At 36.3% G+C, this 144,179-nt stretch overlaps 2 protein-coding genes across 2 annotated transcripts; one reads left to right on the top strand and one right to left on the bottom strand.

Moving 5' to 3' along the window:
• The first annotated feature begins 4,382 nt into the window (after positions 1–4,382).
• LOC150099812 (uncharacterized) lies at positions 4,383–36,219 on the top strand. Its single transcript, XM_090404220.1, has 4 exons — positions 4,383–4,689; positions 18,146–18,214; positions 29,010–29,175; positions 36,048–36,219. Exons 1-4 carry the CDS (start codon positions 4,482–4,484, stop codon positions 36,109–36,111), a joined length of 507 nt encoding a protein of 168 aa, XP_090260346.1. The 5' UTR covers positions 4,383–4,481; the 3' UTR covers positions 36,112–36,219.
• Positions 36,220–54,149: 17,930 nt separating this feature from the next.
• LOC150099813 (la-related protein 6-like) lies at positions 54,150–56,090 on the bottom strand. The gene has a single exon (XM_090403788.1). The coding sequence runs from the start codon at positions 55,898–55,900 to the stop codon at positions 54,629–54,631; it is 1,272 nt and encodes a 423-aa protein (XP_090259914.1). The 5' UTR covers positions 55,901–56,090; the 3' UTR covers positions 54,150–54,628.
• Positions 56,091–144,179: the final 88,089 nt, after the last annotated feature.

Raw genomic sequence — 144,179 nt, forward strand, 5'->3', positions numbered from 1 at the left:
AAGGGAGCGTTTGTGAGCTATATGCTCGCCCATTGAGGGCAGTGAAATTAGCTGTGTTCAGCTGAACTTAAGATAGACTTTGGTCTTTTATATTTGTAACTTTCTGCTTCATTATATTCCGATGCGTCCATGATTAACGGGTCTGGATGGTTGCTTGTCTTGGTAAAGAACTTCTCAGCTAGATCTAGGAGAAGGAAAGAGATATAAGGGATATTAACTTCTCTATGGATCTGGAAGTTTCTAAAAACCAAGGGGCATCTAGGATCATCCTCAGGCACTTATTCTATAATCTCTGAAATTTCAGAATGTTTGTATTCGTGGTGTGGCTCCATGTGGGGGATGCGTAAGTGATGACCGGTCGAATTACCACCTTGTAAATTGTTAATTTTGTTTGTGTGTCCAGTTTACTTTGTCTGTTGATCATAGGGTAGAGCTGTGCTAAGACTTTGGATGTCTTCGAGGTAATGTAACTTATGTTTGCTGAATAGGAATTTACTATCAAGAATCACTTCAAGATATTTAACTTCAGTCTGCCATGGAATCTTTACTCCAAATAAATAAATGTCCTCCATGCTATGGATTTTCTTTCTAGTAAACAGTATGGCTGAGCTTCTCTGGTGGTTAACTGGGATCCTCCAGTCTGCCATCCACTTTCTAAAATGTGTATGCTGGTTTGAAGTCTTCTAGTTGCCAGTTTTGGGCTCAGAGATCTAGCCATCAATGCAGCATCGTCTGCATATAATGCAGTGAATGATATTCTCGAGTTCAGAGGGATGTTCGCTACATAGATTGAGATCAGGAGGGGGGGGTCAGAAGCGATCCCTGAGGTACGCCTACCGAGACCCTGCGTCTGGTCGAAACCGTTTCACCGACCCTGACCTGCATATATCTGTCTTTCAGGTAAGAGTGGATTATTTTTATTAACGTGATTGGTAAGTTAAATTTTATCGATTTGTAGAGAAGGCCTTGATGCCATACTTTGTCAAACGCCTTCTCTGCGTCAATGAAGATGGCAGCTGTATTGAGTTTCCAGTTATAGCCTTTAGTAATGATTTCTACCAGCCAGTGTACTTGTTGAGCTGTACTCCTTTCGGAAGCCAAACTGTTCGTTTGGCAAATTTCCTAACTTATCTGTTTCTGCTTGGAATCCTGAGAGGATCACTTTCTCTGTCATCTTTCCGAGGCTGGACAACAGGCTTATGGGTCTGTAGCTTTTGGGAAGGTGAGGATTTTTTCCTGGTTTTTCCATGTATTAGGAAAATGCTGGAATCTAAAAATTGCATTTGTAATGTTGACGAGATGGACTATGGCCTTTCTTGGAAGTAGTTTTACTATTCTGTTAGTTACGCCATCTGGTCCTGGAGCTTTTTTACTGTTTAGATGGGTGATGATATTTATCATTTCTGCCAGATTTGTAGGAGTGATATGTTCAGAGTTAACAGTGTTCTGTCGTAAGGTTGTCCTAACATGATGGTGAATCTTGTATATAAGGTTGATATTTAGATTTGTATAAGATGGATTGCATTGAGATTCAAGGTTATCTTCTAGTGCTTCAGCTTTCTCTTCATCTTTGTGAACTGTCCCTTTCTTGGTTTGTATAGGGGTAAGAGTTGCTTTTTGGTGCGGATCGCTCTTAAGAATTTCCAGACAGAATGATCTTCGGTATTGATGATAGCCAATTTGGTTTCCCATTGATGGTTTCTGTGTTTTTAAAGAGCTTCGCAGACTTGTCTGTTTAGGTTGTTCGATATTGTTTTGTCTTGTGGGGTTCTGGTATCTCTTTCTGGCTCTATTTTTTGTTCTGATTAGCTCCATGATTTCCTCTGGGATACGGTTGGTTGGGTGGAAGACAGTGGATTGCCTGACTGATTCTATTGCTTTCTGAATTTGTAGGGTTAGGTTATTTACTGGTGAGTCTATCTCTTCCTTTTTTACTGATGTTGGGCACTGGACCAATTATGATCGGGAAGAACCTTGGCCAACTTGTTCCATGGTATGAATGTGTGCAGAGGAGAGAATTGATCTGATGAACCTAGATTAAGCACTATGGGACTGTGATCAGAAGATAATTCGTTAACTGATTCCAATTTGAATTGGTATCATATATTTTTAAAGATGACGATGTCTAGTACATCCGAGCTACCTGAAGGGCTGAAGTGGGTGGGCTCGGTAGGTCCGGCCACAACAGCAGAGTTGAGCATTGCAAAGTTGAATAGTGTGTGGCCTTTGGTGTTAATTGAAGAGCTGTACCAAGCTGGGTGTTTTGAGTTGAGGTCTCCTGCAATTATTATGGAGTCCAGATCTGTTGTCAGCAGAGGAATTCTCGGAGGATTATAAGCAGCATAGATCTTGAGAATGCCAGCTGTGCAGGTATGTACCTCCACACTGGTCACCTCCAGGTTTACTGCTTGTGGCTTGGCTATTGTATTATGATTCAAGTAACTCTTAATATATATGGCTGTGCCTCCACCTCTTGCGCCAATTCTGTCATTTCTGTACATAGTGTATCCATGGATTTTTGGGTTATTAGCTGGTCTTAGGTGTGTTTCACCAATCAAGATGATATCTGCACTGAGACAAGTCGCAAATTCTTGAAGTTCCAAGACCATATTCATCAATCCATTTGCATTCCATGCCATTATCTTAAGAACTTTTGGTTTTAATTTTTTACTCAAAACAGATGGCTGTTATAATGGTTTGAGTGCCTTGCAGGAATCTCTTTCTGGAAGATGATGAGGGGCATGTCTTGCTGAATTCCTGCAGCATGGTGGCAAGTGAGGCTGTTAAAACTGATGTTAGGTTGGAGCTTTCTAGCTCGAGAGATGTAGGAGGCTTAGTTCGTGCAGCCTCAGCATATGTTTTGGTCATGGTTGTTACTTCCTGTGTGGTTGAAAGTGAAGTGTTTTGGACTGGGGGAAGACCTGCTTGGTTGCTTAAAACGTTGTTACGTGGAGGAGCAAAATTGACTTTTGCTGATTATTGAATTTTTGGATTGGAAAGGCATCCCTTCTAGTTGGCAGGGTGAGGTCCTCTACAGTTTGCACAGCAGGCTGGAGTAGAGCATGGTTTGGTGCATGTGATGGTCTGGTGGCCCTCGCCGCACTTCAAGCACCTGAAGGCTGCCTTACATAATTTTTGGGCATGCCCAAACCTTTGGCATCTATGACACTGTCCTGCTCTTTTCCTGAGCAGCTCAGTTGATATTTTCAGTCCACATACTACTGTCAGATCATAGATCTGCTTTTGTGTATTGCTGATTTCCACCAGCACCAAAGGCATTGGTCTTTTATCCGACCTGAGCATCCTGCTGACTTTAACTGCGGACAGGTCCTGTCTTGAGAGATCAGTGATCACTTTTTCAAGAGTGATACCTTCGGCTGCCCCACGAAGAACCACCTTCAGGTTCTTTTCCCTGGGCAAAGTGAAGGTGTGGTATGGAAGATTGGTATTGTCCATAAATCTGGTCATTTGTCTATAATCCATGACTGTAGCAGGTTGAATTTTAACTCCCTGATCAAAATTTTTGGCCCATGACAATGTGATGTTTTGTTCCCTGAGGGCTGATGAGACAGGAATCCATTTATCCTTATCCCTTAAGATAACTGGTGGTACCTTTTCTTTAGGTACATTGGGAGCTTCCATCCCTGTTGTTTCGGGTTCTTCGATGTTGGTAGAGATTTTCCTCTTCTTCTTGACGGTTTGGAATTCTGTATTTGTTTCCAAGGTCTGTAGATGCTGTCTTGGGATGTAGCTTCTTCTAGATTTGGGGAGTGTACAAAGTTTGATTGCGTCTGAGTAATGTGTTCGTCACTTAAATCATCTATTTTGACTGCTGAGGGGGGGGGAGAGAATGTATCAGAAACTTTCCCCGGCCAGTTGTCACTCAGCAGCTTTCTCAATCTGAGGAATTCCTTATACACCTCCTCAAATATGGCCTCATTCAGAGGTTTTGCCATGAAAACAATAGGTGAAAAATGAATAAAGGCACAGATAGAGAAAGAATTGAGATTGCTCAGGTGTCCCGAGCAGATTACAGATAATCCTGTGGACTTTGGAGGGTCCGCTAGCAAATCCCGTAGACACAGGTGTCTACCAGCAACAAAATATTATAGATAACTGCCCTAAAATAGTGAAAAGGAGTGTCATGAATCTACTTGGCTACAGATTAGGATCCTACCTCCCTATAATACCAGAAATCCACCACTAGTCCTCATAGCGGGTGGGGTCTGCCGGCCATCAGACCTCTTGCATGTTTCATGCGGGGGGAGAGACAGTAGGAATCAAACTGTATCAGCGCCAGTGCAATGTAAAATTCCTGAAAAACCTTATATGCAATCTAATCAGGATCAATCTAAAATGCGTCCATTCTTGTCAAAGTCAAAAATTTTAACTTTCCTTTCCCTATCCAATTTGTTTAGTTTCCGTCAACTGTATTTATTTGACGCAAAACAGTATTGAGTTCGTGGATGTAATTTTGTCCAATGAAAAATAAGAATTATGTTTGCGCGCTAAGATTAACTAGTTATTTAATCTGTGATTTGCGCGCGAAGTTATCATTCATTTTGGCTTATAAGTTTGTATTTTTTTACGTCATTTTTGTAATTAAAAAAGGCGAGTTTGGTGTAATCTTTATCGGAAAGATTTTTATAAGTATGGTGCGAACGAAAGACTCAGGGTACGCCAAGAAAGGTAAATGTCTAATTTTTCTCTTTGATTGTGTCTATTTCTCAGTAATAAAATTTTTCTAGAAGAAGAGATATTTGAATTTTGTTTTATCTGTGTGTGTGTGTGTGAGAGATGGAGAGATATTAAAAATATTAACATCAGATATCAGATCATAACATTTATTAGATGAAAGAAAGTAGAGTAGAAGAGTCTTATAGAATTTTTTTTCAGATCTTTTATTTGTAATTTTTGAAGTCATCGTTTTTAGTGCCTACTCTGTTTTGGTATTAATAAATTTATTATTGTTTTTATTAGTTAATCACTATAGAATACTGACGATTTATGAAAAAAATATGTATACCTTCGTGAAATTAATGACTTAGTTGTGTTAAGACCTGGAAATAGACGAGGTATATGGAGATGGATGGGACATTTAAATTCATCCTTTTTCACATTTCACGTTAACTGAAGAGCACAGAGCGAACATCCAACTGGAATAGAGAAACGTTCACTTTGTTTATATGCGATTGAGTGTGTGTGTGTGTGTGTGTGTGTGTATGTATGTATGTATGTATGTATGTGTATATATATATACACATACATGGCTGACTAGAACATGTATATTAGATAGCCAAACGAAGTTTCCGAAGGAAAATTCGAAGCGAAGAATCCGTAGTGTTGTGTAGTTTTAGCTCTTGTTGGTTAGCAAGCCTATTTATTTATTTATTTATTTGCATGCGATGATTATATTCATCTCTTAAACAGATTAGATTAATTTGCTTATGTGTTACGCCGGTTTGGGTCATTTTGTAGAATTAAGAGTTTGAGTAACAGAACCATCTCTAGGCTGTAATCTGTTGTTAAACATCTGCCTATACCCTAAACAACTTAGGAAATAGTTATCTTCTCAGACCATACGTTTACCATCCAAACTAGGTTGGAGTGACTCCGAGTTCAGGTCCATGCATTTATTAAGTATGGAACCAATGTCATGGACACTTCTGTGTGAAGTTAATATAGAATGCTATTTGGTGGAGACTAATAATGAAGTGTTGCTTAATGAGATACTATTTGTTACAACTGAAGCAGCATATTTATTATTTATTCCCAGCCTCTGAAGTTGAGATGCAGAGGAGGTCTTTACTATTAAATACTTCCTTGCACTCATACAATGCATTCCACTTCCACTCATTGGTAAATCTTTGCTGCATTAATGAGATACAAACTTAAGTTGATAATATAAGGCACCTTATTATAATAATATCTCTCCTGTCCACCAGGCTCCATTTACCCCAATCATTCTTCTGTGGATGCGTTCAAGAATCTCTTCATTTATTCAAAAATCAGGTTGCTAAATCAAGCTTTGTGTACTGAAATAGTAACTTCTATTTCAGGTCCTTGTCTACCATCATCCCTAGGTTCAGTATCTTCACTCCTTAATAAATCTAAGTTTTCTTGAAGAGTTGCAAGTTGTAGCTGTTCAGGAATATTTCATGAGGAAGGTTGTTCTAAAAGACAGAGGTAGATGGAATAAAAGAGAAAGAAGAAAAACAGGTTTTAGTGCCTTTGCAGCTGCATTTAAAAGGAATGCTGGGCAGCTGCTGCTCTTGTTTTAATATAGATAGCAAAAGTGATGGAATGGTGATTGCCAGTTCAGTGGAGCAGTGACTATAGAAGCACCTGTAGAAACAGTTTTGATGCATCTGTGAGATAAAGATTGAAGTGCAAGTGTAAGAGAGCGATCATCTGAATGGCCCTACCATAGACAATCCTTTCTTTTTAGTGTTACAACATTGAGAATTTTTAGGGAGGTATTAGGTGCACCTTCCCAAACATGTGAACAATATTCTAAGAATTGGCAGATTTAGGAAAAATATAGTTATCAGCTGGGTGGGTGAAAAATAGCATCTTGAGAGAATGTTTAGTTTAGTTAGATGCTGGGGAAGCAAGTCATGTGATGTGCTTATGCCAGGTGCAATGGAGGTAAATGTTAGTCTTATTATTAGGTTTAATGGAATGGATACTGCACAGGGAAACAGCTGGTCAAAAGGAAATTAATTTTCCACTGCAGTCAGATAATTGAGAGACCACCATATTATAATTATTACTCACCAGGCTATTAAGCAAGTGTATATGTGGTCTGAGAGTTGCATTCTTTTTAGGCTTATTAAAGCTACTTTCATCTTAATGGTTACATCATGTGAGTATCACAAAAATGAACTATAGTCATCATCCTCTTCTCAAAGAGACAGTCCAATTTCCCTTCCATGTATCAAAGGTTTATCTGAAAAGTCTCCAGACTTTCATGCCAAATAAACCTTTACATCCCTTACGATCTGGTTTGCAAATCAGCCTCATTTTTGCACTCTCCAAATGATAAATTACTTCCTCTTTCCTGTTCAGTGTTTACAGAATTCCTTGCCCTTGCAGTCTTGTATTAGGAACAGAAAGGTAGATCTGCAAAATTATATGTAAAAGAACACAAAGTTTTTTCTTGCAATTAATTACAAGTAAATTTGCTTGAATAATTACCAGGTTTTAAATCGTACTTTTTTATTTATGCTAGATGTGTTTCGCTATCGATAATAGCATCATCACGAAGTTGCTTAACATACTTATCTATAAGTTGAAAAGACTGGAACGATAGTTTTAATTGCAAGTATCATCTGGTATGGTACGTGCAGTCTGTACATTGTTGTGTATATTCTGTCTGTGATTGCTGGCATAGGAGAGGTCTTATATGTTACATGTATTAATTAATGATATCCAAATGTCATGAAAGCTCAGTCCTTGGTTTCTATTTAGTGTGCCTTTTGAGGGGATGACCTCGGAGGACTCCTTGAACAACCTGTCAAAGTAATTCTCTTTTAATTAGGGCATGGAGGATGCTCACCAATTTACTGTGTGATGTTCTTTGAAGAAGTGCATTATAAGTTTGCCTTTTTCTTCCCTTTTGTTTTCATCTTCGCATATATGTTTTTTGTTGTGGATTTTGAAACATCTACCTGTCTATCCTATGTATATCTTTCCACAAGAACACAGAATCTTTTATACACCTGAATGTTGATAAAAAGGAACTTTCTCTTTATGGGAGCATACGATGCTTCATAAGGTGTTGACTGTTTTGAAGGCTGCCCTGATTGACTGCTGCTCATATTTCGGCTATTTTTTTGTTTATGTATTGCTAACATATGAAACAGATACCTTGCCTTTATAATTAATATCTGGGTGGTTTGTCAGAAAATAAGTGGTTTTTTTTCCTCCAGTATCATTTTGGAGGAAACTGATTAAATAGGATCTGAAGTTCTTGTTTTCATTTGATTTCGTCATTTTTTAATATGTTTAAAGCTCTATATTTCAGTTTTTGTTGAGGGTGGTGGATGAGCATGCTTGTAGGTACCTACAGGTTTGCGAGTTTCTTTCCCATAGATTTCTAATGATAATCCTCCAGCGATGTTTTTGTTGGCAAGGGCATCTGAGAATGGTAATTTTTCGTTCTTTTCTACTTCTAATGTGAATTTTATTTTCGGTCATGTTCTCACTTATTCCAACACCAATTAAGACTCAATTAAGGCAACCGTTTCATTTGCCTTGTTTCTTACACTTTTAGCATTTGTATACAAATATAACAGCTCATTCCTGTTATTAGATGTGGCTTCTCCATGCTTAACTCGAGCCATTTCTTTTTCTCCTTATTCATCTTGCAACCTTCTTCAAATCCAACTGTTTTCCTAATCCCCCTTCCCTTTTTCTCTACACATGCATTCACATCCTCTTAGAGCATGTCTTTCTCATGCTGTATTCCCCTGTTCCATCCTGAGCTTCCCTGTTTCCCTTGATTGTCTTGTGCTTGTTTTTTCATTCTCTATACTCATGCTACTCACTTCATCATTCATGCTCTTCTGCTCTTTCACGTCGCTTCTTACTTAATCAGATCATTCTCTGCACTCATTTCTCTACCTTACAACAGCAGTTTCTTCAAGTGACTCACGCAAAAACTATTCATATGCAGTCCATCACTCTTATAATGCAATTCATCCTTCAAACTCATTCCACACATTAACAAACTGCGCTCCTTACTCCTCACACATTTCTGCTAACGTATCATTTAAAATCTTCACTCTCTGCCTCATATTATCACTGTCATACCTGGGCAACACACTGACTACTTTTTCTGTCACACTTATCTTTTATCCATCTCAACAACCTCCTGACACCCAATCTGATGTGTTCTTTGTTCCTATTACCACTACCAACTCTTTTGTTTGCTTACTTCTCAAATCCAATGCCTCAATCACTATTCATTCTACCTCCAGGAAAACAAACCTTGTGCATCCTCTTGTCCACCACACACATCTAATAATTGAATCCCCAGACAGCACTACTTGTGGGTCTTTCTCTACCTCGCATACTAGTATTATTGTTTTTCATCATTTTCACTCTTCCATACATATATCGAATTCTCTTAACTTCACTCTGCATCCATTTCATCTCTTGCCTCATCTTAACTAACTCAACTTTCAAATCTTGTGGCACATTTACTCTCTCAATTTTGTTGCCAGCCATACACACCTGTTTACAATCAATGCTACTCGCCACCTTACCTTTCATTGCACTTTGTTTTTCAACTTGCGCTACACTCGTACTGCATTAGTCTTTTTTTAAGAGCAGCAAAAAAAACATTTTTTTCGCTGCTATTTTATAGCACATTTCACGAAATGACTAAAATCAAAATTAAATTCCTGCAAAGACAAAGCTGCCACCATCTTTCCTTTACCACTCACTATACCAAGCTCTAAGTTTAACAATTCCATAAACAAAGTTAAACAAGTCCACACAATAAAAACACAACAAGCCCACAACTTTTAAAGCAGCACACACTTATTTACAATTAATTATTCCAAAAAACTTACCTGAAATGGGAGCCTTCTTCACACACACTGCTGCTTCTTGTCGTGACACCGATGATGATGATAATATACTGCTCAAAACGATTAGGGGATAAAGTTATAAAAATAATTTACAACTGTAACACACTTATTTTAAAGTATTCTTAATATACAACAGTATAGAACATGCAACTGCATACAAAATTATAATACTTATTTGAAACGTGGCTTGTTGTGCTCACTTTCACAGTGCATAATTATCACTTCAGTAGTAAACTTGTAACCTACCACCCATTATTTTCTTAAAAATGGCAGAAAAACATTATATCCCAAAATCCATTGCTTGGAGAGCCATTGATCAATTGAAGCTGGACAAACACAGCAGGTTGTTGCTCAAGTGTATCGTGTATCTCAAAGCATAATTTCGCGACTTTGGAATCACTTTCTGGAGATGGGAAATGTTTGCCGAAGACAAGGTCAAGGTCACCCATAATCAACAGCTGCAGGAGAAGGTCAATATTTGTCATTACTTGGCAGAAGAACATGTCTGGGATGCTTTAGGTAGGCGTGTTCCTGTTCAACTGCGCCACCACGATCGCTTCAAGAGCTCGAAATTGTTCTCACAGAAGAGTGGGGAAATATCCTACAAGAACTGTTTGATCAATTATCCAGTCCATGAAATCAACATTTACCGATGTTAATGGAGGCCATACATCCTATTAAAAATTAACAAAAGTGTTTTTGGCTATTCTTGTTAAAATTATTTCATGCTAAAATGTATAATTTGTTAAATTTGTAATAAATATCGATTATTTAAACAATATCTCATCAATTACATCCTATCCATAAATAAGAAATATTTGTTCATGTATCAAGTACCCAATAGTTATAATTATTTGCAGAAATTTATAATTATCCGACGGAAACTAAAATATTCCCTAATTGTTTTCATCACTGTAGACTATAATACACAAACATCATTCAAGGAAAAATGAAAGAGTTTGAGAACAAGAACCAAAACTTGGAGATTCAGTGGCAAGCCCTGAAGAAAACACTGATTGATTCAGCCAGAGAGAGGCATGTGGTGATGTTGTCTGTAAGTATATAAAAATCAGAACTCCATGGTAGACACAGGAAGTTAAAGAGGCAGTGAAAGAAAAGAAGAAAGCATATCAAAAGTTCCTGGCAAATAAGTCAGCTTGTGCTCTTAGAGAATACAGCACAAATGTAAGAAAACTAAACACTGTGTAAAACTAGCTAAACAAAAGTAATGGGAAGACTGGTAAGAACATAGAAAATAAATATCAAGAAGGTGGCAAGATATTCTGGAAGTTGTTGAAGAAGCTCAGAAATGGAGGAAAGAGTGCTGTAAAAGGAATTAGAGATTATAAAGGTGACATGAAAACTGGAGAAAACGATATCCTTGATGTACGGAATAATTACTTCAAAAAATTGCTAAATGAAACAATCAGTGACAGCACAGTGGTAAAAAACACTCAACAGGCATGCAATCAGGAATACATATCCATACATGAGGAAAGATTGAAAAGATGTAATTTGCAGAGTCTAGTGGAGAGAAGGAAGAGGGGAGATATGATAGAGACCTACAAGTTGGTAAGGGGTAGTTATAGGATCAATGGTGGAGAAGTTCTACAGAGAATAGTGGGAGATCAGGGGAGAACCAGAGGTCATACCTGGAAACTGTATAAAGAGGGTGTGAGTAGGGGAGTGAGAGGCAGGTTTTTTTCGTGCAGAGTTATGAATGATTGGAATGCCTTGCCTGAGAGTGTGGTGTCTGCAAGGAGTTTGAATGTGTTTAAGACCCGGTATGATGAGATGTGTGTGAGATAAAAGGACCTCCTAGATGAGTATTTGACTCCATGAGGTCTTGTTTTAATAATAATAATAATACTTGAACTAGAAAAGCCATCAAAGGCCTAAAATGTGAAAAGGCAGCAGGAGTAGATGATATTTGACAAGAAATGCTAAGTATGGAGATATAAAAGTCTTATAGTGGTTGCACTGCATAGTTCCAAAGGCCTGGACAGAGGGACGAATTTCAAATGATTAGAGCAGAGCTCTCCTAGCACCCATATATAAAAAGGGACATAAAATTGTATGTGAGAATTATAGAGGTATTTCTCTACTGAGTGTTCCTGGTAAAATATATGCAAGTCTTCCACAATCTTTCTCAACCGTTTCTCAAGTATACTTGAGAAACGGTTGAGAAGGATTGTGGAAGAGAAGCTTGGTGAAGAACAAGCTGGATTCAAGCCAAATAGAGGCTGTCAGGATCAGATTTTCACTTTACGATAAATAATTGAGAAATTCTCAGAATATAACAAAGATCTAGAAAAGGCATATGACAAGGTGCCAAGAGAGAGAAGCTATTCAAAATGCTACAGTTATATGGTGTCCATGGGGCATTATATCAAGCAATACTTAGTCTTTATTTGAATTGTAAGTCAACAGTTAAAATTGAAGGTGATTACAGGAAGATGATTTAATGTTAAATCTGGTGTCAGACAAGGATGTACATCGTCCCCTCTGTTATTCATTATCTATATGGATCACGTTATGAAGGAAAGTGGTATTAAGCCTGATATCAAAATTGGAGATGTTAATGTCAGCTCTTTGCTTTATGCAGACGATGTTATACTTCTAAATAAATCTGCTACAAGTCTGCAAGATTCCCTGAATAAATTGAATAACTGCTGTAATAGATATGGTATGAAGGTCAGCAATAACAAGACAAAGAAGTGAAAATAGGCAGAAGCATTGAAAATATCAACTGTATTGTGAATGGAGAACTTATAGAACAAGTAAAACATTTCAGCTACTTAGGCACGATTTTTTTATGAAGATGGTAAATTAAATATGGAAATAGACAACAGAATCAACAAAAGCCAGTGTGGTAGGAAGTCAACTGAATAAATTTATATGGAATAAGAGAGAAATTAGTCAAAACTGTAAATTATCTGTATACAATACAGTGTTCAAACCAATTTTAACTTATGGATCTGAGAGAAGTAAAACACTTGACGAAAGACTGCAGATATCAGAAAGATTAGGAGTCTGAACAGATGGCATCAATGGCAATATCATATCAAAAATGAGGATATTAGGAAAGAACTTGACATTGTCAGCATCCAGGAATGCATTAGCAGAGCTAATCTCAGGTGGTATGGTCACTTAAACAGAATGGGCAAGGAAAGATTAGCAAAACAAGTGTTCTCTGCCAGGTTGGCAGGAAAACGACACAGAGGAAGACCAAGATATAGGTGGATTGGTACGGTACAGAGTGCCTTAGATGATAGAAATACAAGATCTGATAATGTTGGAGTCTTGGCAGTTACAGACTGATTTGGAGGAAAATTGTAGATAGGAAGTTAGTAATGATATAAATTTTTCATGTAGTACTATCATATCCTGTACACCCCTTGAAGGTATATATCAGGAATTTGATGATGATTATTTTGAGCAGTGTAATATTCATCCCCATTTGCTGCAGTTTATTAATTAGAATTTAATACGATATCTTGGCAAATTGTTATAGGACCAGAAAACATTAAAAACACTGGAGAATCTGCTTTCAAGACAAATGGCTCAAGGAATTTAAGTGGTTGTGCTACGAAGTTGAATTCCATAATATACAAAATATCCTGGGGCTGCTGACAGAAACTTAAAATTACTACAAGGTTTTCAAGGGCTTTTGGGTTCAATTTTTACAAAAAAAAAATATTATGACATAGATTTGAGCAGAAATCTCCTAAAAATCATCTCTAGCTGATTTTCAAAGAAGGAGAAAATCCAAAATGTTTGAACATGTGAAGTTTCTTTTTTATACAGCCTGTTATAAATAAAGCTAAATTGAGTAAACCAGTGACTGACTTTAAAAAATGGCATGAAATGTAAAGTAATAGTGTTAGTTATTGCTAATGTCATTAAATAAAAATTAGTTGAGGATATCAAAGACTCCAGTAACGTCTTCTTCATGATGCATAAATTAAAAATCAGAAGGCATTTGTTTAAGTAATTCCACTCCATAACTCGGATGCAGTGTAATACTTAAATGGATGAGTGAGTGAAATGAACAAGTTTTCATGGAAGACTAGTAATTGGTTAGCAAGCAGTGGAAAAGAAGTGGCATGTAACATGGGGGTGGAGGGGGGCTAGTGCAAAATTAAACAGACATTCCAGTTCCTTCAAATTATTGAATATAAATTTGAATTTGGCTGTTTTAAATTCTATTAAAGATTCTCTATCTCATACAGTGTGGTGCATAAAAACAGTACTGAATAACTATGATATGTTATGGAGTAAATGAGTTTATTATCAAAGAAATGTATGTTTATACACGATATGTACATCCACAACTATTAGTGGGATCGTGGTCGAATGAAGCATTAATGGCAGTAGATTACATGCTTGAAATGGGCACCTTGTCTTTCAAGAGGTTTTGTAGCACATGCGAAGGTTCTCTGTTGTCTTAGAGAACAAGGGTTGGGACATCTGCTGGACATGTTGTGTAGTTTTATCCCTTAGTTCATCTAGGTTTGAAGGTAGGTTGAGGTGGAATACCCATTCCTTCAACAATGCCCCAAACGAAGGCATCAAGTGATGAGATCAGGAGAACATGAAGTGTACACAAATTCTGTGAACCTTGAAATGAGCCTCTCGGGAAAGTGTTCTGATAAATAGGCTCTAGAACCACTTGATGTGTGACAGGTTGCTCTGTCCTGTTGGAATACCTGTGCATGAAATGGGATGTTTTTTGGATGATACATGCTATGCAAATCCTGAGTGAATAGAACCAACACATTCTCGATGTAGTTTTTGCTATTCAAGGTCACGGTTACACCACCTTCTTCAATGAAGTAGATCCCAATTATGCCATTGCTGGAAACTCCACATCATGCGGTGGCCTTCTTGCTATGAAGAGGCTTCTCGGACAAATTCGGGTCTTGAAAACCCAAGAAACCTATAGGTCCATCTGTTTATATTATCACTTAAATGGAAATGTACTTTGTCTGAGAACTAGACATTATGGAGGATGGATGGATCTGTATAGACATTGGCCAGCACATTATTCCTGCTGTGCAATGCAGTCTGTTGCTGTTGAACACTGACTCACCTGAATGACGTATGAAAAAGCACTCAGCTTCTTAAGGTTTCTCTGTAGTGACTACCTCAGTAACCCAAGTTTTGCCACTGTTCAGCATTGATTGCGTTTCAGAGACTAACATGTGCTCCAGCATGTGCCCATGGTTCTCATTTGTGTTAACACTTTGTGGTCTCCCCAAATGCTCTTTCCATTGCAACAGAACAATCGCACTACATTGGAACCTCTTGATTAATAAATGATGACAGTTGCTTGGAGCATACTTATAGAAATTACTAACAAACTGCTCACAAACACTTCGTAGGCTTGGACCATTTGCTCTACCAACTCTGTATGGTAGAACAAATAATGCTTAACAATAAACATCCTTTCTTCCAATGTCAATCCCATTGCTACAGCCAAATTTACATGTGCTCTTCTATTAATTTGCATTCAGTTGAACAGCATATCTCATAGCACATGTTCAGTACTTTTTTTTTCCCACCATACCGTATAATACAAATATAAATAAATGTATGTTTTTATATTTTGATCTTCTCCCGTCTACGTGTTAAGCCTACGCCTGTTACAGAGCTATCTTAATCCCTTATACCCGTCCCGAGGATAAGGTGGCTAGCCCTCTGCCTCCCGGTGTATTCTATGACTGTAGCTGCATGTGTTCACAGGGCTAATTTGCCTGCTTGTGGGAGGAAAAACCCTGATGTCCACGCCCAACACTGGCTAATTTGGCTATGTCTGAGAAAGATCCTTGAGCTCCTCATGTTGGCGATGGGAATAGAACTGGGTTAGATTCTCACTTTGTGGCATAGCACATAGCCACTAGGCTAACCGCTCAGACTTTATATTTGATATTATATCAAAATGATGTATTCTAATAAAATAATATACACGCACACCTTTTACCATGATTAATACTATGAATATTCCTTGAAGATAGCATGATCAAAATCTTTGTTCATTTGAACAACTCAGTAGTTGTATTTTACTTACTGCTAGGCTCAAAATCCCATTGGGTAATGCACGTTTGTAAAAGTGGAAAGGATACATAATAATCAGTGTGAAACTATTGCTCTGCTCATTGGAAGTGTTGTAGCTGCTGCTACACCAAACATGTAAAAGTTCCATGTTTGGTTTCTAGAGCAGTGTTCCTGAATAATATTATCCTGAACCCACTATATCACCAGTGTGCAATAGGATTTTGACCCCTTTTGTGAGAACTGTCATGCTAAAAGAAAGAAAGAAAAAAATAATCTTTGAACTACTTTCTTGATAATAGACTTAAGCAGAGTTTAGATTAAGTATTTTGAATGTATGTTTGTGTTTATTACTTAACCTTTGCTGAATAAAACTTCTTAAGAAATACAATCTCCTAAGAAGTAAAACTTGGTATGATTTCTTAGGTAAGCTATTATAGTGAAGAGCTAGTTATGCAGATCTTCACTATAATAGTTTAACTGCTATCCTGTTATACTGGCAATAGACCAGCAGTCTTACTCTTTTTTGCTTTTTTTTTTCCCCATCAGTTCTTTCTTGTTCTCTCTCTCATGCTGTATTAATTTCTTTAAGTCTCTCATTCACTGACTTCTGCATCGTTATAGCTTCAAGTCACACTCTGAAATACTACTATAGTTCGTCCACCGTTTGTAGGTCCCTGCTTCGCGTCTTTCCAAGAATAGTCGATTCATGCTGAAGGCGAGAAAGAAATGAAGGACGTCCGAATTGGTCGCCAACACGTAAAATCACGTGCTTTATGGGTAAAATTTTCCAACTGTTATACAAGCAACATAGTTAACTACAATAATCATAAAAGAGAAGTTAATTTTCCGACTGGTAATAATAAACAACTCATCCCACAATATAGACTGATTACCCTATTATCGGAATGGATTCTCCTTTTTCTGAGATGCGCAGAAGTGTCGAAGGATCTCTAATCGGTGGGCGAACTATACCTAGAAGACTTGCTTTAGCCAACTTTAATCCTTACATCTTCATAACTGTGTATTCAAAACATTAAACAAAATTTTGCAGATTACCAATAATATTTGAATCATTTTGAGCTTAATATATATTTTAAAAAATATATATAGTTTTCTGGCTATTTGAATATGCCACACAAATCCTGCTGGGACATGGTCAGCTATGCCATTGTGGAATTCTAACCTCTTCCAACCATCATGTTCAAATCCTGTGGCATGGATATTTGTGAAGGCCTCGAGATAGTGAATGCCTGTCATCACCTAGCACAAGGCCACTAGGTGCTGAAGTCTTATTGGACACTTGGAGTGACTTTAAAAGTTTCGCATTTTGGTGTTTAAAGTAGGGTGTTGCTGGTTTATCTAACATTAAGCTTACCAGTGACATTGAAATATGCTGTAAGCTTCCCATCCTTTTGTGAATGAGATTGCCATAAAAAGAAGTACTAAAATAAAACAAAATTTTCATGTCAATTTCAAGTGTGTTCTTTGTGTTATGTTTATCTAACTTCTTTTTAATTGCATTAATATTAATAGTTAAAATTAAAAAATAATCATTCGTGTCTAAGTTCCAGTAGTAAAGCTTAACACAACATACTGTATTTGGCGGCATATAAGACGCACTTTTTTCTTTGAAAATCGATCTGAAAAACGGTGTGTCTTATATGTCGATACTTTGTTTTTTATTTCTTTCATTTCTGGAAATTTTCTCTGTTCCGAGTTATGCGTTTTCTTTCTTGCTTCCTTGCAGTGTGTGTCAGAGCATTCCAGTTAGGTAGAGTTCAGTGGATGCGCATGCGCTGTCATCGAAGATCACAGCTGTGTTCCTGTTCATTTAAACTTTCCAATTGTTGTCGCGGTTATTGTGAATGGTGATAAATTTCTGCCGTTAAATTTTCTCTAAATTTCTTGGCAAATTATGGCTGAAAAACATCGGCATTGCTACAATGTTGCATACAAGCTACATGTGATTGCGTATGCTAAAGAACATGGAAACAGGGCTGTGGAGAGGCATTTCAGGCCACCCCCAACTGAGAAAATTAAGAAATGTGGCATTAGTAATGCACTGGATGGTACAGAGGACAATTTGTTATATGAGGACTCGGATTCTGATTTAGAAGAGATTTCAAGTGTCTTTTCATTTAGCTCTGGAGATGAATTTCTGGGTTTAGACAAAGAAGATTAAAAGGTAGGTATTCTTTTCTAGTTAGATTAGGTATTTGTTGAAAGTAGACCTACTTATTACTTTATATTTGAAATACTGTAAATTCGTTATACAATGATAAAGTTTTTTTCCTAAAAAATGTGTACAAAAAAGGGTGTGCATCTTATGTGCCAGCAAATACGGTAATTCATCTAGTCAGTAATACTAACTTCAATGTTTTTGCTGGTGTGGTGTTTCTCTTGGTTCAAATTTTTGTGAAAACAATGTATAATTCTGTACTATTCATGATAAATAGTTTTAATGTGCCCTTCTTATGTTACTTTCTAAACAGCTGTAGCAGCCAAGGCACCAAGAAAAGTCTTTAATTCTCCGGGAGCCAGTACTTCAAGTAATAAATCAGGTAAGATGTAAAAGTAAACTTCAGTACATAAAAATCAGTATGCTTATTATTATATGTTTAAACTAGTCTGCTTTTCTAAAATCCCTGCACATTACAGTATTTTTAGATTACAGAAAAAATTTATTATTGTTGCATGCCTTCTCTATGTAGTGCAGACTTGTCATAGGCAGTCCACGTTAATCATTCATGCAATGCCTATTCTGCCTCCTTAAACTTGTTCACTGCCAAGCACTCACTACCAATGGCAACCCATGCTACTCTAACATATGCTGTCTGCTGCGTTATTGTAATATACTCTTTTATTCTTTATTACTAATTAGCAGCGTGTGCTTCTTCTCTCGTAACCTTTCTTATTTATTCTATTGCGTACTATGTTTATCTACGTTTCACACTACAAGTCTTATGCCTATGGATACTAGAAATTTACTTTTTTAGACTGTGCCACTAGCATCTTTAAATTGGCACAAGACTCAGTAAAACGTCCGGTAGATTTCTCTCTCTTACTAGCGTAAATTCCTTTAACAAAGTTTATATAAACAGTCGTGGTTCTTAAGTAATTAAACTGCGCTTTTAATGCCTTAGTTGTTTCCCGCTCACAAGTCCAATTATTTTTAGAAACAGTGCATTGTAAAATAAAAGATCAGGCAGCACTCTTTTAACAAATAATTAAAACACATTTATTTACATTAGTATGAAATATACATGAATCAAACAATAGAGAGATTGCTTTCTCTACCCATCTATAAAATCTTTAGCATAAAATTAGAACCTTTTTACTTCAACACTAAACAATCTCTTTTAACTCAAACTTATTTACTCTCTGCTTACAAATTCAACTTATTAAATTCTAGTTTACTCGCAAAGAGGTTAGCTAACTCTGTTAAGTCATTTTTACAAATTTGATATCAACTTATAGATACTTCATCTTACTGTTAAACTAATTCTTAACAATCCATCTATAACATATCTCCTAGATTATAAGAAGAAATGTACAAAAAAGGATGGAACTTGCAGAGGCTCTGTATTGCACATTCAGTCAAGAGTCTTGCACTAAAGTCTATGGCATTTCTTTCATCTCAGATCAGAAGTGTCTGGCATCAGCAGTATCTCTTTGGGAATTGGCAGGCTGTGGACTGCAACTTGTGGTAGTCGTATAGCTCCAGCAAAAGGAAAAAACTTCAGAGCGAAGCTGCTTCGGGCGTTTTTTTACATCGGCTTTTCTCCTCTGGCTTGGGATCGCCTGGATGACTGGCTCCTCTATCTGCCACCACTGCTCTGGTTCAGACTGTCCTCTGCTGTGGTTCTGACTGCTTCTTCTGCTTAGTAACTTGGGCCTTGCCTCTCCTCACAATGTTTGGCTCAATCCCCTTTTATTCTGCAATAAGGGTAGTAAACTCCGAAGAAATTGGCACGCTTCCTTGATCTTTTTTTGTTAAGGCCGGCCCATTCTTCTTTTTCCTTGTTTTGTCGGGCAGCGGATTTCTTTGATACTAACTCCGAAGATGTTTATGCTCAGAGTCCGCAAACAACTTTTACACTCACTCAGTTGTAAACAGCTGTCTTGTGCTCTTATACATAGCTATATACAAAGTTCTGATGGCAAAGCATTGCCTTTGTTTGACATTAGAAATTTAAGTAAAAACAGCAAATACAAATCAATTCCCATAGAGTTAATTACATTAATATTTAGCATAAAATATATAGATACAAACAAGGTTATTTTTGTAACTATCTCATGAGACTTGACGTCTATAAAAAAAAAATCGATGTAAAGCGCTTTGGTGTTTCTAAGCTACATAGTTTTTACACTACTCTCCAAACAAAAAAATCTAGTCCTGATGCCACTGCTGACTACTCTCCTGCACAATTTTTAGAGGTGTTATCATATCAATACTGAAAATTTTCTTCTGCATCTACCCTATAAAAACCCCTTTAGTAATTTTATTTCTGTCCTCCAGTCCTAATTTTATATTCACATTAAGAATTCTTAATACCCTGAATACCTCCAACTCTATCAGTCACATCCCTATAATTTATATTCATTAAGTTATTTTTCTATGATTATTCTTTCTTTCATTTATTGCATATCAAAAGAATAATCAGGATTTTCTTTTGCTGGCTTGTCTAATTTCCTCACAAGACCTATAATGCTGCAGTGTCATGTGTGGGCAAGTGATCAAGGAAAAAATTTAGCTTTTTGATCTGTTTCTTAAAGAGTGGGAGGTTGTACTCAGTGGGAAAAACAGTATGGTGGAGACTATTCAAAAAAAAAAACAGGTTGATGGAATGAAGGAAGCTGATAAGCTAGTTTGTGTTCAGAGCTCGGACAGTATATGGGTGTTGGGCTAGTAGCCACTCTAGTTCTTACATGGTTGGATGAAAGTGGAGGAATGGTAGCAGCCAATTCAGAGCAGCAATGGCCAAGAAAGTACCTATAGAAAAGGCACAGGGCTGAAACAAAGCACCTATGATAAAGTGACTGAAGGGAGTCTGTAAGGGAAGAGTTATCTATTTAGCAGATTGCCCTCTTCTGAATATCATCAACAATTCTTAGAGTGGTCTTGGGTGCCCCACCTCAAATGTGGGAACAGTACTCCAAGTTGAACAGGTCTGAGACTTAGTGTTAGGAGTTGAGAATAAGAGAAGCAATGTTTAGAACAGAAAAGAACACCAAACGTTTGAGAGACTAAGGAGGATGTGTGAGTAATATGTTTGCACCAGGATAATCTGGACGTGACATTCAACCCAAGAAAGAAAGTTGATCTTGAAAGGAAACTGGAACATCAAAAATTAGAGAGGATGAGGTAGGATTTTTCCTGCAGGTAATAACGCATGCTTAAGTTTTTTTGCATTGAAATTTACTAAGTTGTCTTCACTCCATTTCAGGATGGAAGATCTTCAGGCATCTAACATTAGGTTTATCAAATGATGAAGCGTACTGTCATTGGCGAAGCTGAGAATAGGATTTGAAGTCAGAGAAAGGAGGTCATTGATGTAAAGGAGGAAGAGCATGAGTGAGAGCATAAAACCCTAATGCACTCCAATATTATGGAGAAATCTGATGACAGGAAGCCATCCACCTGACACACACAATGAATGACTGATGAGGAAGCTGGCAATCAAAGGGTGTAGAAGAGAGATCATAAGACTACAGTTTGTTCAGGAGGTCTCAGTGCCACACATGATCAGATGTCTTAGAAATATCAAGAGTGATAACATGAGTCCCACTAAATCTTTCCATGGCCTGAGCACTGTCGGTGCCAGGTTATTTTTTGCCCTAGGCAAAGTTTAAAAGTCTGCCCCTTATTTCATAAACTAAAATGTTTCTAATTGACATTAAACAAAATAAAATTGTCTTTCAGGTTAAATTAATAGAGCTTTTTTAATTTTATTTTTTAATTAATTTGAAAATTCTGTTATAATTCATTTACAAAAAAAAAAAAAGTTATAACATATCGAAATTTATTATTTTAAAATATTTATTTAATCATCATCAAATTCCTGACATGTGCCCTCAAGGGATGTACAGGATATGATAGTACTACATGAAAAATGTACATCATTACTAACTTTCTATCTTCAATTTTCCTCCAAATCAGTCTGTTACTTGTCAAGACTCCAACATTATCAGATCTTATAGTTCTATCATCTAAGGCACTTTGAACTGTATCGACCCACCTATATCTTGGTCTTCCTCTGGGTCGTTTTCCTGCCAACCTGGCAGAGAACACTTGTTTTGCTAATCTTTCCTTGCCCATTCTGTTTAAGTGACCATGCCACCTGAGATTAGCTCTGCTGACAATGTCAAGTTCTTTCCTAATATCCTCGTTTTTAATATGATATTGCCATTGATGGTTCCCACCTATAATCTTTCTCAGGACTCTCATATCTGCGGTCTCTAGTCTTTGGTCAAGTGTTTTACTTCTGACCCAGCTCTCAGATCCATAAGTTAAAACTGGTTTGCACACTGTCCTGTATACAGCTAATTTAGTGTTCCGACTAATTTCACTCTTATTCCCTATGAATTTATTCAACTGACTTCCTACCATACCAGCTTCGTTGATTCTGTAATCTATTTCCATATTTAATTTACCATCTTCACTAAAAATCTTGTCTAAGTAGCTGAAATGTTTTACTTTTCCATAGGTTCACAGTGCAGTTGACATTTTCAACGATTCTACCTATTTTCATTGTCTTTGTCTTTCTATTGCTGACCTTCATACCATATCTATTACAACAGTTATTCAATTTAGTCAGGGAATCTTGCAAGATTGTAGTGGATTTATTTAGAAGTATAACATCGTCCGCATAAAGCAAAGAGCTGACATTAATATCTCCAATTCTGATATCATTTTTAATACCACTTTCCTTCATAATGTGATCCATATAGATAATGAATAACAGAGGGGATAATGTACATCCTTGTCTCACACCAGATTTAACATTAAACCATCTTCCTGTACTTCCTTCAATTCTAACTGCTGACTTACAACTCAAATAAAGACTAATGCCCCATTGACACCATATAACTGTAGCGTATTGAATAGCTTCTCTCTTGGCATCTTGTCATATGCCTTTTCCGGATCAACAAAACTTAAATACAGATCTTTGTTATATTCTCATGCTTTTTCAACTATTTGTCGTACAGTGAAGATCTGATCTTGACAGCCTCTATTTGGCCTGAATCCAGCTTGTTCTTCACCAAGCTTTTCTTCCACAATTTTTCTCACTGTTTCTCAAGTATACTTGCATAAATCTTGCCAGGAACACCCAGTAGAGAAAAACCTCTGTGATTCTCACATTCAGTTTTAATTCCCTTTTTATATATGGGTACTATGAGAGCTCTACTCCAATCATCGGGAATTCGTCCCTCCGTCCACGCCTTCTGAACTATGCAGTCCAGCCACTGTAAGACTTTTATACCACCATACTTCAGCATTTCTGGTCGAATATCATCTGCTACTTCTGCCTTTCCACATTTCAAGCCTTTGATGGCTTTTTCTACTTCAAATATGGATATGTATTCCTGACTATATGCCTGTTGAGTGTTTTTTATCACTGTGCTGTCATCACTGTTTGTTTCATTTAGCAGTTTGTCAAAGTAATTACTCCATACTTCAAGGATATCTTTTTCTCCTGTTTTCATTTCACCTTTATCATCTCTAATTCCTTTTACAGCACTCTTTCCTCCATTCCTAAGCTTCTTCAACAACCTCCAGAATATTTTGCCACCTTCTTGATATTTATTTTCTATATTCTTGCCAAAGTCCTCCCATGACTTTTATTTAGCTAGTTTTACACAGTGTTTAGCTTTCTTACATTTGTGTCTGTATTCTCTAAGAGCACAAGCTGACTTATTTGCCAGGAACTTTTGATATGCTTTCTTCTTTTCTCCCACTGCCTCTTTAACTTCCTGAGTCCACCATGGAGTTCTGATTTTTCTATCCTTGCAGACAACCTCGATACATGCCTCTCTGGCTGAATCAATCAGGATTTTCTTCAAGGTTTGGTTCCTGTTCTCAAACTCTTTCATTTTTTCTTCAGTAATCTTGGTGTATTTTAGTCTACAGTTCACATCTGAGAGCTGCTCAACTTTTATTTGCTTTAAAACTTTCTTACATGTTATTCTTTTTGATATGAAATTCAATTTTATCCCACTCAAGACTAAATAGTGATCATGATCACTTCCAATTTCAAATCCTCTGTACACTCTGATGTCCTGCACCAGAGTAATAACCAAGGAGAAAACATCACTATCAACAATAACGTAGTCAATGAGATTTTTCTTATTCCTTGCCTCTTCTCTCCATGTGAATTTGGGCACATTTTTATGTTGGAACATGGTGTTAGTAATAACCAGTCCATGTCCTGAGCAGAAATCCAACAGGTATTTGCCATTATTATTAGCTTTGCTCTTTTCTCCAAATTTTTCAGAATTGTTTCAGTAATGGACTTTTCGCTGTTCGCCCTGTTTCCCTGGCGAAAACAACGGGGGCCTTGTTTAACCGGGTGACTACCCAGCTGTCATGTTATACCATCATTTTGTATATTGGTTTAAGCCAATAAGAATACAATTTGGTCAGCTAAATCCGAAATCGCCAGCCCATCCTCATTTGTTCAGTATCCAGGTAGATACCCAACAGGGTGCACCATGAAAAGGTGAGGATTGGACATTAGGTCAGAAGCCCTGGTGGGTTCTCCGCATTCCTTTTAAAGGTTATGTGGAGGTCTCCTCTCAGTTATACAGCTTTGACCCTTCTGAATTTTAAATAGCGGTAAGTTCAAATCATTTATTCTAGTAGTAAGACTTATACGTTGGTTAGACATAACTGGTAATTAATTTACGGAATTAACAACGCATATAAAGTAAATTAATTAAAGATAACTTTAATGAATCACTTCTATATTTCGGCAATGTCACATTGCCATCTTCAGGAACATAAAGATATGGTATGTGCACTAAGGAACTAACAAAGCAAATGAGGAAGAAAGTAAGAAACTAATTTTGTTCCTAAAGTCCTAATGGTGCCCTCTTGCGGGCTAATTTGGTAGTCTTGGCAGTTGGGCTGAAGTTCTCATAATGAAAGTCTCCCAAATTTGGGGCAGTTTCATGCACCCAAATTTGTTGAGGTTAGGAACGTTTTTTAGAGCTGCTGAAGATTCTTTGAATAATCTTTCGTATTTAAACTTGCTGCGATGGATTATTTTTGTTTTCTTCCAACGAATTTTATGGTGGGTATCTAAGGCATGGTCTGCCAGCCCAGAGCGGCTGTACTGGTGAAACCGGATGTAGTCTTGGTGTTCTGAAATCCTGATATTTGTTGTTCTGCCTGTTTGGCCAAAGTAGGACAATTTGCAGCTGCAAGGGACCTGGTATACACCAGGTAGGTCTAGGGGAAGTGGTTGGTCTTTGGTAGAGCGGATAAGGGATGCCAACTTTTTATATGGTCTGTAACAGGAAGTAAGGTCATATTTTTTGAGGATATTAGTTATTTTTTCAGAGGTGCCCTGGATGTAGGGGATAGTGATAGACTTGGTGTAGTCTTTATTGTGGAGGGGGGGAGGGGGGTTGTGGTTTACAGGTTTTAGTATTTTTTGGATTTTTTTGGGGTTATAGCCATTGGCTAACAAAGTGTTGAGGATGTGGTTTAGTTCCATAGTCAGGGCCTTGTCATCTGAGCAGATTAATTTTGCCCTGTTATATAGTGTTTTTATCACCCCATATTGTTGTAAGGGGGGTGGATTGCTGGTGAATGTATCTGCCAGTGTGGGTGGGTTTTCTGTAAACAGAGAAAACCAAAGATCCATCAAGCTGGCGGGTGATTAAAGTGTCTAGGAAGGGAGGGGGTGTTGTTTTCCTCTTTTTCTAAGGTGAACTGGACTCTGGGATGTTGGTTGTTTAAGTGTGTTAGGAAGGAGTGGAGTGTGTCTGAGCCATGTGGCCAAATGGCAAACACATCATCTACATAACGAAGCCAAATAGTGGGTTTTTGTGGGGCGGAGTTTAAGGCTTTCTCTTCAAATGTCTCCATAAAGAAATTGGCCAAGGGTGGGGAAAGTGGTGAACCCATGGCTGTCCCCTCTATCTGTTTGTAGAACTTTCCTTGCCAAACGAAATAGCCTGAGTTCATTGTGAACTGAAATAGGGCTGAGATATCGGGAGGAAACTTGGCTTGGATGAGCTCAAGGGTTTCTTTGAGTGGGACATTAGTGAATAGGGAGGAGACGTCAAATCCAAGCCAAGTTTCCTCCCGATATCTCAGCCCTATTTCAGTTCACAATGAACTCAGGCTATTTCGTTTGGCAAGGAAAGTTCTACAAACAGATAGAGGGGACAGCCATGGGTTCACCACTTTCCCCACCCTTGGCCAATTTCTTTATGGAGGCATTTGAAGAGAAAGCCTTAAACTCCACCCCACAAAAACCCACTATTTGGCTTCGTTATGTAGATGATGTGTTTGCCATTTGGCCACATGGCTCAGACACACTCCACTCCTTCCTAACACACTTAAACAACCAACATTCCAGAGTCCAGTTCACCTTAGAAAAAGAGGAAAACAACACCCTCCCCTTCCTAGACACTTTAATCACCCGCCAGCTTGATGGATCTTTGGTTTTCTCTGTTTACAGAAAACCCACCCACACTGGCAGATACATTCACCAGCAATTTCCCCCCCCCCCCCTCATAACAATATGGGGTGATAAAAACACTATATAACAGGGCAAAATTAATCTGCTCAGATGACAAGGCCTTGACTATGGAACTAAACCACATCCTCAACACTTTGTTAGCCAATGGCTATAACCCCAAAAAAATCCAAAAAATACTAAAACCTGTAAACCACAACCCCCCCTCCACAATAAAGACTACACCAAGTCTATCACTATCCCCTACATCCAGGGCACCTCTGAAAAAATAACTAATATCCTCAAAAAATATGACCTTACTTCCTGTTACAGACCATATAAAAGGTTGGCATCCCTTATCTGCTCTACCACAGACCAACCACTTCCCCTAGACCTACCTGGTGTATACCAGGTCCCTTGCAGCTGCAAATTGTCCTACTTTGGCCAAACAGGCAGAACAACAAATATCAGGATTTCAGAACACCAAGACTACATCCGGTTTCACCAGTACAGTAGCTCTGGGCTGGCAGACCATGCCTTAGATACCCACCATAAAATTCGTTGGAAGAAAACAAAAATAATCCATCGCAGCAAGTTTAAATACGAAAGATTATTCAAAGAATCTTCAGCAGCTCTAAAAAACGTTCCTAACCTCAACAAATTTGGGTGCATGAAACTGCCCCAAATTTGGGAGACTTTCATTATGAGAACTTCAGCCCAACTGCCAAGACTACCAAATTAGCCCGCAAGAGGGCACCATTAGGACTTTAGGAACAAAATTAGTTTCTTACTTTCTTCCTCATTTGCTTTGTTAGTTCCTTAGTGCACATACCATATCTTTATGTTCCTGAAGATGGCAATGTGACATTGCCGAAATATAGAAGTGATTCATTAAAGTGATCTTTAATCAAATCATTTAGGTAAGGTACAAAAAAGAACCAAGAGTTAAATAGTGTGAGGGATAAGGAAAAAGAACCAATACCTAAATCATATATCACTATTTAATTTTGATATTTTAGTAAAGTATGAATAAAGCATAGCTTGAAGTTTTGCGCCCTAGGCGGTTGCCTTGTTTGCCTAAATGGTAACACCAGCCCTTGGCCTGAGTCTAAAGAAAGAAGAGATTAGCTAGGGGGTCGGCTGTGTATGAGAATGATGGAATCCATATTGGTGATCGCTAATTAACTGATGAGTCTTCAGGTAGTGAAGAAGCTGGTTGTTGATAGCTTTCTCCATCACTTTTGAAGGTACCGAGGTGAGGGCAATGTGATGATAGTTAGATGGCTGGCATTTGTCTCTCCTTTTTTTTGGTTACAGGCTGGAAGTTAGCTTGCTTCCATGCTGTTGGGTAGATGCCAGTAGAATATGCAAGTTTATATAGATGATACATGATTGGCATCAATTCTGAAGCACAACTGGTTGAATACCATCTGGACCAGGAGCCTTCTCAATATTAGTGAGTTTTTATGATGTCCTTTTTGCAAAAGTTCAGAGGAGACATGCAGTGGGCAGTTTGTGGAAGTACATAAGGTGATTTGCTTTGGTTGTCCAGGCAGGAGTTGGAAGAAAAAACTGATCGCAAGAGGTCTGGTTTTTCTTTGGTTGAAGTTACCATAGTGTTATAGGTTATTATATCCTTTACATTGATTCCTTAAACAACATTAAAGAGTAATACTCATTGTATGTCAACAGTGTCACTCCTAAAAAAAAATGATAGGAGACATTACTTTCTTCAGTACATGTACTGAAGACCATTCCTAATATTTTAATTTGTTCTAAGATTTTTCATGTAATATGTTTTGCAGTCTTGCTTATAGCATTTATGGCTTGTAGATTAATGATAGCTATCACATCACTTGAGTTTCACTTTGAATCTTGGTAACAGGCATGCATATTAGTAGTCAATTTTTTAGAACATCTCTCTCTAGGTAACAGGAACACTTGCAAGCAAGAAAGGAAAATAAACTACTAAATTAATTTCTTTGCTCTCAGAAAAGTTTTGATATGCATCTTTCACTACTTCTCAAGTAGAAATTCTGAAGTTAATACTAAAGGATAGTATAACATATTAGGCCTTCATAGATTAGTGAGAATTTTATCTACTTAATGGAATGTAAGTGTTCCAATGAACAAAATGGTATCTGCAGTATTATTTTTGATTGGAAGTGTCTTTAGAACTGCTCAGTTAAATGTACTTCTATTGCCAGAGTGATTATCTTCATACCTATTTCAACAAAATGTAGGAAAGGTGTGTTAAGGAAACTTTCTTACTAGAAGAAGACATATATGCAAGTATATCAGTCAAGTGATATCTTTAACTTTTATTATATTGTAAAGAACTGAGATGATGAGAAAATGAAACCAAGAAGACAGGAAATTCTTATATAGTCAAGAAAAACTATAGAATGTTTAGTTGAATGCTGTGTTCTTGTTTTGTATAGTATTTGATGTTATTTTTCAGTACTGAATTTAACTGAGTCAGAGTGAAAGATGTGCATTTTTATTGAGCTCATGTTATGTAATTTTAGAATGACAGTTCAACAGTTTTCCTTCAAATTGGTATCTGTTATTTGCCATATCTTCAATATTGTATGATGTAAAATGTTTTAATGTGTAATAAGATTGAATTACATTCTAAGGTATATTTTGAGCATAATTTATCTTGTAGCAAAATCAGACAAGTATTCTGGAGGAAATCCATATTGTCCACGCCCTACACCATCATGGCAAAAAGAAATCAGCCATTTTCTTATCCAGTCTACTAAAGAGAATGATGATGATGAAAAGCCCTCTGAAAGTTTTTCTGGTAGTAATGATGATACTAACTCCTTAAGGTTGGTTGTATTTTTAATGGTGTCAGCATCATTTTAGTAGAACACATTATTTACTCAAAATCTCTATAAAAGGAAAGTTATTTTTGCAGTAATAATTGAACATCAGACTACTCTTAAATATCCTTAGTAATAGCAGTCATGTGGAGCCAGATAAAGATTAGGCACAACTGCTAATTTTGGAAAATTAATGTGTATTTGGGGAAACTTTTCCCACCCAAACCTTATTTTTCATCAAATTCCTGATGTTTAACCTCAGGATACTATGATAGTTCATTATTATTAATTTCCTTTTGACAGTTTTCCTTCAAATTAGTGTCTGTTATCCTCCATGACTTTAATGTTGTATGATGTAGTTCAATCTTCTAAGGCACTTTTAATTGCATCAATTTAGATAATCTTGGTCTTCCTCTGGGTATTTTTTCCTGCCATTCTGACAAAAAAAAAAAATAATAATAATAATTAACCTTTCCTCTCCCATTCTGTTCAAGTGATCACATCACCTCCGATTAGCTCACGCATTCCTGAATGCTAACAGTGTCAGATTTCTTCTTAATATCTTCATATTTAATGATTCTGCCCATTGATGCCATCTGTTGTGTCTATAGTCTTGGATAGCTGTGTTACGTCTAACCCAGCTCATACACCCATAAGTTAAAATTGGTTTAAATGCCATCTTATATACTACTCACATTCTCTTTTATTCCTTATAAACTTATTGCCTTTAATAGCCAACAATAGTGGCTTTATTTATTCTGTTATCTATTTTCATATTTAATTTGTTATTCTCCATTAAGAATTTTAGTGAAGATTGCATCAATCATCACTAAATGGAAGATGTTTGATGATTTTACATCAAATCACACTATTTAAATCCTTTCAATCCAAGGGTGGTGTCTGCTCTAACATACCCTGCCAGAGAGTACCTAACCTAGAATCACCCAACTTTGACCTTTGGTTGAAAATATCCCTCTCCCACTTGTCATATTCATCTGCTGTCTTTATCACTCTCCTAATACCACCAACCACTCCAAGCTCTTTAATTTCCTCTCCTTAAAATTTGATTTTTTTCTAGTCCTACTCTCATAACAGTGAAATCATCTTCCTAGGTGATTTTAATGTCCATAACACAAACTGGCTTTCCTCTTCCAGTTGCACAGATCCTGCAGGCAGAGATGCTGAAACACTTACCATCACTAACAACCTTACACAAATTGTTCACAAGCCGACCAGAATACCAGATAACCTGAACCACTCCCCAAATACACTAGATCTCTTCCTTGCCAATGACCCTTCCAAATATGCAGTGAATGTAGTGAGCCCCCTCCTAGGTAATTCTGACTACAACCTAGTGCTCATCTCCTCCCCCATGCAACAATGCTTACATAGTCACACCCACACAAGAGTAGTTTGGCATTATAACAGTGCCAAATGGGACAGCCTCAGAGACTACTATACTTCATTCTCATGGTTGGACTATTGTTTCCAGTTTTCCAATCCGAACGTATCACCAATGTAATCCTCACTGGCATAAAAACATACATTCCCCACACTACTCTGAACTGCCATCTCCTATCAAAAGATGTGCCAAGGCTGTACAAATGAAAAATCAGACATACCACAACTGGCTCAAATCAAGAACTCCATCCTCCTTCAATGCCTATACTTTTAGACCGAAACAGATGCAAGAAAATTATCAATGCTTCCAAAACAGAATTTGAACTGGCAAAAAGCAGGACACTTGCAGCCTGCCTGTCCAAACGGCAGTCAGGCCCTTTGGTCTCTTGCAAGAGCAATTGGTTGTAACGTTTGCTCTACACTATTCCCACCCCTATCATACCCAGATGGCTCAATTGCAACATCACCCACAGAAAAGGCTAATCTCCTGGCTTCACACTTTACCTCCAATGCATGCATAACTGACAATGGCAAATGCCACCCAGTCATTCCAACTGCCCAACATATAATAGCCCCTGTATCCTTTTGCCAGAAAGAGATCATAAAACCTGTTATCTAAATTAGACATAAAAAAAAAAAGGTTCCTGGCCCTGGTGGCATTCCTCCAATTGTCCTGAAGGTCTGTGCAGCAGAACTGACTCTTACTCCACTGGTATATATATCCCAAAGCCTGGAAATTGGCCTATATTCAACCTATTCCTAAAAAGGGTAACAAATTGCTGCCATCTAACTACCACCCTATCTCACTCGCCTAAGTTCTATCTAAAGTGATGGGAAAAAACCACCAATTCTCAACTCCTACTCTACTTCGAAGGTACCCAGCTATTAAGTGACCACCAGTACGGATTCCGTTGATGCCGATCAACAGGTGATCTGCTCTCGTATATCACCCATTTCTGGACAAATGCCATGGAGAAATTTGGCGAATCAAAGTGGTTGCACTTGATTTCTCTCAAGTCTTTGACTGGGTCTGGCACAAAGGCTTACTAAGCAAACTCCCATCGTTTGGACTGTCTCAGGACTTCTGCGGATGGATTGCCAGCTTTCTGTCTGGACGCACGCTATGTGTGATGGTAGATGGCTCCCTATCCTTTAACCCTATTCCTTCTGTATATCAATGACCTACTTCCATTGACCTCGAACCCAATACACAGTTTTGTAGATGACAGCACATTGCACTCCTCCCTTTCATTTGATAAATCTTACCCTACACAACTCACTTCAACCCACAAAACATCAACCACAAGTTCCCTTAATTCTGACCTCCAAGCCATCCTCCAATGGGACTCAGATAACCTCGTCAACTTCAACATTAATAAATCCCAGTTCTGTCTTTATTTCCCACAATAAGAACTTCTCCCCCCCCCCTCCGCCATATTATTTTTGATAACACTCAAATTCCCAGACAAGATGAGATTTCTCTTCTCGGAATTACCTCGGGACATCGGACCTCTCCTGGCATAAACACGTCACAACCATTGCATCCTCAGCTTCCAAACAACTAGCATTTCTCCTTTGCTCAAGATGTTACTTCACCTCTAAACAGCTGTTAACCTAATACAAATCACCCAGCTATTGAATACTGTTTTCATATTTGGAGTGGAGCTCCTTAAAGCTCCCTCAAAATGCTTGACTCAATACAGAGGAGAGCAATTAGACTGATAAATGACCCATTTCTTACCAACTCACTCCCCTCACTTTCACATAGTTTAGTCTCTGCAACTTGTATATTCTACAAATATATTTCCATGGAAAATGTTCATCTGAAACATCAATAATTCCCACACTCTGTATTAAGCCCATTGGAGCACGTACAGCTGTCACCCAGCATCCTTCACAGTACACCTTGAAACCCACAGAACAAGTTTCTTTTCCTCCTCCTTCATCCCTGCTACTGCTGTACTGTGGAACAGTCTTTCCTCTGATGCGTTTCCTGAAGAATACAATATACAGGCTTTTAAATTGGATGTCAACAAGTTTCTCCTTTCCCAACTCTCTACCCATATATGGTACTTTAGTACTGTATATGGGTAGCGAGTTGGGAAAGGAGAAACTTGTTGACATCCAATTTAAAATCAATTTAAAATGGCTGATCGATTTAGGTTGATCAGCCAACCTCTCATATGAGGACCAAACATTTAAAAAATAAGAAAAAAACATCCTATTTCTTCAGTTCTAATTATGATGACTTACAACTTAAATGTAGACTGTATGATTCTGTATAATGTTCTATTAACAGACACAGCAGACTATGGAGATAGTCTACTGTGTCTGTTAATTGCTTGTCAATCCCTTTTGACAGAGTGGGGTAAACCCTGTTAGTGCATCATTTAGCTTTCTATGCAACCAGTTTACTTGGCTCCTATTGAGCTTCATGTCAGAGGAAGATGATATTTTAATGTTATCTTATTTTTGAGAATTTCAGTCCATTTAATTCTGAAAGATAATTATATAACTTTCATGTGAAATGCATATATTAGTATGTGAATACTTAATACACAATCACAAACCTGTGGTTTAGGGATTCTACTATTATTGGCAGAGAGTTAACAGAGCTAATCTCAGGTGGTATGGGAACTACCACTTTCCATCCATACATGAGGCCAGCTGACTGATTTTCATTTGAAAAGCCCTGATAAAGGTTCTCTTTGCATCTTTTGATATTTTTCCAGGAGCATTTGTTTGCTCATATCATTGAATTCAAAATAGCACATAGAATAGAATGTTTGATTAACTATCCTTTTATCATTTTGTCAGCAAATTAAAGATCTCCCAAATCAGAAGACAAATTTGAATTAACAGAATACTATGTGGCATCAAAAAAAAAAAAAAAAAAAAAAAAAACCTGATAGGTAGTTGCTCAGTTAAATTCTAATTGAATTCAATTTTATTGTTTTTTAATTGCTGTTAGAATTCTTACTGGATATGTTTTAGGTATGGGTGAATAAAACTGAGTATCTTCAATTGGTTTTAAACAATTTGCTGAATGCAAAAATTTTAAAAAAAATAACAATAATGAAAAGCATTTTATGTATTCACAATTCCCAAATCTTGTTCATAAATTATTCTGCACATTCTTTTATAAAAATATATTTACATCAAAGAACTTGTTCTGCAACAATGGATAGATATTATCTTTCGATGCATCACATATACTGACTTCTCACAAATCAAAAGTGGTTTGGAGTTGAGAAGCGAGTACATTGTGTGCATGCTTAAAAAATGCTAGAATAAGAATAAGGCACCAGCATGAAGTCGGCAAATTAAAGATCTCCCAAATCAGAAGACAAATTTGAATTAACAGAATACTCTGTGGCATAAAAAAAAATGATAGATAGTTGCTCAGTTAAATTCTAATTGAATTCAATTTTATTATTTTTTAATTGCTGTTCGAATTCTTACTGGATATGGGTGGAAAAAACTGAGTATCTTCAGTTGGTTTTAAACATTTCAAAAAAAAAAAATCATTGTTTTTTTTTTTTGCTACAACTTTTAAGCTAGGTTTTTTCAATTGCCTATTCATAAACAGAATGACAGTGATGGATCATTATTGGAAATTGAGTGAGTTTATTATATAATCATGCATGAATAAAGTTATTAGAATGCATACAAACACAGAAGCTCCAGGTAAATTTTAATTAAAATACTTCAGGTGACTGATTGTCACCTGAAGTATTTTAATTAAAAATTGCTCTAGGTTTAGTGTTTAGAGTAAATAAAATTTTTACATGGTGTTCTATTCCTGTGCTTCGTTATCTTGGGTAATCATGAAAAGCAGCAGCGCTCAGTATCCAATAACATCAAATTATGTTGCTGTGAGCCCAAGCATCCCAGTCCATGGAAGAGTATGCTAGATTGGAATGTTCAGGCAAATAGTCATGTACTTTATTGAGAGAACACTACAATTGCTCACAACCTCCTAGGCTTTACAAGGAAAATGTAAAGGGTCTTATATCTAAGTCAGAAATGCCACAAGAGCAGTGAATGTCCTATATTCACTACAGTGAATCTCCTACATCCACCAAAACTACCACATCACCCCATAAAAAAAAAAAAAAGTAAATAAATGCAGGCATTTATGGCATTCATTGCTCTTATGGAATTTCTTATATGGGCCAGACAGGAAGGTCGGGAGAGATGTCCACATACCTGAACACACAAAAGACGTTGAAAAAAAGAAGAGAGCATAAATCAGGTCTGGCATTCCACACAACCACTAATGGGCATCAAGTACTCTGGCAACGAACAAAAATGTCATATACTGTTAATAACTGTTTCACAAGAAAATTTAAAGAAGCCCCACAAATGCTTAGGATCTCTACATAATGCAGTAAAAATCAAGGCTTGATTTTACATCAAGTATGATCTGCTTTCATCAGAAATTTAACTGCCACAGACCTAGGATATAACACATGTGATAGCAACAATTAGCAATGTTTCAACACACATACAGTAATGAATGTATCATAGTTTGTTAATTATTTAAGTTGTGAAGTTATAAAAAAAACATCTAATATGTGTAATTAATTGTTAATAGGCTTTTGTTGTGTAAAACTCGTGTACCATTATCCCTGATGATGATGTAAGTCTTACAGCATATAAAACTTGTCAGATTTTAATTGTTTACTCTTAATAAACTCTTTATATTACAATACCAAAAACTACCTACAGAACTGCTTAACCACAGAAACCTACGTGTGCATCAAGACAAACATCTACCCCAGGTACTATTACCAGCACAGTTGCTTAATTTAGTGAAGAATTTCATGCAAGAACAGGTGTCATTACAAAACTGAACTGAAGAAAAGGTTGGATGAGAATAAACAAAAACATTATTTAAATCGGGCATGGGCAACCTTTCCTAGTTCGGAGACCAAATTATTAAATAAATTAAAACAAGTTGCTACTTCATATTTCATTTATTTATAATATAATGAACGACATAATTTAATGTGAAGATTGGCCTTGTACTTCAACTACGAGACTATCGATATTGACGTTAATATTACTTAAGGATAATCGCATAGAATTTTCGAGGTTTTCGTTCGTTATTCTTGTCCAAATTTTTGGTTTATTGTTTAACCATTACTTAACTTTTAGTTAAGTATTGATTTAAAATTCTGGGTTAAAAAAATAATTAAATTTAACAAACAGGTAGAACTTAGTTTATTTCTTCAAATGTAACATTGCATGTTATGTTTATCCCTTGAAACAGAGGAGTAATCCAGAAACAGTTAGAATTACAGGAGATACTAGTTCTTATCAACAATATTTTTACAGGGAACTCAGAACCTTAAGATTTTGTTTCGTTGATAAAGACTAGTATCTGAATTGCTTTTGCAACTGTATTGCTTGTATACAACTGATTTTAAAAATTCTTTCTTAATTATGTTAATTGACTATTTATTTATTTATAGAAATGAAACTACTTCAGAAACAGAAAGCTTTGCCAAGAATGGAATGATTTCTGATGATGATTGACACTGCTTAAAGTACAGCTGGGGTGGAGGATGGGGTGGGGGGTTCATCCCATTGTAGTTTATCGTGATTTTGTAAATAGTCTTTTTAAATAAAGTATATTGAATAAGATATGTTCTTGTCTAACTTTTTTCCCAACTAAAATGGAGACAGTGCATTTTAGTTGCACTGCAATTGAGTAGGTTATCCTACCCTTTTCAGAATGATGTGGACAGGGACTTCCCAAATAAGAAAAAGGAAGGAAAAAAGTTATAGATTTGACATTGGTAAAATCACTGATGTAAGAAAAAAGCTAAAAGAACCTAGGTCTAGAGCAGGGGGGGTGTCAACTAATGTTTGCATAAGATCTACATTGTCCATACAGATATACCTGCGATCTACCTTTTTCAGAATTGGAGTATAAGGTATAAGATTTCTAATTTATGTTTAGACAAAGAAAAAATTATCATAATATTATTTATTATTATAATGCTTAAAGAATATTACAGTTTTTTAACTGCAATATTCTTTTAACACACTGATTAAAATAAACATTTCATTTTGAACTTCCTGATTAACCAGCATTACTTATTCTACACTGCAACGAGTTCACAATTTTCACGTAATTTGGTGTGTAATTAGTCAATGCATTTCTCAAACATGACTTCAAATGTTAATGTGGTACACTATTTTGACTTAATAATGTTCATTTGTGAAAACGCCGATTCGCACAAGTATGTCGAACCAAAACAAGCATAAATATTTTCCGCACATTTTCTTAAGTTGGGATACTTGCATTCCGGTAAATATTTCCAAAATCTCTCTTTGTGTGCCTTTTTGCTTTGACGTAAACATCATTTCTTACTGTTATTATTTCTTCTAGCATAACAATATGCATATCAAAAATAGAGGAAAGGTTTTCTGCTATTACTTCTGGCTTTACATTGGTATCAAATGGGAAAACTCATGAAGAGAATTACATTCTCAAGATTTTTGAAATCCTGAATGCGGTCGTCAAATTCTGCAATTACTTTCCGAATTTCACTGATATATTTATTTGCGTTGAAATTAGCAAAAGCAGAACTACTTAATTGTGCGGTCATATTCGGAAATTTACATTAATTGTTATTTTCAAGCTTCACTATCAGTTGAATCAATTTTTCTTTAAAAGCATTGATAGAACTAATCATATCAAAAATTTGTTTTTCCGGGACTCTGAAGTTCTAGGTTTAATTCATTTAATTTACTGGTTATGTCGGTCAAAAAAACTAAATCCAATAGCCAAATATCATCTTTTAACTGTTTGTATTCGTCGCCCCTGTCGGCAAGAAATTGTTTAATTTTTTTAATTAAATCCCTAAATATTTGAAGAAATTTGCCCTGACTTAATCTTATTTAACTCTCCTGGTGGGGATTTTCTCCTTGGTTGTTTCTGACCCTAGGTGACTTTGTAGGCATTGCCTACAAAGTGTTCTTGGTGAGATTTTTTACAGGGTAGTTTACCATTGCTCTCCCCACCCCCAATTTATCTGGATTCAGGACCAGCATATGACTGGGATGTATTCATGACTCCATGTGTGTTCATGGGGCCAGTTTGCCTGTTCTGGGGGGGGGGGTACGAAAAGCTAGAGTTTCCAGTTGAAAAGGCCTCCTACCTCTGTATGAGACCGGCTAACTCATCTTTTGTCAAAAGAGACCAGATAAAGGTTTCTCACATCAACGACAGGCATTAAACCCAGGTCTTTCTGAACAAAGGCCTTTGTCTATACCGACTGAGCTATGGAGACTCTTCATTACATTTCATAATATTCACATTTCCAGCAAAAATCAGTTTTCTCTTCTTGAGGGACTTGGCCTGCAGAGAACTTGGTGTTCTCTTTTGTTCAAAACATTTCTACTCACCTGCACAACTGACATTTTATAAATCCCAAATTTCCTCAACCTTAGAATACTCGTCTTACATTAGGAATGGTGTATTAAAAAAATCTAAGAATATTTCATCTAGAAGAGGGCAGTCTTTTTTTTTTTATTATTATTATTATTATTATTAGGTTCTTTTTATGGGTACTGCACAATGATGCCACCAGTTTCTTCTAATCATGTAAGCAACACAAGTAGCTGTTTATCATCATCCATACACAGTTCAGTCTAGAGTTAACAAACCAACATCTCATCCTCTTAGAAGCAGCTACATCATTTTCTCCAATGAATAAATCTTCTAGCTCTTCAAGAAATGCATTAAGATATCTCTTATTCTTTCTAATCACATGTCCTACACACCCGCCCACACAGCACTGTGGTGTTATAGGTTTATCTTATATGTGGGAGGGGATCCTAATATAAAGCATTTTGTCATTATTCTACAGTAGTACAACATATATTACAAAAATAGCTTATTTTACAAATTTCTTCAGTAATCTCACTGAATTTTTTATGGATAATTATGTGAGTGTAGAAACAGTGAATCTTTCTTACTGTCTTAAATGACAAAAAGAGCGCATGCATCTCTTATCAAACTAACAGGTTGTGAGTTCAGGTCTCGGTGTAGCATTGAGGTAGATAATTTTCATTGTTTAGAGTAATATCAACACCACCTTGCCTGCTGGTGATTTGAACTGGCTTGGAATCGTTATATATTTGGTCTCTAAGAGCAGGGTTACCAAATTATGTAATCTTTAGCCTACTCAGTACTAACGTATTTTAGGTTTACAACAATTTGTGGGCGAGATTTACATAGAAAAATGTAAGGAACAGTTATTTCAGTAATTACTAAAGTATATTTTACTATTTAGAGAAGGATTGTGTGAAGGACATGTGATTTAAATGTGTCGATGAAAAATAGCCAGCTGAAAGAAATTTCTATTCTATTATGCTAATATAGTTTTTTCCTTAAGTACTGTAGTTAAAACTAGGCTACCACAGTATTAAAATCTGAATCTTCATTTTATAATTAATATCCTTGGTATATAAATGAGACCTTATTTTATCTTGGAGCACACGATAACAGTCAATGATAACTGCAATCTTGTTGACAGGCTTAGGTGTTTGATGTTATTCATAACTTATTTTAACTGAATTAGAACACCAGAAACATGCTAAATTATAAAAGGAGGTTTATTAACTAGTTTATATTTCACTGGATTTCAAATCAGCATCTTCAGAGCAAATAAGTTGTAATGGACACAAAATCTAAAGTCCTAATTTGGCACTCTAATTTTGTATAAAAGAAGTCGACCTTAAGATGACTGTCTGCCAAATATTTGGCAGATTAATGCAGCCATACTCGTTAAGGTTAGGAGAATAGCCATTGCTGACTCTTAAAAACAGTTGAACAACTCTCTCTCCCTCTGTGTGTGTGTAAAACACACATTGGTTTTCTTCCACCAAATCCTGTGTGAAGGAATGTATAAAGCATGGTCTGTCAGTCCCGATTTGCTATAATAATGATAGTGAACATATTTCTTGTATTCCCAGAGATGGAAGGTAATGGATTTCCCTCTCTGTTCATAGTAGACTGTCAGTCACAGGAAACCTCATATGCTTCAGGATGCGCTAGAGAATAGTTTGTCCTTAGGAGAGTGGATCAGAGTTGCTAATTTGACATGTGGCGTGAAGATTATATTTTAATAGTACTTTGGCTGTCTTTTCTGATATCCTGGATAAATAGGAATAGTGTTTTGTTCTTGTGTACTTGAGGAGGGGGAAGTAGGGAGCCACGTAGTATGTTACCTATTTTGTAGGAGCTGTAGTCCTTCCAATTATAAAAAGCCAACAGACACTGGAAGGTATTGACATAAACAATTGCATCATTCAGTCTAATAGTACGGATGTGCTAAAAAACTAAATTCTATAACTCAGGTTTGCACCCTTTCCACAGAACTAGACTGTTTTTGCTATACTTTCTTGGGCAATGCTACAGCTCCTACAAAATAGATAAAATACTATGTTCCCTTTCCCAAACACATGAGAACAAAACGCCATTATTCCTATTTCTTATATCTGGGGTACATCAGAAAAGATAGCTGAAGTACTATTAAAATATAACCTTCACAATACATTAAAAATACATGTCAAATTAGATGTGATCTGCTCCTAAGCGCAAACCTCCATTCTCTAGCACATTCTGAAGTATATGAAGTTCCCTGTGACTGTCACTTAGCCTAATATGGAGAGAGACAGGAAGCTCCATTAACATGTCTTGGAGAACGTAAGAAATGCATTTGTTAAAATTATTATGGCAAGATAGGACACTGGAAAACCATTCTTTGAACATACAGAATTAGATGAAAGAAAACTATTGTGCTAAAGGTCAAAGAGGCCAATTTTAGAGTCAGCTATAGGCATGAAGCATTCGTCTAACTTGAATGAGTACGACTGCATTTCTGCTAAAAATTTGTGAGACAGTCATCTTAAGATCAATTCCTATGTAACTGTAATAACTTCTTTTGTCCTCTAATGTTGTATAAACTTATTTTATACAACAAATTAGGACTTGAGGTTTTGTCCATTATAATTTATATTTTTTTCACTTATTCATTGTTGCGCATAAACTGTAACATTGCTATATGGATTGGTGATTTGAAATTTATTAACTAGCTTATATTTGCAATATAAGCTAGTTAATAAACATAATTAACTTTTATATAATTTAGTGTTGTGATACCATTAGACTAAGTTATGAATGATAATCGCAGTATCCTAATAAATTATGTTCGCTGAAACTGTTAATAATGTATTGCTCAAGTAAAAAATATATCGAAATGTGATAGGAGTTATTGGCATGCATATTGTCATAATTGTGACACTGGCTCAGACATGGTATGCAGAAACTAAAATGCAAAATGGTGAGCCAAGTGTGGATATTGTACATAAAGTGTTAAAATAATTTCATAAAGATATGTCAACAAAGAAAGCAGTACTGTTGCTTTAAAAAAAAAAACGAAAGTGTAGTAAATTTTGAGGTTATTGGAATAGCCAACAGCTTTTAGCAAATGACCAAATATCCTCTTCATGGTGAAATGATTGGTGTGCTGACTAGGTTGATGTTGATGTATTTTGTTGAATCAGAAGGATACAAATTCTTTCTCCTGAGACACTTCTCTCAGTCCAAATTTTCTGTGGTTGCAGTCTCACCCCCTACTAAGAAAAAAAATACTTGTGCTTTGAGAAACACTTCACCTTATTTCAAGAGAAATCATCTGTTCCTTTCAATTCACCACCAAATTCTTACTTGTGGGGGAATACTGAACACATGCATGCTGGTCTACGTGGTTAGCCTAGTGGCTGTGCGCTTCACAACCATATGCCTGCAGAAAGAGTGTCCTAGGTTTGATTCCTGTCAGAGACGTGAGGAGCTGAAGGATCTTCCTCAGCCATAGCCAAGTTAGCCGGTTTTGGGCATGGAAAGTAGGGTTTTTCCCCTAGTTTATTCTGGGGTTTTTCATCCTGCAAAGCAGGCAAACTGGCATTGAGAATTCAACACTACTGACATAGGATGGATAGGGCTGAACACCTTATCCTGTGAACGGCTTGAGGTCCAATGATTAATAAACCCTTGACACTGCAAGGTAAAAGAGGGTAAAAAAGATGAGATGTGCATGCTGTGATCCAGTGACTTAATAATCTTCAGCTGAAAGACATCTAACAGGTGTAGTTAATAACATTTCTTTTCATCCAAAGAATATTTGTCAATCTGCATTGCCAATATAAAAAATACCTAAAGCATGTTGAAAGTTTTTCCATTAGGTTATACTATAAATTAAAGATGTTGGCCGAGTGGCTAGCATATCTGCTCTTCAGCCAGAAGGTTCGAATCCTGCCATGGCATGGATATTTGTGATTGTCTTTCTCGTTCATACAGGTGTATAAATACTCTCCCAAGATGGATTGAGTCACCATGGGAGAAGTAGACCCAAAAACCTCTCATAATGGGAGAGGTCTTTACCCGACAGTGGGGAATATATAGGCTTTTAAAAATATATATATACTTGTCTGAGCTTATTTTCGATTTGTTTGTTTTTAGAGAAAAACATGCTCAATTTTAAAGACTAAATATCATGAAAAATATCTGTTAGAGAGTAGGGAGCCGATGCTAAAACCTTACGTCACATACACCTCTATACAGTGGTGAGCTATAAGGGGCTTGTGCGAGCCCTTTGTTAAATTTTTCTCAAATTTGCTAGCCCCTTGTTCTTGTTTAATAATCTCGTAGAACTAGAAAATACCACCGCAGAATGTATACATGCTACTTTAAATTCATATGGATTTTCTGGTAACTATTTAAAAATTCATCTCATTGCATTTTGTTCTGATGGAGCTAGTGTAATGTTAGGAAACAAATCAGGTGTTGTAATCAGACTTCTACAAAGATTTCCTAACATTTTGATTTCGCATTGCGTTGCTCATCGTTTACAATTAGCATTAGACGATTCGATAAAAAAACATTAAAGAAATAAATCATTTTGAAATATTTATGGGTAAATTATATGCTTTTTATCATCAATCAGCGAGAATTAAATATGATTGCAAAAGACCTTGGTATCGAAATTTTAAAGATCGGCTGTGTGTTTGGACCATGATGAGCAGCTTGCAGTTTACGAACGGCTCTTGCTGTGTGGAAAAATTACCCAGCTTTATGCAAGCATTTTGCATAGAATGATTAATATAAGGGCTTTTTAAACCGACTTCTCAATTTGGAATTTTTACAAGATCTCGCATTAATGATTATTATCCTACAGGAATTATATCTATCAGAAGTCTACAAAGTCGCAATATAAGTATTATAGGAGCTAAGTTAGCCTTTTTTTTTTTTTTTTTGCTCGACAATGCAAGCCCTTTGTTAAAATTTCCATAGCTCAACACTGCTTCTATATAATTCTCACCCATAATGGAATATGTTTCATCCATATGGATGCAAATATCACAAACCAGTTTAGACAAGCTTATAAAAATTCAGAAAAATGCAGCTAGAATCATATGGACTAAAGAATACAACTCTTGGAAAAATAGCAGAGTTGGAATCCAACCTTGTTCCTTTAAAAATTAGGTGGAAAAAAATACTCAAAAAGAAACCGTAAAAATGCCGGCTTGGTTGGCCAAGTGATTAGTGTATTCACTCTCCAGCCATAAGGCCGCAGGTTCGAATCCTGCTATGGGTATGGATGTTTGTGATTGTGAAAATACTAGCGGTGGTGGTGAGCAGTAGATGCTGCGGTTTGCTGTAGTTGGTGGATTTGAGTGGTGGAGACGAAGAGCTGTAGAGTAGGTGCCATGTAATAATAATAATAAAAGAATGATTCTCCAGGACATGACTCACCAGTGGTATTCAGCAGAAAAACCAGGAGCTACCATCAACTCCAAGTTTAATCGCTCTGCTACTATCATGATCTCTTGCCTCAAGACTGGCCACAGAAAATCAATCAAGTTTAGCGATGGCATAAAAGTCTTCCCCATCTATAACATCGAGGAAGCATCACCACTGCATTTACTAACTTGATGTGAACTTTATAACAACCCAGAAAAGGTGCTATAGAATACATGAATTTGACCTCTATGATCTAGTGTAATAATACGATGGGATAATAATAAATGTCAAGAATATAATTTCTTGGCATATTTAATTTATAATATAACAAGTGGAAAAACTCGACATCTATCTCTAATACAGAATATTTCAGTAATAAGGTGACATATTTTGTATATGGAAATAAATATGACTTTGGTATCACTTCTGGGTCTGGCTACCATTGATGAGACCATAAAGGTCAAAACCAGTCTGAGTAGTGACCCTTCCCAAATTTGAATTATGGGATACTAAGTCAAGCGATGTGAAGTCATTAGCCTCTACATACGAGTTGCCCAGCCATGAAGTTACTTCACATGCAAACTTTGTTCACTTTCACTTGGATAAAGGATTAAACCAAGAGTATAATTTCTTGGCATCTTTAATTTATACCTAAGCATGATGGGACATATATTGAATGTATCTTGTTATGGTATCTTTCTGTTCTGTATCCATTCCAGAGGAATAATCAACAATGTAAATTTTATGGTCCCAGATTATTACAAGATGGTTAATGACACAAGCAGCTCAAACATGGTTGGCCTAAGATCTTCAGGCTGTAAGTACAGCAACTTTAACATCCCTTTTGAGAGAGCAAAGGAATTGTTTTTTGATTTTGATAGGTTTCCTGATTTACCTTCATATTAAAAGAAATGACACCTACTAAATATTCATTTCACCATATACTTTTTTTCCTGAGTCATACTGTAATTTTGATAGCATTAGAAATGAATGAATCTGATGTAGAAATGAATCACAGGTATTTGAAATTGAGAATTTCTGGCAGGTTTTTAACAAACAGAAATCAATAAAAAATTCAGAAAATGAAATGCCAGAACATATTTGGAAATGACTATCATGTTATCTCCATAAAACAGGTCTTAGCATTTCAATTTCCTATCTTATTTTTGTATTGGAAGTGTTTTAAACAGGGCAAAGAATATATTAATGTTGATGTGTGATTAAATATGCATTATCACACGTCACTGATTAGTGATTAATTAACATGACAGTAAAAGAACTGAACTATTTGGCTTCCAGAGCATAGTTAGCAAAGCTCACTGCTTGGAAAGACCTGGATTTAAATCCATCTATGACACAAAATTTTTATATGGACTTTTTTATATCCACTGTAGGTGAGTTAGCTGGTCTCATATGGAGGTGGCTAAAAAAAAACAAGCAAAACAGCCAGATAAGCATATTTAAGAGATAATAGACTGACCTCATAGCCTTGGCTGTTATCCAAAACAAGTTCATTCAAATTAGCTCCAACCTTAATCATAAATTGATACTTAGGAGAGAAGTATGTTGCCAGACAACTTGGATGTGAAGACAGTTGAACAAATGTAAGCATATGACAGATGTAGTACAGAGTGAATCTCCCTATAACTGTGGGACAGTGTCAATGAATACTCCTGGTATAGTAAAGAAGCATATTAACCTTATTTCTGAATTACATGCTGTTTTTCTCATTTATCTTCTGGCACAAGACAAGATAAATCATCCAACCAATTTCTGTTCCCAATGTCACATATAGAGATTTTCTCTCCTGGAAACTAGTTTTTCATCCTAGAAGAATACAAAATTAACAGCATAATACTCTGGCCTTGCAGGCTTAGTTGCTTTAGCTCTAATTCTAAATGACTCTCAACAACCAGTGTCTCTATTCAGATCTTCCTGTAGAGAATTAACATCAGCAAACATTTGACAATCCACAAGGAATATCATTCACAAATAAGTTAAACAGTAGGGGCTCAAGAACAGAACCTTGAGGCATGCCATTGGTCACCTTCCTTTTCTTACACACTGCTCCATTATACGCAACTTCAAATGCCTTTGCACAGTTCGAGATTACTGTATATGAATCTCCCAATACATTCATCATCTTATTATAAAACATAATCAGATTGCTAAAACAAGCCCTGCCCTTCACAAATCCATGCCAGCCATCAATAGAGAAGCTTATGTCCATCAATCCAATCCTGTATTCTATACCTAACCAGTTTTTGCAACACTTTGACCACAAGTGCAGATATATAGACTGGTCAATAATTGAAACTTCTGTCCTAGAACCATGTTTGTGGAGAAGTATTTTTTCTCTTATTAAATAACCAGGTCAAGGGTATGGGTAACTCTTTTGCACATTCTTTAAAAATACATGGTGATATGTCATCCATTCCCACAGTCTTATTAACATCCAACCCAAGCAACACTTGATACACCTGACTCTTTCACCTTTAATTCTCCTAATCCTTACCTTTCTCTTACATGTTGCACAGCATCATTCACACCAGTGTGATATACACTGTTGATGTGTTCATTAAATAATTCCACTATATCATTTCCTGTGGTTACTCTGCTAACATAGCTATTTACCAGTGTTAACCTGCCATATATTTTTTTTCCCACTTGCTTGCCACATAGCAAAAAGAATTTCCTCTGCAAAATTTAGCTTGATTTCACTGTTCATCTACCTCACTCCTACTCTGTTTATTCACTTAACTCCTGGTATGCAGTTATGCATTGCTTGTGTTAGATACTGCCTTATCATTTCTCATGCACTGTCACAATTCATCAACCAATGTATTGATGCTAGTTGACTATGAAGCTTCTCATAATCACCCACCTTATAGTTCCACATGTTCTCTCTTTAGATTCTCTACACTTGAGCTGATTTCACACTGAGAATGAAACACCCTGATGAACTGCTCACTAAATACATTGACTATGTCCTCTGCAGCAGTTACCTATCTTCCACTATCATCCAATAACATCATCTTATCATTCCTATTCTTCTTTCTGCTTTTCATATATAGAAAAAACTCACAACGATTTTTCTTGGTCTGATTTAATAATTTTTGTTGTACTTACCAACTGAGTCATTGTTATATTGTATTATATCTTTGTATTATTATTATCCTATGACTCCATGGGGTGAAAGATTCATCTGAGAGGTGCCTTTGTAATACACACAGCTCATCATAACTTGTCTTAAACACATTCAAATTTTGTGCAGACACCACATTCTCAGGCAAGACATTCCAATCATTCACAACTCTTCATGCAAAAACTGTGCTTCTCACTCCTCTGCTTACACCCTCCTTATACAGCTTCCAGGAATGTCCTCTAGTTCTCCCCTGATTTCCCCTATTTGATGTAAAACCTCTCCAACAATGATCCTATACCAACCCCTTACAAACTTGTAGGTCTCTATCATATCACCCCTCTTCCTCTTATCCACTAGACTTTTCTGTAAATTGCATCTTTTCAACCTTTCCTCATATTTGACATTCCAGAGATCAGAAAGTACCTTGGTAAGTCATCTCTGGACATCCCTTTGAAAACCAGGTGACCAAATCTGTGTACAGAAGTCCATGTGTGGCCTAATCAAAGCCATATACAATGGAACAAGAATCTCCTTACTTCTACAAGTCAGTGTCCTCGACATCATTCCCAGAATTCTTTGTTGTCCCTCACAATTTTGGCAATGTATTCCCTAAATTTCAGATCTTTATCCACTATCGTCCCAAGATCTCTTTTTTCCTCCACCTCCAATAATATATCGCCACCAAGCATAAATTCTACATTCCATCTTTGTTTCCCAAATTTTAAAACCTTACATTTTGCAATATTGAACTTGCATCCCCATTTCTGTGCCCATTTACTCAATTTAACCACAACACAACAATATTCAGAAGGTATGTTCCAAAAGTTCATAATAAACATCTGTTTTCTGGATTTAAATGTTATTGATTTTTTTTTTTTTTTTGTCAGAAGTATTTATATATTTTCCTTTTTTGTTGCTTGCTCTTATAGCAACTTAATTTTTCCATGTTAGACTTAAACATTTCTCTCCTAATGAAAAACAATCTTACTCCATTTAGAAAGGCTCTTTATATTTGTTCTTCTTCTGTTGCCCTTAGCAAAATTTAGAACTGTTCTGTGTAGCATAAGTAGACAGTGTGGTATTCAGATGATTTTTTGTTTTTAGACTGGTTAGTGTTTCATGATGACATAGAAATAGCAGTTTAAAATGTACATAAAGATATAGAGGTAAAGTAGTTCAATTATTTCATCTATCTGTATTTTTAATGTCAAAACTACAATTTGAAAAGCAATGTTATTACCTGAGACCTCCAGGGAGTCAAGCATCAAGTGAGGCCATACATCACCCACACCAGCTGTTATACCTTCTCTTAAACTCATTCACACTGGATGCGCTTGTTGCTCAGCAGGCAAATTGTTCCACTCACTGCTCTCTCCCCCTTTCTTAACCACATGCAAACTTAACTTCCACAGATGCCCTCTTTTTTTCCATTGTGGTAAGTTTATAGACATTATCATATCACCCTTCTTTCTTCTTTTTATCAGCATCTACATTCAATAATCCTGATATCTTTGTTATTCCCTTCCAAACCCAAGACACCAAATCTGCACACAGTAGTCCAGATGCAATTGCAGTTATCCTAGTTCCATTTGCAATGTGACCCTTGAATTTCAATTTCCTATCCACCATAAATCCAAGATCCCTAGTCTCATTGAGTTTCTTGTAACGCGATCCCACCAATACTAATGTAATATGCAATTTGAAATTTTCATCATGCCAAAGTGCATAACTTTACACTTACTAACATTGAGAACCATTTTCATTACCCACTGTTCCAGCTGATTCAAAGTGCCATCACTGATTGTCTTGCCTACTTTGCATCATCAGTAGACAATTGAACATCTCCTGTCAGATCCTTCCCAATATCATTAATGTATAGATTGAACAACAAAGGTCCAAGAACTGATCCCTGGGATACACCACTGGCCACTTTAAATCTGGTAAATTCGCACATCCCATATACCACTTTCTGATATCTATTCATCATCCACCCACTTATACAGGTCAGTAAGTTATATTCTAATACAGTATTCTCCAGTTTATGTGCAAGAACCTTTCATATGGTATCCTATCAAATGCCATAGCTAAGTCAAACCATACAGTGTCATAGTATATCCATTAGCTTTATCTAACTCAGCCACAACATTATGGTAAAATATGAGCAAACTGCTAAAACATGACCTTTTAGTAAACCCACACCATTCATTGCAAAGTGTAAATTATCTGTCAACCCATTTCTGTATAATGAGTTCTCACTAATTTCTCTAAAATTTTCACCACCACTCCAGAGATACCGATAGGTTGGTAAATATAAACACGTTGGTTTTTATACTGCCCTCGTCAGATGGAACTATCATGCATTCTTTTCGTTCCTGTAAGCTCTTTCCTGAGCTGAGGCTTAAGTTATACAAACATGTCAAAGGCCAAGCCAATTTGGCTGAACATTCCTTCAGTATACAATACATGCTGTTATCCTATCTGAGTTTATTGTTGAATTCACATCCAGGTTATGCAACAGCTCTTGAACCTCATTCTCCTGCACTTCTATCTCTTTATCCAATGTAGTGGTAGCACTGTGCACCATGTTACAAATACCTAGTTGATAGATCTTTGAATAGAAGTCAGCACTCATTTGAAGTCTCATCTACTTCTGACATAAGGGCACTATTCATTCACTAAAGTTATTCTTCTACAGTGTCCGTACGGTTAGCCTAGTGTCTATGTGCTTCGCAACCATATGCCTGGGGATGAAGTGTCCTAGGTTCGATTCCCGTCGATAACGTGAGGAGTTTAAGGATCTTCCTCAGCCATAGCCAAGTTAGCCAGTCTTGGGCATGGACAGCAGGGTTTTCCCCCCCAGTTTATCTGGGGTTTTTCATTCCGCAAACCGGCCCCGTGAACACACGGATACAATCAGGAATACTTAAGACAATCCCTCCAGTCATAGGTCTGAATTGTCAGCTATGCTGGTCCCAAGCCCGGATAAAAAATAGGGGGGGATTGAGGTGGTGCCGTTCCTCCCCATTAAAGGGATCACGGCCGTTGAATCACCATATGAAATGAATGAATTCTACATTCATATTTTTCTTTTCCTTGCAGCATAGCAATAAAATTCTTCTGGGTTGCCTTTGGCATAATATTCTGATTTAGCTTTCCATACTCATAATTTTTCTGTGCTTGATATATTTCATAACTCCTCTCATGTTATTCGTTCCACATCATATCATCTTCTTGTACATCTCTTGTATCCATTTCACTCCCACTTTATTTGTTCTTTGAACTCTAGGGAGTGCTCAGATACTGCTTCATTCAAGTGTCTTTTCAGGGCTTCCTATGCATTGCTGATATATTTCCTATTCACTACCTGATATCATGAGACTAAAGATACTATTCTTTTCAGTTTGTCATAATTTTCCACTTTGTAGTTTAGCGTGCAACCTGTCCTAATTGATACTTCCACATAGTTGGCTACTTTCCTGGACAGCATGGAATGATTGCAGTCACCAACTGAAGCTGTGATTAAATCTAATTCACTTTGTTCTCAAGTTGCTTCTTTCACATGCTGCTTGAAAAAGTTGTCTTGCAACAGGTCAAATTCTCATTCATTATTATCATGAGATTTCTCTTTTATCATGAGACTTTGCATGATTCCTAAAAGTTAATGCAACAATATACTAATGCTGCCTGAAGAGAACACTTTTCGATGCGTAAACATTGCATCAATTCACATTAATAGCGCTGGTATACATTCCATATACATACACCTTTAAGCCCTTTGAAAAGATGTAGATGGTGCAGCAAGTCAAATTCTTAGCATTCTAGTAGTTTTAAACTGCTCAAAAGGTGCTCTGAGACAATAGCACCTAGAGGCTGTGATTGGTTATTGTGTCAACCAATCCAATTGAACATTGTCATTTATCATGAGTGCTATTTTTGTTTTCTGAGTTTCATCTGTTTTGCGTGCATGAAGTGTGAACTTGCATGGTAGGCAAGTTTTTTTAATATATAATTTTCGATAAATTTATTATTAAGACTCATCTGGGAATTTATAACTTTTTTACTCGTATTTACAATGGGGAACAGTATTGTAGTGAAATGAAGTAACCCTCATCCTCCTCTTCCAAATTTTGCATATTTGAATGATTCAAATATAGCATTCTCCTTTGTTTTCTAATATACAATATCTTAAAACAAACATATTGTCCTCCACTTTGCACAGATTTGGTTACAATTAATTGATAAATTAAAGTATTCAAAGTTATTATTTTTACACCTCCAGGGAGTCCAAACACTCATCGAGGGAGGGCATCTACTCTACAACTCTGTCTCCACCGCTCAATTCACCAACTACTACGAACCGCAACTACCCTCATCATCACCACTAGTATTTTTATAGACAATCACAAACATCCATGCCCATGGTAAGATTCGAACTCACAGCCTTTTGCTTGGCGAGAGAGTATGCTAACCACTTGGCCAACCAGGCCGTCATACAATTAATTGCATTAAACAATTAAGATGAGCACTGATGTGCTATACATTCTCAAAACTTTCATACATTGATAGAAATGCAATCATACAGTCAAACTGACGTGAATTTTGCAGTGTGGGTTGCATAAGCCACGCCAGCACACCCAACCAAAATGGGCATGCGACACCACTGGTATATATACATAACTTACTTCCTTTTTTTGTGCACATGTGTGTGTACTTGCATCTATACTATATAATAGGGGGATCTGCTCCCTGACGCCCAACCCTCCCATGTTCCGGACCGGTAGGCTAGTTCTCCTTGAATTCCGATGACTCGTCACTCAGGGTAGCCCCTGTGTTTCAAATAACTTGAAAAAAACGTTACAGCCTACATCCGTTTCAAGCAGACTTCACGTCCATTTCCAATTTCGGTTTATTTTATAGTATAGAGTAGATGTTTCAAATAACTTGAAAAAAACGTTACAGCCTACATCCGTTTCAAGCAGACTTCACGTCCATTTCCAATTTCGGTTTATTTTATAGTATAGAGTAGATATAGTCTGCTTGGCCAGGTTGGACAACTTTCTCCTTTCTGTCCACAGACAGTCAAAAAGTCTGAACCTGAAGTGTACATTTCCACCTCTTGATCAGATTCATAATCATGCTCAGTGGCATTCATATCATTGTCATATTTGCATATCATATCTGAACGTAAAACACATATTCACACTGTTCCACCCATGATGATCTAGTTTCTCCTGACTGTTTGCATAAGATCTCAACCTATTATGTTATCTTTTCTACCATTAAATTAAACTTGCACCACACATCCAAAAACTCATGTTTCTTCTACACCGTGCAAGTTGTACATTGTATCTTCTTACTCATACTTTTTTAAAATTAAAAAAGTGCTTTTAATATATAAATTAAATTATGTAAGAATTCATGTAAAAAAATTTTATGCCAACATGAATTCCAAGCACAGACTTTTACAGCTGCTACTTCCACTCTCTTGATCTAAACATGTAATGTAAGAATTCATGTAAAAAAATTTTATGCCAACATGAATTCCAAGCACAGACTTTTACAGCTGCTACTTCCACTCTCTTGATCTAAACATAAGTTTACTGAAATTATCTTGGAATTAATGCCTTCAGTAATCCTGCCCTATTCAACAAAACTGATGTGCCAGGACAACACAAGAATTCCAGCGTCTCGGCCTACATTGAACAGTTTGTACCTTTTAGTCTATTGCAAAGGACGTTAAATAATACTTCATCTGCTCTTCCACCTCCTTCTTGCTCAGATAGCATTGCTGCAACAACTAAGGATAAAAACTGACTTGGCATCATTCTCTCACACATGAATCACCTCCATCACCAAAATTGAGGTCTTGCCAGAAAAGCATCAGATGAATATTAATTAGCTTAGATAGCAAAATGTCCTCTGGTCCTAACAGTATTTTTCCCAATTGTATTCAGAAGTTAGCTGTCAGATATTGTCTGTACATTTTCATTATGGAAACATGAATATTTCACTTTAAAAAAAAAAAAATTATCTCCCTGTCAAAATACTAGTTGTTTGTCCTTACTTGTTTCTAAAATGCAAATCAGTTTCTTCAGAGGGCATTGATTAACTAAAGATTTGTCCTTACTTGTTTCTAAAATGCAAATCAGTTTCTTCAGAGGACATTGATTAACTAAAGATTTGGAGAAGCCTGTGCAGTTACTCTTGACCAGCAGTTTCTAAGATTTTGAAAATGGACCCCTATTTTAATTTTAAAAATATGGCAGTGATTGGAATTGGCTTTTTCTTAAATTTTATGTAAAGATACACTGATGTGGTATACACATATTGAACATACAGGAAGGTGATATCCATTGCATTGTTACTATGATAGTACATCATCAAGGTTCCCAATATTTGGTCTCACAAATATTCTTACCTATTCCTCAGATGTTCTTGCAGACCACATGTTGGGAACCACTGCTATTTACATACATATCTAGATCATTTCATCATCAAGTATGACATTGATGTCTGTTTTGCAACTAGCCACTCTAGAATGGAACCAGTTTTTTTGATTGATCATTACATTATATGCATGACTTTCTCACCAGCATGCTGTTCACTTTTTGTCCAAACTGCTTTGCAATGTACTTGTGTGCATCTACTATATATATATATTTTTTTGTATGTAATCTATTATCTAATTGCATAATGTAATTAATCAGTTCAGGCCATATTTTATTTATACTTGAGAGAGCTGCGAATCTTTGACATTGTTGTATGTTTTTGTTAAAACGAGCACACATTCAAGGCAATGAGTAAATGATGAGAAACTTTGATTCCGAGAAAAAAAATTTAACTATATATAAAAAGTGCAATGTCACAAATGACGTCAAGATTCCTCTCTGACCTGTCTCTACAACCGGTTATTCCCGCCAACTTACCTTCACCGTGTATTACGAGAGCACCAATGTGTGACAATTAAGCATTTGTAGAAAAGTTAGCGCAGGTCCCAAAGCGAGAGGAAAATAAAAAGTGGACTATTTCTTTGCATACTTATCAAGAGAAAAAAGGAACACCTGGCAGATTCCAGGCTTATGTTGACAAGGGCTATATTTAAATAAATTATTAACTTATATATATTATTCACACTTTTTTCCTTTGCATCTTGGCTTTCTCCGAAATGTGGTTTAAGGCAGTGCTTCTCAAAGTTATAGATGTCAAGGCCTCTTTGGAAAAATTAAAATATTTCATGGCCCCCATAGAAAAAAAAAAAAATATATAGACATTTATATATTCGATGCAAAACATACACAGCGAATACTGCAAAAATCGAATACGTATCTCGTATGGGAAACAGAACTAGTCTCGTGGTCAGAATAGTTAAATTTTCGGAGGCATTGTCTATCACGTGTACGATACTCACTAGCAGTTGGGAACTGGACACTGATCCTGTATGGTGACAACTAGTGACAGGAAATGTGACGCAAAAACCATCACAGTTTGGCTTCTTTAACGGCGTTTCAAGAAAACGATGCCGATTCACCCAACAGTAGGCTCCCGCTTAACGGCGTGATGTTTGTCTGCTAGTTTAGGTGTAAAAAAAAATGTTAAGAACATGACAAAAGCAAATAAGGTAACTTCCAGAATATTTATTATACATATACAGTAGAAATTATTTACATTTATACAAACGCAGTTTTTTTTTATTTTTAGTGAAATCTTCCATGGAAGACTGAAGAAATCGACATATACAAAAGAGATTTATATACACACAATATTTACACTAGTCTACTAACTCACATGCAGGCAAATAAGTGCCGGAACATTAGTACTAGAGGCAAGAATTTTTTCCTACCAGAAATTTATTATTTTTTTGATATATTACTTATTCCTACAGCATGCGTCTGATTGACTATAGACACTAACGAAACAAATTAAATAAATAGAATACATGGAGTTACAAATATTTAACTATCTTAAAAAAAAAAAAAAAAAAAAAAAAAAAAAAAAAAAAAAAAAAAAAAAAAAAAGGTAGGTCTTTCAGTTCCTGCATCTTAAAATCACTGAGCTAGTAGGACCATGAAGGAATGTTAAGTTGTGCAAACCTGCTAAGCACTCACAGACAGCACTAGAGGATGAGTTCTATTAAACTGAAATCCTTTTGTACCATCAGGTCCACGAGGAAGGCGAATCACTCCTTCTGGCAAACGGAGGGTAGGAGTAACTCTTGAACCAACAGTACTTTCACGATTCACTGAGTTCAGTTCTCTGCGTTGTCTCCACGGGCTACCGCACGGAGGTGTTCTTACACCATCAGCAACGCGATACGCGTTATGTAGGGAATTGTCCGTAGGTGATGAGCCAAAGCAGTTTTTCCTCCCCGCTCTCCAGTCACCGTTTTGTCGTGGGGAGGCTGATAAATATCCACTACTTACAGATCCGCTGGAACTACGGCGAGTTATATTAATTGAATGTTCCGTTTCAGATGCGCTACTTATCACTGGCGTCTCGCCTTCATTCTTTGAGACTTCTTTGTTCTGCTTCTTAGATCGCTTCTTTTTCTTTTTGGGATTGTCTGAAGATGCTTGTTTTGAGGGTTCATTTTTCTCCGGTGTTACTAGCGGTACAACGTGCAAGCCTCGCCAGTTATTGTCTCCACTGTCCATTTGCAGGGCTTTGTTAGCGGACTGCGAATCTTCAAATTCAATCACAGCACTTAGTTTGATTCCAACCCTGGAATTTTTTTGCATAAAGCGTTTTATATCGGGAGGAACGCCACTACCAGGACGTATGATTCGCACTAAAGCAATCTCCCCACACGGCGAGAACAGTTCACTCACACTTTCGACAGTTACCTTTTCATAAGGGAAGTTATACGCCATTACTGTACAAGCCGGCATTGTTTCGGCCTGTTCCGGAAGTGGATCTTTACGACGAACTTTGGTTCCCTCTTCGTTCAACTCTAATTTTTCCGATTTTCGCAAAGAAAGGGAAACAGTCTTCCAATTTTTTGATAAACTTCGAACCTTACGAAAAGAAGAAACTAGTTTAACACTTACATACCCTTCTTTGTTACGCCTTACGTGCTTTAGAAGAAAAGGATCCTTCAATATATTGACATCTGAGAAATAAAATTCTACTTGTTGTACGATACGACTTACAAGTTCATCGTCCGGTAACGGCGCGATTATTTCGTTAACATCAGCACACTCGACATCGGAATCCTTCGCAGGACTCGTTTCCGAATCTGAATGCAACGGGCTGGGTATGTAAGCACTATCACTTTGACTGCATGAAGAACTAGCATCATCGTCAACGGCATTTATCAGCGCAGCCATATCCTCTTGGCTTTTAACAACTACAACAGATGAAGCAGACATAGCTGGTAAACAAAAGCGCAGTAAGAAAAACTGGGACTTTTATAACACTCAGCTAAACAAGTTACCTGCTTTGTTCCTCACTAAGCGCGGGAGAAACTTATATAGTGGAACTAAGCCCGCCCTTTATGACTTCACGAACGATGTGATTGGTTACTCGTGAACCGGCAGTCACGAACATTAAACTCCTGCAACGTGTCTGATTCCAGCGCATCCAAAAGTTTATAAAGGTGAAAGGTAAATAGTTTTAAAGCGGATTTTGCTTCTACGTTGTACAAGTTACCCGTAGCACATGCGGCTTCAGGTGATCAACACCATTAAAACTAGCCTACTGCGCCTAATGACGTAACGTTCTTACAACACTGCATAAGCTGCGGTGGCGCCAGATCTCGTGATACGTTTGGTTCCTGCGATACACTTCTAAGGTTTCTTGAAACGCAGCAGTTTACTAGGAATTGCCCACTCCAGTGATGTAATTGGTACACAATTCGTCATCGGTGTAAAGTGTTTTCTTATTTGAAGTAATTCATTAAGTATCGATGCAAACACAACAATCCAAACTACTCTATGCTATTGAAAATAAATGTACCGGTATGCTACTATATGATAAGCAGCGATATATTATCGCGGCTTATCATATAGTAGCATACCGATAAAAATTAGCATGGCTCTTTTTCATCGGTAACTTTGGTAAAACCATGTTTTTCATCCATATTGTTATTCATTAATGAACTGCTGGGCCTTGATGTGACCAAGAAGTTGACGTTCATGACATTTGTGATTTTTTGAGAAAGCTAAAAATGTGAGCAATGGGACGATGGTTTGATGGACTACAAAAATCACCTCTTCAGAAATGAGTGGAATGTAGGCTAAGATTTTTTTTTCTGTTATTTATTTTTTTATTTTACCCAAAGTCTGTGAGTTCCAATCCGGCATAATACAGGAGTGTTTACAAAAGCTTTATTACACGAACTTGTATTCCTTCTCGAAGTTTTGGTTCCAAAAATGAATAATGATAAATTTAGACAAATTTTAAAAATGCAAGTGACGCTGTTAATCACTAACAGAAAGTTTCTCCTATTCGGGGGTCATTGACTGTTGAAATTAAAAATTTATTAGCTAGACGGACAAGCGTCGGAATCAGTGCCCTGTGCATAGGAGGTATGTTGTGCCTGTCCAGTGAGACAAGAGCAGGGAATCACTCGATCCCTGACTCAAGTTTCTTCAGATTAAAACCACACTTATGGCGTAGAGGTGGTTGAATGTCGATTTGGATTTCGTTTATTTTTAAGGAAAAAGTTTACTAATATTTATTTTGCGAACAGATTTTTTACTATATGAATCTGTCTGTATATTAAGACATAATACACTGACCACACAGCTTGGTTGCTTCGACTACTTTTCCAATGTTTTCTAAATTGTAATTTTGAATTGTTAGTTGGAATGACGACCGAATCAACTGATAACCGAACTATATCACCGTTAGGTGAAATCCCTAAAAGTCCCCTCCATCCTCGAGAGGGATCACAACTCTCTTTTCGTCCAAAGTGCAAATGTTGCGACTGCATTGTTCAATAAGATAGATCACTACTCGTTAGCGGCGTAGTAGCGCTTGGCAAATTCGTAGCTCAGCGCCTTTTTAGTGCCAAAATTTCATAATCGGTTAAACATCTTGCCACTGGCTCCCTTGGCAATTCCCCAATGCCAAAGCGTTCCTACACCTCTGGTACGGATATCGAACGTCGATTTTACTTAATATGCAGTAATGCTTTGTGGCGTTAAATTGTTGCAGCAAATCAAACCAACGGAGCTAAAAATAGATGCGATTTATACACGATATACCAATATACTGTAATTTACACTTATTTGCTTTGCAATCATTTGGGCAGTGTTAAAGTGAGTTTCTCGTATTTTGAAGGTTTTTAGGTATATTTTTTAGTAATGTCTGGTGTCAGTTACGTATGTCAGTGTCTGATAAGTACGGTAGACTAGTTTTGTCCAGAATGCCATTCCTTGCTAGTCTCATTCATAGGAAATAGGAAACGCTGTACCAAACGTAACAGCCGTTGACGGAATGAAAGAAGAATTTATTCTGTGAGTTTTTTTAAGTCGAACCGTGAAGAGGTGCTGACCAGCTGCAGCACAGGTATTGGCGGATTTAGAGGAAAGTAGGGGGGGGGGGGATAATACAGATGCCAATTCTGATGAACGTGTTGAACATGATTAGTTTGTATAGAGTTTATACTTGTTCAGAGGTCTGGCAATAAAGGAACCTTAATTTATTCTGAAGAGGTATTAGAAGATTCTGAAGAGGTATTAGAGTGGTTTATTCATCGGAGTAGAATCCAAAAGACGGCCTGTGACTAGTGGTGTGCCGCAGGGTTCTGTTCTTGGACCACTACTGTTTAATTTATTCATTAACGATATATGAAAGGATCTGAGAGGAACTGTTCATTTGTTTGCTGATGATGCAAAGTTGGGTAGAGCAATAGTGAATGCACAGGATGTCGAAATTTTGCAGGATGATTTGGATAGCTTGGAGGGCTGGGATAAGGAGAATGGATGTCAATTTAATGTGGCAGAGTGTAAGGTTATGCATTTTGGGATGAAAAGATTAGCAGCAGTATACCACATTGGTGGAACTGTACTCCAGGAGATTGACGAGGCCAGGGATTTGGGAGTGTTGGTGGATAGGGAGTTGAAGTTTATGGGGCACATCGCAAAAGTGGCTAAATTAGCTCATCAAATCACTTGGTTGCTGAAAAATACTTTAACAAGCAGAGACAAACTTGTTCCTCTGTATTGAGCCTTGATAACACCCCATCTAGACTACTGTGCCCAGATATGGGCTCCAGGGTTTCTCCTGGATGGGGAGAAGGTGGAGAGGATCCAGAGACGAGTGACCAAGATGTTAGTAGGTCTATGGAATGAACCTTATGAGAACAGGTTGAAGATTTGTGGGTTGCAGAAATTGGTTGATAGGCGGAAAAGGGGTGATATGATTGAGACATTCAAATTACTGAAGGGTTTCTATAAGATTAATTCAGAAGATATTTTTGAGAATAGGGCTGGTGGTGGGAGGACTAGGGGCCATCCATGGAAGCTGAGCAAGGGCTAGGTTTTTACTTGGAGAGTGGTGAATGAGTGGAATAAGCTGCCAGAATCTGTTGTGGGTGCCATGATTAAATGAGTTCAAGGCGAAGTATGATAGATACTGTGTGAATGATGAATAGTTGTTCTTGAAATGATGTTAGAGCCTCCCTCGATGAGTCTAAGGAATCCTCGGAGTTGCCCGTACTACTACTACTACTACTAATAATAATAATAATAATATGTTTGTTATGAGGGAGATCGGAAGTTACAGTAGTTTTAAAAAGAGAAATATAGTCTTGTGCACAGAGGCGTAGCTAGGGAGGGGCGGTCCACCCCGGGCGACACTTTTGCAGTTAATTCTAAAATACAGTCTCGAGAACTCATTTCCAAATATTGTAATACTATTGCGAATTTTGCTCACAATTGCTGTAAGTGTTGCTAGTTGTGAGAGGAGTTTTTCTACATTAAAATTGATTATGAATTACCTACATTACTATGAAATAGACTTCGAAAATGTCATCGACAATTTTGCTAACAGAAAAGCAAGAAAATAGTGTTTTAATTTATTTCCCTATACGTCGTTTTGACTTTTTGTAGTATTTTTGGTGTGTATTAAGAGGGGGAGGCAAACTCAAGGACCGCTCTCCGGGCGGCAAAATCTCTAGCTACACCACTGCTTGTGCAGGTGCATGGAGTTGAATAAAGTGATTTGAAGTATAGAATTTGGGGCTGTACAAGTTAGTATTCCTATTTGTTTTGGTGTATTTATAGTGCAAAATTTTTGTCAAATGAGAAAGAAGAGTTCAGTGTACTATCTTTAGCAAAAACTGTGGATTGATATGCATCCAACTGGAGTAGGTTGCTGTGCAGAAGAAAGAATAGAGCCTGGTTCTGATGGTAGCAGTGGCGGCCCGTACATAAGCACTGCGACACTGCAGCACCCCCAAGGAAAAAATGAAAGAATTAAATTTGTTTGTTTTTAACAATGTTTACAACATTATATAAATGCAGTACAACATGTTAAAGATTACAGCTTATGTTTTAACATTGATTGAATAGTTAATAATTGGAATTGTTCGATTAACGCTTTAGATTACGAAACAAATGCACTGCGATCTAACATCGATATTCGTTTGCTCTTGTCAATGCACGTTACGTCATTCCCAATTGTAACTGCTCAAACGGCAGTGTATTTTTAGTATGCTTATGCGCCTTATTTCAGTGAGATATGAAACGTTTATTATTGGTGCATGTGCGTGGTGAACTATTTTTTGTAAACCTTATTTTATTTTGTTAAAATAATATATAATTATTTATTTATTATAGATACAAGGCTGAATTATGACGAGTGTCACTGTTGAAAATATGAAAAGAATAATATTTTTTCAATTATCATTACACGAAACAAATGAACTGCGATCTAACGCCGATATTCGTTTGCGCTTGTCATTGCTATTGATACGAAACTTTTATTATTGGTGTTTGTTCGTGGTGAGGATGAAATATTTTTAATAAAGCAATTTTTAATATGTAAATCTATTTATTAATAAATTCGTTACTGATTAGGAAAAAAAAAAGTTTTTTTTTTTTTTTTTTTTTTTTTTTTTTATATGCAGCACCCTTAAAATTTTCACCGGCCACCGCTGTTAATATGTCTGTATGCCAAAGACAACCAAATGTCTTAGAGGTGGAACAGAAAAAATAAAGGTGGGAACAGGCTTTTAACAAAAGCTTTCAGCAACTAGAAAATGTTCCTTCCATTTGTAAAGGATGCAAGTCTCCGCTTGCTTGAGTTGTGTAATTACTTTTACCACAACTGGCAACTAAAGCATTCGAAGATCTGTGTAATTTCACCTTTCTTTGCTCAATGATACACAACTGGCTGAATCTGTATAAACTTTAAAACCTCTGTGTATGCAAAGGATGATTTATGAAGATTAAAATGCTCTCCACATTTCCCCTGGTGCCCGACGGATTAAGTATAAAGGTGATTGTGCTCCAGGATTTACGAAAGTCAAGGACTGTCGCACAGTGTTCATGTCACGTACATTCTTATTAAATTCGTCAAGAGATATAAAAGAATAGCTTAACTTATTTGCTGGGTTGGAGTTCATCAGCGAGTACGGTTTAACCATATTCGTGCCGGATCTGCAGTTATGGTTCGATATCGAATTTACACATTTTCAATCCGGATTTATTTATTTTTACTTTTTCCCTCTCCTGATTTGTTCTGATTTTCCGCACGGCTTTGCGTTCATTATTTTAGATAAAAATAGTTTTTATCTAAAATATATTATCTAATATATTTGAATCCAAACCGAATTCAGATTATTGATTTAGCCTATAATTTCAAAACACGATGATGAGTATAATTCGTCTTAATTATAATTTTCTGATGTAAACCAATAGTCTAAAAACATCTCATTACTGATTTCCGATCAACAACTTCCTTCCAAATTGATCTGTTTTTTTTTGTTTTTTTTTTCAGTTTCCTGACTTAATCAACTCTTGCATTTCGATCTTCTGAATCACTCTTAACTGGATCAGAAGCTTACACACAATTATGTCTCTATCTTGGTTTTCTTCTGGGACTTTTTTTTTTTCCTTAATATTTTTGCTTCAGATAATTCCCTTGCCAATCTTCCATTGTGTTTAAGTGATCTTGGATTTGATCTGCGTACACTTTCTTTAATGCTATCGATATCAGGTTCCTAATAGCTTCATTTTTTAAATTCTTCTACCATTGATGTGAACTTTTACATCTGGGACATCTAGTCCTTAATCAACTGTTTAGTTAATTTTCAGATCCACATATTCGGTTTGCTTTGAACACGGTCATGCATTCAAATACCTTTTCGTTTTATCTTTAAAAATTATTATTATTATTATTGTACTTTTCTAATTCCCACTGTACACTCTTGTATATGTTGTGCATCCCTTCGTGCATGGGATTGCTAAAAAAAAAAAAGGGTTTAAGTTTTCACGTAATACATCATTAAATGATCATTACCTTGTAAATAAAACATCAGAATTAAAAATATGAATTTCTGTTCAAGTCATGTGCACGTGATTATGCTTAACATTTTCACGCTGACTCTGGCATCGAATTTCACATGTAGCTCTCACTACTGATGCAACACTAATACGAGGGCAAGACATTGTTGACGTGGTGGCTCTCCTGATATCCTTGATTGCCACGTCAGAGAAAACCGCGTGCTTGTTAGTAATGACGTTACTCTTAGTTGTTTACCACGTAGTCCTTGAATGTGTTGTGCACATTCTGTAGTCTACACCAGTGTTTCCCAAACTTATGGATGTAAAGGCCCCCTTAGAAAAATTAAAATATTTCACGGCACCCCATCGAAAAAAAAATCCTAATACAGACATATATTATTATAATATTTATTGTATTTATATTCAATACGAAACATACACAGCGAATATTGCAAAACTCAAATGCAAATATTACATTACCCGAGTAATTTTAGCATTTTACATACACATTTGACATGGCACACTTAGTCTTAAAACATTTTAAATTTGTTTTCATTATTTCGCTGCCCCCTCAACAAAACTAACGGCCCTCAAGGCAGCCGCGGCCCACAGAGTGGGAAGCGCTGGTCTAAACCATCGTTTTTAATACTTCTCCTTCAAATACCCCTTTCTGAGATAGATTAAAATAATTAAGGACATTAACTCACGGTTGTTGTAGGTTAGATTCAAAGTTCTCAAAGAAGTTGAATAGAATTTCTTACAATTTTAGAGGCGTATTAAAAATATCTTCCATGATAGGTCAGTGTTGCTTCTAAAGTTTGTGGGGACGAAAATTTATACTTATAAAATATATCACAATTATTTTCTTTATATATTTGATTAAATATGCATGGCAGTAAACGAAATTCTGAGGAGTGTTGGAAGCTGCAAGAACTCATGCGGAGGTAACAAGATTTCAGATAAAGTTGTTGGAGAACCAAGTAATTGACAGGTGCGCAATTCGTATGATGACTCATGCAGTGAAATGCCTTGTAATACTAAATCAGCAGATGTTTTTGTGAAAAGACATCAAGAGTTGCTCAGTTCGCCGGGGGAGGGGGGGAATACGTGGTTAGGAATCAGCTCAGAAATATTCTTCACTAATAAACAGGATTAATCTCTTCCTAAATGCTTAAAACTGTTTAATATTTTTATTTTTTTCTAATAAATTTTTCTTGTGTTTCGTTAACCGCTTCCAGCAATGCAAGTCTGATCTTAATATTCTATATTGTGATCCCTTTTGGAGACAGCCGTAGATGCTCGGCTGTAATTCCAAATGACTCCGAACACAATGTTTTTTTAATCGATTTTGTAGTAGCCTTATTTCGTGTGCGAATAAATACGAAGGCACTTTTTTGTGTGTGTGGGAACGCAAGAAACTCGCAGGTTCATACCGGAAATGCTCTAAAACACCTGCTGAAGGATCGACCGTTTTGATAGTATCTCTTCTCATCTCTCTTCGTTATCATAGACGACGCGAAGAATTTGCCACGAAGGTATTAACGTTGCGGTATGTTTTTTCACATACTGAAACAAACAAAACTGCACCCGCTATCTATTTAATTAAACGTACAGATAAGCAGTTTTTTTGTAACGACAAGCAATAGGTAATGAATGTGCGGATCCTAACACAGCTCTGATTTTGTTGAGTGATTAAAAAGAGGCAAAAAGTGTTCTCAAACATAAATTTAAATCGCCCTAAAAATTCTAAATCGAAAGCAAACAAACATAAATCTCGTCATTTTTAAGAATTTTTTATGGACTGCGTTTATGGACTTGAGCCGTTAAACATTAAAAGAATAACAGATGGTATATTCTTACACGTTATGACTTGTCCCCCCCCCTCCCGATACAGGTGGGTTGACGTTGTGAATATCACACATGCCTGAACATGACAGTTGATCCTTCCTGTTTAAAATTGATCCATCTGGTAATAGTTATGTGTCCCTGTCGCAACAACTCTTATCTCATCCTACATCGAGACCTGATGAGTAAGTAAGCAGGTTAAATTTACGATCACCATTCAAAAATTTATATAGGAGTTCTCTAATAATCTCAACCTTTCTTTATATTATTTAATTAGAAGTTGTGTATATGCTAGAACAGCGCTTCCCAAACTGTGGGCCGTAGGTTTTGTTGAGGGGGGCCGTGAAATAATGAAAACAAATTTAAAATCTTTTAAGACTAAGTAGATTTTTTTATCTTAAAAGAAGCGTATTTAATTTTTATTTTTTATATTTTAATGGGAAAAAATCACACATTGGTGCGGGTTCACAAATTTTGCTTCCTGCGTATTTCGGCGCTTAATGAATATTAGTAAATATATGCTTATTCATACAAGTTTCATTTCAAAGCAGAAATCTAAGCATTGCCGTTTCAAATATTTCACCTGATATTGGTGTAGCAGAATTGAAACACATCCATCACATTAAATTGTTATTAAACACTCTTTTATGTTTTTAATTTTTTTCTTTATTACTAATCGTTTTACGTTTCATGTGCTTGTACTGCAAATGTATAACAATATATCTATCTATATAAAAATATGAGATACTGCGCCATGTCAAATGTGCATGTAAGATGCTAAAAATGTAAAATTTGCAATATTCGCTGTGTATGTTTTGTATTGAATATAAATACTATAATAATATATGTCTTTTTTTTTTTTTTTTTGAGAGGGGGACGTGAAATATTTTAATATTTCTAAAGGAGGCTCTGACATCCAAAAGTTTGGGAAGCACTGTGCTAGAAGCTTCAGTATACTAGTTGTGCAACATAAAGGGTTCTGTTATTGTAGGCTGTTAAAAGAACTGAAGGTTTCTTAGCGTGCGTGTGCGCGCGCGCAAAGATGGTGTGCACTGTGTATGGTTGAAGACGGCAAGCAGACTGATGTTTATTACATAATTTATTCTGTTACATAAGAGCAGATTTACGTTTGATGCCGTACAAAATCCTCTGACCTCAGCATTCGTATTTATTGACTTAACAGAAATGAAGCCTTTGGTGAAAAATAGAAAACTGCATTGTTGGCCAAATGTCATTCTTTTTTTCCCTCTGTACTTTATTAAGAGTGGCATATATAATAGAAATCTGCAATTGTTGCGATAACTGCGTAAAGATTCTCTCTAACTGACTCGCTGTGACATTTGTTCAGCTCATAAGTGACAAGTAATCTTGTTGAGGTGATAGCGTAACTTTTATCGAAAGACTCTATTTGCTTTTTCATTGGTATAATTTGAGTTAAGCAAATCATGCAATTTTTATATAATCCCGAAGCTTAGCTGAAGACCAGGATTCATCAAAAATTAAGGCGAAATAGAAAATTCTTATTTGCCCCATCGTTTGCCGTTTATGGTCATCTGCACAAAGTAAAGAATAATAAAAAAAAGCAATGAAATAAAAAATAACAATAATAATAAAACAATATAAAAATTGAGAAACAAATAATAAACCTTGACAGATTATATATATATATATATATATATATATGAAAAATTAGTTGGGAACTGGGAGATGCTTGTAAGAAATATCGCAATCTTTAGTTATGAAAAGGTTTTCAAAATTTTCATTAACAGAATTTTAAAAAATTTCCCTTCTGTCAAGTTTTTTACCCTTTATTTTCATTTTCTTTTGTAAAGTTAATTTATTTGATTTTATTATGTCTTTTACACCATTATCTCTGTTTCCGTTTAGATTAAGAAACTTTCTCTTCATACCTTTTTCTTTCATCTTCCTCCTGCTGGTAGCAATTCTTTCACCACCCACTTTGTTCTCTTCGATTCTACATAGGTGAGTATTCTTTCACTTCCTTTGAAACCATTAAGATTCACGGTGTTTTTCATTCGGAGTATTCATAACAACTTCTTTGTACCTGAACGTTCCGATCAATGTACACACGACATGTTTGACCTACATATTTTAATGCTGGTGCATGTCATATCAGTATTATTTAGCATTCCCCGTCTTCTCGTAAAAGATTTCACAACTATGTTTATTCTCCGACCGGTTTTCTCCTCTGAGTGGGCTTTTTCTAAGAGGCAGCCGACAATAATCCGATGACCTGCGTATTTGCTTCTACAAGGTCATGCTGTGTAATGGGTGCTTTCCTTCTAACAAACATCGGACTAATTTCAAATACAGTTTTATACTTTGAACATAAGAAAACCCCCCCTTGTTAACTTAAAAGGGGAATTTTTCACAATACGAGCGGAAATTGAAATAGTGTGTACTTTTTTTTTTCTTTTTTTTTTGTGCCTGTTACGACAGTTAAAGTGAATTGAACAAATCAATTCTTCCAGAGATTTCTGAATAAATAACAATCCAATTTTAGAATAATTTTAAGAAGTTAGTCTGTAACTTAAAAAAAAAAATACTTTAAAATTTTCAAAAAGGTTTTTTTTTTTTTTTTTTAGCATCTTCTTTAAGTGGTAGATGAATTTCATTGCTCAGTACAAGACCATCCCTCCGCTTGTTGAAGGTCTGAAGTGACTTGAAAAAGTTCCAAGGTTGGTCTCTAGAGCAGTTACCGGACCAGGTAAAAAAATGAATAAAAAATTACAAAAATTAATTTTAAAATACATAAAAATCCTTAGGCCACTAATGCATGCTGGTTTTGCAACCTTTCTTGGGCGGGAGTCGCATAAAAAATTTCATAATACATATACTGGAAAAAAAAATGAAGTGCGTAATATTTTATTAAAATTGTTTTCTCTTTTAGCAAAAAAAAACAAGTGAATTATCTTTGTCGTAATAACTTATCTTTAATTTGATACGAGCATCATATCTTTATGGATTTCTTTGGGGGGCTTAAATTATAAAATAATGATGACATCCTTATGAGTTCATCACTTGAAAAATAAATATTATTTTGGAAGGAAATGTGTGTGAAAGCCGCTAAGTAGCTCTTGTTAACTTTAAACTATTTTAGCCTGTAGGCGCGACATTTACTAGTTAAAAAGAAAAAAAAAAAATCCTGGAATCATTTCGACAATTCACTTTTCACGAGGAATCCTGAAACTTCATGAATATGCATATAATGACATAGTTCGTTATTCACGTTTAACGTCGTGTAGTCACTCCGGTAGCTCATAGGTTTTTTTCGAAGTGAAGCCTTCTGCTAGAAGTAGGCGAATTGCAGGTTCCCTTTTATACAGAGTTAGAACAATCACAAACAGCCATGCCTATTGCGGGATTCGAACCCGCAGCCTCTTGGCTGGAGAGTGGATATGCTGACTTAACCGATCAGGACTGAAGTAGTAGTATTCCAATTGCAAATTAGAAAGCAAAAAAAAAAAAAAATCACTTGTTTAAAAAAGAAATAGAAGGATAAAAAACAAATTTTTGTAGAAAATTTCCTACGAAAAAGAATATTTCGCGAAATGATTTTTTTTTATCTCACACACGAGATCCATGAAAGATTGTAAAACTTTATATTGTAAGTACTCTCTGCCTGGATGGATTGTAAAGAAATTGGTTATCTACGTTCCATCGTGCTATAGAACGATTCTCCGAATCAGGGAGGGTAATGAATATTTACGATTTTCAACAACGTTTTCGAATCATTCACCTGAATTTTGATTTCATTTGGATCCAAAATAAGGTAATACACAGTTATATGTTACGAATGGACAATAATAATGAAAACTAATTAGAGCACGTAATTGAATTGACAAGAATAAGTGACTACATGGACAGCGATATTCCAGGACTCCTCATCAAAGGCTAAAACTGCAAAAGGCTGCAATACTGCTCTATAAAACGTTATGTAAATTGTGAATGGACGAAAAGGTGACCATCTCGCAGATATAATTTACCTTCTAATTCTACGCTTTTACGTTAAAAGGAGAATGAGGGTAATCAGATGAGTGGGAAGATATCGTCCGTCCTTGGGCCATTGTTATTTAATTTGTAAAGTTATGATATTTTGAATATCATAACCCAGGGCTCGACAAATTATGCAAAATCCTACTCGACGCGAAAAAAAAAAAAAAAAAAAACGTAGTCCCAAGATCTCCCATTTTTTTAATGTATCACAATAAGTCAATAGGATAGCACCACTAAATCATAAAATTATTTAGTAGTATGCTATACCGTTGTGTGAACCATTCCAAGATAAATAAGTAAAAAATAATAAGAATACCAAGAACAATGAAAACAACAGACTTTTTTGGAAAATATAATTTATTACATTAAGTTTTGCTACTCGATTGGCCCGTTATATTACGCATATTTTTCAATGTTTCCTTAAAATTAAAAAAAATAATAATAATATTTAGAAAGTTATTTTTTTTTTATTAAATAAAATCTACATCTAATGCCACTATCAATAAAAATATTCTGTTTTGTCCGGTGTACTCGCTATAGCAAAATCTAATCGTTATTGGGCAAGTGTAGTATCGTATTTGTCGACACCTTAGGGAGGAATAATCGTAATGCCAGCAGGTTTTGTATTTTAGATGGAAGACGATTGATTCCATCTCCGGAGTGAAGACCAAAAGTGGCTTGAAATGATTCCATGTTTAAGTGTCTGGAGCAGGGTTTCTCGGATTATCTAACTCAGCACACATTCACAGTACTATGTGCTCATTTACAACCTTTCTTGAGTGGAATTATTAAAAGATGAAATACCGGACAGTTTGAAGCGGGGGGGGAGGGGGGATATAGAGTTTGCTGATGCAACGTTAGAAAGAGCAGTGGGAATCAGATATAATAGTTGGGTGGAAAAGAAGATGAAAAAGGTCAGTTTAATATCAACAAATGTAAGGTTTTGGACTGAGGTAGTTCAAACCAGTTCCTATGATACTGGTGAAACTGAAAATTTGAGACTATAAACTGCAAAAGGAAATTCAGCTCCCTTGAATTATTGAAAAGGTAGTAATGACAATAAAGATAATTCGTTATGTTGAGAAGGACACCGACAAATAAGGGTAGATAAGGAAATTATCGATTCGCTTTATAAGACCTTAATCCGACCGCGTCCGGACTACATCAGCCCACAGATCCGGTTGCCTTCGTTTTGTGGGCGATGTGGAAACGGTAGAGAAAGTGCAGAGGCAGGTGACTAACATGATATCAGAGTTACGGAATGGTGAAAGGAGAATACATTAAACGACTGTGGATTGCATAGGAGGAAAACAAAGGATATCGTGGAAACATAAATTGCTGAAGTGATTCTGTTAAATTATAGATATTTCGATTTGTATACCATCAAGTACATGCACGAAATATAAAGATATAACTTTTTATTTCAATTAAGACTCTAAATAAGAATTAGGCTACCGCTGATGAAGTGCTGCATAATATTGAATAGAAAATAAAAACAAAACTTATCTAAGACGCAATAGATGATTCATTCCCCGCCTCCGGTGGTCAGATAATGCCTATCAGAATCTCTTTCTTTCTTTTTTTCTCTTTTTTTTTTACCATTTCATTTTATTTCACCATATTTTGATGATTCACAACTCAAAACCCGTTATCATTCTATTTCGAAGTGATGGCGCGAATCAGGGATGCTCTGCAATGCATTTGTCGTGACGTCAGCCGTTACCCTCCCTTGCATCACTCTGATGACTCACGGTTCAAGTGACAAATAGTGCGAGCAGGTTTCCGCGTACGGCTTCCATTACAGTAAGGAAAACGAAATCGATAATCTAGCATTTATTTCAGATCTTGTTCTAATGTTACCCGGCTTCCTTTGCTGTTTCGTAGAAGATTGTCAGTTTAAGAAATCAGTATTATCGAAGGATAAGAATGTTGACAATAAGGAAGTAGGATTAAAACATTTTAATAAATTCCCGGATTTCAATGCGAAAATAAGCACAGTTGACGAAGTCGAAGAGTGAAGGTCTTCCACGAATATTTTGTTTTTTTCATGCACTTAACGAGATAAGATAAATTATTTAATAACCAGAAATTCGACTGAAAGGAATCCCATTTATTAAAAAGATTGTCTAATAGAGCATTTTTATTTTTATTTTTGCTTCCTCGCCTATGTAGCATTGATGTCTTCTGTTCTTTCGAGAACAGTATCCACACTAACCCACTTTCACATAATGTGGAAGTGTGTTTAGAAGAATCTATATATTTCTCTTTTCTAAATATAAATAACAGTAATTATCTTCTGAATTAGCTAGTGAATAAATAAATCATTTATCTTCCCCAATCCTATTGTCTGTATCTTGCTTTGTTTCTTTCCCTTTTTGTCCTAAATAACATCAAAGTTCTTTCAAAAATTAGTGAAGTTTATTATGTAATGTATTTGAATCTCGCAGTCTAATTTAACTGTTGTATATTATAACTGAAAATGAGTTAACTGATCTCTAATTATGGCGACAGGATTTTGACTCCATGAAGCAGTCTTTGAAGATTCAGGATTTAGATGATGATGACTGAGCTAGTCTGGAGATGGCCTCAGAAACTATGCGTTTAATTCAGTCACTTTGCAAGGCTAGCTTTTAATGGGTTTAACAGAGGATGGAGAAATGATTGTTGCCAGTTCAAATGAGCATTACAAGTTGTGGAAGTATTTGTAGAAGATGGCAGCAGAGACTGAATGCTTGTATGAGAGTGAGTGGAGCGAATTGGTAAGAGGTGAAGTATTAACCAGTGTTTCTTTATTGACACAAGTATTTTTAGGGCAGTTTTAGGAATATCACTCCATATCCGAGAACAATATTCAATGGTTTGGCGGATTTGTATAGGGCTAATAACTGTTCAGAGGTACATTAACACTTTCAGCAAAAGCTAAATCGTAATTTAGATGCCGAGGAGGCAATAATTGTAATGTGCGTATTCCAAAAGAGATGTGATGGTAGCATAATCCCGAAAAGAGGGGATCTCATCTTGTACAGAGATTTGATTGTTGTGGAAAGTACGACTGGGACTGGAGGTTAAGGTGATTTTTGTAGCAGATAGTTTGTCGAATGAGAAGGGGGGGGATGTAGTCTATGTCATCAGCACTGCTATCTATTGGGGTTAAGTGGAGGAATTCCTATTGGCGATTATTTATTCCACGTAGCATAGGAGTTAAATATTCATGGTTCTCTCCATTGCTTTAGAGAGAGAGAGAGAGAAATTGTGCTGTAGTTTCATAAGGATTTGTCACCCTTCTTAGGAATATTTTCATGCTGCAGGATAGATACCAATGGAATAGGGAAGCTTAAAAAAGGATGAGAGTTAATTCTGGGGCACACACCAAAATTAGGATGAATCACGACTGGAAATCTTTTTTGTATTGAATTTGAATAAAATTTCTGATTTCTTTCTGGCGGAAGGCCAAAGAAGTCATGATGTGGTGAGTGCATGGAATGGTTGGAGGGAGAGATTTGCCAGGATTAGCCATATTAGAATTAGTGGAGAAGTACGAAACCAGAAGGTTGACGGTTTTGTGAATGATGATGCAATTGAACCATCTGGGTGCAACAGTGGTTGTGAGCAATGTTAGAAGTTACGGCCGATGGCCTTGGCAAGAGACCAGAAGGCATTACTGCCACTTGGACTAGATGCAAGTTTCCTGCTTATAGCGTTTTCAAAAAATTCGTTTTGGATGAGTTCATAGTTTTCTCGCAGCTTTTCGGACTTTGATGTAAACATTAAAGGAATTTTGGATAAAAGCCAGTTACTGTATGCTCAATTCTTCTCTTGTACAGCCTTGATGCACCTTTTGGTGAATCCAGGCTTAATTAGCGGCCGGGAATATAGAGTGGAATAGGAAATAAATGTTTCCTATTCTATATTTCCTATGTTTTTGCATTGGAAGGTTGGAAACAGTATCCCATCCAAGGAAATGAAGAACAGAAGTTAATCCCACTTGGAATTTTTATAATACCACACAATACGTACGTGGGAGTGGCTTTGTTTATATTACTCCACCGAGGAAGAGATCACTACTAGGTTATTATCTGAATTATGTAAAGGACAAACGACATTTATAGTATACATGAAAGGATCAGTAGTAAGGAAGAAGTCCGGAATGTCTTGGGAGTGGCTAGGGTTATCGGGTATTCCAGTAGGCATGTGAAAGATTCGTGTAAGGTGATAGCAGATGTCTCAATATCGCTACCTGCGTGGTCTGTGTAGTTGAAAGACGAAAGCCAATTAGCGTTCTGAATATTAAAATCCCCAAAGATGATGATCTCGCTTACTGAACAAAATCAACATTTAAAAAAAGGAAATTAAAACGTGCAGAATGGTTCGTAGCATTAGGAGAGCGATAAAGACAGCGGGCGAATTTATAGAATAGATTTTCAGCCAAAGGAGGTCAAAAACGGGAGATTCCTGGTTGGATAACCTTTCGCAGTTATCAGAGCGAACATATACACATACGAAATGCACTTGAGTCGAAATGAGTCAGAGAGTACGTAACTAGAAAAGTTGAGATGAGTAGTGCTTGGGGAAGGTACAGTTGGAATTTCTGTCAGAAAAAGCAAGAATGGAGCTGAAAATGGACAGATTGGAACTAAGCCCCCGAACGGTGAAGTGGAGATGAAAGGTTCTCTGAGGTTTGCTGCTGACCACATGGACCGGGTACGTTCCCCGTGCAGTGCTTGAGTTTTGGTTTTCATTGTGGCTATTAGAGACACTTGATTTTCCCGCCAGTATTCCTTACTTATAGTCAACGACCACGCTTCATCACCATTCCGACGTTTTTCCTCCAGTTGACGACCATGTTCCGATGGACAAAAGTCACTCCTAACAGTTGTGAATCTCTACATCTGTTGTATTTAATATCCCTCCTCCTCCCCAGTTTTGACTCGAGCAGTGATGAGTACATATACAGCTAGGATTATATAGACTAGGAAGTTTGATTTTGTTCCCATCTCCCTGGGAAACATTAAAAGCAAAAGCATTTTATTATTATCAATACATAATCATCTGTACGTAAACATACATTAACTGAACCAGCGCGAACTTTTTTTGCGATAAAAGTCATTCATCGCATCCTCTCTTCTCTTATCACCAAGTGCGTTGTATCGCCACATATTCAAATTACAACTACGCAGACTAAGAACTCCGTCCCCTGTTCGCTGATGGTCGCTAGTCTCCTCGAGTGCGTGCATTGAAATCACCTCGAACACGATTGATTATTGATGGCATTGTTTTCATCGCCAACATTCGCGTCGTTTTTCACGACACTCAAACGACCGTGTTACTTCAACAAGCCAAGTAATGACACAAAAATAAATCATGCATAAACACCAACACCTATTTATTCCCAAAATCTGCACTTGGCCAACGCTAAGAGATCCTCATCGCCACCATCAACTGGAATTAGTGGAATAGTCTATCATTAAATTCAGTTCTTCATCACGATGTATCATGTCCTTGATTATTTTTTAAAGATCTGATCTGTATAAGGCTTGAAGGAAAATATACATGTTAATGTATAAAATGTATGCATGTTATACATAATTTATATTTCATTTCATGATTGTCTTTTTTAAGTTTTCTGTAATGAATTATTCATAACGAGAACTTTTTAATTCGAAATATATTCGAAGTTATTAACTAGCCTCTAAAGCAAACGCTTAAAATACTTCCTGCCGATCCTTTGCTGATATGTGTAAGTAAAACGACCTTCTGAACATATCAGTCAGACCACAGCAATAAATTATTTGCTACCAGATAACGAAGTTTAGCTTTGTTCATCCACACTTTTTCCAAGTTCAGAATGGATTAATCGACTGGTCTTCTCCGCCGAAAACTGGTCAAGAATCAGAGAATTTGAAGTGGCATTTTTAGTTGCCACTGGTTTCTTAAAACACGTGTACTTTATTTCTGATGATGCATTTATGCATCAGAAATATACTAAAAATATGATTTTTAATTTGTTATTTATTTATTTTATTTTATTATTATTATTTTTATATGGCATTAGTAACATTTACCACGTATTATCATCTTGTGTATATGCAATCAGATCTGTGGAAGAAACTCCGATGTCAATTAAGCTAGGAACTTTTTGCACAATACCAGTAGTGGTTTCTCAAGTAGAAACCACTACTGGTATTGTGCAAAATATTTTATAATTTTATAAATTATAAAATTTTAATATTAGTTCCCTATTTTATAATCTGTAACTTATTTCACGCCTATTAATGAGTCCCAACATTTTACTGATTTCAGGGATTTTTTTTATTTATTTATTTTTAAGTGATGCTGATACTCAATATTTTATGGTTGAAAAGACCTGAACCTGATTTCGTTAAATGATCGATCATCATCCAGTGGTAATGCCTCAACGACTTTTGCATATTACTAGTTCGTATTGATGTCTTTATCATCCATATCAAGTCCATTGGCTGTAACGGTTCTTATTGCTAGTCTGATTATGAAGTCTTGAGGTACACGATTTTCGTCGCATGGGGTTAGGCTACTACATCCTGCTTATTGGAGACCTGAAGTGGCTTAAAAACACACATTTAGTCTAAAGGGCTGATAGAGCATCATAGAATAGTCACACAAAACTCTTACTAATCTATGACGATATTAGACTCGATATATACAACAAGCCTACTGCTTGCAGCACACGTACCTACGTTTCACAAAAAATTGGAGTTCGGCCAGCGATGTCTTATAGTTACATTCCTTATTATTTTGCATATTTAGATTTCGAACCAGAAACAAGAATCTAAAGAATGTATTTATTGGTTATTAAATACAGCATCACATATATATATATATATATATATTTTTTTTTTTTTTTTAATGTGTATAATCCTGCTGCACAGTAATAATGTAGAATGGAATAAGTATTAGATAATCAAACGTGAATGAAATATGGAATTTTTTCAAGTCACTTGGGGTCTCCAATAAGCGATATGATGGTCTCACATCAGGCTGTCAAAAATTGCATGGCAATTGCAAGCATTTGCTGACGTACCAAAAAGTGTCCTATGCTTGTTTCCACAAAAACAGCAGTCTTACTCCAGACATGAAAACTTAAGGTTAAATCCAGTAGGGGGCACTGGATGTGATATGCAGAACAGACTACAATTTAGCTTTTATTTCTCTTAAATATTGTGGAATTTTGTGGCGTGTTTCAATGGGTCGATGTTCCGCAGTTACAGTAAAAGGTTACTGGACACGTTCCAACTTGGCAATCACTCTGCCTCTGCAAAGTTCACTCTACTTACACACATGCGTAGTTAATGGACTATTCATAAAAAGATGTTCTTTCTCTCTCTCTCCTGTGCAAATATATATGTACAAATATATATTACATATCACATCCAGTACCCCAAATATATATATATATATATATATTGCCTTGACTGAGAAGCAAAATTCTGTACACTTGTTGGATGATTATTTCCAAACATTGCACAGGCTTTGGAGTCATTAAGGGAGGATAAAATTCCTTTTAATTATCTCCATTAATAAATTCAGAATGTTTATTATTTTTTATATTATTATATAGGTAATAGTTTAATATTATTATTAATTTAAAAATAAAATCATTATATTACATTAAATTTTTTAAAGTGACATTCTTTAAAAATAAAACAGGTTTTTGACAGTGTAGGCAAGTTGTTTATGTTGCTATAGTCAACTCGACTACAGGAAATTTGTGCAGTAAATGCGTGGTCAGTTGAAGGAGGCCACTAGTATTTATTTATTTTTCCGGCTAATTTGTTAGTTTTGTATTTTGTCCTATTGCACTACTGGTGCGTCCCACCTTGCAGAGATCATAAGATGAAATTTAAAAAAAAAATAATAAATAAAAAAATAACGTACTTACAAAGGTACGTTATTTTTTAAATTTTAAATTAATTTTTATATTTTTTGTATTTCGTATTTATTTTTACTCGAGCCTTCATAGCTTCGTCGGTATAGACAAAGTCCTTTGGTCAGAAAAATCTAGGTTAGCTGGTCTCATACAGTAGGGGTTTTTTGGAATGAAGGGAATGAAGAGATATCGTCTAAAACCAAAGAGAATGACTTTCTTGAGTTTTGGAGGGACAACTGTTTTAAGTAGTATGTAATAGAGGCTACACATGGATCGAGGGTCCCGGATTTGATGATCTAATCAGCAGATATTGTAATTGAAGTGTCACATTTCCTCCAATTTGTGAAAGTGACTATGATCACTTGGGTGGTGGCCAGCCATATCAGGACTTTTGTGTGAAAGGGTTATATGTGAAACTATGAGGCGGGTGATTATAACGAACCCAGGAGAGACAGCTTGCTGCTATATCATGGAATGAAGAACTGGATGGAAAGGAAATCAATGCTGCTTGGTCAGGGAATATCTGGCAGAGGCAATGACTAAGTGTATTCCAAAGATCAGAAGATTAAATAAGGTAGATGTAAAATGGATGACTGAAAAGGTGAAGCATGTAATCTGGAAAAAAAAAGGCATCGTGGGAGCAGCAAAAGATGAGTGCCAATAATCAGTTACATGAGGAGTACAAAAAGCAAGCAAGGAAGGTGACTCACTTAGTAAGGGAGGCGAAAGTGCAATATAAGCAGCAGTTAGCAAATGACACTAAAAGAAATCCTAGGGAGTTTTTTCGATATGTTGCCAGTGGAAGGAAGAATGATTATGAGGATGATAAACATTGAGGACGATATAGTAGAGGTGTTAAATGAGTAGTTCATTAAAGTATTCCATCCTTTTGATTCCAACATATTGAAGAACTTGAGAGCAGTAGGAATGGGAGAGAGAGTAGGAGGTATATGAGGTATTGAGTAAACTTGATATCAACTATCAAGTTTACTTAATACCTCATATACCTACTAGACCATGGGACTTGATGGTATATCACTGCGTGTCTTGAGGTAATGTTTCAGTGAGTTAACAACAGCTTTAACTTACATTTTCAACATGGGAGTGAGAATGAATTAGTCCAGTGAGATTAGCCCAAATTCCAAAGGAGTGGAAAGATGGCAAAATTGTTCCACTTCATAAAAAGGGAGTGACGAGACTAAGGCTTCGAGTAAGGCTGGAGTTGTGGTCAATGTGTTGGAGAAACTAGTGAGGAGAAGGATTCAGAACTGAGTTGACAGCAGCCGAATTCTCTTTAATGGATAGCATGGTTTGTTAAAGGAAGATCGTGTTTTATCAATCTGCTTACTTATTATAACGACATGATGAATACATTAGACAAGGGAGATGCATATACAGTAGTATATTTAGATTTTGCAAAAGCTTTTGAACCGCATGACAAGCTAGTAGTTAAAATGAAACAGATGGAGTTGGATTGTAGATTAGTGCGTTGGATTGGAGATTGGCTGTCTGATAGGTATTAGCAGGTTGTGTATTGGGGGGGGGGGGGTTGATATCCCAGAAGAGAAAAGTCACTAGTGGCGTGCCCCAGGGGATGTTTTGGGTCCATTGTTGTTTAATTTGTATGTAAATGTTATTGGAAAGAGGTTAAATAGTGATATGCAGTTGTTTGTAGATGATTCAAAGTTGGGAGAGTTATGAGAAGTGGAGCAGATGTTGTAGCCTTGCGAGAGGACTTGAATATGCTCTTTGAATGTGAGAGTGTATGTGGGGGGACGTCAGTTTAATGTAGCAAAGTGTAAGGTTTTAAAATTTGGGAAGCAAAGATGGGATGAAATTTCGTGGATAAGTTTGCTAAAATTGTGAGGACAACACAGTGGATTATGGGAATGATTTAAAGAACACTGATATGCAGAAGTAAGAATGTTATGGTTCCATTGTACAAGGCCTTGATCAGGCCGCATATGGATTACTGTGCAGATTTCGTCGCCTGGTGTTGGAGAGGGTTCAGAGATGATTGTCCAAGTCGGTTCCTGGTCTCTGGCAATGTAGAATATGAGGAGAAGGATCCTGAGGACAGATTAAGAGAATGCAGATTGCAGAGCTTTGTGGATAGAAGGAAGAGGGGGGGGATGATCAAGATATATATGTTGGTGAGGGGTAATTACCAGATTAATGTGCATGATATTTTAATAGAATGTCTGGAGACAAGGGGAGAACAACGGGTCATCCCTGGAAGCTGTATAAAGAGGGGATGAGCAGTAGATATTTTGCATGGAAAGTGATTGGAATTCATTTCTTGAAAGTGTGGTGAGTGCAGAGACATTGAAATCATTTAAGTCAAGGTTGTGTGTGTGAGAGTAGGACCTACTGCGATGAGTCTCTTGACTCCATGGAGGCTGATGATGATAATAATAATAATAAAATTGAAGAAAGGGAAAACTTTGAAATGCCTTTCGCTTTGTTAAGATAACCAGACATTCCTCTTTTTAACACTCCGCCCCAAAGCCTCTAAATCAGTATTCCTTAAACTTGTGCATCTCTGAACCATAGGGTTGCACGGAAACTTCTAGGGACAGGCTCCCTACAGTCTACACGTTATAATTTGTATTCATAACTTGTATTAGATGAAGTTTCTGGGGTGAAAAAAAAAGAAAAAAAAACAGTGAGTGGGAGGAATAATTAACTTTTATTAAATTTGCTTATTTCTAGAGTAGTAATGTTGCTATTATTTGTAATATTATATATGTTTTTTCTTGATTAATTTTTTTTACTGTTGACAATTCACTTTTACAAATCATTTTTGAAATATTTTTATGAAAATTTTCAGAGGGGTTCCGCGAAAAAAACAATATTATCTAGGTTTCCGAAAAATTTAAGACACTCTCTAAATTACTTCGTAAGTGTCCCGACTTTTATTCTTAATTTAGGTACAGGTCGCTCGCATGTAGTGCGTGTGTTATTTATTTTAATTTTATCGTATTTTTCTAATTAGATTCCTGTAATTTTTATTAAAATACATAAAGTCAATGCATTGCATGGTAGTACTGGGTTGTAACATGTTCACCTAAGTAGATTTCTTTAAAATCATATACACCGAGTATGGTTCATATTTATGCCCTTATAAACAACAGGGAAGAGGAAAAGTGAGTTTGAAAAAACAAAATACAGGATGAAGAACCTAATCTTACCTCTAAGTTTACATTACAAACAAAGACAGAGGCTTTCGAAAAAGTTGCCCATCCCCCCCCCCCCCTCTAAAAATGGAAAGGGATCGAAATTTTGAAACAGGGCTCGAGGACCTTACTCAAGTTACGGAATGCTGTGCCGTGTAACGGGAATATTTGAGTTCAGGAGAAACCACACATTAATTTTATTTTAAGCAGCCTCTAAAACAGTAAATCCTTTAATTTTTACTTTTTGCGAAACGTATGTATTAGTTCATTTATTTAAGTGCTGTATTTTAGTTTTTGTGACCATTGCATTTGTGGTATTTTATAGTTCATAACTCCAGTAACTAAACTTCAATTCATGACCCTGATCTAAGTCGCATCTAAGTAACACGCAGACCCTGCATAGGAAGCGGGAATAACGCATAGTAAAAGAAGTGTTTGGAAATTAGGGTTCGATTTACAACGACTTTCCAGGGACTAAGTTGGTTGCAAAAGCGGTGTCTACTGTATTATTATTATTATTATTATTATTATTATTATTATTATTACACCTCCATGGAATTCATGGAGATGTCATATGAAAGATAGTTTAAGAGAGCATCAAATAAGAGATTTAGATAATCTTTTAACTTAGCAGACATCATTTTCTTTCTATATTTCTTTGTACGAAACTAGAAATGCACTGCCAAATATCCCTACAGGCGGAAGGAAGTGAGACATTGCAGAACAACTCAAGGTCAGGGATTATCGGCTGTTGTCAAGGGTTACTGAAGGACACTCCTTCCTTAGGATCCGTTTCATTTCGTTCAAGGTTAAACAGTGTTCCGTGTGGGGGGAAGGGGGAGTATACCCTGAAAAAGGTGTTTCACAGTATTTATCCAGTCAATTTGGATTCATAAAATCCTAACACGTTAATGGAAATATTTGTGAGGTTCAATTCTGAGATGGATTGCATTCACGAAGCAGTTGAATATTTTAGTATTAAAACCAGGAATTGTCTCAAGATGTGTGACATTTGTTAGGAAATTTAATATTGGTTTTCATTTAGTTTATAAGCATTTTTGGTGGATGCATATTATTATGTGTAAAATGATTGTGTCTAGAATGACGCTTGTTAAATCTAAAATAAGTTGAGAATAGTGGATTCATGTTTCTTTTTAAAAGCTTTAGATGCGTTTTCTGTTTGAAAAAAAAAAAACTTTACACAGGGTTGCTATTTCTCTGAGGATTAGAAAAAACATTAGGTCACTCAGTTTTTGATGGGAGAATTTATCCCTTGTTGGTACCTTAAATATTATACTTTGATTAATTTTGATAATTATGTGTTTAAAACATTTTGAAAACGATTTTATTTTCGTGTTCTTCGAAACTCTAATTCCCTCTCCCCCCCCTTTTTTTGTGTGTGTGTGTTGACTTACTAATCGGTCTAATGTCCTAGACGTAGAGGAAACTGCACATGCTAGTCTTTGATTTCTGCTAGAAAGAACTAACAGATTATAAAATTCCCGGAATACACCTAATACAGTGTTTCACACCAAGAGATGATTTACAAAGATTTCGTATAAGCCAGTCGTTTATTATTATTATTATTATTATTATTCCTGATACCTCCAAGGAGTCCGAAGACTCATCGTGGGAGGACATCTACAATTCTCTCTACACCTAACCTCTACTACGAATCATCTCCATCAACGCCATCTACCGCCCACTTCCAATACCACCACAACTAGTAATTTTTGTCTGTAAATTGCGTGTGTTCTGATGGGCCGATTTGTATGTATGCGGGATGAAAAACCCGAGTTTCCGGGAGAAAAAACCCTGCTACCTCCATATGAGATCGGCTAACTCACCTTCGATTGAAATCGACCAGATAAAGATAAGTTTAAACATAATTTTGAAAGCAAAAATTCCGCTTAGAATATTAAGGAATTTATTCTTCTAGTTCTGAACCATAAAAGGCTATTTATTATAATGCTCACTGTTAAACTTAAAATAACAGGGTGTGATATAAAATAATATTGCTGATCCATTATCCTGGAGGGATTCAAACCGCGTCCTGTTGGTGGGAAAGCAAGCTGACCTTTTATTTTCTTTATATTTTATTTAATTTATTTTCACTTAATTTATTATTTATTTTTGCCTTTATAACTTGACTAGTTACTTTTGTTTCTAAAATATTTCTTTTGTGAAAACAACAACATTATAGAAAAAACAAAATTTACTGAGCAAAACACTTTCATTACGATATTGACAGAAACTACAAAAAATATTCAGCATTTTATCTTTTGGTTGATACCCATGACGTCATTTGATCTGCACGGCCTACTGTTCTCTCACTTGGAGGCGGGTTGTTGATAACAGAATTCTAATCGGTAATTTTTACAGTTTAATATTACTTTTTAGATTATCTTGGTTGCAGTCTTTCAATAAATTGTCCAGTCATTAAATCATTCTTATCAAGTGTAAACGTCGTATGATTATCAGGCTTGAAAAACATGATTAAATAACTGGATCAGTTGTTCAAAGAACGCAATATATCATTCTACAAATAAATTTTTTAAAAAAATAATTTTTAGAGAATGTAGCATTCGCCTGAAATAAAAGTATATCACGTTTATTAATGTTATATTCACAATAACGACAACCTGGAAAAAGCATTTTGAAAATCGACAGTAATTACAGTCAGTGAATTAATACAGAAAATAATGGTCGATTGTAAAATAACTATTATAGCTCCGACCACCAGTGGTTAAATGACTTGCAACAACGCAATTGTCAAGCTAATCTCTGCTTCAAGCTAGCCATATTTGATTACCAAAATTACGCAAAGCGATACGAAATTATATATATGACAGTATTGGGAGATATCTTTAAGAAGTTTAGGGCACTTAAAATCATGAAATTGCTATGAATTGATAAATAAGCATTCACTCTTTAATAAAATTCCATTTTATGCTATGAAGCTTGCGTTTCCTGTTCAGGCTTGTTAAGTTAAGCCTTGACTTAAAGCCTTAACGAGGAGAAATTCACCATTTAGGTATTAAAATATAAAATATTTTAATTTTATATGTAATTTAATTTATTCAAGTATTTGTTTTGAAAATAATATTTATACACTTATTTTTGAAGTGAATTGATTGAAATGATTCATTTTTGACATACCATGCTCAGCTACCATAATCTGCAGTGTGTGTGTGGGGGGGGGTAAGTGTCGAAAAATCCAGGTGGATAAATACTTCGAGAACTGGAAATTAAATTGAGAGATTCAAAAATTCAAGTTTGGATTTCAAGTTCCGTTTCATTTTTATGTGATGTGAATTTTTGTTTTATTTCGTTTTGTTCTGAATGAGGTTTGTACTTTTACAGCGAAATCAGTTATTGAACTTCTGAGAATGGATTACTCGCTATGGCACTTCTTCAGAAAAACTGGTTTAATTCACTTTTATCCTCGATTTGCGAGGCACTTCTGGGAAGTAAGTTTATGGAACCCTGGTCACGTTTCTAAATGAGTTTTTTAACACGCAGTCCTTTCTAGTATTTTTGACGACAAAAGTGCATAATCGAATCGAAATGGCATAAGATTTCTTCACACCCTCATTCACTGAGGTTACGATAAGTCTGATGTAAAATTAAAAAATATAAAATTTCTAACTCCCGCCTTTTCTTAGTCCTTTTTTTTTTTTTAATATAATTAATCACTTATGTATAGTTAAACAGCTTGCGCACGATTTTTCTTACTAATTTTCTTAATATGAGGATCCTTTATTCACTGTTTTATCCATTATTCTTAATTTTAGTAGCCAGACACAGTATCAAAAGTGACAATATCAAATGGAGGGACGGGTTTGAACTTTTCACAGGATGAACAGTTCTTTAGAGGTAACATAACATCTAGAAGTTTGTTTAGTTTCTTGGACATGAAGGCAATATATGTGATTTATGTTCATGCCAAAAAAGACTGAATAGAATTTATCCATGGAAAAGTTTGTTTCTCTAGAGATTTAGGTTAAAATTCAATCTAGAGATTGAGTTTTACTAGTATCGAATACCAAAATGATGCAATTTTCGCTAAAAATGGTTTTGATGTTAAAGTTGTAGACGTAGATAGTTTCGAGAGTTGTATAGTATAAAGTCGAAATTTCGCAAAACAAAGTAACATTTTGGATATTATGCTGTCCACCCTTTTTTTTTTTTTTTTGTCCATACGCTTTAGTTCAAACATCGTATGAAATTTTATATAAGTAAAAATTATATGCATTATGTGTTGGTTTGGTTTGTATATATTTACACACACTTGAAGTAATTTCATGCAGTTGTAATGTGTGGTATTGCACTACGCAATAGCTGCGTGATATTCTCGTTTTCGTATCACTGCATATAAAGCCACAGCAACACATTTATCCAATTCTCCTTCCCCTTCTTTAGCGTTTATTACTTTGAATATTCGTTACGGCACTTTCTAGATTAGAGTTGGCTTTCCGAACATCGTCTTAATTTTCACGTTTCAATTCTGCGTGGCGTTGGAACTAAGTCGTGCCAGTCAGCTCCCATATAATTTGAAGAGCTCCGTCTCATGTTTGAATACCTTCATCCCCTTGACTGGGAATGTTGCTCAGTATCGCCGTACGAGGCAGTGGCTTGCGCTGACTGTAACCCCACTTTCTTAGTATTCAATCGCTCGTCTTTTTTCTTGGTGGAAACATGTACCGTGCAAAGAGGTGGCCCAAGACCGTAAGTTTGGTATATTATGTTGTACTCGGTTGTTAACTTCACTGGTATGTTAAATTTAATTCCCGTTAAGTTTTAAAGATTTTGTGGCTTGTTTAATTTACCTGAATCATGTGCGAATATTCTTTCAGGTAACTTTGGTTTTTACTGCAATCTTATTTCAAGTTACCTCCTATTTCATAGAGGAAGGACAATTTGGCTTTGATTTTGGTAAGATCGTTGATGATTGAATCATTTGCCAGTACTATATACTTAATTAATTAAATCAATTTTTTTTTTTTTTTGTTTTTGGTAGCCTTCTCACTTTAGCTGCTAATGTATACCCTAGTCTTAAGTTTTGTTACTAGCTACTTCACAACACACGGAACTTTATAAATATTTACTTCTACGGTCCGATTTTATTTTTTTGCGAATTTTAAATCCTACTGAAATCCTTGTAGCGCTTGCTTTTCTCGCAGATCAATACAGTATTTTCTCTTCAGCGTTGATCTAAGTGATAGGAGTGATGTTGTAATGTAGAGGTTGGGTTAGGGAGAGACCAAATTTACAACTCTGTTTGGGATTAGTGGTGGGTCCGACATCCAATTTTAGTAATTGGGGGCGATGTTGAAGCCGAGAAATATTTCTTGGTGTTAAGTTAGATGAAATTTTCACCTAACATGTCATTATTGTACAAGAGAATATTAATAAATCCTGGCATTTTTAAAAGAAATTAAATAGTAAAAATTAACTTAACTATTATTAAAGGAAAATTCATAATTTTATCCTTTCCCTGCTCTTCCAAAGAAATGACCGCTTTCCTTGCTCTAGATACACGCTCCATATAATAATAATTATTATTATTACTGTGGCAGTGCTAGCAACGGCTGTGGCCCACATCCGAAATGCAATAAAAGGAAAATCCTATGAGTGCGTAGCCTTTGATTTGCTAGTGTGGTTAGCGTGTTCACGGTTCGAATCCCGCAGTATGCATGGAGATGAATTTCATGTCCCGCTTTGCTACCACCTCACTGCTTATTGGAGGCCTGAAAAAGTTCCATTTTTCGTCTCTAGAGCAGGATTTCCGGCTATATAAAAATGCCAAAATTAATTTTAAAAATCCTTAGCCCCCTCACGGTACTAATATACAATAGGCCTACCACCTTTCGTGAGTAGGAACAACATTAAAAGGGTTACTCTCCCTTGCTCAGATGAGGATGAGTTAGCCGGTTGCATGTGAGAATAGCAGGGTTTTAACTCCTTCGCGTTTTTGTTTCATCCACCAAAACAGCAAATAGACTAAAAGAGTGTGCGCAGTTATGTTACACGCGTGAACTCGCCATCCCATGGTGATCGAATCGTGTGTAATATATACATTGTATATGTTTTATGTTGGGCCCCATAAGAGGTTGGCTGAATAGTACCGGTGGGGAAAAGAGAAACTTCTTTACATTTCATTTAAAAGCCTGTATGTTGTATTCCTTGAAAAATACATCGGGGTGGGGGAGAGGAGACTGTTCCACAGTGGCAGGGATGAATGAGAAAGAAAAGAAGAAACTTGTTCTGTGGATTTCAGGGTGTACTGTGAATGGATGGTGGGGGGGGAGCTGTATGTATTCCAACGGGCTTAGTACTAAGTGGGGGAATTATTGATGCTATTTCAGATGCATATTTCCTATGGAAATATTTATAGAATACATAAATTATAGAGCCCGAACGTCTGTGTTCAAATGTGAGAAATGAGTTAAGAGATGGGTCATTAATCAATATAATTGCTCTCCTCTGTATTAAGTCGAGCACTTTGAGGGAGCTTTTAGCAGCCCCACTCCAAATGTGAGAGAGCAGTATTCTGTGTGGATTTGCGATTTGTATAAAGTTAATAGCTGTTTAGAGGTGAAGTAACGTCTTGAGCGATACAAATCCTAGTTTTTTGGAGTTAAGGGTGCAATGTTTTGATTATATATATATTCCTTCTATTAAATCGATTTTCCTTTATCTTTAGCAAATAGGAATCAGGAGGAAAAAATACTTATTCCTTATTTTTCCATATTTTCCTTATGTCATTTTTCTTTTTTTACATAAATATTTGTGTACATAAAATTCATGAAATAAAATCTCACACTAGTCTTAAATACTTACCTAAAAGTAAGAACTTTTAGGTACGTTTATGACGACTACTCGAATGCCTATTCAGAATCATTCTTCAGCTTGGGGCAGCTATCTGCGATTGGCTAAGGATGGAGTTGGCTGTCAATCGATAAAGGGCTTACTTCCTATTTGAATCAGTAGCGCACCCAGGGGGGGGGGGGGGAGCCAAGGGGTCCTCCCAACAAAGAAAAAAAAAAATAGAAAATTTTCCAAAAATCTTTTTTCTAATTAAAATTCATTTTTTTTTTATTTATGTTGTGTCGTGTCTTCTATTTCTATACTGCTTATGAATTAGCGATCACTGCAGATGTTCAGTTATAGGTCGTATGCGATGCATAGTGTGTATTCCCAAATCGTCGACTCAACTCGCTTCCCCCCCCCCCCCCCCAAGAATAAATCCCGAGTGCGCTACTGATTTGAATAAAAGGTGTTACTGATTTTAGTTTTATGCACACTAGGTTAAAGACGGTACTATGGGTACTCTAAAAAAAAAAAAAAAAACAGTAGCATAAAACAATTTTATAAATGGACAATCATAGTTTACCGGTGTTGACCACTCTAAATTATCCAAGAATTTGAAAGCGATTTCTTTATATATTTTAGATTTATATTTTACTGTGGACTGGTGTGTGTGTGTGGGGGGGGGGATACTTCCCTTTTGATTCTTTCTCTTGAAATGTAGTTTTAAATCCTAGTGAAATCATTAAGAAATGCAAACTTTCATCGACACATACGAGGGTGGTCTGAAACTTTCTCGGCCTCGGCTATAAATGGCAACACTATCTGCAAGATTTTTTTTTTTTTTTTTCTAAGTTGGTACATCTGTCATAAGCATCCATGTGAAATTGCAAGTCATTCTATGAAGTAGTTTGTTTTATACAGCTGTCTGAAGCAAAAGTGTTGTCTGTATTCCTTGAAATGGATAAAATTGAGTAGCGTGAGGTTATAAAATTCTTTGTAAAAGAAGATTTAGCGCCAAAAGAAATTCGTTCGAAGTTCATAAAAGTTTATGGGCACTCTTCTCCTTCGTTTTCGATAATTAAGAAATGGGCCGCCGAGAGTGGTACGGCCACATTTAAAATGATCCACATGGAGGACGTCCAAAAAGTGTAACAACACCAGAAATCATTGATCAAGTGCACGATATGGTATTGGATGACCGGCAGGTCAAAGTGCGTGAAATTGCTGAGACTATAGGCATTTTGAAAGAACGTGTAGGGTATATTTTGCATGAAGAATTGCAAATGAAAAAGCTTTGCACAAGATGGGTGCCGCGCTTGCTCACAACAGATCAAAAACATGCGCATGAAAATCTCTGAACAGTGCTTGGAGCGTTTTAACAAGAATAAAACTGATTTTGTGCGTCGATTTATTACTATGGAAGAGACTAGGATTCACCATTACAGACCAGAATTCAAACAGCAGTCAAAACAGTAGATAGAAGCCTGTTGTTAAGCGCTAAAGAAGACAAAGTCAGTTCCATCAGCAGGAAATGTCATGGCATCGATGTTTGGGGATGCTAAAGGCATTTTGTTTATTAATTATCTTGAAAAGGGTAAAACAATAACCGATCGGAAATCTGTTTATTGTTTAAAAGATCGGAATATTATTCCGATCTTTTAACCAGACTAGACGAAAAAAAATTCGTGAGAAAAGACCCGGTTTGCAGAAGAAAAAGATTATCTTTCATCAGGTCTACCCACAAAAGTGTTTGGATGGGAAAATTAAGGGATCTGCACTATGAATTGTTGGACCTTCCACCCTATTCCTCAGATTTGTCCCTCTCTGACTTCTCTTCCCAAAACTAGAACAGAACTCTTCCTCTCTGATCAGCGTTTTTCTTCAAATCAAGAGGTGATTGCAGCTGTTAGTTTATTTTGCAGATCTTACTGAGAACCACTACAGGGGCGGGATAATGGCGCTAGAGCATCGCTGGAATAAATGTATTAGTCTTAAGGGGGATGATTGTGTTGAAGAATAAAAAAAAAAATTTGAAATTACAAATTTGTTTTTTCATTGTTAGGCCGAGAACTTTTCAGACCACCTCGTAGAGGAAAGGGGAATAATGCTTTCCGGTCTAGATTGGCGAGTGGATAGCGCTTTTGCTAACAAAGACTGAAAGGTTGAATTCGCATTATGATAGCTTGGAATTTGTTCACATAGATTTTCATCTTCTGGAGTGAGAGTATTACGCTGCTAAAATTACCTGAAGATCCTTGTTTTGTTTATAGAGCAGAATCCCGGGATTACCTAACCATTAACCCACCCAGGTACTAATGTACTAGAGATTTAGAATCTTTCCTGGATAGGATTGTTATTTAAAAGAAAATAAACGACAAATGTTTTCACTGGCCAACAATTATGCTATCTATTCTTCTACGGAGTTGGTACAGTTTTTATTTCCCTCATGGAACTTTTTCCCCCCATTCCGGAGAAAACATCAGAATAATAATACAACGAGGCTAACATACTTGCTTCTTGTGCAATTTCCAACCAGTCCTACAGTTCACTTTGAACTGCTTCATTATCTGACTCTTCATCATTAACTCTTAATCGTCGTTATTATAAGACTTTATTGAGTATTTATGGCGCCATACATTCCAAAATCTTCGTTTCTTTATTTGCGTTTCAGCATACGAATATAGCAGCATTGCAACTTTTCCAGAGTCGTACGGGTTCATCTTCTAGCTCTTTCTAAAAGGCTCGACTTGTCTAGGAAATGCTCCGCCAGGTCGAGCATCTGTTTATAGTATTCCATTTGTTCTCATTCTATTGCTTTCTCTGTTTTGCCCTAGATAGGATATATTTAAATCCCATGCATACGTCAGGGTATTTTAGGGGTTCCTGTTTTGGTCTAACCGAGCACACTAACGACTACATTGATTAACAATGTAAACGTTGTACTTTTTCGAATACTAAAGAGAGGTTTTTGAACTAATCGTAGGATAGATGGTGGAGTAATTTTTCTTTATCAGCTGCCATCTTGGTTAGCAGAGAGCAGTACTAATACGAATGGATTCACTAGATTATTATTTTATTTTATTTTTCGGGTGAGGTGCTTTGTTCATAGTGTTTTTGATGACCTGCTTTAGTCGGTATCCATGATACCCTTTGGATGGAAAGACCTAGGTTTGAATCCCGTCAATGACGCGAAGAGTAAATGATATAAGACAGTGAAATTATAAGTGAAGATATTAGTCGATACCAGCTGCTAATATATTATTAGATATTAGCAGCTGGTCTTAGTCGCTTCGATCGTAATTCCCAAATAACTGATAACATGCTTTTTGATCTTTAAAAAAAAAAAAATCCTCCGTTCTCTTGTTTGACTGAATTTTCTGTCTATCATGTTTATAGACCTTCACAAACGATGGAATCAATTTCCTTATTTTCCATAGAAACAAAATGGTTTGTTCCCAAATAGGGAATTCACCAGTGGGAACCTCTTTAAGAACGCATCTACGAGTATTATCGGGGGAGGGGGGGGTGTTTGTAGTGTTTCATATTAGTTTCACACTTTCATCTTGACACGTGTATTCTGAGCAACGAGGATTTGTATGGCGCGATCTCATGATGTTTTTAGCTTTAGCATGTTTGGCCGCAGTCAGGTGATCTTTTCGCAAGATAATTCCCACCAGTAATCCTATTAGTAATCCTTGAATATAATCTTCTTACATAGTTACTGAGATGGTCTTTCGATTACTTGAGAGGGTCAACATTCCATCAGCAGTTTACTTTCAGCGAACAGAAATCGCCTGCTGGTTAATCTAGTCATTCGCCTATTTCTCTTGATAAACCTATAGAGAGAGAAACGGTATAAGTGAAACCGTACGATTCCTGGAAAGCCGTCGTCCTGAACATGTGGGAGTTGTAATACGCATGCAAAAAGCTGTATTGGATGACCTTACAACCACCAAGCCCAACATAGTCGAGACAGGGTAGAGATTCTTCCCATGGTAGGAACTACGGGTAGTTCTCAAATGTCAATTCAGTTATTGTAATACCAATCCCTAGGGAATAAAACCCTTAGGCGTAGTGAAGAAACATGGCTATTCAATAAATCAAATGTAATATAATTCCGGGATTTAGGCCATTATTGCCTATTCCAGTCTCAGAATTTGTCACTGTATGATTGTCTGGTCTTTTCCGATAAGTCAACATGTTGGTTTAATAAATGATTATATTACGTATCGCGTTAATATGTACTGTGGTTCAACATTAAACTAAATTAATATGTCGCAGGAAGAAGCTTAAGGAACTGAAGAAATAATCGGAAATCGTATCAAGCCTAACGTTGTCATGTCAGTTTTGGACTTGCGGCCAACATAGCTTTGAAACCAATGGATTATTGTCTATAAATTGCGCATGTTCTTCAGACAGTGACGTAGCATATCGAATAGAGCATTAACGTGTTTAGAGATAACCAATTGAGACCTACTGAAATATGAACTGGCTGTTCTTATTATACCGGGGAAAAAAAATTAAAAGAGTTCATTGAAATATTAATAACATGCACCTGCTGTTAAAATAGGGACAATGCAGTGATCTTATGACAATTAGGCAGAAGTCAAGTGAAATTAAGAATGGTTACGCGGCAATTCATCATAGTTGCAGAGTTGTGCATTGTATAGGTTTTTATTTTTTATTTTCTCAGTTTTAACACATTGAAATAAATGTGTTAAAACTGAGAAAAGTTTCCCATCAAGTGCGAAATGAAATAAATGCTTAATATAATTATTAAGCATTTTACATAATGCAATACTGGATAGTAATAAGTACGCATGACTCGTAATCCAAACGAAATGTACGTTAAACAAAACTCGAGCATCATTTACAACTTACAGCTAACTAAATTCTTGATTTTTAACCGTCGTATTTGTAAAAAATATTGCAGGGACGCTCTCGCTCTTAATTGAAAGATAATTTGTATCCTCTAATAAAATGTGAAATAAAAAAAAAACAGCAGAAATTGTTATTAGAAATAAGTTATATTTGATTTAAAATAACCTCTTCGTTTATGAGTAAAGTGGATATTAGATCCAACGTTATTTCAAAGCCGAATGTAGAAACCATTAAAGTTTCGCAAAGATAAGTTGACCAGAGAGCTCTCTGGTCAACTTATTTTATACAATACGAGAATACAATCCTCTTAGTTGTCTTAGCTTGCACTACTTAAAGACGACCGCTGCGCGCGCTTCTGTATATTCGCCCTTTATTAGTGCTTTTGATAAAGGTTTCACTGGCCTGCAGCTGTTTTGAACAAGTTGATTCTCTTCAGAGACGAGGCAGAAACCTTAAGGGAGCAAAAACCCGTATTCATTCCAATGCAATCCTATGTGAGAGTTGTATTTTTCATAAGCGAACTCCCTCTCGGTGCATCATACTAATTATCAAATAGCTGTCAGACCAGTGAAACCAGTAGTTAAATTCAGCTGGGGCCTTCCGGCCCCGGAACTTTTTTTTTATGCACTGGGTTCGGACACGTAACATTTTTCTGTTTTGTGACTTTTCTCCCTGTACGGTAATTATGCCTACATTATTGTGTTATTACTCAATAATTGTTTTGCAGTTTTAGATGTGTATATAAAATCTATATCAACAGTCGCCTGATTACGAAAGCATAATGAAAGGGACGTGGAAGGTTTGGAGCTTTGCAGCGATTAACAAGAAAACATTGTTGTAGCGGAATTTTGACAGACTCGTATTTTGTTTTTCTGGTTCTGCAACACTGTCAGTAACCAACAATAGAACAGCAGATTAGCAGTTGTTTATCCGAGCTCGTGATTGTGAGAAGCACAAAGAAAATCATGTATTATTTTTGTGTTTATATAGGCCTATTATTTCAATTATGGATAAGTACATTGGTGCCTTCTTGAAACGGAAAAATAGCTCGAATGACAGTGATAATACAAAACGAGTTTGTAATGACAGTTGGTGTGTAGTTATTGAAGAGAAAGAAGTCTGTAACGAAACACGGAATTCTCATCAGTTGCAATGCGATAATATTAATACGTTGAACGAAAGAAAAGATTTGTCGACTTTCTAGACACTCGACCAGTGGATAGCATTCAAAGGTTATTTTGTAAGGACGGAGGTTTGGGGTGTATAGCATGTGCAGAGGTACAGACCCTAGGCGCAAGTTCTTGACATCAGGGTATTTACTTAGCATCAGAGTGAATAAATGGATTAATACGTATTAAAGGGTGAAGGGTCTAAACAATGCCAACAAAAGCAACCCAGAAAGAAAATTTACGAACATATAGATACCAAATCTCACAAAAGTGCAGAAGCAATTATTAGAAGTAAAAGTGAGAATTCGTTGCGACACATTGCAGAAGAACAGAACTCTTTAGCTCGCGAAATCACGTGCCGTGTGTTTCGCACTGCGTGTCATATTGCAAAGCATAATCGTCCTTTTGTAGATCATCAAAAATTAATTGATATTCGGATTCTTAATGGGCTAGATGTGGGGCGTGCTTTATATAGTAATGTGACATGCACGGAGATAGTGAATCATATTGCAAAACAAATAAAACACAAAATTGTGGACAGCATTATAAACCATAGAACCAAAATTTCTACTATTCTGGATGAAAGTACATCCATATCTAACCATTCTGTTCTGATAGTGTACATACAGGGTGCAATAAATGGTGATGTTACAACGCTTTTCTTTGATTTAATTTAATTAGAAAGCACCAAAGCAATGGACATTAAGAACTCGCTTATGAAGTGTCTTGAAAAGCACGGTCTGAAAAAAAAAAAAAAAATCATCCTGCAGAAAAAAAGAAATCCTATGTTTAGAAGTATTATATTATTTTGTAATTTGTATTTAATGTTTTTGGTGGTGGAAGAGAAGGCCTGATGGCTTTAACTCCATCAGAATAAATAAATACAATTAAAAAAAATGCTGGAACAATCTAGCAATAGCCTCAATTTATGATCCTTATTTTAAGGACCCCGGAGCCGATTCGTTTAGAATTTAACCCCTGAGTGAAACTTATCAAAAACACTGATCAAAGGTGAATATACGGACACCTGAGCAGCGTTCGTGTCTTTTAAGTAACGTAAGCTAAGGCAGCTCCAATGCGGAGGATTATATTCTCTTAAGCTCTCTGGTCAAATTTTCGAAACTTTCAAAGTTTCTACATGTATTCTGCTTTGAAATAAGGTTGGATCTTTAATATTCCCTATTTCGATTTAAGTTTTTAATAAAAAAAAAAACATCGTCGTGTGAAAAAGGAAAAGAGAACCAACAATATATAATTTGGAAAAACTAAAGATGTCATAAATATGCAAACCCAATTTTCCTATCTCAGTTTTCTCGCAAGGACCCTTGCCATATTTCCATTTCCAAACTGCTTGAAAACCGATTCACTAAAATTGTCCCATAGGTTATATCAAGAAAAGGCGATTAAAACAAGCAATGACTTACTCAAGAGAAAGCCGGGGAATGCTTGGTTTACCTTGACATTCGGAAGAACTCCGCGTGTAATCTGCCGACCTGAGGTGAAGGAGAGGCGTGAAGCATGCAAAGAGATAGAACAGGGAAAGACTTAAGAGATCAACGCTGAGAAAACATGCTGAGTATACAGTCCTGCCATACAGTCCCGATTTACAAAAATGCCCCAAAAACTGTAGTGTCACGTGTTTTATTATTTTATTTTGTGATAATACCTAATCCCTTCTTACATGTCCCGCAAGCAGTGGATAAGGCTGATCCATTCTTTTCGGGAGAGCGGAAAACAACTGCCTCCCCGATTCTCTCTTCTACCAGAAATGCAGCCCACCTTTCATGCCTTGTCCTGTCTTCTCGTTATTAAATCCAATTACATTAAGGGGATAAAAATCCGATTACAATTTAATTCAATCCCAAGATACTTGAAAATAATCGTTCATTTATATTTCGTGCTGTGACTTCGTCTTTTGCTGATTTAAACAAATTTAGTCGATCCTGCGTATTGGATTATGCTCTGAACGTCTTCAAGTAATCAGAATAACGTACTCTTTTTTTTTTTTTTTCATTTTTTGTATCATCAGTTTCTTATTATTTATTATTATTTTTTCCCACTTCAATGTTATCAGCATTTTGCCTCTTTTAATGTGAATCCACGTGTGTAATTTCCCTTTTGAGTATACGATGCAATAGAAATTGTGTTAGATTTCAAACCTCAGTTCCGGAAATTTTCAAACTAGAAAGATCTGGCCATTAGGGGTTTCGTAATCGTAACAGCACGTGGCTCTTGTTTTATTTATACTCAGCATGTTTTCTGTGCGTTGATCTCTTAAGTCTTTCCCTGTTCTATCTCTTTGTATGCTTCACGCCTCTCCTTCATCTCAGGTCGACAGATTACACGTGGAGTTCTTCCGAATGTCAAGGTAAACGAAGCATTCCCCGGCTTTCTCTTGAGTAAGTCATTGCTTGTTTTAATCGCCTTTTCTTGATATTTAGCATGAAGGCTGCAGAGGAAGCTCATATTCAGAAGTCCTCCTCCCCCTCTTCTTCCCAAGACAACGCGCATTCAGAAAGAGAGAATATAAAATGATTTGAATAGGAATTTGTAACTTCCATTTATTTATAAACTTAACGAAGTAGATTGACATTGAACAGTAACGAGATATCATTAATGGATGTTAAATGGAGGAAAGTCTTGACACGAGAAATTTCAATTAAGTATTTCGATTCGATATAGGTTCCATCTAAATTCGTTATTAGTAGGGTGTATTGGCTAACTGATAAGTTCAAATTAATATTAATCACTCGTAATGTTTCCAAATGCTTCTTGTGTTTTATTTTATTTTATTATTTTTTTTTTTCATTGAGTTCCCTCAGTTGTTTATCACTGAGACTAGCTCGTTTCTCTGGTTTAAAAAAAAAAAAAAATACTGTCCGAAGACATGCTGCATGCAGTGAGTGGTGTTGATTGTTTTGTTTGCCTTAGACATTGTCACCTTTCCACTTTATTTAGGGTGGCCAAACATTCCGCATTTCCAGAACTGTCTTGGTTTTTTAACAGCTGGTAACGATACCCGGAAAGTGCTTTTCAGAACACTTAAAGAAATTCATAGTACTTCAAAAATGTATGGTTATTAGGTTGCTTAACTAGATGTTTTCTAAGCTGTGCCTTGGTTTCATTGCTTTATTTAACTGTATAACGGATTACGAAAGAAAATTGGCCATGCAGGCTAAAGAGAATCCCAAACAGTTTTTTCAGTATGTTGCAAGTAAAAGGAAAAATGTTCATGGTAGAATGATCTTAAAAAATGCTGAGGGTAGGGAGGTAACCGAATCAGTCGATTTAGTGGAATTACTGAGCGAGCACTTTGCAAGAGTATATCATCCAGGTGGTGACATTGCAGGAATGGAAGAACCAACAGCTTATACTGGAATTGTGATGATGAAGTAGAGGTAACTAGTCTATTACAGAACCTCAATGTCAATACATCTGTGGGATTGGATGGTATACCAGCTCGTGTCGTACGTGAAGCGGCTAAAGAATTGTCAGTGCCCTTGACCATTTTGTTTAATTTGAGCCTCGGGTCTGGGTCAGTCCCAAGTGGGTGGAAAGAGCGGAAAATAGTTCTGCTGCATAAAGGTGGTTCCAAGGCTGCTGTTGAAAATTACCGGTCAATCATTATAACAGGAATCATTATCAAGGTCTTGGAGAAAATAGTCAAGAGGAAAATACAAGATTGGATAGAAGAAAATGGGATACTGTATCGGGGACAGCATGGTTTTGTGAAGGGTAGGTCATGCCTCAGTAACTTGCTCACGTATTATAACACAGTGACAGCTGAACTGGATAAGAGTAATGGGTTTACAGTGATTCTACTGGACCTTGCTAAGGCCTTTGACAGGATACCACATGGAATTCTTATCAGTAAATTGCAGCATATGGGGATGGATATAGGGTTGGTGAGATGGATAGGAGGGTGGTTGACGGAGAGATACCAGAGAGTGGTTTATTCAGGAGTAGAGTCCACAAGACGGCCTGTGACTAGTGGTGTGCCACAAGGATCTGTTCTTGGACCACTACTGTTTAATTTGTTCATTAATGATATAGGAAAGGATCTGAGAGGAACAGTTCATTTGTTTGCGGATGATGCAAAGTTGGGTAGGGCAATAGTGAATGCAGATGACGCCAAAATTTTGCAAGATGATTTGGATAGATTGGAGGTCTGGGCTAAGGAGAATGGATGTCAATTTAATGTGGCAAAATGTAAGGTTATACATTTTGGGGTGAAAAGATTAGCAGCAGTTTACTACATTGGTGGAACTATACTCCAGGAAATTGAGGCACGAGATTTAGGAGTGTTGGTGGATAAGGAGTTGAAGTTTAGGGAGCACATTGCAAAAGTGGCCAAATCAGCTCATCAAATCACTTGGTTGCTGAAGAATACGTTGACAAGCAGAGACAAGCAGGTTATTGTTCCTCTGTATCGGGCCTTGATAAGACCCAATCTCGACTACTTGCCCAGATTTGGCCACCTAGGTTTCTTCTTGATGGGGAGGAGGTGGAGAGGATACAGAGGCGAGTGACCAAGAGGATAGCAGGTCTGTGGAATGAACTTTATGAGAACAGGTTGAGGATTTGTGGGTTGCAAAAATTGGTTGATAGGCAGAGGAGGGGAGATATGATTGAGACATTCAAATTACTGAAGGGTTTCTATAAAATTAATTCAGAAGATGTTTTTGAGAACAGGGCTGGTTGTGGGAGGACTAGGGGACATCCATGGAAACTGGGCAAAAGTGTAGTTAGTAAAGGTGTTAGAGCTGGGTTCTTTACTTTTGGAGTGGTGAATGAGTGGAATGCGCTCCCAGAGTCTGTGGTGGATGCTGTGACAGTGAATGAGTTTAAGGCGAGGTATGATAGATACTGTATGAGTGTCGAATAGTTGTGATGAATATGATTTGGGGCCTCCCTCGATGAGTCTAATGACTCCCTGGAGTTGCCAGTAATAATAATTCACTGTGCCAAGGTGTAAGCGCACTTATGGCATGTTTTGATATTAATACCACATTAACAATATTCTGGGGCGGAAAAAAAAAAGACAGGATTGAAATATCTGTTCCGAAGCCATGCTATGAATAATTAATAATGAAATGGACTACAGTTGAATTTTTTGAATGTATTAAAAAGAATAAAATATTTTTAGGGACAATTTTCCCTATTTCACTTTTTTTTTTTTTTTTAAATTTTCTAAAGGACTATTCCAGTTTTATTGGGTACTCTACTTACAAATTTAATGATATTAGGAATAGTACACCATGAGCGTGTCGTAAAAACCGATGATCAAAACAGAAATTTAATGAAGTGGGGTTTTGTGTGATAGGAAATTTAATTCCTTCTTGTTTTACAGAGAGGCGTACAACCACCTAATGTGAAGTTTTTCGATTCTTTATTTGCCAGAAATAGGCTTATCAGTGGTGAAATTACGAACTGACCATCCAATTTACCTAAAATAGTCTGCTATATATCAACAGAAATCCTTACAGTAAAGGTCGACCATTTGCTGAGACCAGAGCAAGTTGATGCTCGTCTGCTGCTAATAGTGTGATTTATTTCAATATGCAAGGAGTCGATGAAAACTTACTTAGTGTCAGGTGATGGAACATGCTTTCTAACGTGTAAAATCTGCCCTAAAGACTCAAAATGTGTAGCAAAAAACCAAAACAAGGACTAATGTTCAGCGTATTCTTCTAAGAGCACATAAATATTCTCATTTCGCAACATTTTTATGGAGAAATTAAGTCGTTTCAATGTAGTAGGCTGGAAAGAGTCCTAAAAGTTAATATCCGTGGACTGAAACTTCATGGCAACATGCCTGTGCATTTCATCCCGGTTTGGGGCTAAAATGTTAAACGTAGCCATGCCAAGCGTGAGGAGGGATACCCTATCCACCTGACATGACTTTTTTTCTTGCATTTTGATTAAAGGAAAATTATTAACGGTTATAAAAAAATTATTTTCATAACCGTTTTGGCTACTAATATTCCTGCTAAGGAAACTCCGAAAATCAGTTATGCATTATATTAATGTTAGGCTAAAATGTAATGATCCAATTCGTGGCGTTTTAACAGCCATCTTTCATACTGAATGCGTAAGCTTTATTCCTTTTGTGTTTATTATGGATATCGCTGTCTGCCGTTTCCGTTGTTTACACCAGTTTGAGAAATGTGCTGAGAACACGTTAGCATGAGCACGTATACTGTGCTGGGACTACACGTGTATGAACTTTGAAGCTTCAAGTATGTTCACTTGGTAGAAACAAATATCCTCGCGTGGCTTTACCACACGTCACTCAGCTGGAAAAGAAGAGGTTCAAACCTCTTCTTTTCCAGCGGTAATAGTATCTGCTCTTAAAAAGATGAATTTTTTCCCGCCAAAAACATCCAAATCGGCTTAAGAATACGCGCATCTGCCAATGCAATAATAAGGCTCTCCTTGACTTTCTTGGGTAGCAGGAAAAAAATTCGCCAGATTCCATTCGGCACACGCAAGGGAGAAACAAGAATCCTCTTCTTTATATCACCACCATACATAGCAAGTAGTCTCAGTAAGAATACTGTTTGAAGGACTGAGTCGGAAAATATTTTTAAGAAAGAAATTTTAAATGTCAATGATTGTAGTCCTCCGCCCCCCCCCCCCCCAAAAAAAATCGGAATTTTCATCCTGCAAAACATGCAAACTGATAGATCATTCATTTACCACAAACCTGGCTTTTTGATGGTAGTGTATCAATGTATGTCCGAGTGACTATACGCTTCGCCATATGCTTGGGGAAGGAGTGTCCTAGGTGCGATTCCCGTCGACCACGTGAGCTTAAGGATCTTCCTCAGCCATACCAATTTTAACCAGTCTTGAGCGTGGACAGCAGGGTTTTTTCCGCCTGCTTATATGAGGTTTTTCATCCCTCAAGCAGACAAACCGGCCCGTGAACACACTGGCTACAGTCATAGGATATAGTACGGAAAGGGGAAACCACCTTGATATACTCGTAGTCATTTCCCTAGATGGTAGCGTGTATATAGCTTCCCCTAAACAGCTGAAAGGCTATAACCACAATAACATACCGATGTATAGCCTTGGAACGTCTATATAGACCAAGGGTGGGGAACCTCTCGCCCGCGGGAGAAATTTGAATTCGCCCCTTTGCTGATGTACTCATATGTACATGTAAATAAAATTTATAATAATTTAAATAATTGAATATACAAAATCAAAAATAACCATATTACATAAAATATGAACGAAAATCTCGCCAATGAACTACGAGTAGCCGTCTCATCGAGGGCGGCTAATATTTCTAAGATCTCACAAAAAAGCAGTTTCAGCCTTCTCACTAAAAAGTTTAAGATTAAAGGTAAGCTTCATTAACTTTGATGAAATATTTATATTCTATTATTGCTTTAATGAAGTTCTCAGTTAAAATAAATATTTTTTAAATAAATTAAATATAGCCTTTGCTTGATTGTTATAATTATGTCTGCACAGTTGTAATTAAAAGATACCATATCAGATGAGAATGTTGCACATTTACTTATGGAGATATATATTGTACACTACATACACTATATATATGAGTTAAAATTTGCCAGTCGCCCGCGGAAGTTTTTAAATTAGCAATTTTCGCCCTTGATACTAAAAAGGTTCCCCACCCCTGCTGTCTTCTTCTGCAGCTTCTCCCACTTAAGTGGGGACACTGTTGATAATGAGTCTCCTCCACAACTTTCTGTCTTGGGCTGTCACCACATCCAAGTTCTTCATCCTCAAGTCCTCTTCTACCAGCTCCCTCCATCTCTTCTTTGGCCGCCCACGCTTCCGCCTTCCTTGCACATCCATCTGCATGACGTTTCTTCCCACATATTCGTCCTCCCTCCTCATCACATGACCAAACCATCTCAACCTTGCCTCCTGTATTTTCACTCCTAAGTTCGTAACTTTCACTGTTCCCCTGACATAGTCATTTCTCAGACGATCCTTTCTGGTCACACCGCACATCCACCTAAGCATTCTCATCTCTGCTACCTCCATCCTGCTGATGTTATTTTTCCTCAGGGCCACAGTTTCTATAGCATATGTCATAGCTGGCCTCACTACTGTCCTATAGATTTTGCTTTTCAGATTGATCGGCACCCTCTTATCGCATAACACTCCAGCCATCTCCCTCCAGTTCCTCCAACCCGCTTGTATCCTGCATCCCACTTCTATCCTGCATCCCACTTCCTTCTCAGCTCCTCCATCTTCTTTCACTGTTGAGCCTAAGTATCTAAAGTCTCTCACCTTCCTGATGACATTTCCTTCCAGTTCCAGATCTGTCTCCTGTCCGCCGCCCACTGTGCAACACATATACTCTGTCTTACTTCTGCTTAGTCTCATACCTCTCTCTTCCAGTACTTTTCTCCATCTTTCCAGTTCCCACTTCTTCTCTTGAATCTGCATACAACATTGTCCAAGGCGCATCTTCTCTCACCTCCATCACAATATTAAACAGAAACGGACTTAATGCTGACCCTTGATGCAAGCCAACTGTCACTTAAAAACTTTCTGTCTGTCCCAGGCAGGTCCGAACACTTGTCTTCACATTTCTGTACACTTCCCGCAACAACCTGACATATATTTCTCCGGCACCTTCTTCTCCCTCAGGCACCTCCATACTTCTTGCCTTGGCACTCTATCGTATGCTTTCTCCAGATCAATAAATGCCAGATGTAGCTCCCTTTGTTTCTCTCGATACTTTTCCACCATCTGCCGTAACCCAAAGATAGCATCTGTTGTTGATCTACCAGGCATGAAGCCAAATTGTTCCTTTGCAATCTTCACCTCCTTCCTCAATCTACCATCAAGAACCCTTTCTAGGATTTTCATTGTGTGGGACATCAACTTTATTCCTCTGTAATTTTTACAGTCTTGTGCATCCCCTTTACCCTTGTAGATGGGGACAAGAGTACTCTCCCTCCATTCCTCGGGTATATTTTCCTGTTGGCAAACTTTCATGAGCAGGTCCCACAGCAGGTTAATTCCCTCTTCACCCAGTGGAATTCTGTCGGGGCCCACCGATTTTCCATTCCTCATTTTCTTCATGGCCTCCGTCACTTCCACTCTACTGATGTTCTGCACCATTCCCTCAGAAGGCTGCCCATCTGATCTGTGAGTCCTTGCATTTTCCTCAGTCCCCACCCCTGCTATAGACAAATGAAATGTTCATCACAATGGTGAAAACCGGAGGAAAAAAATTTCATGTGCTTCTTGTATCATACTTTTTTTTTTTTTTGGTTTTCATTTTAATTTCATTATTCGTATGTTTGTCTGAGTCCCACTAAGCACACTACCTGCCATCTATTCTGGACGTTTGCCCCTTGGTAAGATGAGTAATCAGTTTCATTTGAATCTGCTGTGTATTACTCTTAATACATTATTTGGAGGATAAATTACCGTGCTTTTAGCTGTAGCATTTCGTGCGCCACGATCTAGTAGTGCAACATTCTTTCCTTTTGATCTTATGTAAAGAGGATAAATTCTTCTCTTAGGGTTCTATGTGCGTTTTCCTTTGTCTCTCTATGTGGGCTCTAGGAAATTATACCGAATAATGTAACAACCAGTTTAGGACTACCTTTCGACAAATGGAAGTTGCTTTTGGAATAGAGCAACTGAAACAGTGAAAACTATTTTTTTTTTTTAAAGCGACTTCAAATAAGATTTCATTGTCTATATACAGCAGCATTTGTATTCTTACCTTGTAGTAATCCCTTATATGCAAAAATGTGGTGAGGTGTCCAGTTCTTTAAATCAGCGGGGGAAAAAATGCTTTGAAATCTATCCATTAATGTACAGCATAATTCTTTACTTTTAAAATTGCTTCTTAAAAAAAAAAATGAACTCTATTTCTGTACATCTTTTTTCCTAGAGATAAACATAATTTGTAGAAAACGGACATCTGGAATTGGGGGAGGGGGAGCGTCCAGTGAACTGAAATTTGCCTGCGTGAATACATTTTTAATTATGTGGCTTAACATTACATCGCATATTTATCTGTATGATGTAACATAATGTACTCGGTAATAAATAAAAAGAATACTCAAGCAGGCGAAAACATGGACAGACATTTGCAAAAATCAAAAATGTTAGGTAAGGAGACGTCAAGATTTTTCACTGGCCTTGTTGATTGAGTCTCCTATCTCTAATAGGTCGTGGGTAGAATCATATTGTGGACATGGATGTTTTGCTCGCATCTTTGCTGAAACTCCACCATTTTCCTAACTTGGAGGACTGAAATAGTTTGAAAAATGCTATGCTTGATCTCTACAGCATGCCAATCGGATTATCTGCCATAATCCTTAGTCACTCGCCGTACTAATACAAGTATACTATAGTATAACAACTTTTCTTGGGCGGGATTTATTTGAAAAATAATGGTAAATGGAATCCAGAACTGTCTAGAGGAAACTAGTAAGATCACTGACAAGATGGAATCTATCATAATAACGACGAAGATAATCGAGAAGAGTGGCTGAGAATAAAATGAGGTCCAGAATCTTGACGACTAACTATGGAGGAATCCACGACTGAAACCAGTGATTTATGATATTACGGATGGTATTTTATCTCTGATTAAGTTCCTATCGACTTTTATCGTTTCCTGTAGAAAAAAAAAAAAAAAAAAAATTCGACCCATTCGCTAATGCTGTGTGATACAAGATGTGTTAATGCACCGAAGTTCGTCACTGCTTTTACAATTAAGATATTTTTCGTGGAGATTGAAATTTAGTTGCGTGAATGAAGCTAAACTAATAACTCGAACTTCTTCCCGAAATTATCATTACTGAAACAAAGATTATCATCTGGAATTACGGCCGAGGGAACTGAAGCTATGATGCTAGTCTGCGTGTGTTCAGTGGAGAAAGAAAAAAAAAAAAGAAGTTTTCATGAACTCAATGCTTTCGGGGGATCATGCTTTAAAAACAAAAGTTTGCAATGATATTTTCACTTTGAGCACTGTGAACTACCCCCCCCCCCCCATATTTCATTTGGCGAATCTATCGAATAAATTCTATTAGGACGACCAGCTAATGTCGTTAAGGGCACCTCATCTGCGTTAATATAAAAGCTACAGAAATGAATTTTGCAATAAATAAATAAATAAATAAAATACTAAGAAAGGAACTGCCATACAAAAACAGTGTTCAACAAGGAACTACTTTTTATCATGATCCGATTGATAAAACATCCTTGAGCCGTTAGCACATGAATGCAAATACAGGGAACCATTTAGCAATATAAAAGAAAAATCAGTTCATGGTAATGTGTGTCATGTTTATTTCCAGTAATTAAAAAAAACCAATGATTTCTTATTAAAAGGCTTGCGTAGTTCATAGTTCAGACATGCGATTTCTACCCTTCTATACAGCTTAAAATAAACATGTTTATAACTTCTGAACCAACCTAAATTTTTAGCAACATATTACGTTCTTTGGGCATTTTTCTGCGTATTTTGTTATTAAAAATACTGCAGTATATTCTATAATATGATATGTAAGAAACTAGGATAATTTTATATTGTGGTAATCGTCCTCATAAAGGGGTGGGAGGAGTATTGAGGGAGGATAGAAATGAGAACGAGAAAAGTCACATACAACACTACTGATACGGATTTCATTGCTACAGGTTAATTGGCATTCTTACAAGACTTTTGCGGAGCCAAAGAAGAAACGTCCATGACATCGCCCGACTTCGGAGATCAAGGTTATTTAAGTGCTAACGATCGCGCGCGCGCGCGCACACGCAAAACCGAGTTTCTCCAGTAACAACACAATTTCGCAATGATTGAATCCCAACAGAGTAATTCGCAGTCAAGAACTCCAAGAAATGTTTTGTCAACTTCAGCTTGCATAACAAACCGTTCCGATCGGTGAAGGGTAAAAGTTCGAACTATTAAAAGACGAAACAAAAGTTGCCAAAGAAAAATGTTCGAACCGGGAACGGATGTGCTATGAAATAGTGAGAAGGAATGTTTCTATTAAAATGATGAACTCCCAAATGTTACCTTTTCATAGATATGGATTGCTCGAATATTTAACCAGAGATTAAAATAAATAAAAGACGTTTAGAGGATTTATTTTATTTATTTTCCAGAGCGAGTAAGGCCGATTTCTTTTAATCCTAACTAACTTTTCGAAAACATGAACTGCCAGTCTCCATATTTCTTTTATTTTTTTAATTTTGTAACCGTAGACATGCTAATTTTTCAGGGGGGTACATTCACGTTTAAAGTGATTTCATGGCATAATATAAATTTTGAAAAGAAGGCTGTTCAATGAAAGAAAAATTAAGTTTGTAAATGATCTACTCAGATTCTTAAGGCAAATTGGTCTGAAATTATGGTAATAGATAAGGTAGAAAGGGCTATGTTACTCATTTTTCCAAGATCAAGGATCTTGCTGTACCTCCCAAACGGAGGAAGGATAGCAGAAGTGATGAAAAAAAAAAAAAAGAAATATATATACTATTCAGAACAATACGGATACTAGAGTCACAGTTCACTTTTTGCACTGTCAGCAAAGTTTGTCTAATCAATTTCTGGAATTTAGCCCGGTAATCCGACATTAGCTTATATCAGACTTGAAAATGTCACGGAGCAAAGGATTTATTATTATACATGGATTCCGTAGACTCATCACGGGAGGTCCACCAACATCAACACTAGCCATCAGTACCTGTCATATTTTGCTTTGAACTCATTTACCGACGAAATCTCAAGACTGACAATCCATTCCACACATTCACGACTCTCCAAGCAAGAAATCTAGTCTTCACACCCTTGATAACTACACTCTTATTTAATTTCCAGGAATAACCCCCTAGTTTTGTTCATATGGTCAGGTACTGAAAATTTCCTCTATCAATTCTATAAAACCCCTTAAGCAACTTATGTCTCTATCATATATACCCCCCCCCCCCAGTATCTACCTATCAACCAGCCTCATTAACTCACAAATCTTCAGTCTCTCTTCATATGGAATATCCCACAGACCACACCATTTTGGTCACTTGCCTGTGTCTGTTCCACATCTCGAAGAAACCCAAGTGACCAGATCTTGCGCAGTAATCCAATGAGCCTTATAAAGAAGCAATAACCAGCATTTCATTGTGCTCTTCAATAGCTAGGCAATCCTGTCTGTTATTTTAGCCAATTTTCCAATATGACTTCTTAACTTTCAACTTTCCATTCACCAAAACCACAAATCCCTGGCTCCATCGATTTCCTGATATACAGTTCCATCAATGAGGTCAGCTGGTAATCCTTTCATCCCAAAATTTCATCCCTTACAATTTTTTCTACATTAAACTGACATTCGTTATCCTTTGTCAATACTTGCCAGTCTCTTTAAATCCTCTAAAATTTCAACATCAGTTTTTGTTTTACGGTGTATAATTACTAGAAATTTCCTTTGCGTCTTTTTATATATGGTTTCTTGCTGTTCCATTATTTAAAGTGTTTACAATTATTTTTTTTAAAAAAATGGCTGTGTTTTCTCTATAGATGAATTAACTATTTTATCGAGTAAACAACACATTGCACTTTTGCAACGGTTCTTCTGTGTACTATCAATAACTTTTTTGTTTTTAAACGCCTCAGTTTTCGCAATCTTATGTTTATATTTTTGTTACTATTTTCAAAAAAAAAATTCTAAAGTCATGCAACTATATGAATCAGTTATACATTATAACAAACTGATAGTTGCATATTATTCTTCGTCGTGCAGGAGCACATGCATTTATGGCCCAGTTTGACTGGTGAAAGGTCAGCTGATAAACCACCTACACATGGATCACGCCACTGGACGTATCGCCTTGATCTGTCGATCTCATGCTGTTTAGATTCGATCGCGTGGATAGTACAAGGAACCACGCCACAAAGTTAGATACAGTTGCTAATGTTATTTGGAACTTTTGATCCGGATGTCGTCGGCCACACCTTTTTCACTATTTGATGAGTCACCAAGGTTTGTAAGTAATGCAGTTATTCTAGCTATCTGCTGCAGCTGGCTATCACAGTATCAATCAATAGGTGTTGATATCAGTTTTCGTATAGAATTGATAAGACCGGTCATGCGGTCTGAGCATGTGCAAGTAGACCAAACCCTCGTGGGAACAGTCGCTGAATCATGATTATCAGTAAATTGAGAATAAATAAAATAATTAGGCGACTGATGTTTACATGGCTTGGTTATTTAAGAGGACTGCTGACTTATTTTTTCATATATGAAAACTACTTGAAAGTAGAACTGGACGGGAAAAAAAAAGAAACTAATTGGTCTAATTAGTCCAACTAATCTCTGCACTTAAAAAAATAAATAAAATATACAAAGATAAAAACGAGATAGTTTGAAATTAAAAAAAAAAAAAAAAGCCGAATGCTAGTTTGTCGGGTCTCATTCACAGTCATGGCAGGACTACTTTCTCTTCCTGAATGTTCTGATTTTTAATTCTGCACAGCACATGAACCGTCTTGAAGACGTTCACAATATCTAAGCAAAAAAAGAGGCCTGTTTTGGATTAACAATTGAGTCGATTAGAGCACCGAAGACTTTCTATCCACTCAAGGTCTCTCCTTACCCAATGCGTTTCATGGCTTACTGAGAGAGTATTCCTCCACTCCTCAGTGCAGCTTCCATCACATAAATTCATCTGATGATGGAAGTTCAAACTTTGAAACTTTAAACATGTTTAATCTGGTAATCCATAGTTTGTCTGCATCTGGGGTTCATGAAAGCACTCATGAAAAGTTTTGTATTATTTACAAAAAAATGTTGCTTATCATCGTCAACCATTCCTTTCTCTTTTACTTCCCCGACAATCACGCGCATTGAATGCAAGTGAACTATGGAAGTTTATGATAAGAATAGCGTATACCTCAACTTCTCAATATACTTTCTCTTTGCACACTGACGTTCATAATATACGTAAAAGTATAATCAACTTATAACATTCTGAATGTGGAAAAGTAAAATGTGCAAACTTACCAATCTCCTTAAAGCTGTGATGGATTTAGAGAAACCCAGTAGTCAAGATATCTACAAGAATTTCATGTTTCGTACAAAGGACTCTGTAGCTTCCATCTATTCTGCAAACTGGGTGTCTAATTCCTTCCCCTTTTGCTCAATGGCTTTCAAATCCCTTAACTTCTCCGTAACCACGGAGTATGTCCTTTTAAGAAAATCGCGATGTGCGACTCTTCTTTCAAATGTTTATCCCACATACCATTCTCCAATAGGGAAAAGTCTCCACTCAAGAAACGATTTTCATTCATTTAATGCCTCCTTTTCTAATGATAATACTATCCCCACTACAAGTCATAAAAAAAATAAAAATAAAAAAAAACTGTTGTATGCACCGACTAAGATAAGAGCTGGATAATTCTTGAAAACCCCAATCCGAAGACAAAACGTTGTATCTGGAGTCGCTTATGGTCTTCATTAAGTAAGGTGAATACGAAAATCAGCTACTATCTAAAGACATTCACTAATATCCAGGCCAGAGTAGCCCCTGACCCACAACCTGATAGCTGCAAAGCAGAGATGCTATCAACTCATCAGTGTTTGCCTATTTCCTGATGTGTAAAGGACCATCATAACAGAATAAAACCATGTATTTGAGAATGATATTATTATTAATGGTCTGAATATGAGACATTGATCATAATAGACTTCTTTTTCTGCAGTCTTTACGAATCAACTAGTGAGCATTCAGTAACGACCGGTTACTTCCAGTCTCTGTACATCCTTGAAGGCAATGTTCTCAAAGGCTCTTCAGAAGTCCAAGGTATCAAGAAATTCCACGTGATTGATCGATACAACTTAATTCACATGAAATCTTTTAGGCGGTTTGCATCACTGGTCTCGTTCCTGCACGTGTAGATTAAATTCCTCTTAAAATAAGTAATTATCGTTATTTTCTTCTTATCATTACGCTATCGGACGGCATGTGTCGTCGCCTCGAGTGAGTGCTACGAGAAGGTAAGTCAGATGAAGGAGAAATGATGACGTCCCTCGGTCATGAGGAAAAGAGGGACAAAGTACCAACTGGGGAAAAATAAATGATTGATGAAAAGGGTAATCTAGTCATAATTAGTGATATGCGTTTTTACAGTACATCGGGCCAAATAACGAACGTTGTACCGAAAATCATTAATTAATTCAAGGACGAAGATTCTTCCCCACCCCCCTCTCAATCACAAGGTCAGGGTTGCTTATACGATACAGCTGATCTTTCTCCACTTTCCGTATAACGAGAAATTTCATCAGTTGATATCCTATAATACCCATTCAAAAGTTTATAGACCTCTATCATATCACCCTTCTTTCTCCTGTTAACCAGAGTCTGCAATGTACATACTCGTAATCAGTCATCATAATCTAAATCCCATAATCCGATATAATCTTTGTAACTCTTCTTTGCACCCTCCCTTTCCCACAGCTTCTTGGAACCCGGGAGACCTAATCTGCGCACAATAAACCAAGTGTGGCCTTATCAAAGCCTTATAAAAAGGCAAAATGATTTCCTCATCCTTACATGTAAGGTTCTCTTCAACATCGCAATTATCCTCTGAGTTGTATTTGCAACTTTTACTATGTGACCTTTTGAACTTCAAATTCCTATCCATCATACGTCAAGATCCCTTGCCTGTTCAGTTTCTTGTAGCATAACTCCACCAATAAAATATGCCGCGCTGGAACTCTAATCACACCAAACTGCATAACTTTACTTACATTAAACGGACAGCCATTTTCGTTTGCCCAAATTTCCAGTCTCTACGAGGGAAAATATTGGGGTATGATCCTGTCTAGAATACGAGGAACTTTATACGAAACTTTTCTTGAAAGAAAAGAAAACTTATTTACCGTTATCATTTTAGAATTTTTCTAAATGCTTGACTGTTTTTTTCCACAACAAAACAATTGCCAACCTGGTTGGCCGAGCGATTAGCGTATCCACTTCCCAACAAACACGCCATGGACTCGAATCCCGCCGTGGGCATGAATGTTTGTGATTATCTTTTAGGTGGGAGATGAATCTCAACGCCTGATATGATACCCCCACCACCGCTTATTATGAAAGCTTGAAGTAGCTTGTAATAATTCAATGTTTAGTCATTATTGGATTATTTGTGCCTTGCATCTTATGGATGAAAATAAGTAAGAATGGGTCACGAACTTTGATTATACACGAATTATTATATTCTCATAAATGCAAAAATGACACCATGTTCTCCTTGTTATATATATTTGTCCTATGCATCGGAAAATTTAATACCATTTTACCTCAGTCATTTACGGATTAAACTATTCGTGTGTGTGTGGGGGGTTCCTTTTTGTGCCCAGGAATTCATCAAGAACCTCGTGTTCTGATGAATTGGAACCCATACAGAACACCCCCCCCCCCGTAAACTTGCAGATTACAAATTGAGAGAAAATGAAAGTCATTTGTCATATTCTTGACTGTCATTTAATTGATTCAGCTGGTCATACTATTTCATATTTGTAAAGCGAATTTGAAAAACATCCGTATTTAGTATGTCGGATAAAAAATAGCTTTTCTTCCCGACAATTACTTACCAAAAAAAAAGTGAGCTAATATGAATCTGTTATATCTGCTTTCTGAACTTCCTAAGCAAATTCATTCAAAACCGATGTTTAAGAAATAAAGGTTTATTTGAATAAGCTTAAAGTTTGCTCGAAGAAACTATAGCTCCTAATAATGATAGTATACTCTATTACTCCACCTCTGTTGTGAGCTGTGTATACTGCAGCATCATATTTGTAGAGCATCTTCATTGCTACAAGTCTGTCAAGTCAAGGCAGCTTTGAAGACAAAAAGCCAGAACTTCAGGTTGTTCATCCAGCATACCTGCTGGAAAACATTCATTGAACAGGCAATTTACTGGCTTCGTAGTCTTATAGTTCACCTTTAACCCCCCCCCCCTCCCCCAAACCAACTACTAGTCCTCCTTCATTCATTTATCTCGCTTCCCCCAACCCTTCTGGAAGAGTCTTCATACGTTTTCCTCCTCAAGGACTATAACCTCCAGCTAATCGATAAACATGAATGATATAATCACGTAATCACAAGAAAGATATTTATTTAACTAAATATTTCGGTCTGGAAATAGCAGACCATCGTCAGTGGTATTACAAGACCAGTTTAAAAAATACAAGCTAGAATACTAACAATAGATCGTTAAAATTAGAACACGCCGCGTGATGTTATATCACCAAGTATGAAACGGAATATTTTTGAAGTAGAAACATGATTGAATTTGCTATTAAAAAAAATAAAAAATTAATTAATGAGTAATCTTGATTAGACTTTCCCAGATTTTTGATATAGATATACAGTCATTACGATTCAGGTTGGGGCGATGGAGCAAGGCCTCCACGCTTTCCTTGAACAAACGTTCGAACCTATAACGGGATCTATGTAAGAGGCGAGTCCTGGACCAAAGGATGCTGTGGTCAGTTTCAATCTCGTGTTGAGCCAATCCACACTTTTCAGGTTTGTTGTGAAGAATGGATGATTGATGTTCTTGGATTCTTTTTTTCAAGAGAACGTCCAGTTTGTCCAAAATAAGAGAGATCACAGTTGCACGGAATTTGATAAACTCCAGGAAGAGATAAAGTTGAGCGTTTGTCTTTAGGAGAAGGAAAATGAGAAGACAATTTGTTAATAGGTGAAAACGTAGTTGTTAAATCATATTTCTTTAAAATTCTTGTGATAGGTTCTGAAATACTGGAGATATAAGGAATAGGCACTCGACGTATTGAAACTTTGTTGTTTTGAAACTTTGCCTATTCCTTATATCTCCGGTATTTCAGAACCTATCACAAGAATTTTAAAGAAATATGATTTAACAACTACGTTTTCACCTATTAACAAATTGTCTTCTCATTTTCCTTCTCCTAAAGACAAACGCGCAACTTTATCTCTTCCTGGAGTTTATCAAATTCCGTGCAACTGTGATCTCTCTTATTTTGGACAAACTGGACGTTCTCTTGAAAAAAAGAATCCAAGAACATCAATCATCCATTCTTCACAACAAACCTGAAAATTCTGGATTGGCTCAACACGAGATTGAAACTGACCATAGCATCCTTTGGTCCAGGACTCGCCTCTTACATAGATCCCGTTATAGGTTCGAACGTTTGTTCAAGGAAAGTGTGGAGGCCTTGCTCCATCGCCCCAACCTGAATCGTAATGACTGTATATCTATATCAAAAATCTGGGAAAGTCTAATCAAGATTACTCATTAATTAATTTTTTAATTTTTTTTTTTAATAGCAAATTCAATCATGTTTCTACTTCAAAATATTCCGTTTCAAACTTGGTGATTTAACATCACGCGGCGTGTTCTAATTTTAACGATCTATTGTTAGTATTCTAGCTTGTATTTTTTAAACTGTTCTTGTAATACCACTGACGATGGTCTGCTATTTCCAGACCGAAATATTTGGTTAAATAAATATCTTTCTTGTGATTACGTGATTATATCATTCAGTCTTATGTTGCAAGTATCCTTGAAACAACAAATCGATAAACATATCACACTAATTTTTGAACACCAGTCTTTGTTTCTTGCCATTTTCTATAAATATTATCGCAAATTACACAATTCCTATTCTGTATCCAACTAAATGTTCATAATACCGCTACTAGATTCTATTGTAGGTCAGTTTATAAATGTAGGAGTGGAAACCGAAGTACCCGAGGGAGAAAGAAAACAAAAACAACGTCAGAACTATAGTCCAGAACATATACTCAATATGTTCTCCCTTGATTGTAATTGTATTTACTATCGACTTATTTATTATAATATATTCAATATAACCCCTTGGCATTTATTCCTCATCACTGTAGTATTTCTACAGTAAATGCATCGATGTATGTTAAATTATATTCAACATTGCACATCACAAACGTGTGCAAATACAGTTAATGTCTGCACCTTGTGAGGTCTAGTTCAATCATTCCCTGCACTCATCCTTTCATACAGATGAATTTTTATTATTATTAATCTTACACAAAAGAGGTTGCAAAACCTATCACACAAGTGTTTTATGTGGGTTAATTATTACGTGTTTAGCCAATTTTCTCCTGTGGGGGAAACAGCCATAGTTCGTTTTATTGGTACCGTTCTTAATATTTTATGTATATACTATGGGGGTGGGGGAAGTATTTCAGCGTTTGTAGCTTACACTACGTCTGCGCATGCAACACGTGTATTATATACTCTTGTTTGGATACATCTTCCCTTCCCATGCTCTTTTTAAACCCTTCATAATACGACAGAAAAGTACCGTGACGTGTCGATGAATCGGCCAGTGAACGTCTAACCTTATACGACCTCTAGACATCTTGCATCATTCCTTTAGCATATTCCTCCTTTCCAACTATTAATTCCCCTCCTTTCATTTTGACTACACAACAGGGGAAGGGTTAATAAATAAATAAATAAAAATAAATCTTATTTTTGTAAATAAGAACCTACCACTATAGGCAAGTTACGCCTGGAATCTAGTTCGATGGGATTTTATTTAAATCTGCTATTTGGGATTCTTGGAAAAAAAAAAAAAAAAAAAAAACATAGAGCCATTCCAGTTTTTGGATCATATGTATTTCAAAACCTATCGATATTATAATTCCAATAATTGTTTGGTTAAATGAAATCGGGGATTTTGAACACTTAAGATGTCCAAGTAGATAAATTTTGGTTGCAATCGGTGCATATTTATTGGCAAAACGATTAACTAACGAATTTCTCATTGGATGATAGGATTCGAATTTCTCATAGGATGCTATGTAGGGATTCTGTTTAAAAATTGTCTGAAACAAAATTGTAAATATTTTAATCAGACTATATTTAGTCTACAAAACAATTATATACGTAGAGGTACATATGGCAAAATGGGTCGATATTTCAGGAATATATATATCAGAGTAAATCAGAGGTATTTAGCATATTGCGGAATTTAAATGCAAACACGTCTTACTTGGTTATTTAACTTAAGTTTGAACTCTGGTACGGTCCGTAGAGAGTGGAAGGCAGGCAAAGTAGTCCCTCTGCACAGTGGCGTAGCTAGAGGGGGAGATCCCCATCGGGCGACACTTTGAACCTTTTTGAACTTTTTCAGTTAATTCTAAAATACAGCCTCTAGAACTCGGTTCCAAATATTGTAATACTGCCGCGAAATATCCACACGATTGCTGTTAAGTGTTGCTAGTTGTGAGAGGAGTTTTTCTAAATTGAAATTGATTTAATTACCTACATTACTATGAAATAGACTTTGCCAAAGTCGACGATTTGGCTAACAGAAAAGCAAGAAATATAACATTTTAGAATGTTGAAATTAAAGTTTTACTTCAAAAATAAACATATCGTTTTGATTTATTTCCCTATACGTCGTTTTGCCTTTTTGTAGTATTTTTGGTGTGTATTGAGAGGGACGGCAAAAGCTCTAGCTACGCTTCTGCATAAAGGCGGCTCTAAGACTGCGGTAGTTAATTACAGACCAATCGCCATCTCGGGAGTGGTGGTAAAAGTTCGTTAAAGACAGAATTCAAGGATGGGTGGATCAGAGAATATGATACTCTATAGGGGCCAGCATGGTTTTGTTAAAGGTCGATCCTGCCTTAGCAATTTATTAACTTTTTATTATAGAATGACATCTGAATTTTACATGGGAAATGGCTACGCAGTGATATTCCTGGATTTTGCCAAGGCTTTTGACAGGATACCCCATGGAATACTGTTGCGCAGATTGGAGCAGATGGGGATGGATACTAAACTGCTGATATGGATAAGAGAATGGCTCATGGAGAGATACTAGAAAGTGGTGTATGGAGGAGCAGAGTCCAGGATGGGACAGGTGACCAGTGATGTGCCTCAGGGCTCTGCGCTTGGGCCGTTATTGTTTACTTTGTACATAAATGATATAGGAAATGGCTTGAAGGGAGAATATTCAGTTGTTTGCTGATGATGCAAAGTTAGGAAGCGCAATAAAAAATCAAGCTGATGTTGAGAGTTTGCAGGATAATTTAAATAAGCTGGCAAAATGGGCATGTCAGTTCAGTGTGGAAAAGTGTAAAATTATGCATTTTGGGATTAAAAGATTACCAGCATTGATGGAACGGTACTCCAAGAGAATGATCAGGCTAGGGACTTGGGGGTGTTGGTGGATAGGGAGATGAAGTTCAGAGGGCACATTGCTAAGGTCTAAGATAGCACATAGGATTACTTGGTTATTCAAGAACACACTAACATCCAGTGATAAAGAGGTTATTATTCCCCTTTATAAGGCGTTGATACTTCCACATTTGGATTACTGTGCTCAAGTCTGGTCACCTGGATTCCTTGGAGATGAGGAGGTTGTGGAGAGGGTTCAGAGGAGAGTGACAAAGTTGGTGAGTGATGTAAAAAAAATGCTCCCTACATTGATAGATTGAGAGTTTATGGATTACAGAGGTTGGTTGATAGGCGGAGAAGAGGGGATATGATAGAAACATTTAATTACTAAAAGGTTTTTATAAGATTGATGCAGGGGAAATGTTTCAGCTGTGTGATAGTGATGGAAGAACAAGAGGTCATCCCTGAAAATTAAGAAAAAGTGTGGTTAACACAGGTGTGAAAACTAGATTTTTCGCCTGGAGGGTAGTGAATGAGTGGAATGCATTGCCTGACTCAGTTGTGAGTTCTTCGTCTGTAAATGAATTCAATAAGAGGTATGATAGATATTGTTTTAATAGTTTGGGTCTCCCGCGATGATTCTCTACTGACTCCATGGAGATACCCGAAATGATAATAATATTTTATCTGACTAGTTACTGTTAACTCATCTTATTTGTAATTACGTAATCACAAATAATTACTTATTTGTAATTTATAATGATATATATGTTTCTTTTCCTTATTATAACATAGTAAGACTTTTACTTTTAACTCTTATTTTAATTTTCCAACTTCTTGGATTAGATCTGTGTTTTCCTTCAAAGTTTTAACGTAAAATATTTTAAATTCTTCAATTCTGTTAATATATAATGACATCATGATTCTCTTTTTTAACATCATGTTTTTGCCATGAGCTGTGTTTGTAATTGCGAAACTACTACCACTAGGTAGCGCTCTTTATGACGTCACTTCGTTACAAACATCATGATGGTCGCGAATAACAACGGAAATAACATTTACTAGGAACAATTTCAAAGTGTATTTGTACATAAACAATTGAGATCAAAGGAATCCTGGTGTTCTTATGGTAAAATATAGAAAAATTACTGATCACGTAGGCAAGTAGCTTTCGTTATTAAAGTACCGTAATCGGCCTAGGTTCAAGATGGTGGGATTGGAGATTTTTCATTTGTTATTTGCAAACCAATCTGAAATAATTCCTTTCTCGCTTTATGAAGTTTGCATTTAGAATCACAGTTCGAATTTGTTTGTGTTTGTTCAATTAGATCATTTTAAGAGGCAAAATTGCCTGCTAGATGAATGCGAGTTAACTGGACATAGTTTCGAATGTATACAAAACTGTATAATCTGCACAGATTATAACAATCCTTTTAAATGTCATCGGAGACATACGGTCAGTGTCAAAGCATATATTGGTTAAATTGCATCGCTGAGTGCGATGTCACCACTTATGTTATTTACTTTTTCTAATGCCTGTTTGAGTTCGAAAACAACCCTAACTCTACGTGTTGAATGATAAGTAATTAGTTTTAGAACTATCTAACCAATCATATTTTATAGTATATATATTGGAAAAGTACAACAGATGTAGCAGTGTTATTTTTCACTGTTTCCCGACTGCCTTCGTAAATTATTCTGTTTACAGAACGCAGATAACAAGCAGGGAGGTCTATATTTGTTACGATATTACAAATTGTCAGTGAGTTACTTGAACTTTACTATGAACTTTACGATTAACAGGTCACACAACTTCATGCTCTCAACAACAAGGTTCCTTTTATCTCGAACTAAAAGTAGAATTCTGTGGCAGGAGAAGATATTTTTAGCAAAAGCGCATTCATTTGTGTCTAGACCAGATTTCCCAGACTCTTTGTGCCTCGATTGCCATAATACCACCTATTCTTCTTTCGTAGCATTACGGGAAATGTTTTAATCCCAATTTTTGCACTCACGACCAGTTTTGTTATATGAAATAATCGCAACTTTAATTGTGATCTAATATGGATTTTGGGACAAGAATATATTCCTTTATTTGATATACTTCTTAGAGTGAGATTACATAATGTGATATAGCTGTAGCCTTGTGTATATTAGTGTAAATATATAGTTTTCTATAGTTCAAATTATACCCTATGCCATTAAGGGAGAGAGATTATATCTTGAAAGAAAAACAGACGACAGCATAATTACACTACAGTATTTGTATTTTAAAGATTTCCATTATCACATTTTTGGCATTCCTTCTCGAGAGATCAGTCTATTACAGGCGACAAACTATGGATTGGGTTCTTTATATAAATATTTCTTAAACTTGGTGTAAGGAACACTTTATTGTATGCTATAACAACTTTCAATAGAAACACTACAGTTGTATTGCGTAATCGTCGTAGTACAAATGAAACTGAAGTGAAATGTTGTTCTAGGTCAGTCGATAGCGATCCAATCATCCATCTTGTTGTAAATATGTAACGTAAAACTGTTTAGCATTTTATATAGTGAAATAAAATAATATTATCATAATGGAAACTTAGATGACATCTCTTTTAATCATTTTCAAAGTTTTCATTATGATAAGGTTCACGTAAGAATAATTGTTTTTTACTCTGTTCCTGGATGCAGTGCCCATGTAGCTTTTTCTTGTGAGAAATTTGACTTGCACAGCTTAATTATTATTTTAATGAATCATAATTTCATAATTATTTTAATCTATAAAGTCAAACTAATAAGTAACTTTTGTCAAAATCATATCGCCGTTTCTAAGTTTGTGATGACGTTTCCCGATAATTGAAATTGATCGTTTTCGAGGTCAGGGAAAATGGACCTATGTTCATAAATTTACATACATTTCGGAATTCATACTGCTTATGAATTGCATGTCATACTCGAGGTCGAGTTTTTTTTTTTTTTTTTCCCTCTATTTTTTATTTACAGACTTCCACAATTTTCCTCAATATACCATGTATATTCGGAAGTTTTGCATTTAAAAGCTTTGCGGGCCATTGACACGAAACTATGGCCGAAGTGCTCTTGCGTATTTGGAACATGGGTTGCTTCTTGAACAGCACACTGTTGTGCAGAGAGCGTTCGGAAAAATAATTCAAGGTCTTATGATCAATAAGCATTTTATGATGGAAATGAGTTTCAATTCATTAAAAGAAGGATGACCAACATAGTTGTGGCCTCTTTTCTCTCTCTCAACGTTCTCTTATATCAATTCATTCACTGGCCAAAGAACTACGACGCCATCCATGGAGGAAGAGGAAATCTTTGTAGATCTCTCCCAATGTCACGAAATTCTTAAATTCGTCACTTGTTTCACGCAAGTCCATAGTGAATGTGATTACACTTTTTCCTTCGATGTACCATTTTGCAAAAGCGTAAGACTAAATATGAAAGTAGGTACAATATTATGATAGTCCTAAGACGCTCGTTAACGAAGTTAAAATGACTGATATGATACTGAATTAAACCCGTATTTAAAGTTGGATTTTACAGTGTTTATCTCAACCTTTATTTGTTGTATCAGACAGTATAATACATTTTATGTGATCACATCTAGTTGGGCTATTCTTGAAAAGAAAGAAGGAAAAAAAAAAGTATTAAGATCCCTGACGTTATTAATAATTTATTATTAAAATTCAGTAACATCGTTGTGACAATGATACGCAATGAAACAAAGGAAGCAAACAAAGAAAACGGTCTTCAGAAAATATAAAAATTCAAATTTGGCATGTGAGCTGTCAATAGAGAAAATAAAGCTATATATATATATATATATATATATATATATATAATAAAAAAAAAGTATATCTAGTGCTTACTCAGCTTTAATAGCATGAACATACACGCAGAAAATAGATCTGGGCTTGTTGCCTAACGTATATATCTGATATACATCTTGTGTGCATAACGTGAGACCATTATAATAAAATAAATAAAAAACAACATAATAATGAGATTTTCGAATAAGATCAACAAAAAAATTCTCGTAATCATTTCTGATCCTGTTCGGAATCATAAGAATGAAACTATTCATCAAACAGAACTGCTTTCGCGTGTTCAGAGTCAATCGCCCGTTTATCTGCATCCGGAGTTACTAATAATAATACTTACTTCCGGAGCATCTTGTGGGTAGAGCCACTGTGATAAAAGCTTCCTTATCACCGGGCGGGTGATAAGGAAGGATCTCTATTCTTTGTAGCATGGAAAGTTTCTCCTTTGTAAACGCACAATTGCTCAATAGCCGCTTCAATTCTACATTTTTCTTAGCATTATTATTGTTTAATGAATTGCTTTTTTTTAGTGTAAAGATTACAGTTTTTTATTATTATTATTAAAAATCTGAAAAAAATTGTTACATGGTTTCATTTTCCTCTTATAAAAACACCCGCATCTAAATATATCGACAATTAATAAACATTGTGTGTTAATTTTCACTAAAAAACACTAAAACGGGTGTTAAATACCCGTTTTAGTTTTATATTTTTCAAAAGCACGGCTAAGGTTTGCGCCATCCTTGGAATTTTTTAAAAGGGCAACCGGGAATGTTTTTAAAGGAAATTAAAATTTTGCCATATTGCAAAAATTGTGCCTCGCGAGTAGCAAGCGACTCTAATTGCTTACTACTAACAAAAATTAAATTTATTGGAATATACAAATATAGGTGAACTACATTTTTAACTTAATACATATGATTCATCTCAGCACACAGATTATGGGAATAACTCCTCCAAATCTAAATTCAAAATCTATTTATTCCCATAATTTTCATAACCCTCAGTTTCTCTCTCCGTCTCCGATGGAGGGCAATGTTCATGAAATGGCATTAGGCACGCACGTGAATGATAAAAAAAAACTTTTCTGATTTGATTGTGTCGTGTGAGATTCGCTGTTTGGTAGCTGATAACGAACTTTCGATTATTTCATTTGTGTTACGAAAAATATTACAGTTGATAATACTTTTGTTGTTGTTTGTTTCATTTGTGCGTTAAGAAAAATCTGTTGTATATATAATTTTTAACCGCGTGAAAAATATTTATTTCCTAACTTCTTAAACAAAATTATGAGCAGCGCGAGCATTCCATTTGGTGACCCCCCCCCGTTCATATAAAAAAAAAAAAAAAAAAAAGAATTCGAAAATGTAGCAGAATTTAGTAGATATTTAGTTGATATGTGGTTGGCGAAGTAGAAAGCACCGCCGCGATGCGAGTTCTTGGAGGTGTCGCATAACCGTATTTACTCGAATATAACTCGCACTTTTTTTTCCCCCAAAATGAAAGTTTAAAAAAATCGTGGCGCGAGATATATGCGGGGATTTTCGTAAATTGAAGTTTTTTAGAAAAAAGAAAATTGACGCTTATAATTAAATTTTAATTATCAACATCGTTTACGCGATCGGCCGCTCACCTTCATGGATGTATTTGAACCTTTAGCGACAATGCTTCTATAATTAAATTAAAACAAACAGTTTCATTATTGCTTTTCCTTTTTATTATTTCGGAATCATAAGATCACTTCAGTTATTTATATATATCAATTCTCGTCTCGAGAGCGGTTTCCTCGTGTGCATTTTCAAGGTCATCTACCACATTGTCATGACAGATATATGCAAGGTGCAAGACCACCAGGAATAATGGCCACATCCAAAAGTTGTTTTACTATTTCAGGTCCTAAGTGTCCGGGAAACTATCCCTCACGAGAAGAGTCAGGTGTCGAAATAAGGTACATGGCCGTTTGTCCCAAACTATTCCAATCCAATCTTGAACCATTGTAGTATCCATCTTTTGCTTGAACTCTTACATGAATTCCAGGATGAAATTTCCCCTTCGGCATTGTTTTCCTTTTGAATATTACGTGAGGAGGCAACTTTCTTCTATCTGCAGTAATTGCGAGCATAATGGTGCATCGCTGTTTTTCACTTCCAGTTGTCCGCATCATCACACTTTTATTTTTCTGTTATTGTTTGGCGCGGAATATCGAAATTATGGGGTATTTGATCGGCATTGGCTATTTCTGATAACATATAGTTATTGATCTTCCTAAGTTGAATCTGATAGCGATGAAAATCCATCACTTATCCTCGAAATCTTTCGGCATTCTTTGGCAAAGGGATGGGATGTCCTTCGACGAAGGCAAACACCAGTGCCGTAACGAGGGCGTGGCGAAAGAGGCGCCCGCCACGAGCGAAACTAGGTTTGGGGCGCAAAACGTAAAAAATAAAAATAAACAAATAGATATAAAGTCTGCTATTTTATATTGTATTTTTAAATTTCGGCAATACGCCGCTTTAGACACAAAAATTCTGCAACACATTGCAACTCATTTTGATGGGGTTAATAGTAAGTATTTAATATATTGCAATTATTAAAATTTAACTTTTTATATTTAAATTTTTCAAAATTTTTGTCGCTTTTGGATTGGGGGGCGCAAGTTAGACCCTCGTCACAGGCGCTTCATACCCTCGTTACTGTACTGGCAAACACTTTCCTCTTCATGAATCAACAAAGGCAAGCCGACGATTGTTGAGTTGAAATGTCGATTCTCTTCAACAGAATTCCAAAATATCTGAAACTGCCATAACAACGCGCATTATCTATTTCGTAAAGTTTTAAACTTTTATTCGTATGCGAGGTATATGTGACAATTTTTAATTTATTTTTTCGTAAAGTAAAATCGGGGGGTGCGAGTTATATTCGAATAAATTCGATAATAAAAACTTAAATATTATTATTATTGCTACGTGTACAATTTTTATTTTAAATTCTAGAAACGCGAATCATTTCAAGAAATGATTCACAGCTAATTGTTCTAAATTTGAAGTTTTAAAGATATGACAAATATTTTATTTATTATTTTTTTAACTAAAGGACATTGTAAACGTCCTTTAGTTAAATAATAATAATAATATTTTTACAATGCTGAATATTCGCAAGCTTTCAGTAATCGTCTGCTCTGAGACCAGATGGAATGAAAGAGATTGCTTATGTGTTCACGAGTACAGTGCAATACTTGCTTACATCTCACCCTTCAAGTTTATTATATATAAAAAAAAAAAAAAAAAAAAAACGATTCTTGTGGCTGCGAGAAAAGAGAAAAATATGTGTTGTATAAAAGAAAATAACTTAAGAATTTCAGTAATAATTTATCACTGTGTTTAATTCTTGGAGGTAGGCGTTTTGTAAACAAAATGCCGTATTTAAAAAATAAATAAAAACTTTTATCAATGTGTGAGTATTTGTGTGTGACTGTATTTGACTATAAAATGTGGCTAGATCCACAATAGCCTCTATTTTAATATCTTATGCCACGAACCCTTTTGGCTCAATATATTGGAGATTTGTTTTATTTTTAGCCATTTTAATTAATCACTCTTCAAAATAAAATTGAATGTTTTAAATAAAATAAAAAGAACCTTTTTAATTCTTGTGTGTGTGTGTGAGAGAGAGAGGGGAGGGGGATGGGATGGGATGGGCATTTTTTACTCTTAGGTCGAGTGACTGCTTTCTTCTTTACGCTTCCAGAGACGTAAGACAGGATACCGGTTTGTCTGACCAGTATATAATGTTCGGCATATCTATCTGCAGTTTTGCTGTTCTCTACTTTAATGTAGTGTTCTGTTTAAAAACTGCCTTTATTCCAAATTTGGAATTTTTATTGGTATACACCCTCTGTCCAAAAAGAAACCGAACTTTTCTAAAATAGAAGAAACTAGTGGCGCCACCTGTTGTATCTTTTTGTTGTCGAAAGCGGCAACCTTCATTAGTGTTGTGTCAACTGTTTATGACATTTGTTTCATTAGAAGCCGAGTTATAGTGCCAAGAGCGACCGTGTGTTTTGACGAACGGTCGGAAAATGAGTAGTTAAACTTGATAAAAGTTTTACCGAAACGCATCATATGCTTCAAAAAGCATACGGTGATGAATACTTATCCCTTACTCAAGTTTACGAGTGGTTTAAGCGATTTCAAAGTGGTCGTGAGATGCTTGAGGACGACGAAAAGCCGGGTGTCCAAAAACTGGACTGAGCGAAATTAACATCCAAAAGTGCGTGATTTCATCAAAGAAAACCCGAAATCGTCCATGAGATTGATTGAAGATGAATTGGGGATTCCAAAATCAACTGTGCACAACATTTTGACCAAGAGTTTGGGGCCTTCGTAAATTGAATTCGCGATTTGCTCCCCACAAGTTGACCGACAACCAAAAAATGTATCGAATTGAACACTGCAAGGACATCAAGAAAGTGATTTAAATCCAAAACTAGGGTGTTAGGAAAACTGAATTCTGAATTTCGGCATTTTCATACAGCTGGTAATATCATTTGTAATTATCCTAATAAACTAATTCCTTGACGCTGTAAGAGTAGCGTATAAAGTCTTGAAACAAAACGTGGCACCTCCGCTAGCAGGACATTTTCCTGGGGGAGGAGAGAGAGAGAGGTGACGAAAATTTGCAGATCATGTATCCAAATGTTGCTGTCATAAATAAATTAGTTTCCATTACTATATAGGTCCATTTCCATATATATGGAAATAGACCGTGGTGAATTTGAAAAGGCACTCCTTTGTTCTCAACTGGAGTAGGTGGAGTTCTTTTAGACCTAGTTTTTTGGAAGATTGGAGAGCAGCCAGTTATTAATATCTGAGCCCAAGACTTTTGTGACCATCGAATACTGGCTGGTCGTAGTGTTATGGTCCTAAACCCTAACAATATATATTATATTAGTATATTGTTGTGTTGTGCTGTATATCATTGTAATCAAGTCAGAAATGGTTCTGTGGTCTATTTTTTTTCAGTTGGGGGTTAAAATCATAGTTTCCAGGAGGGAAAACAGCACTGACTTGTAACAATAATAAAAAAAATATTGTTTCAATTTCCCCTACTTGTAAATAAATATACCAAAATATGTAAGTTAAGGTACTTGAATTTTGATTAGACGTTTTACAATTTTTTTTTTTTTTTTTCCTTTTCTGGTTGTCTAAAGGAAGATGTCTAATATATTCATAATATAAGATTTTTTTTTACTAAAATACACCCTAAAAGGCTTTAATTTGGCAAGGTTGCGGATATTCGACATGGCATCATTGTATAGCCAAATAAAATTTCTAATTTTACCAGCATTTAGGAGAATAAACATCAGCGCAAGATTTTTGGTATATTTTGTTACTTATCCACCAAAGGGTTACACATTAATTACATTTATACAGTGGCTTACAATTTTAAATATTTTATTTTTTTTCATACAATAATAAATCCCAGCTTGACAGAAAAAAACAACTTTTCTAGTCGTTTCCGGTCTCCACTAAGTGGAGTGATAGTCTCACCCCACGCGATGAAATTCATCTCCCACCCAAGGGAAGTCACAAACATCCATACCATGTTCATTCTGGGATTCGGACCCTCTACTTGCAGAGATGGATGCTTTTTTGCTACTTGCCAAGCGTTGTCATATTTATATCAATTAAACTCCATTTGGCCCAACTCTACTTGCCCCTAACGACAAGCTAACGCTGCCACAGACTATAAGACTAAGTTTTCTGAAAATTTATTTTCTTCGGAATGATGCAGTTATTGAGTATTGTTACGTGCTTCCAAAACAAGTTTATATAACAGCTACTTGGGCCTTGTGATGCGATCCAGTTGAATTAAACACATTAAACACATTTCAAGTACGTGCTGCCATCTCTCTTCCTTTAAAACACGAAATCTGGTAAACAGCTCCTAAGGGTGTTTTTCAACAACCAAATTCATTTTTCATTTTCAAAGCCCACAATTCTTGCAGATAAACTCAATATATATTCACTTAGCAAAGATTTCTCCAGATGCCACATGGTCACTATTCTCTTTGCAGCTGTGGCATCCGTTACCGACTAAAAGCATTATTTATTGGACCAGCTCTCGTTATTTATTGGACGATATATTAATCAAGCTAATCTTCGCTATTTTATTTTATTCAACAGTCGATGTACAGTATGTCTGGAATACATTTTTTGGACACTATTAAATGTATTAACAAAGAAATAGCCACAAACCAATCGGATTCACTTTAATCTGCGAGAACGGAAGAATTTTGATCCCCCCCCCCCCTCTGTATTATATTATAGCTAGCATGTTTGGACTGACGTTTCGTTTTCAAAGTAGGCAATTCCAACCATGTAGATGGCAGCACAAGACAACATAATCGGCAGTAGATGAATGCCGATTATAGTGTTGATAACGAATGAATTATCCACTTATCCACATTCGGAAAAATAAAGCGGTAGAAGACAAATGAAACGCTCATAACCTAGTACACAGCCTTTCTTGAACTTTTTAAGAATGTGGAACCTCTTCATGAACATCTTTACTTCGACAAAATAAAATGCCGTTTTTAGTATCTCTCAAAAATGACGCTATAAGGTGGTCGACCTGCAGCTCTGGTGAAGGTATTTCGCGTGGTTTCATTCTTCCTCTTAGTTATAAATTCAGTGGTGAGCTATAAGGGGCACGCCCGAGCCCATTGTTAAATTTCGAGCCCCTTGTTCTTCTTGTTTACTTTTTTTATTTTTTCAGAAAACTCCCCCATAATTTTTTGAAATATATTAAGCGAAAAACTCATACGGTAACCTAACAAAGTGATTTTATTAAATAAAATATTATAGTTACTGTTACTACCGTTTTACAAATAAGAATTCTCTTTTGGTAATCGTATATAAATAAATAGGACTATAAAATAATGCCCCTTGATTGGTGCCGTTGATGAAGTATAAAAACTTCATCAACACCTGAAGTATAAAAACAAAAGAGAAATATAATGTACTTCAATATTATTGTGTTTAGATAATATTTATTTATTATTTATAGATTGTTTGTCATAAAAACTTCTATCGCAAATAAAAGAAATTTATTTTGTTTATAAAAAATGCGGACTATTTCATATGTGCGATTATAAAAGATTTTATTTTTATATTTTGATAGTTAAAAAATGTTTTTCTTATGTAAGATAAATTAACACAGATGATTGTGTACAAATATTTCATGTTTAGATCATGAAAGATTTGTTTAAAAATGATAGCCTTTACAGATTGATTGTCTCCTCATACTTTTTGATTGGCATTTGTACACAAGCTGTATTAATAAACGGTTTTGTGTGACGACTTTTTTTTGCTCGACGACGAGCCCTTTGTTAAAATTTGCATAGCTCACCACATAATGAAGCATGAAAACAAGCATGTGGTGTGTGTGATGCCATTCTGAACTGGCGGTTCTTGACTCGAGAGTAATTCATCACACAAGTGATTAAAAGGAAAGAAGGAACTTGTTTTTCGAACAATTGGCGAACATAGTTCGTAGGTTGGAAGCCTGACAGTGAACGTATGTTGACCAGTTACTCGTGTGCTGTGTTTACAGATTTGAGGGGAAAGAAGGAGTGATGGCCACCAATTCAGTAGAACAGCTGCTATAGAAATACCAACAGAAAAGGCATTAGATGGGTTGGTTGATTTCGATATACGGCACCTCTGGCTATGAAGCCAGTGTATTATGTCTGTTAATTTGCTTGTTTCGCGGGAGGAAAAACCTTTTCGTATGACCGGCTAACTCACCTTCAAATGGAACAACCTTGATAAAGGTTGTTTGCGTCCTAAACTGGAATCGAACCCAGATCTTTTCACCCAAAGAGCATCGTTAAAATCGATTGAGCTACGGAGGTTCCGAGGCATAACGTAGAAACAGAACGTCCACGAAAGAGTGAAGGAAGTAAGTGGGGAGACTGTGATTCTTCGGCGTGTTTTTTTCTGAATAGCAAAGCATTTTTAGGGAGGCTTTTGGTTCACCACTATTCCAAATGTGAGAACAGTGTTCTACGAGAGGATGAATTTGGGATTTATACAATGTTAAGAAAGAAACGTTACATTCAAGTTGCTGAGGTTGTCCTTGCTTACTGGAATATGACAAGAGATTATTATACAAGTTAGTGATAGTGGGTGTAATTTTTGAGGTAAATGTCTAGCTTCTTTGGCTAGACTCTCTGCTCTTTCCTTGCCTTCAATCTTTACGTGGGCTGGTATCCATTTCAGTGTGCAGTTCTTATTTTTCGAATTTAATGTTGTTAGTTGTTCATGAATTTCCTGAGTCTTTTGTTTTTCCTTTTTTTAATGTTTCAAGTGCAGATTTAGAGTCACTGTAGATGGTTATTCCTTCTGTAATGTTTATTACTGGATTAGAGAAACGAATTTGAGAGCTGTTTGTATGGCTGTAAATTCACAAATGAAGTTTGAAGCTATATTGCCAGCTGTGGTTTTGATTTGCATTTTCTCGCCTCCAGATAGTTAGAAAAACCCCTGAACCTCCTTGGTTGAGTGCTTCATTAGATGACCCATCGGTGTAGGCATTGACATGGTTTAGATTATTTAAGTGATGTATTAGTGTCAAGTTCTTTTCTTTTATTTTCTTCCTGTGAATTTTTTTATGAACGAGGTTCGAGGAGATTTAAGTTTCTCATTGTGTTTTTTGGTAGAATAGTGGAAAGGAATGAACTGTTTTTCAATGAACACCTGTCCATTGAAAAATATTTAAATGGACAGGTGTTCTAAGTCGATTTGTTTTCAAATTTCACGATCGTATTGTAAAGTGGATTTCTTTAGTCTAGATTTTCTCTTATCAGCATAACCGTGGATGGGATTCGAGTAGCCTTTATGTGAATTCCACTCAAAAAAGCTTGTAAACCTTGCAGTTAATTAGCATTAGTGCTGTGGGTGAAGTAAGAGTCATATAACTCGGAAGAAATCCTGCCCTGCAGACTGAATATGGAACTTTTTCAAGCCACTGCAGGCGTCCAGTAACCGGGATCTTAAGTCTTACAATGGGAATGAAATTCATCCATCCTCAAGATATTCACGAACATCCGTTCCCGCAGTGAGATTCAAATCTAGATCCTGGTGGCGGGGAAGTAGATCTAGTATGTTTGGTCAAACAAGCCAATTAGGAAGTAATTTAGAAGAGAACGTGGGCAAAAATACAGAGCCATGGGTGAAGAACTCTGAAGAAAGGTCTACCTACTTCCTTTGTGGAACGAATAACTTATGAAAATAGTATTTTTATAATTTAGAAGATATGATCCTGTTGAAGAAATTCTTTAAGGAAAAGCTGTATCTACGTTTCAAGATGTCCTTGTCATATTGGTACTCGAAATCAACAGACTAGATTGACGACAAAATGGAAAATCCGCCTTCGCTGACCTGTTAGCTCATTCTTAATGGCAAGAACTACGTTGAATACAAAAGTATGATAAAAAAATAAAACTACCTTTGTGTTAAGAATAGGCTTTATTTTTGCGGAGGGTGGGGGAAAGACAAAAAAAAATCTAAGACTAGAATTCGAACCTATAACGGTCTTTCTTCATAGCCCTATGGATGCAAATACCATTTTCAAGGGGGGGGGGCTATATAAATTCCCGCGAGCATTACGATGCATTCTCACATTGAAAATTTTCGAAGGCAAATAAGACTACGTTCTTTGAATGTACATGATCGGTAGATAAGCACCATATTCCTCGTCTGTATACGAAACACATGTCAGAAGTATCCCGCAGAATGGACGCGACCTCATAATAACTTGTTTTTAATGGGTTATACTGGTATTATTATTACTTACCAGGGGCGACTCGTGCATAGGCATTGCGGAACTGCAGCATCCCCAATTTTTCTCGATATACATAATTTTATTTTTAATATAAATTTAATTTATTTATATTTGCTTGTAATATTTAATTTTATCATCAACAATCCCATAATTCTCTTGTTTTGTATAAAAAATAATAATAAAATTCCATCTTGTGGCACTTAGGGGGGGGGGGGGGAAGGATGCTAGCAGCACTGCGTTTACCACAGTGTCATATTGCTACGCGCGCAAGCATATGCACGTCATAATGAGATGCAAGCTATTAGCGTAATGCGGCACTGTCCGCTGCGCAGTTCCACTGTTGTTTATATGCAGTTTGCGCCAGTAGTAGAGTGTGTTCGTAGTGCTTATCGTGTTTACTCCGCCTCTTAAAATATTTGGACGTTGCAATTAAAGGATTTTTGTGATGTCCAGAAATTGTAAATCCATTCCTTTTAATTACAATTAAAGGAATGGATTTTATTTTTAAGTCATTTTGAATTATACTAAAGCGTATAGTTTTATCGATAATAAACAATATTTTTTCACGTTTAATTTTTTTTTTTTTACTTTTTACCATAACTTTGGTATTTTATCCAAACGCTTATACACTAAGTATAGTGTATACGTGTTATCCAAAGATATATATATATATACACACACATACACTATGCTTAGTGTATATGTGTGTATGTATATTTCGAAAGTGGCAGCACCCCCACGATTTCAAGCCACGAGCCGCCACTGTTACTTACTATATTATATCCCAGTGCACAGCCTCGTTTTCTTTATCTCAGTGCAAATCAGAGAATATTGCTGTTGAGTGTGTGTGTGTGTGTGTGTGTGTTGGGGGAGGGATTTGTATTGCCTTCGCCGAGTAGGCATCATTTTCACTTTTCAACTACCAATCAGTTAGTTCGAATCTCATTGTGGCTTATGGATGTTTGCGGATGGTTTTAGTTTCTAGATGGAATTTCATCGTTTGCTGCGAGACTTCCCCCCCCCCCCCCCCACACACACGCGGTTACTGAGAGGTTAAGTTTGGTCTCTGAAGGAGTTTTCAGATTGTAGGTTAAAAAAAAAAAAATACATCTTATGGCTGGGGTGAAGAAAGGACCTTTTGATGGCCACAGCGAGGCGTTTTATTGAGAGAAATTTCCTCGTTTCCAATTTTGGATTAAATATAAACAAAAAAAACAAATGTCAATGTATATTTTTAATACTTGGTGGTAAATATTAAAAGTTGCCCTTGTTTGTTTCTGCCATCGTTCTCTTTTGTCCCATGTTTTGCACGATTTGGAACCGACCTCGTGCGCCATTTACATGTTTACTAGGAAAGCAAACATGTTTTCCTAGTAAAGACGAAAGAAAAACAAAATAACAGGATAGTGTTTTTGTACTGCGTAAGAAGAAAACATGTAGTTTATTTCACCGACTCAAAGCAACTACTTTGTTATATATAGAATGTTAGAAATATAGAAAATTATGTGCCTGTATGGTGAGAAAAGCAAAAACAGCAACATCCTGTATGCATTTTAATAAGCGCGCATGCTCTTCACCTTCTCTATTATTTATCTTATCACTAGAAAGCTGATGCAAGCAACAAAGTGTCGCACTTCAGGCCAGCTCCCACTTCCCCTAGTAACAGATAACGACAACATGCTTCTTGGTATGTCAACCAGAAGAGGGTTAATTATAGTCGTTTTTAGCGGGATATCTTTGTCAATAGACTTATCTTGGGATGGCAGGTTGCCAAAGTACAAACAAAAGCTTAAATCAACAGCCGACAGTCCCCCCTCTTACTCTTCTCTCCAATCTCTTTCTCTATTTTTAATTCTTCCGTTATAGTTTCCTTCCTCCTTTTTTTTCTCACCATCTCTTCTCCTTCATTGATTTGCACGCAGTGAGTGGTGAAATTCTGACTGCAAGACTATTCGATTCCCACAGGTGGTGCACTTTCAGCGCCTAAGTTCTTTACTTAATAAATATTTCAAATTCTAGTGATCTTCAACTGGTAGAAATTGAATCTACAGCAGAATGAAATATAAAATCTAAGAAGGGAAGAACACTTAAATCAGTTGTAGAACTGTAAATATTGGAAAACATACAGACGCTGTTTGAAGTAATAAAATATATGTGCGATAGGGGACGTTGTTATTTAATAATACGGTAATAACAATAATTTAGAGTGCAATAGTTTTTCATTTTAAAGAAAGGTTGGGTATTTTGAGTAAAATTCCCAAACTGGAAATTGTGACTCTCTTCTCGTTATTTATTTATTTATTTTTTTTTTTCAGTCATTATTACAACACTGCATATTAGCTTTTAATGGATGAAGTTCCTATTAGGATTTTAACGAACTTTGATTACATTGCGGCAATTTTGGAAAAAAATTGCATCATCCCCAGAAGAGACATTTTTAGCGTGCACTGTGAGAAATGCGTTTTCTACAAGGGCATTTACATCACCAAACCTTTCAGGAGTTTTTACAGTGGCCTTTGTGTTGTTGTTGCATCAGCCACTGTCAACTATAAAAGATGACAAATACTGTCGTATTTGAAGTTTCATGCCAAGCATGCAAGAGATATACGTGCAAATCACACCGAAAGAATATGTAATGCGTAAGTCAAGGTCATTTGGAGGAGAATTTCCCAAATGATGAAATTTTATTAGAACTTCAGAACGCAAGCTGTAAAATTTGTTAAAACGGAAGCTTTTAAATTAAAGAAAATGAATTAATTGCATGTACACTATAGCATTCCCACAAGCAAGCAAGCAGGTTGTGCTCTATTTAATCCAGATATTGCCATTTGTTAGGAAAATTTAAATTAATCTCTGGTTTTTCAGATTCCTGGTTGACTTTTTTTTTTCCTTTTCTAAAATAACTTATGAGATCTACCGATAAAAACAAAAATTTCAAGAGCAACAATAATTAGAACTCACTGCTAACTATTATTGACAGTTTAACGTTTCACACTAAGTATGACATATGACCTCAGTAGAAATGTGGAAAGGAAGGGGGGGGGCTTAAACAGTGAGTCGTCATGAGGTATGAAACCGAGACCACATTTTTTACACGGCCGCACCTACTGGGAGGGTATATAAGAATGCCAAGTTGACCTAAATTTTCCATCTCTACTGTTCTTTCTCGACCGAATCATAATGTTGGCGAAGCATGTGTAGGTTGCAAAAGCAATCGGTTTTCTTTGGTACACCGATAAAACCATGACACCTGTTTCTCTATTACTAGATAGAAGAGTATTATTATCATGGTATCTCCATGGAGTCAGAAGATTCATCGCAGGGGACCCTACATTTACACACACTAACGATTATTCACACAATACCTATCATATTTTTTCTTAAGCTCATTTACACATAAGCACTCACAACAACTCTGGCAACACATTCATCAGCCTCCAAGCAAAAACAATCTAGTCAATATCCTTGACTAACAAGTTAACCCTTGTTAACCACACTCTTACACAATTTCCAGGGATGACTCCCTCATTCTTTCTCTTCCTGCACTGTAGAAAAAATAGTCATCAGTATCAATCCTATAAAACCCCTATAATAACTTGAATACTTTATCCAAGTGTAAGCAAACAAAGTTTGCACCTGAAGTATCTTCAGGACTGAGACAACTCGTGGTAAAGGTGGACTAAGCTCTCATCACTTGTCTTAGTATCTCTCATAATGCAAAGCACATTTCCTTGTATAATGCTATACATTAAGGGAAGGGCCATTACCGAGACCTGTTTCAACCTTTATTGAGGTCTTGTCAGCGGGAGCCAGACTCAGAGGTGAGACACCTTTTGGCAACTCGTATAGGTAAATATGACTTCTCCATTACTTCCACCTTAGTATCACCACCTCTGGGTCTGGCTCCTCCTGAGGAGACCTCAATAAAGGTCGAAACCGGTCTGGGTAGTGGCCTTTCCCTTAATGCATACTATTATACATCTCTGCAAGGAGATGTGCTTTGCATTATGGTAGATACTAAGACAAGTGATGAGAGCTTAGCCCACCTTTACCACAAGTTGCCCCCAGTCCTGAAGATACTTCAGGCACAAACTTCGGTTGCTTACATGTGGATAAAGAATTAAACTGAATTTATTATAGTCTAACCAAGTGGGGGAAAAAAACTTCCAACCCTTTAATAACTTATACAGTGGTACCTTGGATTGCGAGTAACTTGGTCTGCGAGTGTTTCGCAAGACGAGCAAAACGTTTTGATAAATTTTAACTTGATAAACGAGCGACGTCTTGCAATACGAGTACTGTATTACCTATACGTTTTGTCTACCGAGCGTCACGTGATCACAAGCCGCTCGGGAATGTGGGTAATCGTCTCAGTCGGCATACCTCATTCGTATAGTCAACATTCGTGCTAGCGTTGTGACCACATGTATGTGCGTAAAGCATTTTTTTATTTTGTGTACAAATATAGTGACTGTTTTTTATTAACTGTACTACGCAATGGCCCCAAATGAAGAAAAGGGTTGAAAAGGAAGGCGGTAAGAAGAAGGAGATGATTACGGTGGAAGTTAAGAAGGAAAACATCGGGAAGCACGAACAAGGTATGCAAGTGGCCGCTATAGCAAGATTTTATAAGTCTAGGGAGATGTGTAAAATGTGGGAAACAGTGCAAAATTTTGTAGAAAAGCACCACCTGAGTAAGGCTGTGGCAGTGTGAGCGATGAATCTGTTTAACTACAATGCAATGTCATATTTCCGTGAAATCTTCAAAAGGAGGCAAAAGCAAGTGTCATTGGATAGGTTCCTTGTTAAAGTCGCACAAAAAGAAAGAGTCAACAGATAGCAGTGATTACGTTAGTGACAATGAAAGTCGCCCTATCCAGAGCCGGGGCTAGGGTCTTTGGCGCCCGCATGCAATTTCTATCTAAGCGCCCCTGTAACGATCGGGGAGAGTGTGGTTCTTTTACGATAATAAAAATTTTAATTATTTGAAATTTCTTAAATAAATTTTGACGGAACAGCCACACGTTGGTTCGCTAAATGTAACGAACCGGGGGTGTTGGCTAGGCAGGAGAATCGTTAAAAACCAGAATATTCAAAAAAATTTCAGAAGTTAAAGCAAATTTTGATAAAACCACTTCACTTTAATCGTTGAATATAATGATACAGGGATTATTATAAAAACCTCCATGGAGTCAAAGACTCATCGTGGGAGGTCCACTGTTATACACACAGTTTATCATACTGTGCCTTAAATATATTCACTGTCTCTGCACACACCACTCTCTCTGGCAAAGCATTCCAATTACTCACCACCCTCCATGCAAAAAACCTGCTCCTTGCTCACATTCTCCTTATACAGCTTCCAGGAATAACCTCTTGTTCTCCTGCTATCCTCACCCATTCTGTGCAAAACCTCCCCGACGTTAATCTGGTAATAACTTAACAGCTTATATGTCTCAATCATATTACCCCTCCTTCTTCTATCCACCAATTTCTGCAAATTGCATTTTGTCAATCTGACTTCATATTCTACATTCCAGAGACCAGAAACCACCTTAGTCAATCGCCTCTGAACTTTTTCCAACGCAATTTCATCTTTTTGAAAACCAGGTGACCAGATCTGTGCAGTAATCCATATGTGGCCTGATCAAAGCCTTATACAAAGGAACCATAACATCCTTACTTCTACAGTCAATGTCCTCCGCATCATTCTCATTATCCGCTGTGTTGTCTTCACTATTTTAGTAACATGTCCCCGAAATTTTGTCTTTAATCCTTGTCTACAATCACTCCCAGATCTCTCATTTCCTCTACCTCTTCCAAGATATTCGCACCGATTATGTACTTTACATCCCATCTCTGCTTCCCAAATTTCAAAACTTTACACTTTGAAACATTGAATTGACACCCCCACTTATTTACCCATTCAGACAGTGTATTCAAGTCCTCTAGCAAAGCTACAGCATCCACACTACTCCTGATAGCTCCGCCCAACTTTGCATCATCTGCAAACAACTGCACATCACCATTCAGACCTCTCCAGATATCATTTACATACAAATTAAACAGCAATGGACCCAAAACAGACCATTGAGGTACACCACTATTAACTTTCCTCTTCTGGGATATCGCTCCTCCATAGACAACTCGCTGATACCTATCGGACAACCAACCTCCAATCCAGTGAACCAATCTACTGTTCAGCCCCATCCGTTCCAATTTAATTGCCAGCTTGTCATGTGGCAATTTATCAAACGCCTTTGCAAAATCTAAATATACCACTGTATATGCAATACCCTTATCCAACGCATTTGTCACTTTATTATAAAAAGTAAGCAGGTTGCTAAAGCACGATTTTTCTTTAGTAAATCCATGCTGGCCGCCAAAGAGTATTTTTCTGTTGTCAACCCAATTCTGAACTTTATTCCTAACTAATTTCTCTAATACCTAGACCACAACTCCAGACACACAGACTGGTCTTATAATTCAAAGCCTTACTCTTATCACCTCCCTTATGAGTTGGAACAATTTTACCCTCTTTCCACTCTTTTGGAACTTGACCCATTGAGAGACTCATATTGAAAAGATATACAAAAGCTGTTGTTAACTCTCTGGCACATTCCCTCAAGACACGTGATGAAATAGCATCAAGTCCCACAGCCTTATTTACATAAAGTCTATTCAATTCCTCATATACCTCCTGTTCACTTACTAACAGTTCCTCCTCCTTTTCCACTGCTTTCAAGTTCTGCATGATGTCATATTCACAAGAATGAAATACCTTTTAGAAATTGCTCACTAAATATCTGAACTATATCCTCCGCAACGGTTATCATTCCTCGATTTTCATCAAACAATCCCATCCTACCATAATCATTCTTTCTTCTACTGGCGTATCGAAAAAACTGCTTAGGATTTTTTTTTTGGCCGCTTTAGCTAACTGCTGCTCATACTGCATTTTTGCTACCCTTATCAAGCTAGTCACCTTCCTCGCCTGCTCTTTATACTTCTCATGCAACTGGTTGTTATAAATACTCATTTTGTGTTTCTTCCATAACACCTTCTTCTTCTAGATTGCATACCTTATCTCTTGATTCATCCATTTTACACCCACTCTGTTTACCCTCTTGACCCTTGGAATATACTCTGATATTGCCTCCACCAAATAGTTCTTGAGTATGGCCCAAGCAGCATTGATATCTTTTCCATCCAGTTCCTCTTTCCAATTTATTATCGGAAGCTGTTCCTGAGCTTTTCGTAATTACCAGTCTTATAATTCCACATATATCCCTTTCTTAACAGACTTCCTCGAATCAGGTCACCCTGCACGTGATCACCTCGTGGTCACTCTCACCAACTGGTGGAAGATTTGACACCTCATTTATAATAACATCTGATGATTTTTTTTTTTTTAAATAACGAAACCTGTGGTGCGTTCATAATTAGAAGAAACACACGTATAAACCACAGTGAAAATTATTTAATTGTAAATATTTCATCCTAAGTATCTTAGGACATCATCAGTACAGTATTTAAACAAAAATTAGGAATAACATACAGTTAGGGCGCATGATTACAATAGAATCTCATGATAACGTGCTAAAGTAGTACAAAAAAAAAACGTTAATTATTTAACACAGTTTTGTATGATAATTTCCCATACTTTAGGAATAGTAAGAACGTCGTTGCGGTTTAGGTTTGGTCTGTGTAGTAGGGCTTCAGAACTTTCTTTGTATAAACGTTCATGATTAAATAAAGATCCATGTAAAAGTTTAGCCTTTACCCAATGGATCCTATGGTTTGGATTTTCAATTCCGTGTTGAGAGAGGCCAGATTTCTGCGGTTTAAGAAGACGAATGTGGTCTTGATGTTCCGAGATGCGTTTCTGAACAGACTTACCTGTCTGTCCAAAGTAAGATAATTTGCATGAGCATGGAATCTCATAAACACCAGGTAACATCAAGGGTGAGAATTTGTCCTTAGGAGAAGGTAATAAGTTGTAAATTTGGTTGATAGGTTTGTAAGTAGTGGCAAAATTGTATTTCTTCATAATTTTAGAAAGACGTTCTGAGATGCCTTTAACGTAAGGTATGGGAATCCTATGCACTTCTTCCTGTCTGGTTTGATGTATGCAGAAGTGACTGATGATTTTTTGAGTTGTTTTGAGACTATATCCATTTAGGATGGCTGTATTTTTGATAACTTCTAATTCCTGGTTTAAAGATTCTTCAGAGGAGCAGAATTTGTGTGCTCTGGAAACTAGTGATTTAATAATGCCAGATTTCTGAGATGGATGATGAGCAGAAGAATTGTGAATGTAGCGACCTGAGAATGTAGGCTTGCGAAAGACGGAAGTGGCGATGGAACCGTCTTCTTTTCTTTTGATGTGTAAATCCAAAAAAGAGATACCCTGTGGAGATTCTTTTTCTAACGTAAAGTTGATGCGATGATGAAGAAGGTTAATTTTATCTAGAAACAGTTGTAATTCAGGTTCGGGATGATTCCATACTGCAAATACGTCATCGACATATCTTAGCATCTTAAACATGAACGTTTATACAAAGAAAGTTCTGAAGCCCTACTACACAGACCAAACCTAAACCGCAACGACGTTCTTACTATTCCTAAAGTATGGGAAATTATCATACAAAACTGTGTTAAATAATTAACTTTTTTTTTTTTTTTTTTTTTTTTAGCACGTTATCATGAGATTCTATTGTAATCATGCGCCCTAACTGTATGTTATTCCTAATTTTTGTTTAAATACTGTACTGATGATGTCCTAAGATGCTTAGGATGAAATATTTACAATTAAATAATTTTCACTGTGGTTTATACGTGTGTTTCTTCTAATTATCATCTGATGAGATGATCGAATCCAATACTCTTGATCCTCGTGTGCCCTCCGTTACGTGCTGCCTAAGGTAATTATCTTTCAAAAACTCCAAAAATTCATTTTCTTTACCCCCAGATGCAGTCTCTTGCTTCCAGTCTATATTACCATAATTAAAGTCGCCCATAGTGATAACTCGTTTCTTGCTAGCTAGGCCAATTTGCCTATACATTTCCTTCTCATTACCCTCCATATTACCAGGTCTATAGCAACACCCAACTAAATATTTCATCCTGTTTACTTCTACCTCACACCGTACTGCTTCAAACCCGTGACCACTATTTGCACCTTGCAGTTCCATCTTAGATGAGCACAACTCATCTGCTACCATTAGCAGTACTCCTCCTCCCTTTCTTCTCTGTCTATCTTCACGAAAAATATCATATCCGTTCATCTCTGTTCCTCTCAGGATGTCATCGTCATCTAACCACGTCTCACTTATACCAACAATTTTGGGGCGAACAGACTCGAGCATAGCAACAATTTCGTTCCCCTTATTTCGAATACTTCTAGCATTAGTGAATAAACATAAGAAACCATTACTGCTTCTACAAGTCCTAAGAACATCTCCTGCGATGTGACTCTTCAATACCTTCCCCTGTCACTTCCTCTATATTACCACCAATTCTACAACTTTCTTCACACCTAAACTCTTTCCACCCATCCCAGGCCGTCTTACACATTCACTTCTGAATTCAGGGATTATTAGCCTTTTCACCGACCCGAATCGCTAACAAAATTAAAATTAATTTTAATTAAAGTTAAAATTTATTTGAACTAAAGTTTAAAAAATTCTTGCATTTTACAAGTTACTAAATTCTTAGTTCCTTGTAAAAATTTTTTAATAATTTTTATAAGTGGAACTATCTTTTAGAAAAATAAAAAAAACTCAAAATAGATGAGAAAATAAGAAAAGAATTCAGAAATAATTTGAACATTTAATATAATTATTCAAAAAATGACATCTTTACAGAATAACATAAAATAAATTAAATTACATAAATATACTTGAAATTTTTTTTATTAAAATTTCAATGTTTTTGATTTTATATTCACAAAATTAGAAATAATGGTCTTAACGTTTAATTCCGCGCATATATCATTTTCAATAGCTATTAACGCCAAACTAACAAGCCTTTTTTGTGACATACTTGTTCTTAAGTAGGTTTTAATCTATTTCAACTTGGAAAAGGAACGTTCACCGCTCGCTACACTAACAGGTAAGGTTAATAGTATTCTTAAAGCAATTGAAAAGTTAGGTAAAGATAAATTATTGGAAACAATAAAATTAAAAATATCGAAAGGGATTTTGAATATTTAAATTATCCTTCCGAAAAAATCCCGAAAGCACATAACTCGTCATATAGTTCTATTGCATTTACGTCTTTATTGTCGCAGTCCTTCAAGAGAAACTCTAAATCGTCACAATTTTTTCGTAAATCTATGTTACTAATTTGTAGTAATCTATACAAAAAATTGAAATTATCATAATATGTTTTTAGTTGTTCAAAACGTTCTTTTAACGAACACATTGCAACGTCTAGAAGTGTGTAAAACACATTCACTCTAAATTTATCTTCTGGCGATTGTGGCGTTTCGTCATGAAGCTCGTAGTCAAATTGTCGTGTCTTCTTTCGTCGTCGAACTTCCGTACCAGTTTTAAATTCTTGTTCTCCATCCACCTCTTTACTCAGTTCTTTCGCCGTTTTTAGAACTTCTTTAAAATTTGTATCTGATCGATACTCTTGTAAGAATATTTTTAAGTTTTCGATAGATTCTAAAGCAAGTTCATATCTTTGTCTTGAAGCATTTTATTCACAGAGTTTATTCTGTTAAGTAAATCATGCTAAATTATAAGAGAGCAAATAAATTTGTAGTCCTTTATTTTAGCACATAATGTTTGTGCTTCGTGCTGAGTTTCTTTATTAAAATTTTCATTATTTAAAATTTCAAAAAGTGCATAAGTTTCTCCTAACTGATATCGTAGAGGGTAGATTGCATTAATTTTACAATCCCATCGCGATTTTGATGGCTGTTTCAATGTTAGTTTTTTTACGAACTTTAAAAGGATTGCCGAACGTTTGTAAGAGAATGAAAAGAAAACGTATATTTCTTGAATAATTACAACGAAACTAATTGTATCTGCATCGTTACTGATTAAATTTAGAGTATGAGCAGCACATGGCACGTAAAAAGCTCGAGGAATTTTGTTCAAAAGCAAATTTTGGAGCCCATATTTTTTCCCTTTCATATTTACCCCATTGTCATACACTTGACCTCTCATGTCTTCAATGGGAATGTTCCATTTTTCCAGTTGTTCCATTATTGTTGCACATAAATCACGTCCGTTCGAATCTGATATATGTGCAAAACCTAAAAAGTTTTCGCTGATCTTGACAATTCCATTGTCACAGGAAACAAAGCGAATAATAATGATAATTTGTTCTGTTTTACTTGCATCAGGTGTGCAATCTAAAATTATGGAATAATATTTAGATTTTCGAATTGATAATAAAATTGTATCCCTGATTGCGTTACTTAAAGTTTCCAATATTTCATTTTGACTGTCTTTACTCAAATAGTGTACCCTATTGTATTCGTTGTAGGGGACTTTCAACATGAGTTTTCATAACGGGATCAAACATAGCAAACAGTTCGACTAATTTTAAAAAATTGCCTTTCATATAATTCATCAGGTGATCTGCAAAAAGCCAAATTTCGACTACCAAGGAATTTTATAATTTCAATCAAGCGTTCAAAAACACTCGTCCAATGTTTCTTTTCCATTTCATACATGCTTTGAGTCTGGAAATCAATAGTAGTTTTTTTATTTTTAAATCATGTTCCTTCCATTTAAAGAAATTTTTCATGTGAGTTAAACTAGTCTCATGTCTATGTAAAGTTGTACTTACATTTCTCCAATCGTTATAACCTTCTATTATAACCGTTATAACTTTTAGTTGATGCGACAAGTTTGCAACACAAGCAAAAAACAGAATTTAAAGTTTCGGAATAAATGAGCCATGTTCTTGGCACGAGCTCCTGTTTCCCATTTTTCTATTATAAACGTGTCGTCAAATTTACGACCATATGTATCTCTGGGATATATTATATTATTCTTTTGAACAGGCCCCATTTTAATTAAAACAGCTCGTAATTTTTCATCAATATTTCCCAGTTCACCTGGATCTTCTAAATTTACAGAGACTAGCAATGTGTTAGTTTCGTGGTCAACTACAACTAAATCCTATTATAGTTGATAAATCCTAACTATTTTTCACTTAAATCATGTTCAGTTATCTTGTTCAATAGTTGCAATAGTACTTTCATGCAAACTGGATGATATCCACGGTTCTTCAACTCTGATTTCTGATGTATCGAGTTGGTTACAATCTGCATCAGAATTTTTTTAATATTTTAACAAATTTATTAAGAGTCCCAGTTTGTTTCTTAATATCTGCTTCTTTCGTAGCATGACGCTTACGATTTTGTGCACCGAATAACTTTTTTTAAATTTTTGATTCCATTTCTATTTTATACCCACAAGAAATTGTTACACAACACGACACAAGAGACAGAGACGAAATAATAGTCTGCACTGTGCTACTGTCAGTAGCCTACGGAGATGCGTACCATATGACTGGTTAACTACCAACAAATGTTTTGTACAGAAAAATTTGTTTCTGTGCATAAAAACCGTTCATCGTTTCACTTCAGATACACTGCAGTAGACAACATTCTGCAAGCAAGCATATGGCCTGCTCTAGCTGCAAATTGTAAACAGCTGGCTGATCAAAGAGGCGACAATATACATTTTTTTAAAATTTTTATTCGGTTTATCTGGCCTTATTTATTTTAATATTGATCGCTCTAAGAATTTTTTGTTTTTATGATAAAAATTTTGTTTCTTAAAAATTAACTCATGAACCGCTCCCTAGCGTCGGCGCCTGCATGCACTGCACACCCGCTTCTGCCAACTCTGGTCCTACTGAATACAATTACTGTAATATGTAATTGTAATGTAATTAATAAATTGGATGACTTTATGTATTTTGTATTAATCATTTTTATATGAATATTTTTGAGTTTTTGAATGAATCATCTGAAGTTTCTATTATTTCTTATGGGGAAATTCGCTTTGATATACGAGTGCTTTGGATTACGAGCACGCTTCCGGAACGAATTATGCTCGCAAACCAAGGTACCACTGTATACTTCTCTCATATCGCCTCTCTTGCACCTATCAGCTAGTTTTTGGAGCCCACAGACCTTCAATCTTTCCTCGTAGGAAAGATTCCACAGACTAGCAACAGTCTTTGTCATTTTCCTCAGGATCCACTTCATCACCAAGGAACATAGGTGACCAGATCTGTGCACAATAGTCCAGATGCAGCCTCATTAATGCCTTATATAAAGTGGAACAATAACTTCCTCATCCCTGCTTGTCAGTGTGTTCTTTAACATTGGTGTGCTGTTTTGGTGGCTTTACAATATGCTCGCCCTCTGAACTTAAGTTCTGTCCATAATAACCCACAAGTCCCTTGCCTCATCAACTTCTTGCAATTCACTTCCATTAATATAGTACACAGCATATGATCTCATTCTCCCGAAGTACATCACTTAGCCACGTTAAACTGACAGCCATTTATTTACCTTTTGCCTATACCACCAGCATATTTAAGTCGTCCTGCAAGATATTTTCATCACCTTCATTGACTATTGCTTTTCCTAGTTTTGTATCATCAGCCAACAAGTGGATATTTCCTGTCAGATTATTTCCAATATCATTAATATATAAATGAAACAACAGACGACCAAGTACTGAGCCTTGAGGTACACCACTAGTCACCTGTCTTCTCCTGGACTCAGCTCCTCCATCAACCAGTTTGATATCTGTCCATCAGCCATCCTCTAATCCAAATCACCAGCTTCAATTTATACAACAGAGTCCCATATAGAATCCTATTAAATCCCTTTGCAAAGTCCAGCAGTATCACTGAATAAGGATTTCCTTTATCCAACCTTATTGTCACTTTATTATAAAAATTTAGTTAGAAGGCAAGACTTCAGGACAGAATCATAATACAAGGCATTAACAGATTTATAAATAAATCTCTTAATGCCTTGTATTCTCCAAAGGGAATATACAAGGATTTTTAGCCTAATTTTGGAAACTGATTGGGGGATTTGGTTTGTTTAGATTTACAGCCAAATCAGCTGAAGGGCTATGAGACCAGTGTATTATGTATGTTAATTGTGTTTGTTCTAATGGCTGGTTTGCCCATTTTAAGGAATGAGACTGACTACTAGTTGGGAGGGTGGAAGGAGATCTCTCTTCAACCAATGACAGATAGCTGGCCAAAGCTATCAATGATTTTAAATGGCATCTGGGGAAGAGTGTTTAGCAAATAATTGCCATCTCATGGTTCCTAATAGTTATTGCCTGAAATAACAATCTACAGTTGATTGCGAGTTATAGGATTGAAACCCAGAGTTTTTGGGAGGGGGAAAACCCTACATGCCCATGCCAAAGGTCAGCTAATTCTCGGAGTCCAAGTTCCTAGTCAGAGACCATAATCAAACTTAGAATGGTCTCTCTTCCTACAGTCTATGATAATGGATGGAAACATCAATTCCCATAGGGCTACACTTGCCTTTACTATTTATATAGCATAAATAGTTCATACAAAGAAGAAGCAGAGTTAAATAGAAGATAATTTTTTTTTTTTTTTGGAGGGTGTGGATGTAATGTTTGTGCAGAAAGGGTTAGAGATATATCAGCCCAATAAGAGAGATCTGAAAGTGGACCCTTGATCGGAGATCTGAATATTAGCAAAATGGGGAATGAAGCAAGATCTTATAAGAAATATAGAAATGGTTGGCGTTATTTCTGGAAAAATTCTTGTGTTACTCCTAAACTATTATTTTAATGGCTAATATAGCCTACTTTTGTTTAGGAGCCCCCCCCCTCCCCGGTTCTTTTCAAATAATTCCCCCATTCCCCAAACCCCCTTCCTTTAACAGTAGATAAATGCATATTGCCAGGATAAGGAGACTGAAAACATCCAAAAAAAAGTATGCCCAAATTTTCTTCATATATTAGTTTTATAACACTTCAGTAATGCCCTAAGATTAAAGAGCCAATGACATTTTAAAAAATAATAAAAAAAATGAGGGGGGGGGGCACTCCTAAACAAAAGTAGGCTATATTTGCTATTAAAATAATAATACAGAAATGTTTTCGGAAGATTGAAGTGTACTAAATTAACCATCTCGCTGGCAGAATGGGAAAGAGATGGTGTTTAAGACCTCCATTATGGAAGATCTTGAATCATTCAAATGCTATCATCTTTGTCAATTATAGCTGTCATCGATGAAAAATATGAATGGGATTTCATGCTGGTGAGAGGAGATCATTGATGTATAGGAGGAACATGATCAAAAGCGTGGAGGTACCCTAACATTAGTTAGAGAAATTCAAAGAGTGGAAACTGGCAACAAACCACTTGCAAAGGATAGACTATAAGATTATAGCTTGGTAAGGAGGCCTCTATGGAGTTTATATATCAAGAATAACCACATAAATTTCTCTGAACCTTCTCAGGGCTGGACTCGAAAGAAATGTATGGAGTGAGAGTGGCAGAATGCACGAGTTGGTCATCTGGTTTTCAGAAGGATGAAGAGATATTGGAAAGGATTCAGAGCAACTGACTAAGGTAGTTTCTGACCTCTGGAATCGAATATGAAGAAAGATTGAGAAGATGCAATTTACAGTCTGGTGGATAATAGGAAGAGGGGAGATATGATAGAGACCTACAAGTTAGTAAGGGGTTGTTATAGGATCAATGTTGGAGAGGTTCTACAGAAAACAGTGGGAGATTAGGGGAGAAAGAGAGGTCATCCCTTGAAACTGTATAAAGAGGGTGTGAGCAGGGGAGTTAGGTTTTTAGCATGCAGAATTGTGAATGATTGGAATGCCTTTCTTGAGAGTGTGGTGTCTGCAGAGAATTTGAATGTGTTTAAAGTGCAGTATGATGAGCTGTGTGTATGATAAAAGGACCTCCTAGATGAGTCTTTGACTCCATGGGAAATTGAGTCATAATAATAACTGATATACTTCCAGATAGTAAAGAAGTTAGCTGTTGTTGATCTTTGTTTGAGGACAATAGTTTGATGGCAGACCTCCAGTTTTTGGGATGGGCTGGATGTAGACTGTTAGGTAGATGTCAGCCTGTACAGGTAATTTCTAGAGTGCAAAGTTTGGGAATATATCATCTGAAAAATCCTCAGTAATCTGGATATTAATACATCGCTTAGATTGCTTTGAACAGATGTATCAGAAAACTAAGTTTAGGGTTTGTGTGGAGCAAGATCTAAAGGCCTTCATTCCAGTAAAGATTATTTCAGATATTCTTGTTAAAGCAAGCATTTGGATCAAGGAACTGTAACGGTGATATAGAGATCACAAAACTTATCACACTTGTTCTTGTTGTAATGTCAAGAATGAAGCCAGAACAATATGGTAAGCAGTATTAAGAAGAAAGCTGGTATCTACAGTTAGAAATGGTTAGTAAAAGATTTAGGGTGTTCAAGAATAATGATGGTGGTTGGTAATACAGTTTGGATTTATTACTAACTGCAAGTACTT

This window comes from Typopeltis vanoorti, chromosome 14 (genome assembly GCF_054136105.1).
Source record: "Typopeltis vanoorti isolate ZY-2024b chromosome 14, IOZ_Tvanoo_1.0, whole genome shotgun sequence".
Classification (NCBI taxonomy): Eukaryota; Metazoa; Arthropoda; class Arachnida; order Uropygi; family Thelyphonidae; genus Typopeltis; species Typopeltis vanoorti.

Bases quoted from the DNA above. Each gene is read 5' to 3' on its own strand.
- LOC150099812 (XM_090404220.1), top strand. From the start codon at position 4,482: ATGAAAAATAAGAATTATGTTTGCGCGCTAAGATTAACTAGTTATTTA. The intron at 4,690-18,145 runs GTAAATGTCTAA...CTTTCTAAACAG, and splicing joins CTCAGGGTACGCCAAGAAAG to CTGTAGCAGCCAAGGCACCA. The intron at 18,215-29,009 runs GTAAGATGTAAA...TTTATCTTGTAG, and splicing joins TACTTCAAGTAATAAATCAG to CAAAATCAGACAAGTATTCT.
- LOC150099813 (XM_090403788.1), bottom strand. From the start codon at position 55,900: ATGTCTGCTTCATCTGTTGTAGTTGTTAAAAGCCAAGAGGATATGGCT.